Source organism: Ictalurus punctatus, chromosome 27 (genome assembly GCF_001660625.3).
Source record: "Ictalurus punctatus breed USDA103 chromosome 27, Coco_2.0, whole genome shotgun sequence".
Classification (NCBI taxonomy): Eukaryota; Metazoa; Chordata; class Actinopteri; order Siluriformes; family Ictaluridae; genus Ictalurus; species Ictalurus punctatus.
Genome location: NC_030442.2, coordinates 9720893 through 9835782, shown reverse-complemented (window position 1 = coordinate 9835782; position 114890 = coordinate 9720893). Strand labels below are relative to the sequence as shown.

The following is a 114890-nucleotide window of genomic DNA, read 5'->3' as shown; positions in this document are numbered from 1 at the left end:
CTGTTCAGCAATTGGGCTTATAAATGGATCTGACCTATGATAATTGTTTTATTACCTTTCTGTGGTTAAAATGATTCTGGCCTGACTAGGAAAGCGTTAACTGAAAACAATCCAAACCCCAGAGTACAGATTCACACTGACACACTGTGCTTGTTAGTCACTCTATTGTGAGAAGTGATGACCGCAACTACTAATGCCCCACTGAGCGAGATATCTGTCACTCGATATGTGGGCAAGTATGAAAACATGCTCATTACCAAAGAAGAAATAACTTGAGAAATACGCAAGCACACAAAAAAGCCGTCTAGTGAGTAATGTTTCACAGTTCAAAACGATGAAAGAGCTTACTTATTGCCAGATCAGAGCTATAGTGAGAAATATTAGTCAGAAAGATTGGATCAGTCCTTGTTACCATCTGGTGATGGGTCGTGACAAGATGTCTGCTAGCAACACAGTAGTGTTTCTCCATTATTCCATTATGCCTCATAGTAATGTGTTTATTATGAGTTTATTATATCACAGTATTGTTTCTCCACTATCCCATTATGCCCCACAGTAATGCATTTATTATGTGTATGGGAAGATAACTCTACATACACCTTAATGGAATCTTAAAGCATCCATGTAATGGACAGCAAAAATGGTGAACATCAGTACAGTTTCACTGTAAAATTAAAAAATTGCTTGCAAAAAATGTTATTTTATGCTATTAATTCTCAATTGTTAAAGATATATGGCATAGTCCTCAACATGAGAAACATCATAATGATATTTGAGGTCAAAGTGGCTTTGTGTTGGATTTGGTGTACCATATTTATGATTTCCCATGTGGATGTCTCATAGTTTGATTGTGTCCTGAACCTAATCTTATGAAAATTGTATAAAATATATATATATATGTAAAATACGGATGATGTGGTTGGATTTAGTTCAATTTCATATGAATGCCGATGTAGTAAAAGGAAAAGCTAACCCTGTCTGCAAGTCCAACCCTTCAACTTGTAACTTTTTGTATGAATTAAGTGGTATGAATATCATGTTGGTCATGTGATTACCCCCCCACCCCCCCCCCCCCCCCCCCCCCAATTTTTATCGAACATAGACTTGGGGATACAGGATTTATTAAGTTATTATACAAATATAAGAAGTCAAGGTTAGGGCAGGGGTACTGTTCACACCTTTTCTTACAACATATGAAATCAAACAAAATCCAACTACATCACTGATATTTGTTAAAATTTATCGTGTATATGAGTTTTTTTTCTGTCAGTATTTTATTACTATTATTTAAAACAAACAAACAAACAACAACAACAAAAAAAAACGGGTTATAAAGATTTTGCTGAACAGGCATCTAAATAACAGCAGTTGTAAAAGCCCAGTACTCTAAATGCCACTGCTATGCTGACTGAGCATATTTGACACCAAGTTACAAGCTTCAACAAGAGGCCCTTTGTCTGGTAGGGACACAGGTCACTTCATTAATGCACTGGGACAAGTTTCTTTATCCTCGGCAGCATATTGTGTAATCTGATTACACAAATGAGCAAATTTGCTTTAGAGTAGGACATTCGTTGTGACATCCCAGCTACTCCAGCAGATTGAGTACTCTGAGTACAAGGTGTGCTCTCATCATAGTTCCTGACTGAGAAAAGTGTGTCAGAGGTGAAGGGAGCAAACTGGGATCGAGAATGGCAAGGTAGGAGAATGGATTCACGCCCATTTATACACTGTGGGTGTACACCGACGCTGAAACATACATTTATGCATAGAAACAAATAATTGAATATTGTAAGCCTGATCGGTATTAGTGGTTCAAAGTTTGCCGACATACTAGGGTTATTGTTTTTTATATTTCAATGTGATAATATAAAATAGCACTTTTTACTTGCAATTTTTTGCATTTTTCAATGAAACTGGATTGCTGTTCATCATTTTTGCTGTACTTTACATGGATGCTTTAAGATTAAATTGTACCTACCTATACAATATAGTCATATTTTTGTCATTGTTTGTGCTGACTAAATAAAATTTTAAATGTCCTCTAATTGGCATTTATGAAATGTAATTACATAATTAGTTCATTTTCATGTTATAGAAATAAGCATATATGATTAATTAAACAATTCAGACACAAATATAGGGATCTCTATATAGCACATACAGTACTGTATATCACAAAAATACATGATTATGATTATGCCTGTCATTAGGCTGCATGTAAAAAGAACTCAATCAAAGGATAAAATAACAAGCCTTGTTCCCTTCAATGGATAAATGTTAGTGCAGTGGTTGGCATTGTGTGTGTGTGTGTGTGTGTGTGTGTGAGAGAGAGAGAGAGAGAGAGAGAGAGAGAGAGTGCATGCATAGTTCCTGGCCATACTCCTATATAGAGTGTATTCCTGCCTCATGCTCCATGTTTCCTGGATAATCTTCAGGTCCACTATGACCCATATCAGAATAAAGCAGTTACAGAAGATGGATGAATGAATAATACACACACACAGTTAAGTGGAGGTAACCGCATAAACAGGTAACATGCCCTGGGGTGCAAGTAGGAGTTTTGACCCCCTTCGCCAGGCCCACTCACTCTTCACACTGACATTTTTAATTCTGCAGCTTAAAGTAGTTCTAAAGCACTAGATCGAAATAGCTATAGAATTTTGTTTTGGATCACTACCCTGTAGTTTATTTCAAATTAAAGCATTTAAACTTTTCTGGTTTGTCTTTGTCCTGGTTTATGCTGGTCAGGGTTGTGGTGGGTCTAGAGCCTATCTCGGGAACACTGGGTTTAAAAGTATTTAATATCATTTAAAAGTTTAATTACATTAATGTGCAGTCTGATTCCAACTGGAGACTTTTTGAGAGCTGGTAGTGATAGGTGGTGTCAGACAGAAGGCTGTGCCCCATGAGTAGTTTTTCTCTATGTAAAAACAATTTGTAACCCCCAACCATAAAACCACATTAAATTCCTGCCTGCTTCATAATCAAGCAAAACTGATGACCTTGATTAACCAGACTTCTTGACCATATGACATTTTTCTCTTAATGTCTCAGCAAACAACTTGTGTGCTGTCCATGGTCCTGAAAAAAACCTCGCCTACTGTTAATGAAAGATCATAGATAGTTGCCTTTGCCACAGATTAGTTATCAATGCCCTGATCTTTTAAATTAATAAAGACTTTGTCCATTTGTTTTGACCCTGGCCATGAAGCGTTAGATTTTAGAAAATATATTGTCAGGGTGCAGCATCTTCAGAACTTCTAATATTATTTTCTTGGTGTTTTCCCCACAAAGTGTCTATAAATATTCATTCCAAACTCGAAACAAATTCGAAACAAATTTCAGACACAACCACAGCTGCATTCATTAATAAGTTCTTCTCTTAAATGAGGATACAGTATGCGAAATCAGCTGTTGTGATTTGATCAAACAGCCGTGGGTCTATTTGAGAAGATTTCCAATGAAGTGGTAACTGAGCGGTATTGCATTATGTATCAGAAAGGCTATATATTAGCTAGATAACCTATGGAGTTTTGAAAAATTTCCACATAACTTTAAGAGTAACAATAAGGAACAATGAAAATTGGCACCCAACAAGTGCAGAGAATGAGTGAATCAGTGAACCACTGATATGTGGTAAAGCTGGCAAAAAAGTCTGCTACGATCAAAAAAACAAAACAAGTTAACAAAATCCCAACCATCTGCCCAAGAATGTCTGAAAACCTTCTTGGAAGGCATTCATTTTGGTCTCTAAAAACACTGTTGAAATATGAGTTGTCCTCCTCACAGTTTGATCTTCCCAAGTTTTGAACTATGAGCTAACCAAACGAAGGCAAATATTGACATAGACACTTTAAACATCCCAATTCCTGGGTTATATTCCCCTCAGTTTTTTTTGGCAGAAATCCTGTGCAATAATCCAGCAGTTTTTTGGTCAATCCCTCAACCCCCTTCTGCATCAGTCAAACTTTAACTAAATCTAGATAGTCTGTGATGATCGCCAAAGATAAGACACAATTAAAACCGCATAAGACAATGACATGGTGATATGAAACCTGATTTTCTGATCTGATATAAATGGTGATATGAAATCTGATAAGAATTTCTGGTATTTGAACCAGAAACCAGTTTCTTTTCATTTATTTTGTCAACTGGCTTAATTGAACAAACTAGTTTAGGTTATTTTTTTTACCACACTGTTTATTATTACATTTACATTTGCGGCATTTGGCAGATTCCCTTATCCACAGCAACTTACGGAAGATTATTATTAGCTAGTTCATTGTTTTCATTGATTTTTTATTTTTCTCATCCTCGGTAGGAGACATGTTCTCAATAAATTTGTACTTTTTTTCTTTATGAATTGGGATTTTTAGAGAACTGTGGAGTCACTTTTAATTCCAGCCAATTCCATAAAAGGTAATTGGCAAGTTGTTCTGATGAGCAACCAGAAACTATAGATTTTGGCAGGACATACACAAACATTTTGAGACAGCACTCAGCGATTCAGGATGTGTACTACCTCATTTCTACTAAATGCAAAGATCTCAGAACACTTCCCTGCACTCTTTTTTTTTTCTCCCTGTAAGAGGGCTGGCATTCAAAATGTCAGTAGAAGTATGATATTATCATGTTCAGGTGCACCACTGTGATCAGTTTTCAGTCACACATTCTTGAATGTATACTTGTGCTGTATTTCAGGTCCCATTTTTGTGCAGATGTCAATCATAAGACATTTTTGCTCACCTGAGACAAAGAGCTTGATGGACCGTTACTAAACTGCCAATAGCATATTATGGGAATGTAGGAATAAGTATGTAACTTCCAAGAATGCTGAAGGTTATACAATACCATTAATTAACATTTAAACCAGAGACAATGACATAATGCAGCCTGTGTTTAGGAGACATCCATATTTCATACTTGCAATGGGCTGTTGAGGATGTATTACTAAATTGTCTGAATCTGCATGACTGAACAATGACTATTTTAGACTATCCTTGGTTGTTGCAGTGAGCTGAATGAGCACTGATTGATCAGTTATTCGAACTTTGACAACAGTCTACATATCAGGAAAAAATGGTCAAATTTCGCAACTGTAATTTGCTGAACAATCAGAAGTCTTTCTGGAAAGCTTAAATTACACAGAATTTAGCATTGAGTCATGGAGCAGCGACCAGACTTTGATACTCTTTCTAAGTATAACACAGTTGTCAAGCCCTTCATTTTCCATGAAATCTAGCAATTAAACAATTGCCTATAAACTGAACTTAATCTCACTGAATATCTTACTGAATATGGCCAACTCAAAATTTATTTTAGTATAACAATAATAATAATAATAATAATAATAATAATAATAATACATAAATAAATACATGTACAAATAAGTATAAATTGTAATCCATTTATTTTAATTTAAATAGTCAGAATGACATATTTAATACCTTGCTACTACCACTACTACTACTACTACTACTACTACTACTACCACTACTAAACTACTTGACTTAGTGAAATTGCAATTGCACAAAATAGTTTTGCATGGTCTTTCACAGTGATTTTTGCTAAAGTAGACCTTTTAGCTGATGTTCAATGCACATGAGTCATAGAGGGCTTTGGCTGAATATGTGATGTGATGATATGACGTGTCTTGGTCCCCAATCTGCAAAAAATTGTGGTAATTTTGAAAAATTGCAAGCTCATCAGAATAATGCAGAGTTTGGCTGGTTTTGCGTTAATTTCTGCGATCGCAAAATCACTAAATCCTGGAGGATATAATATGGAATTATGGAAATAATATGGAAATTGGTCAGTATTCAGACCTCAGGCATAACTACAGACTTATGTGCTAATGTGCAGACTTATGTGCTTGTACAAGAGTTACAGTTATGTTTGATTATTATGAGGTTAAAGAGAAAAAAAGTTCTTAAAAGTCTTGTTAATGTATAAAGCGCCGGTCTCTATTGCTGACCAAAAACTGCCTTCACGGAAACATGTTTCTGGGTAATGTGCAGAATGTGACGAATGGGGAGGCGAAAACTTTGCTCTCAAAATGGCCTTGAATAGATAGGGCTATTTGATCATGTGGTGGAGAGTCTGACTGGGCAATGGTCAAATAGGTATCACATGAGAAGAACAAATGATTTTTATTTATATGAGTTTTCCTTATGCATGGACTTGGACACTGGAATCTTGTGTATGTGTATGTTAATGCCAGTAACACTGGTTTTTAATGGGAGTGGCAGCTACTGGCTCATGAGTCTCAGTTGACGTGCTTGAAGTGACCATGTGTAAATGAGATCTAAAGTTTGTACTAAGATTTAACTTAGTGGCTCAACTGTGAGGTGCTTAGCAAAAGAATGCAATGGCAAGTTTCATTTAGACTACAGGAAGTGTGTTGTCATCCACATTAGAAAGGCTATTTGACAGAAGTGACCTAGTACTGTACACAAGGCCTTCTCAATGAACAAATGGTGTGACAGAAGAGGGAAAAAATACTGGCCCCTTTAAACCCAGTAAAATGTCATTTTGTGTACACATTTATTTTAACACACTGAAACATGTGACTGCTTGGCTGAAACTAGTTTATCCCATGCACAATTTCCCATTTTGTACTCTCTCTCATGATCGTGTATGAACAGGAAATTAAGGTTTTACATATTAAGTAAATATTACGCTGTGTAAAATGTACATGAATGTAAATATAAACAGAATGCAATGATTTGCAAATCTCATAAACCCAAATGTTATTCACAATAGAACATAGAAAACATATCAAATGTTTAAACTGAGTAAATGTTAAGAAATAAAATAAGGTAATTTTGCATTTGATGTCGGCAACATGTCTCAAACAAGTTGGGACAGGGGCAACAAAAGTCTGGAAAAGAAAGTGTTACTAAAAACAGCTGGAGGTTAATTGGCAACAGGTCAGTAACATGGGTATAAAAAGAGTCTTTCGGAAATAAAGATGGGAAGAGGTTAGACCTCTGTAGACGCTGTGTAAAACTTTGCCTTCAATTTGTGGAACAGTTTCAGAAAAATGTTCCTCAATGTAAAATTCCTAGACTATGAAAATCTCATCATCCTCAGTACATAATATCATTAAAAGATTCTGAGAATCTGGATAAATATCTGTGCGCAAGGGACAAGGGTGAAAATCGATATTGTATGTCTGTGATCTTCGGGCCCTCAGGCGGCACTGCATTAAAAACAGGCATGATTCTGTAATGGAAATCACTGCATGGACTCAGAAACACCTCCAGAAGTTATTGTCTGTGAACACAGTTCACCATGCCATCCACAAATGCTGGTTAAAGCTCTATCATGCAAAGAAGAAGCCATATATGTAAATGATCCAGAAACACAGCTGTCTTCTCTTGGCCAAAGCTTATTTAAAATGGACTGAGGCAATGTGGAAAACTGTTCTGTGGTTAGACAAATCGAAATTTGAAATCCTTTTTGGAAAACATGGACCCCGCGTCCACTAAACTTAAGAGGACTAAAGAGGAGAGGGACCAACCGGCTTTTTATCAACACTCAGTACAAAAGCCTGCATCTCTGATGGTATGGGCGTGCATTAGTGCCTATGGAAGGGACAGCTTGCACATCTGGAAAGGCACCATCAATGCTGAATGTTTTTAGAGCATCATATGCTTCCATCCAGATTCCATCCTATCTTTATTTCTGAGAGATTCTGCCTCTCTAAGATACCTTTTTTATACCCAATCATGTTACTGACCTGTTGTCAATTAACCTAATTAGTTTCAAAATTTTCCTCCAGCTGTTTCTCTTTAGTGACACTTACTTTTCCAGCCTTTTGTTGCTACAGCCCAACTTTTTTGAGACATGTTGTGGCCATCAAATTCAAAATTACCTTATTTCTCTCTTAAAATGGTACATTTACTCAGTTTAAACATTTGATATATTTTCTATGTTCTATTGTGAATAGCATATGGGTTTATGAGATTTGCAAATCATTGCATTCTGTTTTTATTTAAATTTATTGACATTTTACACAGCGTCCCAACTTTTTTGGAATTGGGGGTGTAGATGAAGTCTCTGACCACACAGAGAGAGGGGGAAAAGGAGTGAAATAGTGTAAACAGAATGATTTTCCCTGGCCTCACTGTAGGCTCATTGGCAATAACAAGTCCTGTGGCCTGACCTAGTTGGGCTATTTTCTGTCTTTCCATAAAAACACCATTGGATGAGGTCAGGGAGATGGTGGGGTAGAAAGCGATAGTAGGGGATGCAGTTTGAGGTCTGTTGTCTGGATGCTTGATAGATGACATCACTGTGTTGAAAGTGTTCCCCCCTGGGTCCCTCCACATCTCCACAGCAGGGGAAACTGCTTTCCATTTAGTTACTACTGCCTTAAATGGACGTCCCGCTGATTTTTTGCCAGCTCACTACTTTCCTTTACCTTATTAGCACTCTATAGATGGAAGATAAATCTTACAGCACTGCCTATGTTGCTACGTCTCAGTGCTAACATTAATATTCTTGGCGACTATAACATTAGAACTCCACAGGCCTGAGGCTGAATGGCCAAAACAACCACACTGGTTGATTAAGTGTTGATTAGCAAGATAAGTTGATTAAAGTCATGACAGCACCTATAAAATGTATGTAATTATGCATATATGCATGGGGTGGTGGTGGCTCGATGGTTAAGGCTCTGGGTTAGGTCAAGGTTCAAGCCCCAGCACTGTCAAGCTGCCACTGTTGGGTCCTTGAACAAGGCTCTTAATCCTCTCTGTTCCATGGGTGCTGTATCATGGCTGACCCTGTGCCCTGACTGCAGCTTCCTAACAAGCTGAGAAAAGAATTTCACTGCGCTGTAATTTATATATATTGCAATAGTCGCACAACTTCATGACAATTGCCGCATCAAAATAGTGCAAAACTACATAGATGTAACTGGTTGTTTTCCAAAGATTGAGTAAAACCTCTTCACCTCTAGATTGAATCACAAGAACTGGAAGTGTCCATCCCAAAAATGTGATGTGAATGTGAATGGAAAACAACATGATGCTCCAACCTCTGTCTTGGCTTGAGCTGATTGTTTGTGGCCCTGGCTCCAGTTTGTGAAGAAAATATGGCATATGAATCAGGTTTGGTTTCATGGGGCCTTCGATAAGGTAAGAGAATATAGTGACAGGCATCCCTGAAAGACAGTTATTTGGGGTAGACAGCAATAATTCTGTCTTATACCTCCATGACAGGGTCAAGTAAATGAAGTGGCAGGGAAAAAACAGTGTGAGGAAAACTATTATAGAAAGAATAGAAAGAAAAGAGTGATTCATTTCAGTTTATAGTTAGAAGAGTAAAGGTTGTAGGTCTAGGTTAATCCCAATTCATATGAAAGATTTTCTTAGTTGATTCACTTCAATTCACCTTGAATCATTTTAGCTAGAAATGGTTGTCATTTTCCTGAAGCTAATACAGATCATTCTTTGTTAAAAAAAAAAAAAAAGGGTGGGGGGGCAGGCAACATGTGATGGATGATGATTACTAACTCACTGGATGTTAGTAATTACCACTTACATGACAGTGAAAACAAGCATTCACACATGTGCAGGGATCTCAAAACAATCGTGCAGTAATAAAACCTTAAGTGTGTGGAGCGCAGCTCAAAACTCCTGAAAGAACTATGATCAACATCTGGGGTCATGACTCAATTCTAGAGAATCTACCAGAAACCAAGACTTCCTGCTATTGTTTTGAAGCACAAGCCAACTGTCATTACTGAAACAAATTGAACTAAATGTAAAAAAAAACAAAAACAAAGAAACAAACAAAAAAAAACACAATACTGTTTAAGTGTGGGAGGTTGTCTTGCTCTACCCAAAACTTATGATAGTTCTTAAATGAAATATAAGGGTTTTCTTATGTAGTGCTATCTCCTGCTTGCTAGTTTCCCCACAGTATACTCCTGAGATATAAACAAAATAACATTAGTTATGTCATTACTCACTGGGCCACCACAATTTACCACAGTCAAACAAACATTCCAACACACACACACACACACACACACACACACACACACACACACACACACACACACACACACACACACACTCCAGCAAACATTCCAACACTTTTAGGAGACCTTTCAGGATGTTTTTAATCCTGTGTCAGGGAGGGATCCTGGGGAACAACTCTTGTCACTAAGGCAGGGAGGAAATTCTGTAGCACATTATGTATTAAGTTTTCACATTCTTGCTGTTTAGAGTGGCAGGCCTGAGCCAGAACTAAAGACAGCCCTGATACTGATTAGAAAGTTCTGATTCTGGCTTTTTTTTTTTTTTTTTTTTAAATCTACACCTTACTTTACCAAAGCTTCTGAACTGTACAAACATGGCCTGTGGGTCTGTGCAATTGATCTTTGGTATTGATATATAAAGGAGTCAGTGGCTTTTGGGTCCATCCATCCCTCCATTTCCCCTGCAATTGTGGGCTTCTTTGTGGAACAAAGGACAGTACCATATATTGATTACAGAGGGCTGCATGCAGTTACGATCAAGATCAGGCATCCACTACCACTGGTCCCATAATCACTTGAGAAGGTATAAAACACACACATTTTCTCTAAGTTAGAATTTTGTAGCACCTACAATTTTCATCACACATGTCACTTTAGGGCACTATGAACATTGGGTGATGTCAAAGCCATTAAGAATGTCTTCAAAGCCTTTAAGAATAAAGCAATTTGTTTTCCTCTTTTTTAAAAAAGAAAAACCCTTAATTTTTATTGTGATTGTCTGTAATGATAAATAAAGAGCAACAACATATGAATCATTTGTGGCAAGTCATACCGAGTTCCTGTCAAACAATTTACATTTTTTTAAGTTTCACAAGCCCTCAAAAAAATCTTTAGATACATTCTGGAAACCGAAGGTATTAAGATGGGCGAAACAAGGGGAGAAGCAGCGAGCTCATGGCTTCAACTATGAAAAGTAAAGGAACTGCAGAGTACCCTAGGCTTTGCAAACTTCTACTAGAGTTTCACATGAGGTTTCAACTCTGTGGCCATTTCTCTCACTTCGCTACTCAAATCATAAGAGGTTAGACAGAAACATCCTGCACCGTGGCACAACAATCATACTCGTGCTCTGAAGAGAGCAACTCGTAATCTTGAGTGTAAAAGGAAAAAGACTAATCTAAAGCTTTTTCAAATTGCGTGGAAGAACAATATGTCTAGCTATAGACAGGCTCTAAAAGCTGCTAGGGCAGAGTATCTACGTAAACTAAAAGTAAGTAAGAAAGTAACTAAAACAATCCTAGGTTTTTATTCAATACAATATCTAGATTAACAAATAATAAGTCGTCGCCCAATCTGAATATTCCAACACAGTTGAGTAGTAATGGCTTCATTTCTTCACTGAGAAAATTGAAAGCATCAAAAATATAATTGGAAATGTACAACTAACAGCAGCATCACAGGTTTTAGCCTCCAATATCGTCTCCCAAGTATAATTGCAGTCCTTTACTGTTATTGGACAGGAAGAGTTTACAAAACTTATCAACACATCAAAATCAACCACATGTATTCTAGATCCCATACCCACTAATTTAATGAAAGTGTTGCTTCCTGTAATAGAAGAGCCTCTTGTCAGTATTATTAACTCCTCATTATCCCTAGGTCACTTCCCAAGAACATTCAAGCGGGCAGTTATTAAGCCTCTCATTAAGAAACTATATAAACTATATCCTACTAAACTAGAAAATTATAGATATTAGACCTTCCATTTTTGTCTAAAATATTAGAAAAAGTTGTGTATGCTTAATTATGCTCCTTTTTGCTGAATAATGGTATCTATGAAGAATTTCAGGTTTCAGGCCCCATCACAGCACAGAGACTGCACTTGTCAAAATTACAAATGACTTACCTCTAGCATTTCACTGCTTGTTGTACTTGATCTTAGTGCTGGGCTAGACACCATATATCATGACATACTCTTAGATAAATTACAAAACTACATTGGTATTTAGGGACAGGCATTAAAATGGTTTAGACAGGTAGTCTGATCGCTACCAATTTATTTGTTGAAATGATAAACTTTCTACATAATGGCAGTAAAGTATGGTGTGTCGCAAGGATCGGTGTTAGGTCCCCTGCTGTTTCCTTTATACATGCTGCCCCTTGGAAATATTATTAGATAACACAGGATTAATTTCCACTGTTATGCTGATGATATTCAACTATATATTTCTACAAGACCAGATGAAATTTCAAAATTTTCCACCTTAACAGAATGTGTTAAAGACATTAAAGACTGGATGACAGATAGTTTTTTTTTTTTTTTTTTTTACCAAATTCTGATAAAACAGGGATATTGCCATTTGGACCAAAATCTGTACACAAAATCTATTAGAATACACTCTTTATTTAGCAGGATCTATGTTTACTTTCTCCCCTACAGTTAAAGACCTGGGTGTTATATTAACCAGCAACCTGTCATTTGAAAATCATATTTCCCGGGTAACAAAAACAGCCTTCATCCACCTTAGAAATATTGCTACGCTATGTAACATCTTATTGTTTCTTATGCAGAAATTCTTGCTCATGCATTCATGACCTCAAGACTAGATTATTGTAATGCATTGCTGGGTGGTTGTCCTGCATCCTCAATAAATAAGCTACAGTTAGTCCAAAATGCAATTGCTAAAGTTCTTACCAGATCATGAAAATATGAACACATTGCCCCAATTTTATCATCTCTACACTGGTTACCTGTTAAGTTCCATATCGATTAAAAATACTGCTACTCAACTCAAAGCCCTAAACGGCCAAGCTCCTTCATATTTAACCAATCTTCTATCATGTTACAATTCTTCACGCTCTTTAAGGTCACAAAACTCTGGACTTTTTATAATACAAAGGATATCAAAGTCTACCAAAGAAGGTAGATCTTTTTCACATTTAGCTCCTAAAATCTGGAATAGCCTTCCTGACAATGTTTGGGGTTCAGACACACTCTCTCAGTTTAAATCTAGATTTAAAACACATTTACTGTTAATCACATAACGCATCTCTGATAAAACAATAACAAATGGTTATGTCTGAGTGAAATTCAGTGAACAGCTGCCACACTAATCCTTCTCCATTTGTCTATTGTTCGTACTTCGGGATCCCATCACGGGATGCCCAACCAGCCTCTACATGATTCCAGATGATGCCAACGCCTGCAAAGACTTTGCATGATACCAACACTCTACACGTGTTGTTGCTTCTGTGATAGCAGTGGGCCTGAACCATTTTGGTCTCCATGCTGGCCTGGTTCCCGGGTTCTAAAGTTCTCATCACTTGGAGGCCAGTGACTGTTGCTGAGGATGGCCCCATATGGACAGCCTAGGGACACTTGGAAGCCGTGGAGATGGCATTGGACTCCAACTGATGCGGGCAGTTTTGGTGCAGTGTCTTTTTGTGCCTGGGTCTCCATCAGTGGATAGTGCATGAGTTCAGCAGAATAGAACCTTTTGTGGTTGGGGGTGCTGTTTAGAAGCTACCCCATAATAATAAAGGGGTGGTGGTGGGGGGTTTGGTTGTGCCCATGCACCTGGTATGGACCTGAGACTATCACTCTCTACTAGGTGTCCCACTGCTAGGAATGAGGCTTTGATTAGCTTTTCCACAAGAGCTGATCAAGGATCAAGAGTTTGAGAGCTGCAGGTTAGAGCAATTGTTTTGATGAAAGCAGCAAATTTGCTAACAAACTGCCTATATGTACAGTGCCATATGTTACTTATATGACAAACGTTCAAATGCCATCAGTGCATCAGCAATTGGTGCTTGGGCACCTGTCAGAGCCTGCTAACCATGCAAGCAACCTGGTAGAGAATTGTTCTGGACTCTGATGAAGCTGGAGTTGAAAATCAGTGTTCAACCATTGATTCAGTGTAAAACTGGAAAAACCTCCCAGAAGCAGCAAAAGATCTCAGCTTTTAGGAGGACTCTGTTGAAGAGTGCAAGCCTCCAGCTTCAATTTTATAATCCATGATTTCAGATGAGTTATGTGTAACACCAGGTAGTGCATATGTCTAGACTCAGATAGCTTTTTTCTTGTTTTACTCTGCTTATCAGTCATCATAGAACATGGATATTTGCAACTAGGTTGTTTAGGTTAAGGCACATGGATCAGATTCCACCCTAAATTAGAGTTTAAATCTGTCAGCTGTGTCAGCATTGGGATTGCCAGGCTGTCGGCTCAGAGGATGTCCAAGCCAGACACTGCTTCCTTAAGATAGTGAATGCTGAAGCAGAGCACACAAAGTTTACATTTACATTTATGGAATTTGGCAGATGCCTTATCAAGAGCGACTTGTCGAAGTGCTTTGAAGTCTCTATCAATAAATACCTCCCAATACTGGTTCACTGGTTCACGGACTAAGAATGCCATCCGTCTTAAAACACACAGACAACACATTTATGTAAATGAAAAGTTCTAATTTAAGTACTTTAGGTAGGTCTTTAGATATCATTTGAAGACTTCCAGTGACTCAGTTGTTCAGACATCTAGGGGAAGTTCATTCCACCACCTTGGTGCTGGAACAGAGTCTTGATGCATGCTTTCCCTGTATCCTGAGAGATGGTGGAAGCCATTAGAGGGAGCACAGCAATGGGGTTGTTGAAAACAAGTCGAGCAGCTGCATTCTGGATCAGGTGCAGAGGTTGAATCAATCAGAGGAAGACCTGCCAGAAGTGAGTTGCAGTAGTCCAGTCTCAAAATGACAAAAGACTGAACCAGCAACTGAGTGGCCTGTATGGATAGATATCGATAAATCCTTCTGATATTGTAGAGGAGAAATTGACCTGAGGATATAAACTCACCAAGAGATTGAGTACAGAGGGAGAACAGAAGAGGACCAAGTACTGAGACTTATGGGACACTAGTGGAGAGTCTGCGAGGAGCAGATGTAGATCCCCTCCATATCACCTGGTATGAGTGACCTTCCAGTTAGGAAGCAAACCATGCCATGCTGCACCACAAATTCCAAGACTGATGAGGGTGGACAAGAGAGTCTTGTGGTTGACTGTGTCAATTGCTGCTAAAAGGTCAAGGAGGATGAGGACTGATGACAGTTGGTATTCATCTTTAGCTTCTGGGGGACTCAGACACTGAGTACATGAATACAAATCATGTAGTAAGGCATGATTTGTATTCATTTGTATTATGGTGGGGAAAAGACACTCAAACACACTAGCAATATGTAGTCACAGACCTGACAGACTTCAGATTGTGGGGATGTGTAAGTATTGTTACTTGATGTGTGGAAGAGGCTTAGCTGAGATGCTGAGGGAAGACCCCCACTGCAGTCTCCCTGGCAAGACACATAGCCATAGGCCCGGACGTCACCAGACGGCAGATGATTTGAAAAATTTGCTGAAAGAAAAGAGTGTAAGGTAGTACCCACAGGGTTCCGAATGGACTAATTATGAAAATTACACACACCATTGCTGAACCCATATAGTAGGATATGTTGAGTCTAGTTTTCTAGTCTATCTTTGGAGTACAAGGTACCTGTAGCTCTGAACATAGTCACAGGCTGTTAAATGGATAACTCCATAAGGTATGCAAGAGGTCACACATTTGTACAAAGGTGAGTAAAATAAAATGAAAAATGGCTGTAAAACAACATTATTTACATCAAATACTAGGTCATATGGTCACTTGGTGACTTTGTTGCAAGGTTTTGGCATGCATGTGCACTGCAGTTCTGATTCTCACCTTCATTTGACTCTCTCTTTCTAACATTGTGGCCAGCAGCCAATCACTGCAAGCAGGGTGGTACAAATGATTACCAGTGAAGTGAGAAGAAGCAGGGCTCATATTACCTTCAGTTAATACAATTTTCTGCACGTTTGTGCACCTCAATGCTACAGCAACCAAGATTAGTCTAGCATCTTAGCACAGGCAACTTAATGTCCATCACCTGATTTGAATCTGGGTATTTCTGAAACCATCATCAATTGGCTCAATTCTAATACTGTTACATATTCCTAATAATGCCTACATGGCTTCAGTTCGTAGCAAAGCTTATTGTATCCACCCTCTGTGCTTTTTTGTTGTAGGTTCTTAATGCAATTTCTTCAGTGTCTGTTTTTAGGAGAGTAACCAGTGTAACACAGCACCGAAAACAACAGGACAGCTGCACTCCACAGCATGGCTATCGGCTTCTCTTCAGACTAAATAAAACTGTAAAGCACAAGAGGTCCAAAGTTTTTCCCATGAATGCCAGGTCACTGTTTACCATAACCGTATTAAGAAATCCAGCTGTTGGGCCTGTGCTTCTCTGTGGAACCCGATTTAACCTCAGATGTATTCTGAGCTCCAAGAACTGAATGAAAACCTCAGTCGCAAAACTAATGGTATTTTCCTGTGGTGATTCAATTTCAAAATAGATAAGTGGAAGAGGGAGTGAGCTAATGGAAAGCTGCATTTTATACAAAGTTAGCTACCTCAAAGGATATTTCAGTAACTTATTTATTCGGAAATATTTCTGAAATTCTGTTAAATTTGTATCAATACTTATTTCAAGTCCACTTTTAAGAAATGCTATTGAATTCAGTTCAAAGTGAATGTTAAGCAAGATCCTAAAAAGTATCTAACAAGCACATATGCAAGATTTCTTCGCTGTCACCTACTGTGAAAAGCAGAGTGGACTTTTCATGGCCTTTTTACTTAAGTAAACAAAAATTACATTTGTCGCCCCTCACTGGACTGTTGACCTTTTAAAACCTGACCATGAAATCCCTACATGGCTCTCCACATTGTTCTCAACACTGTCAGTGTATGTGTATGCCAAACTCAGTTCCTAGAAGGGTCAGTAAAGCCAAGACCTTTGTCTCCTCTGCAAGCTTGTGGGCTGGCATTCTTACATTGCAATCTGAGGCTTCCAGCACTACAATTACAACCCGACGAGACATTTTGGCTCGGGTCTACTGAGGTCTGACAGAACAGGGTTCACAGGGAAGTGCTAGTGAGTGAGAGGACTGTTTTAGTTCACATGTCCTGAAATTTGCCTCATTGTTGCATGTGCAAGTGCAGAACAGAGGATGTGGACAAAAAATGCCATTTTAATTATAGTGAATGGGTTTCCCACTGTTTGCATGCAAATGCTTCTCAGTGTATTTGCTGCATCCACCTACAGGAAGAAGGCTTTAATCAGAAAAGGGCATACATGGCAAATATGTGCTACAACTACAATCTTGTACCTATTTGTACCTACGTTGTAATCAAGAAACAAGTGCCAGCTTTAAAACAAATTGTCTTCTAACTTTGCATGACCTCCCAAATCCGAGGTTATCCCAGTGTTATGTCTCTGGGTTCACCCTATTCTGAATATTTGGTAGTTGATCAGTTAGACCAGGATGACCCTTAAGCCAAATATAAGATTATTAAATTTATTTAGAGACATATTTACTCATTTCCTTATTCTACTGGCAGATAATGTTGCTTCATTCTAGAAAGAAATGCTTAAAATGAGCGCAGTTCTCTGTAGAAAAAGAAACTGTAAAGCTTAAAATGAGTAAAAATGTCACAAAATAAGTTTATTAATCTTTATATTTGGTATATGTTAATCTTTTAATAGGACATAATAGCAGTAGATAAATTTAACTATATTCAAGATATTTTCACTTGGTAAGATATCAGGTTTTTACAAAGTTTTCTTACTTTCACTCTGTGAGAAGTTAGTGCTCTTTGGCACTGTAGACCTGTAGACATGGGAATTTTTTATAATGTCCTGCATATTATGTAGTAATTGTATATATAAATATAGTTTATAAGAAACCTAGAAAACAATACAACGAATATGTGAATGCGAAAATGATTAGAATAACAAGCAATAATAAAACTGATTATTATGATTAGGATCTTGCCTCCGCAAATCATGTGCCTCTTTTCTTCAGTTTGCTACTTGTATAAATATCCCTCCCTTATAATAGCTGCATCCTCTGGCTTGGTTTCCTCTCGTGTGTGAGCATGAACTCTGCTCCTGACCCTCCTGACTGGGCGTCTGTTAGCGTGGTTGGGCAGGCGAAGGTCCAGTGTTGGCACGGGCCACCATCCTGTTCCTCTGTTTCACTGTTGATCTGCAGGGTGTCTCTCTGGCTGCACGCAAGCCACCAGCACATCCTGATTGAATCACGCGGCGGCGAGAAAAACAAGCTGACAGGCACCATCTTGAAGGCTTACCTTACACAGGAGAGGCAGTAAGGTTAAAACACTGCCACGTCAGGGAAGTCAGCGGGATGATTAGCGAACCTTAAGCGGGCACTCAATATCCTACAGACAGAGAATGCTGGGTTTTTAGCGGAAAACCCCTACAGCTCTGTATTTGGTAACTATGCAACCATGTAACCTACATGAGGTAAACAGTGATGACAGCCTTGACCTAACACTGCAGAAGGCTCTCATCCATTTCATATGCTTTCATATATTTTGGCATGCATGCATGCATATAGGCTACATGGAAAGAAACTCCTTGGGAAAAGGGAGGAGAGTAGGAGACCTTTTCAAGTGAGCCTATTATTCTTTGATAACCAGTGTTTTGCATTCGGTCTCCCTAGTGCTTTCTAATAAGGAAGGAATCACCTTGGCTTTGCCAAGACTTAACCAGAAACAGCCTCCAAGGATGGTTAATTAAAACAATCTGGACCTCCATGTTCTATACAATGCACAATATGTGGCAAATTTCAGTACTGGCTGCAGTGTTTATTTTAAAAAAGAAAAATACAGTGCAGCGTGAAGCATCCTGTCTGGAGATTTATTGATTAAATGCATGATATTCAATATGGCACCACATGATATAGACATATCATAGTCATGACTTCTTCATCTCAATGAATTTATTTCATGCTGTAATTTGTAACAAAACAAAACAAAACCAAAATCTGTCCTAATTCCTGTTAAGCCTGTACATAAGTCGTGCCTGGGAATATATGGTCAAATGGGGACCACATTTGTTTTTGTCTGCATTGTGTGGCACCCACCCAGCCTGAAATAGAATAGCCTTTTTAAGAACTGTGTGTTTGTAGACAGCTGAATTCCAAAAATAACATATTTCTAACACATTATCATTATAACGGTAGTCCAAAGTGTCTTTACGTTGTAATGCGCCATATCTAGAAATGTACATTTTTAATGTTAAAAAATTGACTTCAGACAGAAGAACGAGGTCAATTAAAGCATTCTGGACAAATATATATTCAGGGTGTGTCCCTGGTGTGTTATTCAGATGCATCTGATTTTCCTCTTTTCCTGTCTGTCTGGTTATGTCTACAGGCAGTGTGTAAAATATTTTAAATAGGCACAAGTGTCGCTGATGAGCCACAGACATAATCACACAGTGAGTGTCTCACCAAACTTCCTCTGCATTTCATTGTTTCCTCATCCAAAACGGAGACAAACAACGTATGATGGTCACTGAGTGAAACCTAGAAAAGGAATCTAACCAAGGCAAACCATATGCCATAGTTGTAGTCATGCCGTAGTCACATCGTCTCACTCCCTCTGCCATTTGTAGACAACAGCAGAGAATGTGTGCGTGAGAGAAAGGCAGAGAGACACAGAAACATAGTGTGATTGAAAAAGGAAAAACAAAACCACTGACTCACAAACAGTGACCTCTGCCAGTGCCCATGTGCCAATTAAAACATTAGCATGGTACTCATTTCAAAAACACGAAAAAAACACTATTCATAATTTGCACAACATGTTTCATTTAATAGGTCCTCTGCTCACATGCCAGTTGTTTGCTGTTGTAAACAGCCTGTAGTGGGTATAGCACTGTGTTATGGGAAAATACTGAAAATGATGTACTGACTTAACATATGAGGGCCAGGATGTTTTGTCTGAGGTGAAAATCAAGTTAAAATGTCAGGTTATTCAGTAACTGCCCTTCAGCTCACTTCAGCTCACTTCAGAACTGTACTTTATGCCAACTTGGCTGAAATGCTGAACTATGAATAGGTTTAAGAGCTTCATCACAAATGATCGAATAAACTGAGAATAGAAGTAAAAATTATGCACTTCATTTCTAGGCTACATGGATATACAAAGCTCTCCTTTGATGTGTGTAGATATCTGTTCAGATATCCATGTAGTATCTGGTCATAAATGTGTGCTGATAAATAACATACAGGAAAAATACAGCTGCAAGGTTTATATTTTATGTACATTTTAATACATTATCATTTCTATAGTAACTTACAGTGGATATAAAAAGTCTACACACCCCAATAAAAATGGCAAGTTTTTCTGATGAAAAAACGTAAATGTGAAATTACAATGTTTAAAAAAAAAGTGAAAAACAATCAAACATTTTAGGGAAAAATAGGAAAAAGAAAAAAGTTACCTTGTTGCATAAGTGTGCACACTCGTTATAATCGGTGATGTGGCTGTGTTCAGAATGAATTAAACACATTCAATCTCATATTCAAAAGAAATTATCATACAGCTGTCATCAATGAAATTATTCTGATTAACCCCAAATAAAGACCAGCTGTTTCTGTAGGGGTTTCTTCACATATTCTGGATTTCATCTGACTGCTGAAGCCATGGCCCACAAAGAGCTGACAAAGCCTGTGCAGGGTCTCACTGTCAAAAATAATCAATCAGGAGCAATAATCCAAAACATTATATGTACTATGGAACACTGTGAAGGTCAGCATCAAAACAAAGTGGAGAAAATTGAGCACCACAGTGACATCACCAAGAACAGGACGTTCCTCCAAAATGTACAAAAGGACAAGAAAAAAACTTACCAGGGAGGCTGCCAAAAGACCTACGGCAACATTAAAGGAGCTGCAGGAATATCTGGAAAGTACTGATTACTCTCCGCATGTGACGACAATCTCTCGTATTCTTCACATGTCTGGGCTTTGGGGTAGGGTGGCTAGATAGAAGCCCTTGTTAACAAAAACATCCAAACCCAACTAAATTACCTCAATCCATGTGGCAAAATGTATTATGGTCTGATGAGACCAATTCCAAAATGTATAATAATTCCATAATCCCTAAAGGTATGCTTGGTGCAAAAAAAACACACACCAAAAGAACACCATACCCAGGGTGCAGCATGGTGGTGACAGCATCATGTTTTAGGGCTGCTTTATCAAGGTAGAGAGATTCATGAATAGCTACAAATACCAGTTGGTTTTAGTGAAAAACCTTCAGGTGTCTGCTAGTAAGCTGAAGATGAAAAGGAACATCACCTTTCAGCAAGACAATAACCCAAAGCATACATCCAATTCAACAAAGGAATGGCTTAACCAAAAGAAGATCAATGTTTTTGAACGCCTAGCCAGAGCCCAGACTTGAATCCAGCTAAAATTCTGTGGGGTGACCTGATCATCACATATGCATTCACACACTACGGACAATTTAGGCATGCCATTAAGCCTACCACGCATGTCCTTGCACTGGGGGAGGAAACCGGAGTACCCAGAGAAAATCCCCGCAGCATGGGGAGAACATGTAAACGCAGCACACAGGGCAGGAATCTAACCCCCAACCCTGAAGGTGTCGGGTGAACGTGTTAACCACTAAGCCACCGTGCACCCAAGTACAAAAAAGTTAGCATTAATAAATGGTGGTATAAGAAGAATAAAAATAAAACTTTGCTATATTCCTTATGTACTTATATTAAAAGCTATTTGTTTTTGAGAGCTATCTTTCACTTTGAAACTAATTTTGACCTTGATACTTCTATGTACAAGTCAAGCAATTTTTTGGTTGTCAAATGTAATAGCTTCTCCATGAAAATCTGGTCATGTACATGTTAATGTGCAGACATACAAGTGTTGCTGACAATGTAGGTCGGTCATTCAGGGAGAGCTGTATTCCCTCTATGTGGTTTGTGGCTGGTACAACTAAATCATCTGAAGCATCTGATGGCACAGTGAGAGACCAGCACAGTTGGTGGGGAGTTTCTGAAATGTAATAGTGTAACAAGAACCTGAAATAGAAACATAACAGGGACAACATTTATTTGACATGGTGCCAAATACTTCAGAACAAACACTGCTTGGGTCAGCTGATTAAATTATTATTATTATTAGTTAAAAAACAAAAACAAACATTATACCTGCATTTCTTGCATTCTACTTGGGATAGACCATAATTGTACATCAACGACATGCACATAATTTGATACTCTTCCAGAGAAAAAAGTGTCAAAAAAAGCAGAACCTACTGAAACTTGGGAAAAGTACATCTCTGTCTTTATCTCTGTCTTTACATATTTACCGGAGAAAAGACTCAGATTAAAATAAATAGCCCCCATTAAAACTACTCCTACAAATACTAATTATACAAAAAGTCATTAAATTTATTCAAAAAGCCATTACATTTATTCAAAAAGCCATAAATTCCCCCTAATTTTTCCACATATTTTTCACCTGCCAATTCTCATTCACCAACCAGTGCTCCCATATCACACAACAGCTACCAACAATTGTGGTTGAGCGTAAAGGCTAACACGTGCTTCCTCATGTGCCAGCCACATCTTTTTCAGTCTCCTTCTCATGCTGTGTCAAAGGGTGGTGTAACACACTCATTGGAAAGAGCTACGTATTTGCCCTCTTCCGCATACTCATGCGCAAGTGTATATTTTCACTCTGCAGTTCTGTATATACATTTGAGTAGGTCTTGATGATAGGACAGTCTTCAATAATGTCTTCTTTCAGCTTCTAAATAATTTTAATATAGCTACAAAAATGTGCTGAAGGATGAATTGAGGCCCAGGAAAATTCCCTGCAGATCTGGACCATGAGCTACTTTTCAATATATGGAGGTATAAATATATGGGGTATATCTACCAACCCTGTTCCTGGAGATCTACCTTCCTGAAGACTTTAGCTCCAACAATAATCATGCTCATCTGACTATCTAATCACTGCCTTAAGAAGTTCTTGATCAACTAAAACAGGTTGTTAGATTGTTAGATTTTAGTTGGAGATGAAACCTGCAGGAAGGTAGATCTCAAGGAAGATGGTTGGTGACCACTGATCTAAATAAATGTACTACTGAATCACTGTTGTTGACAAAGTTTACCTTATCACTGGAATGTAATTAACCCATCTGATTGCTATTTTTATTTCGTGAGGGTTTTGCGTGATTTCCAAAATAGGAGGGCATAAACAGCGTTAATTTTATGGTTTGAGTTATTGAGTGCAATATTTGTGTTAGATGCCAACAAAATTGTATCCTACACTTGATTGTTTCATGCATCTTTAAATATCCAGATAGAGATTATCTACATAAAATGAAAGTGCCAATACATTCAAGGCCCATATGAGATTTAAATCTGATCACTCAAACCACTTCGGGAAGTGGTCTGTGACACATTTTAGCCACCTGTTCTAAATCAAATTCATCTGTCTCTCCAGGCGATATGGGACAACCAAAAATCCTCCATGTAGGTGAATTGTAAACTGATATTGCTGGTGAGAACATTTTAGGTAATCAGCAGGGTTGGCAGGTCTGTGGATTTTCCTCTGCAATTGGTCTATTTATGACTTGCTGCCGCAAGTTGATTTATTACCTGTGGGTGGGGGGTTGGGTGTTTTTCTCTGTTTGTCTGATGTGAAGTTGCAGTCACATTGGGTATGGGATTAAACCTAATTCGTTGTTATTATGACGATGATTATGATAATGGTTTCTGTTCTTGTTAATATTATTATTATTATTATTATTATTATTAGTAGTAGTAGTAGTAGTAGTAGTAGTATTTAAGTGATATGATGATGATTATGATGATGGTTGCTGTTGTTGTTAATATTATTATTATTATTATTATTATTATTATTAGTAGTAGTAGTAGTAGTAGTAGCACTAGTAGTACATAGTAGTAGTAGTAGTAGTAGTAGTACATAGTAATAATAGCACTAGTAGTAGTAGTAGTAGTAGTAGTAGTACACAGTAGTAGTAGTAGCAGTAGCAGTTCTAGTAGTACTACTACTAGTAGTAGTACATAATAGTAGTAGTAGTAGTAGTAGTAGCAGCACTAGTAGTACTTGTAGTAGTAGCAGTAGTACATAGTAGTAGTAGCAGCAGTAGTAGTAATAGTAGTAGTAGTAGTAGTAGTAGTACTAGTAGCAGTAGTACATAGTAGTAGTAGCAGCAGCAGCAGTAGTAGTAATAGTACTAGTAGTAGTAGTAGAAGTAGTAGTAGCACTAGTAGTAGTAGTAGTAGTAATAGTTTAGCACTTTAGCGCCCGGTTGGGTGCCTCAGGAAGAGAATATTAACCTGATAACAAGTGTTAAAATAGTAGTAGTAGTAGCAGTATTGGTAGTACATAGTAGTAGTAGTAGTAGTAGAGGTAGTATTCTTTTCATTTTCATGCTATTGTGCTGTGTTAAGGGTTATTTTTAATGATTGCTGAATAGCAAAAGAGAAAATCTGATACATTCACTAGATTTTGGTGCTTTAACATATTGTACAAAAGAAACAGATTTTTCACCAATAAGATTCTGTTGTGAGTTATCAAATGATATTACATGAATCTTTATAATAAGTGCTGTTTTACAACTTGTAATTTTTACTGTAGTTTACTGGCAACATATTTGCCAATAAAGTACTGTAAAATTGACATTATTTAAGTGATATGCTGTAACCTTTACATTTGAAAGACTCTCTACATTTGTATGAGAAGAATTATGTCCCGCAAACTAGAAGGGCATGACCAGTTGTATTTGGTTTGAGATAAATCCATGGCACCCTTTCTTCAGAATCCGGCCTACAACATTTCCACATTATGCCTCTCACAGGGAGAGAAATGGGAAATGACAGATCGGCAGTGTAGCAAGGGTTCATGTGTAATTACGCTCTGATGAGCCACATGCCTGTGTCCAAGTTTATTTAAGGACACGTTTTTGATGCGTGTGGAGAAAGATAATTGATGGGATAGAACGAAATAAAGGAGCATGTTTTCAGTCAAAATATTAACACACATTTTCTTGATTTCCTTTTGGCAGGCTATCAGGATTGAAAGGTCAAGACAAAAAGAACTTATATTACATGAGTGTACCACCAACACAGTTACTGTAAATGAGTTGAGCCATTATAAAAATTATATATATTATAATATCATTACAAGAAATGAAAAAAAAAAGATATCCATTGTAACGTAACACTGTCATGGAACCACAGCTATTCTGTATGACTACATTTATGCAGTGTTAACATCCCATGTAAAATAATAAGAAAGGTTACAAACTTTTTAGAAAACATTGAATAATATTACAGAATCCTCGGAATCTTTTTCTAATCCTAGTAAAAGTGTTTAAAAAAGTGATTAAGTCCATTTAGCTGCACACTTTCCCTTGGAAAATATCCCCTTCAGTCCATGATGATGGAGAAAATGCTTACCACCTTTACACTGGAAAAGAACTACAGGGTCAGTAAAATCAGATTTCTGGTTGGGGCTCTTTTTGGGGTCTCTCACTCTGCCAGCTGGCTCTGATTTTTCAGGCCCCTCTAATCTGTCTTGATCATCTCCGTCACGGGAACACCATGGACGCCTGAGCGAGCAGAATCAAACATGCCTACCTACGTCGCAGGAAGCGATTTTGGAAGTCTATTACATCCCAAAGGAAGGCTCATTAAAATGACGTGTGCGTGCTCTGCAGTGCTGGCCCCATGTATTCTTCTTTCTAGAGGCCACAACCACAGCCTAACCAGAACCACACTGCTTTTCAAAGGCGGAGGTTCCCTGCTCTGCCTCGCATTTGTTTGTTGTAATCAAGTCTGCTTATGTCTTCAACAATGACCATTTAAGCACATTCACTTAGACTTCAAAGGGAGTAGGAGGTGCCACATGATTAAAGCAACCAATCAGAATGAGTGGAATCCCCGCAGTTCCTTCAGACTCGATGAACCTTAATTACTCTGGATTCCAAGCAGCGTTGTCAAACTGTGTCTACTGCCAGGTTAAAACCTTTAATGACAACCTCGTTTCAAGCTCTGATGACACATGAAACACAAACAGCTTTTTAATTTCCTAATACAGACCATTGGCTATGCGTATCATTGCATCAGAAATGTCGGTCGCCACAGGTCTTCTAGTGGCACATGAGTTTTGCACAACTCTTAGAAACCAAGGCTGAATTGTTTGTTCTTTCTGCCTCTCTGCACAGTGAGAATGCTTCTGTTGCAAATTTGTTTTCAGCACTTCCTCCAATCTGCCTGAAGTAGACCAAGATGTTGTGTTCATTAAACTGCCAACCACAACATTCTCAGACGTTTAAGACTCTCCAAACATAATCTTGAACCATTTTAAAGTGTTGCAGGCTCCCACTGAGCCTTTATTTAACCTGGCCTCTTGCGTTCTGATGTGCATGTCCAATTAACCTTTATATTTTCTTGCTCTCAAACTCAACTACTCTGCCCAACCTCTGCAAACAAAGGTCTTAATAACAGTGATAACCCCAACCACCTTTAGACTGTTTCGCAGACACTCTGCATAACAACTTTCTGTGGAACACCTGTAAAAGGATTCAGACTAAATATAGCAAAAAAAATGTACTACTTTATCATCCGATATGACTGTTATGCAGCCTTCTGAATGTTCCTTACTGCTTGCATATAATTCATGCTGAATATTTGTCTTCCTGCTGGATATTTGTCATTTTGATTAATATTTTCCTCTCCTTTCTTCTTGCAGGCGTTCGCTACTTTTCAGCTCCGTGCCTAACTAAAATAGCGTGTCTCCATTACAAGCAGCGGTGTGAAACTTTTGGATAATGTCCTTCGTGATCCTTTGTTGACCCTACTCTGCCTCATTCTCCTGGAATGCCTCCCTACCTCACATTACCTCCTGGGGATCTATCCACCGCAAATAAACATTTTCTTCCTTTCATCCTTTCTTTCTCCTTTTTTCCCTGCCCATGACCTGGAGACTTGATGCTTCCAAATAAGGCATTTGACATTATGCTGAATTCCATCTCTCAGCAGTTGCCTATCGTCAAGCTGTAGAAGTTGGCGGTGTTTGTAAGTGTCCGGGTGATGGAGAGGGCTGATATTTGCAGTTGTAGTACACCACAGTAATCCCCTCACATTCATTGTAAACTTTTTTCAGTTTGTTTTGTTTTTGTGTTTGCCATGCTAATGGATGAAATGTCTTCTCTCACACTTCTCAGTTAAAACAGATTGGTGGGTTAAGAAAGACAAACTTTTAGGCCAGCCTGACCCAGAATGACATTTCTCGCTCTGTGAAAAACATCTGAGGGATGAAATAAAACAGTCTAGACAGAGGCCGGAGACAGGGCTGAGAAGATGCAAGAGGCGATATGCGCTGTATGGTTTGTAAAACATCTATCAGGGTCATTTGAGGTGAAAAACTCTCCATAGTTAGCCAAAGGAGAACCCAGCTGACCCTTTTCATCAAGCACATGACCCTCGATGCAGATGTCAGCATGGACTTTTCCTGCCCTCGCAAATCTCTCTTCTCCACTCACATGGGCCCATGTGCAAACAGCAGATCTGTTCATCACGCCACCACTCCTCCTGGCCCCTTCTTTCTCTTGGACTCTCTGAACCGCCTGAGCTGAGAACTAGGTCACGGAGAGGGAATCTGGCCTTGAAAGCACACATATGCTTGCTACAAAGGTAAGGAAAACAGGGTGTTGAGCACCCCAGTGATCATTTTGCAGCCCTATCAACTAATATTAGGCTCGTCTTTCAGAGTGGGAAAAACATTTATTATTATCTTTTTTGCTAAGCTGCAGTTCCACAGCGGCGGTTGTTTTTGAAGAGAAGCTGGTTTAAGGATGTGAGAGATGCTCAGAGAACTCAGGGCTGATGGGCCACACTGTCCACACCCTGCCGCCTGGTCTGAGTGGCCTTCCCTCACAATGAGAGTAAGCACAGCTGCACAAGCTGGCCCAACGCCAACCAGAGCCTGGGTACGCCAGCGCTCAGAGTACTGCATAGTGTCTGTGTCTCAAGAGAAGAGGTTTTCACTGCGTCAAGAGATAGTATTTAAGTAGTAAGATTTTTCAAAACATTCACTTATTCCTTTGACTGTAACCCTATAACTCAGGTTATAAATTTATGATGATGAGCATCAAGTATGGTTTGAGCATTTGCCATTGCACCAAAAGCTGAGGAATTGGAATTGCATTTGGCTGGCTTTTTATATTATTATTCATTATTGGGAATCTAATGATGCATACTCATAACCAGCAAAGAACATTCATTACGAAAGAATTGAGTAAGTAGAGTAAAAAATATCATGGAACTGAGGTGTCCTCTGATGGGTAATCCACTTCTCCCCATCAGCATACAGATGCGCATACTGTTGTTGTTCCTTTTGGATTTTCTTTCCCCCAGACATTTGAAGAAACCAATCAGGAAGGCAGCAATGTGCAACCCAAGGCAAATGAGGAACATGGCCTCCCCAGACACACAATTCCAAGAACCAAAGCAGCAGGGCGCATGCACAGGACTTGTCTTCCTCTGAGGTGTGCATCCTTTGAAACAACATAGATCATCCTCCCCAGCCCAGGGGCATGACTCCAACCTCAGCTTCTAGGAACACATAGTCCTCAATTTAAACAGAAAAGACAGCCAAGTGCCGGAATAAATACCAAAACTATTATAGTGCGCCCAAGTATTAATTTCACACAGTCCAAGCTAAACAATGTCTGCTTGTTGCTCTATTGCTTGTGAGATCAGGGAGGTAAAGGATACATGCACACATTTGTAAATTCTTAAGCCCAATGGAGACTTAAACAAGTCTGAAATAAACAAACATGAATTAGCTGGTAATGCACTGATTCATCAAAAAAGTACCGCCTAACAATCTCTGAAGACCACCAAAACATTTACACACATTTGACGATTCTCTTATTGTTGGCTTGGTGCTCAAACTTTATCCACAGCTGTTGAGGAACTTTACACAGTTTAATTGAATGTTAGAGTGAACGGGTAATGTTCAACGTGGACTGTATAAAGCACATTGAGGAACATCCCGGTGTTTTCTTTCACAGACAGTCTGACTCATGGTCCTCTATACTGTACACCTAACACCAAGGACACTCATTCAATTCAATTTTATTTGTTGAGCGTTTTTAACAATAAGCATGGTTTAACAAAGCAGCTTTACAGAAATCCATATGTAGAATAAGATTTAGATCTGTAACAGTGGCAAGGAAAAACTACAAGGGAATGACATGAGGAAGAAAACTAACTGAAAGGAACCAGAATCAAAAGGGAACCAATCCCCTTCTGGGTGACCACAGATAGTGTGACTTTATATACTCTTCTACTGTATACTATACTAAAGTCAAACAGTACTAAGCATGTTGAAAAGATGTTCATTATGAGCATCACAGTCTTTATGAGTACAGCGGCCATTCTTAGGTACAAGTTTATAGTATCCAGGCATAATTATACACTGAAGCAAGGGTGAGTCTTCGGTATAAACTGTTTTTAGTAAGTGAAAACCTTAGAGTATCTACATGGACCAAGCTTTTCCTTGGGATAGTGTTAATCTTGCACACAATTATATTTTCTTCTAGTTGTGAACACAGTGACAGGAAAAGGGGCAAATGTGAAACACAAATGTTGAAGTTGGACCAAACCCAAACTTCTCCACCACTCATTTGGCTTATTAAAGTCAAACGCAGAGGCTATATGCCCCAAAATAAAATTTAAACATTGACTTGTTCTTCTAAGAATCCAACATGGCTATCTATAGACGCATCTAAAAAAAAATCAATTCATACTGTGTACTAAATTCTGATGGATGCTCTAATTATTATTTTTTATTTTACTTCAGAAACTATGTATAGTGTTTCTTTTCTATTTTATGAAGAGTACAAGTGAATCTAATATTTACAGATTTTTTCCTTTTTCTTTTTTTTATAATTTTATCTCCTCAGATGACCCCAACTCGTGTAGCGGGCCAAGCGTCCAACTGACTGCCAGAGGCAAACTTCAGGCCCCCTTCAACTTATCCTGGTTATTTATTTTTCCCTCAAACAATTCAGTTGGCCCCATGCACAAGTAGAGGAAATCAGTGAATGCTTTTCTTAGTGCATGTGTGTGAGTGTGTGTGTGTGTGTGTGTGTGTGTGTGTGTGTGTGTGTGTGTGTGTGTGTGTGTGTGTGTGTGTGTGTGTGTGTGTGCATAAAAGTTAAGAGTTAAGAGCAGTGCAAGAAGAACCTGGGTTTTCTGGCTGTTTGGCAACAGATGAGACAGCCCCGACAGCAGTAAATTAAAACTATTAAAGTGAATCATACATTCCACCCTGACAAGCACATCTTCACCCATGAAACCACAGCGGAGGGATACGCTGCCGGCAACCTGGCAACAGCAGCCAAATATGTTCTTAAAGAGTAGTTGAGGCCTACATTGTGTAATCGGCTGCTGTCGAAAGCCAAATGTGCAGAGACACCCGGCCATACGCTCGCCACATTCGCCACTCGCTGCAGAGGAAGTGCGCACATCGTCATCCTGCCTTCTTCCAGACCTCACAAAAAAGGTTTTAGCAGCTCCTGGTCAGCACTCCATTAATGCATTGCCCTGTCACTGCCAGACACTTTGGGTGGCCTCTCCCATGGCCTCTACAGTCTCCAAACCTCTGCTGCATATTGATATTGAAAAACCACAGGCATTTGGCTCTAAAGAAGTGTATTGTATCTCTTTGCTTTTCTCACTAACAGCACGGAAGAAATTTTGGATGAACTGCATGGCAGAACATCAGTGTTTTTGCAAATATTTTTTCACTGTGAAAAGGAATTGATCAATCATCCTCGGAGGCTGAAACAATCACTGCATTTACGTCACTGAATTATCACGTGGGCCAAAAAAAAAACAAACCTATATAATCTGGCTTCCATCAACATGCTATGTATTTCAGCAGTTGCTTAAGGCTCCAAACCACTGTCAAATTAGATGCTTCCTTTGTTCCCTGCGAATCACTCATAAAGATACAGTAAACGTAGTCCTTGCCACAAATTTACAATGTTTCATTATAGAAATTGAAACAGTGTAGAAAATGACAAGATCTTATGTTATATACAGTGAAGTCCAAAAGTTTGAGATCACATTGAATATCTGGGATTTTTTTTTTCCATATAGAATTGGAAATAAACAGGTGTTTTAGATTTCTGAAAATATTTCAAACAACGAAATAAATGTTCAATATCTGGAATATTTAACATTCAAGATTCTGCACTATTTCTAGGTCTACATTTAAATGTAAGCAAAAAGTGTGATATTGAGCATGTTAACTTAAGTGTACAAAAGGTCAGATTTTCCTCACGGCTAATCTCTTCTATCAAAGCATGTGTTCTGACAACACTCTGACAGAAACCTTGGATCCCAAGGTTTTGTTTGTGGAGTTTATGTCAGCTCGAGTGCACACTGTCATTAAAACAAAAAGGGGACAAACCAAATACTAAGAAACTCTGAAATTCATGTCAATATTTCAAATATTAAACTTTTCACTCAATTTATTGTCAATAATATAATTTGTAATGAAGATTGTCGCAATAAGTTAGAAAAGAATGCAAAATAGAAGAATTTTCACTATTGCTCTTAGACATTGGTTCGCAATGTATGTTGCTCTCTATATTTTTTATGGGTAACATGCACATTAAGCATTTCACTTAATGACTAGGCTGTATTTAAAGTCTGTATTTAAATAATTACACATATAATACAATAAAGAGTCTGTTAATCACAAACTTCTTTAACCACTTAAACTTTCAGAAACCCCTCAGCAGGTCCAGATGTACAATTCTTAGGCTCATACCTACAGTTAGTTTCATTGTGGCCACTGTATTTATAATAATAGTAGTACTGAATAATATACTTTAAACTAAATAATATCATCTAGGAGTTCAAGGGGTTAATAGTGGTCATACCTGTACCTGCTGCTCCTGACTATTACTCCCAGGATCCTTAGCCCACAACCTCATCACAAGACCTCCAGTCACTTATCCAAGCTCAAAGTCACCTATTTGTAATCAATTCGCTGCTACAAGTCTTGCTCCAGCATTGTCTGTGATGATTCAGTCTTTTGACCATAGCCTGCTTGCATGTTTGATTTATTCTGGTCTATATTATTCTTGTTTACCTAACGCCTTACCATTTTCCTGCCTCAAGTATAGCCTAACCTTGTTTTTCGTCTGCTAATAAAACCAGAAAACCTGCACTTGCATCTCTCTGTCTGCTTCATGATACAAATGTATGGAGGAAATTACTACCATAGAATTGATGTCTAACCGGATGGCATTTTAGTTCTTAGACAGCATTAATTATTCAGATAATTGAATGAACCAATTTTTAGGATTTTTAGGGCGGTTTCAAAAAGTCTGTTCTGTCTCACAAAGAATGACTTTCTATATATAGACCTTTTTCTATAAAGCTGTGTGGCTTCTTTTACATTATGTGGTGCATCCTGTTTTTCTCGATTGTGCTGCAATTGGATCTCAGCAGCCAAAGAGGCTGATAAAGCCATCATTATCAAATATCACATGGGTTAGGATGTCAAGGGAGAGAAAAGCACACACTCCCTCACACAAGCAGGGAGGAAAGAGAGAGCGAGAGATGGCACAAACTAATAGAATTGCGTTGCATCACAAAAACTCTCAACAATACCCAGCATAACAACTTAACAGATTGTGGCTGGTTAGTTTAAATGTCTAAATCGTGACAGACTAATGGTACAAATGAATAATATTTAGGGTAGGACACCCACCAGATAGCTGTCTATCTACGAATGGTCAGCACTGAGTGGGTGCAATGAATGAGCCCTGAGCGCACCTGTGACATTTTTCTCACAGAGCCAAGAATAATAGGACGATCTAATGATAAATATATATTATTCCATTTAAAATCATCCTCCCTTCTCCTAAGATGTGACCTGTGAAAAATGAAAAAGATATCACCGGACATATTATTACTGGACAAACACAAATGGAGGCTGACCCCTCCTTTTTATCTCGTGACAGAGCACGGAAAGGAAAGACACCAGGTGACTATAAATCAAACAGTGACAAAATAATAAAATTCCACTATGATAAGCAGGATTTCCATTTGGGCCAAATCTGCTGACAGGGTCCTCAGCTTTCCTGGGGCGGGGTGAGCTGTTTTTTTGGCATAGAGCTTGGTGTCAACCATTGAAAGGAAGCGAATTCAAATGACTTTTGAAACAATATCTGGCTTTCACTCATTCCAATTACACTAATACAAGCAACAACAACAACAGTAAGAAATAAAGTTTGCAGAAGGTGGGTAATACCACAAAGTGCTGGCTTCTGAGTGAAGCGAGGCAGTTTCCCTAACACTACATTAAAATATACCGGTTGTGTCAGTTTGCCTGAAGATATCATAAACATATAAGGAGAAGATGATTAACGATAAAAAGTGTTAAGCTTTTCCAAACTTCACGTTTAACTGAGTATTGTTTAATGCTAATTGACCTGAGCATGCCTAATGGCTACAGGCAGAACACCTTGATCTGATCATTAAAAGAGTCTGTTTACTGCTGAGTCCAATACAGAAACAGCACTGTAAACTCCCCTATAATGTGAAAAAGATGTACAATCTCCTACTCTACTCTATGTAGTGATTAGTTGTAATATATGTAAAGTTTAACTGTCTTAAGGTCTAATCATAATATCATTACTAATATCGTTAAGGACTTGATCATAAAATTACTTTGCCTACAGAACAGAGTAAAACCACTAACATAGAGAAACAGCATGTTACAAAGCGCAAGCTGAAGTTACATTTCCGAGGAAAATCTGCATAATAGAGCCAGTGCATTAATGCCAGAAGTGATCATGAGGGTCACCGGCTCGTTTTAAAGCTCAGGGCAACACTCAGACAAGGTGCGTCTGAGAGGTTACTACATCAGAGATTAACTGTGAGACTCGACATCACTGCTTCTCAGCTTTGCCCTTGACTTCAGAGTTAAATTGTCAAAGGCCTGACTTCATTTACTCTCCCCTTTTCCAGACCTCCCTGTTCTGGCAAGTTTCCACCATGCCCCCAGTCACCTTCCTTCACAGTATGCATGTGCACTATGTAGAAAAAGGGAAGAAAAAGATGCAACTGGTACAATCTCCCTTCCTTTCCAGGACAGAGCTATGTTAGGGGTTTTCTAAATGTCAGGGAACATTTTTGGTGTCAGTTCTCAAAATCCTTATCAGAATTAAATAGGCTCTTTAAAGACTAACAGATGAACAAAGTGGGAAGTTCTGTGGCTTATTACTTTTTATTACAGCTTCAGAATTATTGCATAGCTATAATAGGGTACAGTGGAATGGCAAAAAAAAAAGTTTGAGGAGAAAGTCCTCACATCATTTCTTTGGTATAAAGGATTGTGTGGAGGAATAACTGTCAGTATCAAACCGCAGAACATCCCACCCCACCCCCCACCCCTACACACACATGTGGTCTCAATTAGAAATAAAAATCTTGTTTTTACCCACCACTGAATAGAAAGGAAGGCTCTCAGGGCTGTTGTTTGTTGGCCAGACCTGCCAGAGAAATGGGCAGTAGTTCAATTTTACATAAATTGCACCACTGTTTACTCACATTTAAACAAAGAAAGACTTCAAAGGCTAAAGCATTATTCATACAGGTTACCTTTAAATATACTTTTCTGATAAGTTTTTGCTTGCACTTTGCAAAAGTTTGCATACCTTTAGAACAAAATGGAGCAAAAAAGTATCAAATTTACAGATAAAACATGTAGTAAATACTATAAGCACTATGTAGTGATAGTAGTGATGTTTGTTTATAAATGCCTAGTTAGGTGGATTCTTATGGCTGTCAACAGAATGACCCTGCTTGTATTTCATTGTATTGTATTTGTATTACAGTGGGAGTTTTTTTGTTTTGTTTTGTTTTTGTTTGGCTTTGGTTGAAAGGTTAAAATCCTAAAACCCTAAGTAATCCAATCAGACATTCTCGAGTGGGTTGCTCTGTCTATGGAGGAGCATTCTGATCAATACGGCAATGGGTAAATTCTACAGTGCTTCTTCCTGCTGGTTCCTTGGAGTAGGTCAAATGCCACAACCCAGTTCTCATGCATTGGCAGCCCTGCCATAGGTGCAGTTAGGCTAGAAACCAAACCATATATATCAGCCTTTCAATAAATATTAATCTGCATAATTAATATCCATACATTTTAAATAACCTTCAAAAATACTAAATACCTCTTTAGACTGTCCAACGAAAAAAAAAAAGTTACTTGATATATTTAAGTCGATTTTCCATTGATTTCCTCACAATTCAAGATGTTGCTCAATTATGGGACAGCAAGCTCACTTCCATAAACACATTATTGCACCTAGTGGTCAAAAATGGGAACTGCAATAAGGATCAATAGAGGTCTTTAGGAGCAAGATTTGCGCTACCCATGTTGGCTCTAAGAATTGTTTTTTGTTTGTTTTAAAGATAGGGTTGCCAGATTGAACTAGTTTAAAAATACCCTTTGCTTTATACCAAATAATCTGGATTAAATCTAATACATTTGGTACAAAATTGCAATGTTAACTGCATACTGTGTGTCTTTAATGTACTGAACTGTTTCCAATGGAAGATAAGATATATTGCAAACACTGGGAAGAGGAAAGGGACTTATGGAGCAGATAATGTCTATATATCATAAATATGCATGAAAGACATATTTTCCCATGCAAAGAGAAGAAACATGACTCCCTTTCCTAATGCCCATAATTTTGGGCTAGTTTCAGGTCTTTTTGTTTTTGGTCTTTGATTTTGAGACATGAAACCTGACAACCCTGGTTAATGCTACTACACTGAACACAGTACATCGCTCAAAATGGGCTTCTAGACTGTATGCTGGATGACTGTATGTTGTCAACTGCCTATTATGTGGTTTTTCTAAAAATTTCACTAGATAGTAGCCTATAGCATAAGTCAACTGTGATAACCTCTTGACTTAATTTTGTTTGAGGCTCTATCATTATTAATGTTGTTCTGCCCCACCAAGCTACTGCTGGTCTCAGGTTGACACTATCCAGGTGACCAAGAACCACATGTCCACATTTGCAGACTTGGGTACCCTGTGTGTCCTAGTCATAGGCCCATAGTCTGCCATCTGAGAGCTGGGTGGATAATCCAGTAGTTAAAGAGACATGCCCCTAGTGGGTTGCTCTATACATGGAGTGGCATTCTGATCAAGATGGCATTCCCAATGGAGGGAATTTAACTTTTGCCCAGGGGCTCCTCCACTCTTGCAGGGACTGGCTGATAGCCTTCAAAGGAGGTGGGTCAGGTGCTTCAGGTCTCTGTGGACCTGCAGCAGATCTTCAGGGCAGACTTGATTTTAGGTGATAGATTCTCAGGACAGGATCATTCCATATAAGATTTCGCAGTGTTTTTTGTGATTATTGCATCCAAAAATGCTTGATTTTGCTGCGTTTTTTTTTTTCTTTCAAAATTTGCGATGCAATTTGCAGAGTTTTTTGTGCTTTTCGCAGAAAACTACTTGAATTTGCAAAATTGCAATTGCACGAAATTGTTTTGCATGGTCTTGCACAGTGATGTTTGTTGGTAAATACGACCTTTTAGCTGTACTCATGTTCGAGGCATGTGAAACGAAGAGGGCTTTGGCTGAATGAGTGTTGTTATGACATCACATGACACATCTTGGCCCAAATATGAGGAAAGTTTGCTGTAATTTTGGAAAAGGCAAATTCCTGTGAATATTACAAAGTTTCTTTGATTTTTTATCCATTTCTGCGATTGCAAAATTGCAACATCCTGGAGGAACTGATATATGGTCAGTACTCTAGTCACACTGTTATGTCCCCTATGTTATCAGGACATAAGAGTTACCTTTACAACTGTACACATTCTTAACCCTATAGAGTTGGAGTTCCAATTAAGAGCATTGGACAGGTTAAATCTTTTGGAGTTTCTAGATTCTCTAGAACAATATGTTGATGTGCACTGATTAACACCACAGTGTTTAATAAATTTCTCAAAAAAAGTAATCCACTACAGATTACTAATTACTCCTTTAAAATTGCAATTTGATTACTTTACTGATTACTGCATGTAAAAAGTAATCAGATTACTAATTACTTTACTTTCACATTACGTCCAAAAGCTATCAAACCTACAAAAATACGCTACAAAGTGAAACTCATAGTTCTTTCAGTAATTTTAGCGCATGTCAATGTATGACAATCAGAAAAAGTTTAATTTATCATAAAACCTGCCTCGGGTGTTGTGACTGTTTGTAGAACTACCAGACTGATAAAATATAAAACGTTTCTAACTAGGCTAGTTTAGTGTCACTAGCCAAAGGGAGGCACAACTAAGCTCTCATTGTATGGGTTTAGCTGCTACATTGCCATGTAAAGTACATTATCTTTCCTTATGCTCTGCTCATATCATGTTCATGTAAACTGGAACTCAAATAGACATTTACACAAGTTGTTTTCCTGCGCGGCATCAGAGTATGTTACTGTTTCAGTTTCAGCCCCTTTACTTTTTTTTTTTTTAAAAATCGGTGTATATCCATTTTTCCTCACACTGACTGTATGAGCTAGTGTTTGGCAGAATTGAGAGACTGTCAGCCAGTAAGACACGGGTGTTTCCACGTATTTTCCTGTAAACCCTGTCTGATTGGTCTCGCCTCCGTTCACTGAATTATATATATATAAAAGGCAGTCTTCTTTAATTGCTCCAAGTGAAGAATTATTCGGGGCTAAAGAAAAAATCTTTGTTGCTAAAACATGATTTATTTAAAAAATGCATTTTACTGAATATTGTTTTCTTAACAATACATTTGCAATGCAAGTAATGTAATTTTATTGGCATCAGTAACTGTAATCAAATTACCTAAATTTAAAATTGAATGCATTAAATTACTGCATTATCAGAAAAAGTAATTAAAATACAGTAACGTGTTACACCCAACTCTGATTAACACATGCAGATGCTTGTGTTGATTTCATTATGTCTTTCTAAACAGCCCTGACCAGGACATTTCAACCAGTCACTATTCAAGGAAAATTCATTTATGCAGAGTACCGAGGAATGTTCCAATATGTCTTGTCTTTCACCCCCAGTTGGCCCAACATGGTCTGTCCACAAACTAGGTTCGGATAGTGAAGGTCCTTGATGACAGTGTGAGAGACAATGTAGGGGTTAAGGAAAGGAAGAACACAGTCTTTACACTATTAGTTGCATGTGTAATGTGGAGGTAACACCAGTGTCTTCACTGATATCGGGATTATTCTTGCCTTTAAATATTAATGACGTCTTTACATGATAAAGTGGTGAGATTTCTGAGATGGAAACAGTATAATCAAAGCTGATTTTAGCCATGTCTTGTAAGTTCATTCTTGTCCAGTCTTTGACTGTCTGTAGTCAGACAGAGGTTCATACAGTGTGAACATCATCACATTCTTTGGCTGCTGCAGTCTTTAAATCTTCAGGCTCAGCAGCTTCTTTTTCCTCAACTCATTTTTTTTCACTAAGTTGCCTGTAATGTAGCTTTTTCCAAGTTCATCCTTAATCTCTCCTCCTCACTCCCTTATTACAAATACCCAACTGGTACATGAAGCCACAGCTCTATTAATGGGTTAATATATACTTTTAAAAAACACAAGAAAGCAGGGTTCTTTAAAGTACCATGTTGCCATACTTGAATAAATGTAAAATAAAATAAAATACATTGTTGGAATCAAATAAAAATAACCCACTAGAAAATGAGTTGAAAACACATTTAAAGTAACAGTGTGCTGATTGAACATGCTATTCTGGTTATGACTTTTGAAGGAATTTTAAGTCATAAAAGGTATACACAATCAAGCAATTTGGAAATGAATTTAAAGCCAACACTGACCATGCTAATTTGCATGTTTCCAACACTGTATGCCAAGTTTGTTAAGTTTTAGATAGCAATCAGTTAGTTAGCTCAGGTGCTAATGTAATTACATAGCCAATAATAACATTTAACTAGCAAGGTTTTTTGGAGAGGGTTTTTGGAGAGTGGTAGGCATGTTTGCTCCACACCTCCGGGGTTTGGGGTTCAATTCCAGCCACCATCCTGTGTATGTGGAGTTTGCATGTTCTCCCCATGCTTTAGGGTTACTCTGGTTTCTTCCTCCGGTCCAAAGACATGCATTGTAGGCTCATTGAAATCTTTAAATTGTCCAAATTGTATGAATTGGTGTGTGATGGGGCCTGTTATGGGTTGGCACCCTGTCTAGAGTGTCCCCCGCCTCGTGCCCGTGTCTCCTGGGATAGGCTCCATGCTCCCCATGACCCTGTGTAGAATAAGAGGTATAGAAAATGGATGGATGTTTTTTGGAGAACAAGCTATTTGTTAGAATTTAGCCTGGTAAGAACATGCAAACTCTGCACACACAGGGCCACAGTGGGAATTGAACCCCCGCCCCTGGAGGTGTGAGGCAAACGTGCTAACCACTAAGCTTTTTCAAGCTTTTGCACTATGTGAAAATGTACTGAGGTCAAGGTTATGATGTAAAGGTTAAAGTTGACTGAAACATTTAAATAACATGAAAATAAAAAAAACCTTAATTAACCCTCCTATTGTGTTACGGGTCAATTTGACCCATTTCCACATTTGAGATGCCTGATATACTGGTTAATCTCTCTTCTTCTCTTTGAAATTTTTTGACTTTCCTCATGTAGGGTCATGAACTTATATGCAAATATTTCTTTTTATGAAATATGGACAAGCCATAATAAAGGTTTACTGTTTAAGCTGTTCTTTACTGTTTTTGTGTGTATTTAAACTGTGGAAGTCCTTTTGACCCATAACATAATGTATGTTAATAAACGTAAACTTTTCCCCCCAACATAATTGGAGGGTTAAATAGAGTAAAAAAGTATTTCTATTTAAGCTTTGTTATTATGAAGCACAGCTGGCATGTAATATTAATCAAAATAGGATCTCTAGTAAAGAAGTAACAACAACTGTCTGGAGGCTAAAGCACAATGATTAATAAAGCATAATTTTGTTTTCGAAAATCTTCTTGGGTAACAGATCGTAAAAGAACAAGTTTTCTGTACCCTGAAATATTTTAAAATAAAGGTCAAACTTTTATTTCTGCCCACTTTACCACAAACACTCACAAAGAAAACAATTTTTCAGTCAGCATGTAAAGGCATAAAAAGACGTTTTTATTTAACAACAACTGGTAACTAATATCTAATCCCAGAAGAGAGAACTGAGCTGAGGCACTGAAGTTTATTTACATGTGCTGTGAATGCAGCCATCACCTGTGAACACTGAGGGGAAACCCTTTACAGAGTCATTAAACAGAACCCCCTCTTTTTCTCCATGGAGGCCTCAACAGGGGTTCAAGTGTTTGGGAAACTCTTTCAGTATTTGTTGTTGCTATAATACACTGTAGATTTAGTGTAATATTATTAACAGGGTCATGTTTCTATGCCTGTGGAAACAACCTGGTGTTCCCTGTCATGGGTGAAAGAGAGGAGAGGAAGCATGGCTCATGGAAAGCCTCCATGTTGTTACAATCCTCTGTTGTTCATGAACCTCACTATTCAGACACACAGAGGAGTTACTCATAGGCTTTACGCACGACCTAAGAAACACTTTGGAGCTGAGCCCACTTTTACTTTACAGTAGGAAAAATCTGAACACTGTGCATAAATACACTGGATAAATTGATGCTCTATGTCAAATTTAGCTCAGATTATATTATGACCTGGCACAAAACTGACAGATTGTGGAACAAAAAATATATATATATATATATATATATATATATATATATATATATATATATATATATATATATATATATATATATATATATATTATTAATAATAATAATAATAATAATAATAATAATAATAATAACCAAATGACTATAATAAGCTGGTTGTCTGAATCAAAAGATCATCCTTTGAATAAACCTCATTTATTCATGGGGTTAATGATTATCATTTATGAACACAGGAGATGAAACTGCTCCTAAATACCACAGTTTCAACAAATTTTTTTGTAAAACCAAGTTGATTTTATGATGTTAATATTATCCAGCCTCAAAGCCGTTTATGTCTCTCATAACTGAAGTGGTTAATGGATAAGAGTCTTAGTCTCAAGATACTCATGAACTGACACAAAATCTACAACACTCAGGCAGATTTTAAACATTCTTAATTTACTCTTTCCAATGTTAATCTGAAACAGCTGCTGTACACATAACGTAAGGCACCTATAGTACTTCTCCACAGTGACTCACTGAGTGAAAGCCCATGATGAAGGCAATAGTGTGAAACATAGTTCCCACCTTCCTTATGCTTTCCATCTGGCTTACTGTCCCCACCTAGGACTTGTTTAATTTAACACTGAAAGCAGGTGGGCAGTCAAAGAAAATGTTCTTCATCTGAGTTCTACAAAGGTAAACGACTAAACACATGGGATTTAAAAGTTCTGTTTAAATGGGAAAATGTTCTAGTGTACAGACTTCTTTCCTGTAACTGAATTGACTTATTTGTAATTCATCATCAATTCACCTTAGGTCATCACCTGACAATAACTACTATTATTTTCAAGAACAAACTATTTTTGTTATCTAACAGTGCCCAAACAACATTTGTTGAACGGAAAAACTAAACCAAAAAAATGTAGTTGTATTTTATTATTTTACTTCCAGGAAATTATAATTTAACCAATTTTTAGTTCAGCCAACATCCAACAAAGCCAGTGGACTGTTTCCACTGAGACTCCATAAACAAGTTTCAATTCATTAGTCTTGCATAGTGACAGAGAAATGTTCTTATGAGCAAATAATCAGTGCAAATTAAGTGCGAAATGATTTCCAGAACATTGAAATGCAGAAAATAATTACTATCACAGACACAAACAGACACTTCAGTGCTTCGCGGCACTGGAAACTTGTTACCAGTGACATGCTCTTTTTTCATGGCCTTGTAATTTTGCTGCCCCAGTTGTCTTTTCTGACCCCTCATTGCTCACCTACATGGTCAAGTCAACTGAGCCACCCGCTGTTGTTTGTGGTCTTTATTTTTGCACCAGCTGGCAGAGGGGAAAAAGGAAATTGGGGTCAGGAATGACAGCCGTGCTCCTTATTCTGTCCAACTGGCCCTTCCTCAGTTTGCCAGCAATGAGGAAATGCCCTGGAACCCAATCTGTCCACACAACCAGAATGGGAAAACAAGGAACCTGAGTGTGTAAGGAAGCTTGCTCTCATGATCTCCAGTTGGAGACCTCTCAATAAAATACAAAATCAACAGGATCACAGTGAGGTTGAACCCACAATGCAATGCACGTTTAAATACGCATTCAGTGTTGAGCATAAAAGAAGTTAATTATTAAGCACATAATATCACAACAAATCTTGCAACACCCTTTTTAATAAGTGCTGTTTGGGGCTAAACAAAAGTTACATTTAAGCATCTAAATAATAAATATTTCTCAATGTAGGCCTCTTCATGTGCAAATGATTTCCTTTTCATGGTGGTGGAACTAGAGCTAAGGTTAGGGACAATACAGTAGTCAATGATGAAGCAGGTTTCCCACAGACAGGGTGGCATCAGAGACAATGCAGATTATAAGAAGGCTATTATAACCTACAAGCCAACCAGAATATAAACAGAAGGAGCAGGCAATGCCTGTTATACATTTATTTACTTTTTTCATGTATGTGGTTTCATTGATCAACTGCCCTGAAAATGAATTTATTGTTTTCAAAGGTACTGACGATTGCACTACAGATTTCATGCCCTACCTAACTGCTTCTTTTCTTTTTGTAGCTTGTGTCATTACAGCAATGTGTTTAATCTGTAGTAGCTAACCCAACATTTTTATCCACAATGACATTGTGGATATAGAGGTGTTTGTTTGCTTGACTCTCGACATCTAATGGACTAAACAATTCAAAAATATTTATCAAATGCACATTATAAATTTGAGTCCAGCATAAGTTACTTAATTAGCTGTAATGTTCTCATTTAACTTGTTGCACCACACTTTAAAGTGAATAAATATTTTCACAATAATCTGAAATCCAAATACACTTAACTCTTGATTCTCTATGCTCTAAAAAGATTTTGCAACTAGGGCAAGAGCAGATGTAGAAATAAGCTGTGGTTTTAAGTCAGGTTTTAGTATGAAAAGACCATATTATTTATTTATTTATTTATTTATTTACCACTTTCCGTGTCATGTGACGACCAAATTACACTCAATAATTATTCTGCTCTCCTCTGTATCCTTGCTTTATTGTGCTGCTCTATTCTTTTATCTTTTGAATTGAAGCCTGCTTTGTACCAAATCAAACACCAAACTCTGTCTTCTCAAAGCTGTTGTGCACCTGTGCCGGGATCTATTTTCAAGTTGCACATGAGGTCTTGGATTGCCCATTTTACAAAGATTATTTCTAAGTAACAGCGTGTTAGGGCAGTAGAGCTGCCATGCAAAGGCCAGGCACAGGGGTCTGTTTAACTGTACTGAATCAAGTTACACTGCTTCTGGCCTGTTATCTGCTTGAAAACTTCCATATTCTTTCTTTGAAATTGTTTCAAAAACAAAAGCACAAGTTGTTATTAGGATTCAACTTCCTTTTATTACTCTGTCCCAGTGCCCATACCCTGAATATGGCTAAAGAACAAATATTTATCATATCTAGGAAGTGTAATCAATAATGAAATGATAATATGCTTACGGAAAAGAACAGAATGTCATATTGATTTCACATTCTGTACACAGAAGAGCTTTTAAAAATCCACTGTATTCTTAAATAGCCATAGATGGCATCAGTGGATATTTAAGCACATGCCCCTGGCCTGCTCATAAATGACTGTTCCTAATTTGAATGTAGAAGTCTAGTTCTTGTCTGCATTCTCTCATTTTTATTGGTTGGAGAGACCATAAAATCACATAGAAATTGAGCTTTTGGCTTTATAAAGTCAGATAAGCAAGTGAAAGCTAGCCAAGTGAGCAAAAGGCAACCTAATGAGTGAAAGCTAACCTAGTGAGTGAATACTAACCTGGCAAATGAAAGTTACCTAGTGTGTGAAAACTAACCTAGCAACTGAATATTAGAAAATGAAAACGAAATGAGCTGAGTTTATTGATAGGGACTTCAAACCACTTCTTTAAGTCGCTCTGGATAAGGGTGTCTGCTAAATGTTGTACATGTAAATGTGGCAACTGAATAGAAACTTAGCAAGTGAAAGTTAACCTAGAGTGTGAATAGTAATTTATTGAGTGAAAGCTAACCTAGTGAGTGAAAGCCAACCTAGCAGGAATACCTACTGTGTAACTATAATGTGGTGTTTACATAGACTATCATAATTATTGCTGCTTGTGCTGTTGAGCTCAGCTACTGATTGAACCCTGACCACTTGTACATTCTGTATTTAAATCAATGTTTTTGTTTTTTATTATTATTATTATTTATAAAGTCAGAGAAACAAGCAAAGCCAACATTGCAACTAAAAGCTAATCTAGTGAGAGAAAGCTAACCTAGTAAGTGAAAGCTAACCTAGAAAGCTTAGAGATTGTGTAACTATAATATGGATGGCTAAATTGAACAGTCTGGATACTTATGGCTTGTGCTGTTGAGTTCAGCTGCTGCTTGAAACTTTACAATTACATTTATTATGTTCACATCTTGGTTTTGTTCCCCAAACTTTGCTGAATTTGTAAGGCTTATTTGTAATGTGTGTAGTTAGGTGATAAGCTATTATTTTTATTATACAGTGTTTATATATGGTAATAATAACAATTTTGTTTGTTTCTGAATAATCCTAAATTCTAGAAATAATGAACAAGTCATTTCCACATGTCCGGTTCATGTCTCTTGGTGCATCTGTCAAGCTGTACTTCTTATGCCATTCATATGATTCCATGATGAACATGTTTGGACAGGTCACGTCAGGTGAAGTGTTATTTTTCTTTTTTTCTGAGAGTAGATTTTTTTAAAAAATATCTTGGATAATGGAAGGCAATAAGTTATGCCGGACCAGGCAAAGGAACAAAGGGAAAGGCGTAGCCTCTGCTTCTAACCAGAGACAGCAAATCCCCTCAGAAAAATAGACTTACATAACCCACCATGCACCTGCAGCGAGCAAAGAAAACTTAAAAGCCACAGTGTTTCAATGGGTGGATTTGAAAGAAGTCCCAAACCAACTATCATAATATGAAATGTGAAGCAATCATGATGCAGAGCTTCTTTTATCTGCAATTACATAGTGCTGAACTTTGCCACTAGTCCTGTTAGTATGATACATACTGTAATGACTGAGAAATGAATGACTGTGACCTTTCAGAGAATGAGGGAATGTCTCATACTGATTTGATAGGGACAGAGCCAAAATAAACAGAAAACAGAGAGAAAACACCCACTGAATAGTTTTAACAGGAGCTTCACTAATGCCCTGTCTCAGATCTTGAGGGGTTAAGTGCTAGATGCCTCTAGAGTTTCCAAAGGATGATAATGTTTTCTTTGAATTTGCTTCCCTCTTGTGGTAAACTGATGTAAACATCATGTAAATAGATGGAATAAATAGGTACATTTACAACATTTAGAAGACGCCCTTATCCAGAGCGACTTACATTTATCTCATTTATACAGTTGAGTAGTTGGGGGTTAAGGGCCTTGCCCAAGGGCCCAACATTGGCAGTTTGGTAGTGCTGGGATTTGAACTCACGACCTTCAAAACAGCACCCCAACATCTTAACCACTGAGCTACCACTCCCCTACACACATTGAAAGTACTTATGCAATACTCTCCATTGCATAAGAATTACATATTGGAAATTTCAGCACTTTGAAGTTTCAATTTAAAGACGTTCCTGTATTGATGTTTAATAGTTTAAAGATTTAGAACAGTAAAAGTCCCTTTTTAACAGTGCAGTACAACGGACAGAATGAATCAACATTCATAATTTTTTGTGAGGTCATATCTGACATCTGAAGCTAATGGGAATAATTATGGTGCACTGTTTTACTGGCAGTCTCAGTTACACCTTTATTGTATAATTTTGTAATCACTTAAAAAAAATCATAGTAATGTATATGAGCTCAACATGCAACTTCCGCCTATTAACTACTAGTCCTTGTGAAAGGATTTACTTCATTAAAAGCAGTCTGATTCCTGTCCTTAGGCAACAATTGTAGACTGCAGGAAACCTGGTGAACTTATAAAGGAACTGAACTGTAACTGAAGTTTCTGTGCAGTATGAAAATGGAACAAAGTCCCATAAACTTGTTATGAATGGAATGGAATTAATGGGTTTTTAATGGAAACTGGATCATTTCGAGCAAATGTACCCTTTTGTGCAAGGGAAAAAAGAAACAAGCATTAAGGCAAATGAATTTGGATAGTTGAATTTATCACAGTACTATCAATAGAGTGCAGGGCTGCATCCTTGTATTTTTCTGAAATTTCAACTTTAATGTGAGCATTGAAAATGAAACTGTAACATAACTTGGCTATTTAACCATGATCATATAAATATCTAACTTATATTCTATTCAGCTCTTTCTGCTTTTTGCATTTCCTCAGTTCTATTTAATGGTGTGGATATACATATTAACATCTTCACACACACACACACACACACACACACACACACACACACACACACACACACACACACACACACACACACACACACAGTATCTCACAAAAATGAGTACACCCCTCACATTTTTGTAAATATTTGATTATATATTTTCATGTGACAACACTGAAGAAATGACACTTTGCTACAATGTAAAGTAGTGAGTGTACAGCTTGTATAACAGTGTAAATTTGCTGTCCCCTCAAAATAACTCAACACACAGCCATTAATGTCTAAACCGCTGGCAACAAAAGTGAATACACTCCTAAGTGAAAATGTCCAAATTGGGCCCAAAGTGTCAATATTTTGTGTGGCCACCATTATTTTCCAGCAATGCCTTAACCCTCTTCGGCATGGCGTTCACCAGAGATTCGCAGGTTGCCACTGGAGTCCTCTTCCACTCCTCCATGACTACTTCATGGAGCGGGTGGATGTTAGAGACCTTGTACTCCTCCACCTTCCGTTTGAGGATGCCCCACAGATGCTCAATAGGGTTTAGGTCTGGAGACATGCTTGGCCAGTCCATCACCTTCACCGTCAGCTTCTTTAGCAAGGCAGTGGTCATCTTGGAGGTGTGTTTGTGGTTGCTATCATGCTGGAATACTGCACACTGATCATGCTCTGCTTCAGTATGTCACAGTACATGTTGGCATTCATGGTTCCCTCAATGAACTGTAGCTCCCCAGTGCCGGCAGCACTCATGCAGCCCCAGACCATGACACTCCCACCACCATGCTTGACTGTAGGCAAAACACACACTTGTCTTTGTACTCCTCACCTGGTTGCCGCCACACACGCTTGACACCATCTGAACCAAATAAATTTATCTTGGTCTCATCAGACCACAGGACATGGTTCCAGTAATCCATGTCCTTAGTCTGCTTGTCTTCAGCAAACTGTTTGTGGGCTTTCTTGTGCTTCATCTTTAGAAGAGGCTTCCTTCTGGGACGACAGCCATGCAGACCAATTTGATGCAGTGTGCGGCGTATGGTCTGAGCACTGACAGGCTGACCCCCCACCCCTTCAACCTCTACAGCAATGCTGGCAGCACTCATACGTCTATTTCCCAAAGGCAACCTCTGGATATGACGCTGAGCATGTGCACTCAACTTCTTTGGTCGACCATGGCGAGGCCTGTTCTGAGTGGAACCTGTCCTGTTAAACCGCTGTATGGTCTTGGCCACCGTGCTGTAGCTCAGTGTCAGGGTCTTGGCAATCTTCTCATAGCCTAGGCCATCTTTATGTAGAGCAACCATTCTTTTTTTCAGATCCTCAGAGAGTTCTTTGCAATAAGGTGCCAGTGACCAGTATGAGGGAGTGTGAGAGCGATGACACCAAATTTAATACACCTGCTCCCCATTCACACCTGAGACCTTGTAACACTAACAAGTCACATGACACCGGGGAGGGAAAATGGCTAATTGGGCCCAATTTGGACATTTTCACTTAGGGGTGTACTCACTTTTGTTGCCAGCAGTTTAGACATTAATGGCTGTGGGTTGAGTTATTTTGAGGGGACAGCAAATTTACACTGTTATACAAGCTGTACACTCACTACTTTACATTGTAGCTAAGTGTCATTTCTTCACTGTTGTCACATGAAAATATATAATCAAATATTTACAAAAATGTGAGGGGTGTACTCACTTTTGTGAGATACTTATATATATTCTAAGTAAGAAAAAATTAAGTTGTATATACTGTATGTTTTCATTAAAGAAAATTTATGTTAAATTCCAATTTATACCTCTGTTTCAAGCAAGCCAATAATGTTGTTATGTTATGCTATGTTATAATGTAATGTTATATTTCTTAACTAGAAAATTACATTACATTACACTCTATCTCCCTTCATTGGTTACATATATCTTCTCGTATTAAGTGCAAGCCCTTGATACAGCTTACATGGTAAGTACTTGAACTTCACTCGGTTACCCTCATCAGAAATTGTGCTCAAGCGGACACAAGGTGGAAATTAATTCAGCATTTATATTTACTAAAAATTTATGATACAGTAAAAAGGTATTCAGGCTTTCTCCTACAGTAATATAACATTTACACTATCAACCATAGCTCTTAGATTAGTTGAATATCTTAAATGTCATAACCCATAAACAGCAATTGGTCAACTAGATTTTAGAGTGACAAATCTTCTAAACCTGTTGCATTCAATCAATATGTTAAAACAAATTATAGGCTAATAAATATTAATATGTAACTGAAGCCTCAACTTGGGCATGAAATATATGTTGCATTTCCACTTTATATTTACTTTCAAACTTTAAGCCAACATTAATGTTATCTATTTCAAAATTAAATTTCTCCCCATGCCTCAGGGGTTTCCTCCAGGTACTCTGGTTTCCTCCCTCAGTCCAAAGACATGCATTGTAGGCTGACTGGCATCTCTAAATTGTCCTTAGTGTGTGAATGGGTGTGTGATCATGTGTGCGATTGTGCCCTCTGATGGGTTGGCACCCCGTTCAGGATGTAATCCGCCTTCTGCCCCAAGTTCCCTGGGATAGGCTCCAGACTCGCCAACAACCCTGTGTAGGAAAAGCAGTATGGAAAATGGATGGATGGAAACTACATCCTAGTTATCTTTAAAGTATTTTTTAGGATTCTTTATATTCTTAAGTGTAGCATGTGACTTCCCTCTTCAAATCAGACCACAGGTTTTAAATAAGGTTCAAGGCCAAAGACTAAGAAGGCCATTGCAAAGCACTGGCCAAATGCATTTCCAATGCATTTCTACAGGAGTTGCTTAATACTTTTTATTGAGCCATAATTGACTTTAAGATATCTACAAATATTTAAGAAAATTTGCATCAAGAGTGTAATGTTGGTTTTGAGTTAGGGGGGCTGAAACCAGAAACTAGAGTTGTATCAGGCACATCTCACTGGCAGAGACTACGGGCAGCCCCAAGTTGACTAAGGAACTTCTGGGATCCACCAGAAGGACCAAATATCTGTGGCTGGGGATGGAGAAGTCTGGGTTGATCTTCTCAGCCTGTTGCCACTTCAACCATCAACAGGAAAAGCTGAAAAAATTGAATGTCCATTCCCACACATTAATTTAACCTTTAGATTAGTTAGTTACACTTACATTTATATAACACTTTTCTAGACAGTCAAATCGCTTTACATAGTGGGGGGGATCTCCTCAACCACCATTAGTGTGTAGCATCCACCTGGATGATGCAACGGCAACCATAGTGCGCCTGAACACCCACTACACACCAGCTATTAGTGGAGAGAAGAGGAGATTAATGTAGCCAATTCAGAGATGGGGGTTATTTGGGGGGCCATGATTCTCCAACGGGAGAATTTCACCAGAACACCAGGGTTATACCCTTACTCATTTATGATAAGTGTCCTGGGATTTTTAATAACCACAGAGAGTCAGAAGCTCGGTTTAAAGTCTCATCCGAAAGACGGTTAGAGTTCTGAAGTCATGGAGTTGATTCCTACTCCCAACACAGCCGATCCAACACAGACTACACTTCCCAAAACAGTTTCTACCCAAGTATCATCCTTTCTTCAATGAATAACCTCACCTGGATACTGTAGACTTGTACCTAAGAACTGCTGCTGTAATCATAAAGACTATGTCACTCATAAAGAACATCCTCTATGCACACTTACTACTGTGTGAAGTTATAGTAAGCAATTGTAGAAGAGTAATTATTTATAATCCCACTATCTGGCATCACCTAGAAGAGGTTGGGTTCACTTTGGAGTCTAGTTCCTTTCAAGGATTTTTCCTCAGGTTCTCTCAGGATGTTTTTCCTTGCCACTGTTCTCCGTGCTTGTGCATCAGTGTCTGTAATGTGCGCTGTAGGTGCAAAACGTTAATGTAGGAAACTTGTCCAAAATGTAGGCTACTCAATATTGGTCAGTCATATTTGACATGAAGGATCAGAGAATGTGACCTCAAACACCATTAACGTCAGTGAATGAAAGGCAATAATCAGCAATATGTTCACACAAATGACAATAATCAGCATGTTCACACAATAACTCAATTTGAATGTTTCACTATGCATTCACACAAATTACTTTATTAGAAGGTTTCATTGATTTTACATGACAGTGAGTTGTTACGTAGTGACGCCATTGCTTGATGACATTAAGGAACTGATAAACCGTACTTTCCATCACTAATGTTTATAAGCTGTTGTGAGGCGCCATGTGGTGTGGTGTTGTGTTGCGCCGCGCATGCTCCGTAGCGTCTTCCCCGCTCAGCGCAGCGTCCGCCAGTTGCCGCTGCGCTGTGCCGTGGAGCAGCGCTCGCGCTGAGAATACACTGGACTCCTGTATTACCGGAGAGCTGCTCGGCGACAATGTCCGCGTTTCAAGAATGAAAAGATCGGATTCTAGCTGCTGCACGGGAAGCACAGGCGTGTATCCCCTTAAACGGTAACGTTTCTTAACCCAGTGTCTTAAGGAGCATCTTTAGGCGTTCAGCATTGTTTCTCCTCGCGCTGTCATCGAAACCCAGTGCAACCAACCTTATTATTATTATTATTATTGCCTGTTATCCGCTGAAATCTTTCATTTGAATGTTTACGTTATAAAAGAACACTCGCTCCTATCTTTATGCTCTCGTATATCTCGAGGTGGATTTTTCTGGCACTAGTCATTCAAACCTACAGCTTTCTGATTGGATTGTTTTGATATTTGCCTACGTAAGTAGCGTACTGTTTTCTCATACTATTTAGTAGGGAAATATGCGGTTCTAAGCGTATAGCCATAGTAAGTGTTTGAAGTCTTGTATGCGCATTAGGTTTGCAGTGTTGACGATTCAAAGTCACTTGATAATTTATAGTAACAGAGCGACTGTAGATTCAGCAGCCTTTACATAAAAAAGAAACTATAAACAACCGGTTTGCTATAAATACCTATAATAAACAACTATGCTAAATAGCTGTTAGGTTGTTTTTTTTTTTCTTTTTTTTTTTCTTTTTTTTTCTTTTTTTTTAATTTTATTCGTAATATGATGGATTCATAACGGACTATAATCTACCGAGCAACATATCCAGTTAACTGTATTAACTAATCCAAATTTGCTTGAATGAATTATTATAGTATGCTGAAATATTGCTGATGAACTCTGATGAATTAACGCCTGCAGTGTAAAATGAACATAAATATGGCAGTCAATTATGTTGCCTGAACTCCTGGATTTTTCTTCAGTTGGACTGTAGATGTTAAGTGTACACTGGAGGCTGTACTGTGTTTACAATATTGAGTGTGAGATGACTTGGTGTTTTCAGGCCCAAACTAATTTTCTCTGCTCTGGTAACTGAACATGATGCTTAGGGATGCTAGTAATATTTTTTTTGCAGAGTGTATGAATGAAAATTAATCTCAAGACCCCCTGTCTAATCATGGGCCCTTACAATTATCCCCCTCCCTCCACTCCCTGGGGATGCTTTCCTTAATTTCCGACACAGGATGGATCAATTATTATTATTATTATTATTATTATTATTATTATTATTTGGTTTGGTGTGTGTCTCTTGCCTCCATTGGTGTGCTTATGGTTTTCTTTAAACTGTATTTTATATAGAGCCAGTTAATCTGGTTATTCTGTGTACATGGTTACAGTCTACATGGGTGTATACTTAATGTAGTCTTAATACTTATGGATGCATATTGTTTAATGTATTGTTGTTGTTGTTGTTATTATTACTAATGAAACCCTAAGTGTTGATTGTCGTGTATTGACCGTAAGCTTACACTAAGATTTAATTGGCTACCATTAATTCCCTATAGGTTTTTATGTTTGTAATTTACTTGCAGTATGTTATCTTGAATTTTTTTTTAATCCAATATAAGAGAAATGATATTGTTGTGTGTGATAATGGCCTGGTCATCACCACCTACTCATATAACTCAGGATGGCAGATGCTGTGTTTCCACCAGTGCATTATCTTTGTGTCAGAGGCCTTAGCTATTCTCCTAACTCTCCTCCCTGACAACAGATGTGCTATTGAGGGTCACATGTTTACATCCGAGCCTTAGAGCCATTGCCCCACCTTATTGAAAACATGTGTAGTTTAATATGTGTTTGTTGAAAACAGGCATCACAGGCTCAGTGGTGCTGAGCACACGTGTCACCCAGTGAGACATATACATCTTCAAATTCAGCCTTGACTTTTGTATTTTTACAATATTTTATGGCATGATTACAGTATGTAGACTTTTTTACCTTGCTAAAATGTTTTAGACAGTTGTTGTAGGCAGTGATCTTTCTTGTAGTTCACTTCCTTTTACTAAAAAAGATTGGATCTCGGTTACTGCTTTTGTTCTGTGGTATCTCTGAGCATGAAAATGTACCCATTAACCACCCACAGCCCTGTATCACATGAGTCATTAAGGCCCTTGCTGTACTGTAACATGGAGCTCAGCATCTCTTACTGTCTGCTATTAAATTCTTTAAAGGTATAAAGCCTGTTCTGAGTTGTTGCTTTTTTTTTCCTTCAGTCCTTCGGGTTCTGAGCTTTCATGAAACGTATCATTTTGTGATTCCTCTCCCTGAATCATATTTACCTTTGGCAATCACACTCACACTGGATGTTTACACTGTACTCGGAGTGTAGTGGAAGAGTTTAGAGAAGCACAAACACTGCTGGCGCCTTTTAGGTTGGTGGATTGTTGGTGGATTGTTTAGTGAGATCAGCGCAGATGTGTGAAATACTGTTGGATAGTGAGGTTCAACATTGTTGCCGCTCTGTTGCTGGTCTGAGACACTGAGGTTTCAGATGGCCTTTAGAGCCACCTCAAATTTTCAGTATCATCAGCATTTCCTCTGTGAGACCTTTCTCAGTAGAACTACTTGCTGATTTATTTCCTGTTTTTGAATAGGATCTGTAAACCTAACCTAAGAAGCAGATCATATCCTAACAGGTCATCCCTCAGTAAGGAATAGTGGACACTATGCTTTTCATCACCACCATGATGCTACTATGATTTTATTATGGTGCTTTGTACTATGATTATTACATATTTAACCATGTTATTGGTTGTTACTATGGCTCTTTAGGGTAAGTCTTATATATGTAACAAATAGAACTTAATGCCAACGTAACTGACAGAGATGCCTCCATCACCAACAAGTCTATTCCTTCTTGTATTTGTATACCTGGATTGTATACCTGCAACAAAATTAAAATATACTTCAAACAGGAAGGAAGCTATTGAAGAAAAGCTATTTCAGACATCTGGCCTTACTGTGACCTCGATCATGTTTGGAAGAAATTCCTAATTAGTTCAGCTGGTTACACTGACAATTTCATATAAATCCTATAAGCATTCAACCACTCATTCTTGAGATATCACACTAACAAGAATCTCAGCGGGTTCAGTTGAGTTCCTGAACATGAAGGGTTAAATAGCATCTTTGTATGACAAACTGGAAGGAAGCTATTGAGGAAAATCTACATCAGATATTTGACGTTGCTGTGACCTTGCCCTGTATGGATCGATTCCAAAATCTAATCAGTTCATCAGCTGGTTACAAACTACAAGCATTCAACCACTCGTTCTTGAGAGATCGCACTAATGAGAATCTCAGACAAGTCAGAAGAAGAAGAAGCAGTCTTTATTTTTTCACATATTCATTACAGCACAGTGAAATTCTTTTCTTCACATATACCGGCTGGTTAGGAAGTTGGGGTCAGGGAGTAGGGTCAGCCATGATATGGCACCTGTGGAACAGAGAGGGTCACAGGCCTTTTTTTTTTTTTAAGGGACCAACAGTGGCAACTTGCCAGTGCTGGGGCTTCTGATCAGTAACCCAGAGCCATAACCGTTGAGCCATCACTGCCCATATTAGTTAGCCTTGTCTAATTTATGTCAGTTACCCTCCCTAACATTCCCCAGTATTGCATAGGCCTTTGGTGTGTCTGCTACAGTGGTTTCACTGGACTTCACTGCACTGTTCATTTATTTGGCCCATGCCTCCTCTGCCCTGCTTTCCAACACAGTAAGCCCACACGTGCTCCATTCTCCATGATGCTGAGTAGCTGCACACTTTGTCGTCTTTATATTCTTGCTTTGATCATGCCACAGAGGAGCTCACCATGGTATTTCTAGGGGGCGCTGCAGTCACATTGGTTGCTTGATCACTCCCCACTGCACTCCTGCAACATCAGGGGAGGTTGCTAAATAGGCAACAGTTCCTCCATATCTGGTGAGGTGCGTATCACGTGTCACAATTGCCTTTATACTGCAATTAGGACAAGGCTGCGTAAGTGCAAGTCTAAGATGTTCCCAAGCAATTTGGGCATTGGTCATCGTTATGTTCATGAGGTGATAACTTTGTTATTAGTATTAAGTTACAAGCATATAGGAATTTGGAAGGAATCCACCATGGTGGTCAAGAATGTACAGAAGTAGAACTTGATTCCTGATGTCAAGCAACACAAACAGTAAACATACATTGTATTCACAAAACATATTATAACTTTATATCTGTGTAGCAGTACAAATGGCTGGGCCTCCCCAATAAAGTTTAATTAAATAACACATTAAGTTGTGGATGCATGGTCCTCACTGGTGATGTATGGTGTGTATAAGAGAGCCTCTCAGCTAGGACAAGGCTCCTTCAGTTAGCTGAAGTGCTGTGTATGTGTGCAGTGGTACAAGGCAGAGACTGCCCATCCAGATGTCTGTGCGAGGAATGCCAGTCATGGCAGCCCATTCACTGGCCCAGTGCCCATATCCTTTTCTGCTGGCTGTACCTAGAGCCTCAGGGTGTTATACCACGGAGAAGAGTAATTTGGGCCAAGTTACTATGTTTTCTTTCCATTATTGCATTCATTTTGTGTTGTCTGTGTGTTGTGTTGCAATGTAGCTAGAGAAAACATTGCCTTGAGTGTTTGAGTTTGATTACAATTGGTGCTCTGATTTTCTGCAAACCAGGTTGATGTCATGATTTCTAAAGAAACTCATTGTTATTACTGAAACAGGAGAGCGGAGATTTATAGAGAAGCTTGCCAGGCAAACACATCAACACAGCAAGCCTATTGACCTCAAGCTCTTTTCCATGTTGTCATTTAACACGCTCAAGCCATGAACAAGAATGAGGCTTTTAAGAAACTCTGTCAAATAATTTATGAACTCTTAGAAGCTACTCTTGGCTAGGTATGGGTTATATGCATATACAAAAGAAAACCGGTGACGTGAAACTACTGTCTGAAGTCCCAAGCAATGATAATTGGGAGTATTGATAAGTGGAAGTATATGGTGTCAGAAGAACTGATGGTAAATATATTACATTAATTAGACTTAATTAATAAATTGTCAATCTGACTTTCTTCAATGAAATTACTGCCAAACTTGAAGGTTTTTTTTATCGATTGTAATGAAGAAGATTGAAAAATGAAATATATAATTTTGTGACCTGTGATAGAACCTTATCAGTTTCCAGATCACTCCAACACATTTTGTTTATTTGGGCTGGGTTTGTGCAGGTTGAGAAATAAACCAACACAAATGTTTCCGAATACAGTACGAACACAGCACAGATGAGCCAGACGGTTTGGTTGCAATCTACACTTTGGTGTAGCGACTGAGAGACTTTACTGGCCGTGAAGTGTAGTTTCTCATCATTTTTATGTCATAAACGCCGCACAAGTGAAGAAAAATGCTTCACACATGCCGTGTTTCACATATCGCATGTTTCACATGTCCTTGTGGTATATATAGAGTTTCTCTGACTGTCTGAAAACCCTTAAAACAGAAGGGAAACCTACTAACTTCCTAACCATTGTATGCCTGTATTACGCAGTATACCCACTGTTTCACTGGAAGGTTTGGGTATACTGACCTCTAATGATAAATTTAGTCATAATACCAACTATTTTTTGTAGTTACAGTTTGTTCTGTTTCAGTTCTTTTGCAGTTCGTTAACAAAATTATGATTGCTTTTGTTGACTAAAACTATATACATGAAAAAATATATTGTACTTAGTCAAATGGATTAAAATAAATCAACATGACCTGAATAAAGATTTTATAATATTTAATGGACATATCTGTAAAAAGAAGAAAGACTAAGTCAAAAAAAGACTGAAAAAGAACAATGCTGCTCACGATTGTTGGTCACGATTCTCACTCTTTGATCAATTTTCTAAGCAACAATACGGATATTTATTAAAATCTTACATTTACTGTAGCAGACCATGGTGGCTTTAATTTCCTAGTGGATGTTTGTGAATGACAGCTTTTCTGGCAGCATTTTGAATGATTGACTTACCAGCATATTTGTATTACAATAGCCTATATCCTGAGCAAAGCTAATGGTTTCTAGTATAAAACTTTAATCATATTAGGGTGCCAAGAGCACAATATTCCCTCCCAAGTTAAAAGCTGTAACGTACAGTTGGCTGGGGACACTGGAGACATTGCCGTACCACTTTTTGATATGCCAGACTTAATCTCCATCACTTTCTGACAATAGCAATATTTAATATAATACTTGTACAACATGTACCTTCTGTCAGAATCCATTTTCAGAATCCAGTATTCAGTCAACACTCTGGAAGAATTTTTTAACAAAGTCATACCTAACATAATTTAAGAGTTTTTAGAAAAAATGGATTTTAAAAGCCTTATATAGAGTTCCTTATACATTTCTCACCATGGAAAAACCCATAGAAGCTGGCATGGCATTGAAAAACAAACAAACAATATAATACTTTCAGAAGGAGGCTTCCTGGGTAGACACTATTTTGGGGCATAAAGATAGCTGCACTGTTAGATTTCTGATATTAAAATGCGTAGCTTGGAGAAGCATTGGATGTTTGCAGGGCAAGGCAAGAAATCCTCAATAATTTAGGTTTCAGCGTGTAAATGTAATTAGACTTCTATAGAGTATAGTCAGATTTAACCCCTTAAACTCCCTCGACTTGTTAGCAGGTCCGTACATTCCTTCTTCACTCATGTGGAGATTCTTTAAGGTGAATACTTTAGGACATTTAGGGGTTACATTATTATAACTTTACATTTTGTTCAGCTCTGCTGTTATGTGTCACATTCACATATTTGTCTTTGTCTCTTGTAGACGTTACTAAAATGCTATTTCTGCCATGGAAATAATCGTGTGGTTCTTATACACCTCATAGATTCCAGCAGGCTGTAGGTCAGCAATTTTCAGGCCAGGACGGAAACCAGCATCTAGCTGGGAAGTCATTTACCTAGTTTGATAGGCAACTGTTAGTGAGGGAGGGAGGGAGCACCAGCCGTTAGGCCTCAGCTCCCCAGGCGCAGCTCTATTTATAGTAGATGCTGTAAGATACATGCCCACAGGTCAGCATTTTCCCTCCATTTTTCCATAAACATGAACCAGTTGAAAAAAGGTAGGCAGACCTCTGAAGTGAAAACTCAGTCACTCCAAAATGTCCAAAGAACCCTGCTACCCTAACCAGGAACCCAAGCAGGCTTTCAAGAACACACACTGCTCAAGAGGGCAGTGTGTGAATAGGGGACTATATAGGCCAGCACCACGTTGCTTGTGCCTTCGTCAATGGATGTTTGTGGATGTTTACTTATCAGTTAGACCGCAACACTTGCAGTCTTTTTGCATTTGTTAAGAAGTTTGGCAACAGTGTTGTGTGTCTGTGTGATGACGTGCTTGCCATGTTTCCTGTTAAAGTCCATCGCAGCCTTGCAATCCTGATCCAGCCATGAGAATGATTTCTATACCTTCTTCTTTCGTCCAAGGCATTCTTATAGGCTATCTAAAAAAATGTTTAACCTTTTGATCTTTTGTAAAAAAAAAAAAAAAAAAAAATTCACAAAAATACTCTGCTGTCATGGATATCAAACAATTGCAAACAAAACAAAGGTTTATATAAAAAAACCTCTTTGTTAAATATAGGTGTGCAACAATTATTGGCATCCTTTTAGTCAATACTTTGTGCTACCTCCCTTTGCAAAGATAACAGCTCTGAATCTTCTCCTCTAATTCCTGATGAGGTTGGAGAATACATGGCAAGGGATCTGAGACCATTTCTCCATGCAGAATCTCTCCAGAACCTCCAAAAATTCGAGGTCCAAGCTGGTGGACCCTCCTCCTCTTCAGTTCACCCTACAGGTTTTCTATGGGTTTCAAGTCAGGGGACTGGGATGGCCATGACAGGACCTTGATTTTGTGGTCAGTAAACAATTTTTGTGTTGATTTTTATTGTATGTTTTGGATCATTTGTTCTGCTGGACGATCCAACCGTAACCCATATTAAGATCCAACCATGGTCCTTTCTGGCAGAGGCAGTCAGGTTTTCATTTAATATCTGTTGATATTTGATAGAGTTCATGATGCCATGTACATAATAAAATGTCCAGGTCCTCTGGCAGAAAAACAGCCTGAAAACATTAAAGAGCCACCACCATATTTAACCATGGGCATGAGGTACTTTCCCATATGGCTACCTCTGTGTGTGCGCCAAAACCACCTCTGGTGTTTATTACCAAAAAACTCTATTTTTTTTCATCTGACCATAGAACCCGATCCCATTTGAAATTCCAGTAGTGTCTGGCAAACTGAAGATGCTTGAGTTTGTTTTTGGATGAGAGTAGAGGCTTTTTTCTTGAAACCCTTCCAAACAACTTGTGGTGATGTAGGTGACTTTGGATTGTAGTTTTGGAGATTTTCTGACCCCAAGATGCAACTAACTTCTGCAGTTCTCCAGCTGTGATCCTTGGAGGTTTTTTGGCCAATTGAACCATCCTCTTCACAGTGCGTTGAGACAATTCCAGGTTGATTCATAACATTTCCAGTTGACTGGAACAGCACTGATGATTAAACTACAGTCCTAAATTAATAATAAATAAATAAATAACCTCACGGTTACTCACTGCCATATAGTTTTACTTATGTTTACTTTGATCGTAGCTTTTTAATTAGACATTACAGATCTTACTTGTACCACCACAGTTTATCACCGTTTATCTACATTGTATGTGAGGAGCAAAGTGGGCTTGTTACAAATAGCTCCCGTTATAATTAACAACAGAATTTACACTGCAAGCGTGCAAAAATACAGCATATAATGACAATAAAGTTGAAGTAAACTAAACCTTTTAAGCAGTTCTCACCAATTTTCCTAACCCCTTGCACACAGTGAAGCATTTTGGATATAAACATGTTTGTTCTTGTACATAACTGTCATGCTTCCCTGCTACACAAGCTCAGATTTTTAAAGTTTGAAGGTTACAGTCTTCACGGCATTTAATATAAAATCCTCCCATGCCTTAGAGGATTTGGGTCGCACATTTTTTTCTGCCGTTACTTGACGACTACGCCCCCGTCTGATGGTGACTGAGGTCATATTGAGCATAAAAGGTAACGCTGACGTAAACAGTAAAATAAAGAAATTCATTTTTGTTGACTCGGGGTATTCTGCCTTGGAAAGGGGGAAAAAGTAGCCACTTAATGCATGGGACGATCTATGGCAGATCCACCTTTCTAATAATACAGTCCCTTTCTTACAGTTCCAGTTAGGAAAAGTGGCTCATACAATCCGAATAGTGTGACCAAGCTTTGTCTTGTTGATAGCTTGATGGACAGCAAAATGCTATCAGTTTTTTTTAATTGTCTGCTCTTAATAGTATTTGTGCCTCTAAACACTATTGTTTTCATACTACCACTGTTCACTGTCTAACTGAGTATGTTGTTTATGACGAAGTGAGATTGTTTGATTAAACACATACGATCAAATATAACTACCTTACGTGCAATGTAACTATGAATATAATGTAACTATGAAGCACAGTCATCTGACTGGTGGATTTGTTGCAGGGTTTTTATCTCAGTGTACTGTAGATTTGAAATTTATAGTGTATAAAAATGTAGATTTTAACATGCATGTATTTACCCGATAACATATAGCTTTATCCCCTAGTATATAGGTAGAATTTACCCAATAGTAAAAAGCTCTTAGAATATAAAGATATTTATTCCATTGTGTACAGGCAGTATATAGGATTGACCCCATAGTATATCAAGATGTATCCCATACTGTAGGATTTACCCAGCAGTGTATACCTCAGAATACACAAGACAGATTCATATGAAATGTATGGTGCATAACGGCACCAAAAATTCTGATATGTTGACGTAGTATGCATTCATTAGTACAATTATAAAGCCTGACTTTGCACTTTTTTGTTTTCTCTGTCTCTATTTCTCATACTCTGTCTTGTCTGAGGCAAATGGTGAAGCATGCAATAGGAGGAGCAGTGGAGATGCAAAACCACAGCTTTTCAGTTTCCACTTTCCCATTGCTTTTGCTGCCTCAAAGACAGATGAACCCAGGGATCTGTATTCTGAAAAGCAGATAGTTTCCACATGTAACCACAGTTCTCTTTTTTCTGCAGCATGGGCGACTGCAGGGCGTCTGAGGTTCAAAGACAACAGCGGAGTGTCCTCTAGTCTTCAGTGCAGACTTCTCTTGCCCTTTGTATCAGGGCCTCAGTCGTCTGCCATCAGTCAAACAGTTCTCAGTCTGTTCTTAAAAACATCCGCACTGGCCTTGTTAATGGCTTCCAGTGCAAAGTGCTAGTGATGCATGTCTCAGATCTGACCTTTCCTGGGGGAAGGGGGAAGCTGGATATTTTGGTGGATGTGTGCAAATAGCATGGGGCACAGATGATCTCTGAATATTTGTAAGCCAATAGAACAGAGACTTGTGCTAGTCTGCTCACAAGAAATTGCTTTGTAAAAAAGCATGTTCTAAATGTACACAATTTCAAGACAAATCTGACCTAATTGATTGATTGCAGCAAAATCTCTAAAACACTATTGCTGTTTATCGTAGCATAAAGCGTGTATGTTACTACATGAGAGTGCAAACACACGGTAAGTGAATTTGAGGTTCTTTAGTTTGTTCTTGTCTCAGCTAAAACATTCCCTAGAAGTCATGATGATGAGTAATGATGACAACTGAAAATGTTTTATTAGGGGAAATCCAAGAATCATTGACAGAGGTCCATATGGGGATCTTGGACTTAACGAGAGTAAATGCATAATAAGATTTCACAACAAGGGACAATAACAAGATGGCATACATAGATAATTAATCAAAGGCTTAAACCAGAACAGGTGAACACATTAGGGTACTCAACCAAGATCAGGACAGGGGACAGAAACAGGACTAGAACAGGAACAGAATCACATGGTTGTGAACTCAAAACAAAACAGATTTTATGGAAAGCCAAATGTCATTATTTGCTTGCATCATTACTCCATTATAAGTTTAAAAATGGCGTTTTCTAATCACCACCAGAGATTAAGATAATGCCACTAGGCATTAAATAAACACGCTGCATCCGAATATCTCTACTACCCTACTACATAGTAGGCGAAAAGCAGTATGCCAAAGGAAACATATGTCCGAATTCTCCATATTCATAAAACAGTAGGTGAGAAATCCCTGGATGACCTACTGCTTCCACCTCAATTCTGCAGTATGGAACAACTGGACACTGTGGATACTGCACTATCCCATATTGCAACGGGACTGGCACGGAAGACCTGTCAGAATCCACGCCGAGTAGTACGTCCAGATTGTATTCATGCTTACTGCTTATACTGATCAGTATGTACTGTATCAACAGCCAAGCAGTAGGCACTGAATCGAATGCAGTAGGTGCTGTGACAGTATGCGATTTCAAATGCAATATGCCATTAGGCATTAGTGTGCTCATTACAAAGCTCCTCCTCTACCGTCTTTGGGGAACCTACGTCAAGTCAGCTCATTCAATCAGAAATAATGCTGATTACTAATAATGCACCAATAATGGTGAAAAGGAACTTTGTTTTACATTGCAAGCCGTACTGCACCAAAACCTTACCTATTTAATGATGACTGAAGGACATCAGGTCATTTATTGGCTTTCCAGAAACACCCATCATGCTGGGAAACTCACTCAAATGCCCTACATTTAGAGCTTTTTTATGGCATTTTGCAGGCATGCTTATCCAGAGCGACTTACATTTTATCTCATTTTATGAAGGTTGCCTTGTTCAAGGGCCCAACAGTGGCAGATTGGTAGTGCTGGTATTTGAACTCACAACCTTCTAATCAGGAATCCACTATCTTAACCACTGACCTACCACTGCTACTAAACCCTATACCAACATGCCATGTCTGAGATGTTGCAAAATACAGAAGAAGACCAGACATACCAGAAGCTGTAGATTTCCAACATTCAGTCATATTTAATTTGTGTTTATTGAGAAGGGTTTTGAACCTGAAGGATTGCGGTTATGAATGCAAGACACATTACTACAGTGATACAGCCACAACTCCACTGGCTGCTTCTAGGATTTTTTTTTTTCAGGATTGGTGAGTGGACTGGCCAAGAAGGCATTGTTCCTAACTGACTCTGAAATGCACATGCATGAGGTGTAGATGTAATTGTGGTGCGATTTGAATATTAACAATAGTATTTTCTGTAGATGAAACTGTAAACATTTTAATATTTAACTAACATTTCAATACTCTCTTGCCACCAAAAAGATTGACCACTGCTCCAGCTAATTACTCAATTACAAACTACATGGTTATACACATGGATCAAATCGCATTTTCCCCCCAATTTTTCCTAGCTAGCTTGGAGGATAAACACGGTTAGGTGACTAACTTATGTGGTTGCTGGAGGCTAAACTTCTCTTTCTTCAACAGTGCTACAAAATTAAATCCTAGCCTTGATTTGCTGAGTCTCAAAGCTTTTCCACCTTTACAGAGTTTAGTAACAGTTGCTCCTAAAATCTAAAGAACCATTCAGTGGTTAAAACCTCAAGTTAGGAACGCTTATTTTAAACTTATTCTCACATCACTGTACTATAGTCAGCTTTCTAATTCTTAGAGAGTAATTTCAAATGTAAATCAGTCATTTTTCTAGTGAATCCAATAACCACAGAAATGTAACAATTTAACATGCTTTCACTCAAGCCTTATTTCAGTATTCTGTCAGACTGATTCTGAAATTATACCATCTCCAGGCATTTGTGATATTGATATGAGTGGAATTAAAGCTTTCTTGAATGTCTTCCAGTATACTGTAATCCTCCTTGCCAGGTTTGGAATGACATCCTTTAGACTTCTAGTCCAATGCTTCTTATAAAGTAGTTTAACCCAGATGTTGAATGTTTTTTCCAATGTAGTGCCAGATTAAAGTCTTTTATCCTCAGTACAGATTTAGAAGCTTTAGCATGTATGTAGGGAACGTATAAATTAAAGAGGCTGCTCAAAAAATCTGTAACCAGTTGAGCTTGCTTAATTTTAGGTAGAACATGAATGAGGAAAATGAATCCTGAACTATAAAAGAATGAAATCCTATATCCTAAGATGATGCCTCAACCAGTCCTAATCTTATAACTCTATTGTTAAATATATTGCTATTGCTGTAGAAGTGTCAAAAACATTCTAATCGTTATGTTATTTTGAGCAAATGGTTCAAATTTGGTGGTGCAGCAGGTAGGGTTCTCATTTGACAGCTCCATGGTTCCTGATTTGATCCTGAGCTTTGGTTACTGTCTGCTTGAAGTTGTTTGCATGTTCTCTCTACATGGGTTTCTTCCTAGTTCTCCAGTTTCCTCTCACCTCTCAAAAACATGGCAATAGGTGTATTGGCTATGCTAAATTGCCCCTAGGTGTGAACGTGTGTGTGCATGGTGGCCAGGATGTATCTAGGATGTATTTTCACCTCACACCCAGTGTTCCCAGTATTTGTTTTGGATCCACCATGACCTGACCAAGCTAAAACGGTTAATGTAGATGAATGCTTAGATGAACAAAATCTATGAATGAGCCCATCTGATTCATTCATAGCATGCTCACATTTACACACTCCTGTTGAAACAGGGACGTAACTGGCTATGCCAGTGGGACCAGATCCAGTGAGGATGGAAGGATACAAAGGAGAGGGCTTTGTACATGGTGTCCTTTACATCACTCGTAAAAGGCACCAGACTGTTTCATGTGAACCCTTGGCCTTTTTTATCCCCCCATCTGTTCGATGTTGAAGGAACAAGTATGCAATTGTGCAGTTAAGTGTGTGGCTTTTACAAAGAAGTCTTAGTCTGATTTGGCTGTGTGCTCGATATTTACAGTATACAGTGCCTTAATATTTAACTTCATTTAACTTTTCCACATTTTGTTGTGAACCTGGAATTGAAATGGACTTAATTGGGATATTTGCCATTTGATTTTCACAATATGTCAATATTTGAAGGTGCAAAATACTTTTTAAAAAAACCCAGAAAATTCTTGGCTTCATAAATTTTCAACCTGGGTCAATATTTGGTAGATCCACCTTTGGCTCCAACCACCAACTGACTCCAAGTCTTCTACTACATGTCAGCTTTGCACATCTGGATTCTAATATTTTTGGCAAAATTGCTCAGGATCTGTCAGAGTCCATTAGTGAACAGCAATTATCAAGTCTTGCCACAGATTCTCAATTGAATTTCATTACAAAATATTGGTCTGTGAGGATGAATATATTTTGTGCACTGAACCCTTACACTTTGGCTGCCTGGCACATTGGTGAACTGCTTATTCACAGAAACACAAGCTTTCTACGAGCAGTGAAAATTGGAGAAAGCTCTTAGTGAAAGGGGAAAGAAATTAAAGTTACGGGGAATTTTAAAACAGTTGCTTTGGTAAAACAACAGCAGCATGCATTTGTGTGTGGAGGTCTGTGTACAGGGTCTGTGCTGCAACAACTGACACATGGTAAGAACTGCTTGTAAGCACACATGACAGAAACAACTGTCAACTGTGCAAGTGGTACTATATACAGTCTACACCCATGGAAATTGTTGACTTTCCATGGAGTTGTTATCTTTAAAACAGGGCCTATTAATAAAGTTGATATACTTGAACAAAACCACAAGGAAAATTAGCTTTTTCAAACATTTATTCAGATATTCTTCTGTGGAAAAAGTACACCCTTGACCTCAGAAGCTAGTATTTCCCCCTTTAGCAGAAATAACTTGTAGGCATTTTGCATAATTGTCCACTAGGCCTGCTGGAATTTTTGTCTACTCTTCCATGCAATATTCTTTCAGTTGCAAGATGTTTGAGAAGTTTCTTGCATATACTGCCCGTTTCAAATCCCCCCCAGAAAATTTCAATGGGATTTGATTAGGCCGTGCCATAAACCTCCATTTCTTCTTTTTGATCCATTCCTTGTTGGATTTGCTAGTGTGTTTAGGATCATTATCCTTCATTTATAACTTCAACTTTCGGGCAGATGGCCTCACGTTATCTCCAAGCACTCTTTGATATGATGCAGAATACATAGATGAATCAATGAATGCAAGCCGTCCAGTCCCTGAGGCAGTGAAGCAACCCCAAACCTTAACATTTCCACCAATGTTCTTCACAGTTGGTATGAGGTGCCTTTCCTGAAAAGCTGTCTTTGGTCTGAACCAAACATGTCTACTGTTACTGTGGCCAAACAACTCTATCTTTGATTCGTCTGTCCAGAGCACATTATTCCAAAAGGCCTGGACTTTGCCTATATGCTCATTGGGAAACTGTAGTCTTGCAAAGGCATTTTCCTACAGTAGCATGCCTCACATGCAGGTCAAATTTGTGCAGTCTTTCTGATTGCAGAAGCATCTACTTTGACACCAACAGTTGCAATGCTTACTTTCAGATCCTGTGATGAAATCTTGGGGTTCTTGGAGACTTTTTTTGCAACAGACTGTCTGCTCTTGGGCTGAATTTGCTGGGACGGCCAGTCCTGGACAAATTGGTAGAAATCTGCACACAGATTATTTTCCTTACAGTGGAATGATGTATTTCAAATAATTTGGAGATGTTTTTAAATCCCTTGCCAAACTCATAGGCATCTAAAACCTTTTTTCTGAAGGCCTTGCAGAACTCTTTAGATCTTGGCATGATGACACCACACACCTCAATAGCAAAGGGAACACCAGACACTAGATATGAAAGGCTTAAATGAGACAGTTTCCACCTGCACTCCCTAAGACAAACCACTGGTGATCAACCATTGGTGATAGGTGTTGGATAACCATTTTTGCTTCAATAAAAGTAAAGAAAGAAAAAACAAAGGCAACCTAAGTAAACACACTGTGCCGTTTTTCTATGTTGTATTTCATTTGAAGATCTAAAACTGTTTAGTATGAAATCAGGATCATTTGTGAAAATTTTTTAAAAAGTGAATCAGGATAAATATTTTTTCACAGCACATTTCACGAATCCACTGTATCTTATATTTGTCTTCATAACACAGTCCTGTTAAATTCTCTGTTCTAATTTGTCAGAAGGTATTTATTAACGTTGTATATCAGCAGCTCTGATTTGCTGTAATTCAGATTACAGGTTTATAATACTGAGCTGCTTGTAATATGTTATAACATCTCATTCACTCATGATTGATATGGTGATTTAAGCTTATTTAATATTTATGGAAGGAGTCTCCAGTGTCAATACTTTGCAACATTCAGAATCCCTGTGTCCCAATTGGCATACTATCCGTACTAAATAGTATCCGAGAAGAGATTTAGTGTGATTTAGTGAGATTTAGTATGTTGAAATGAGTATCGCAAAGGTGCCCTGATGGTCTGCTATTACCAGTAGATCTTCGAAGCGTGGATCCGTGGACACTTTTGCAGCTAATCTTGCTCACAACTCCTTGTGCGGGGGGGAACAAAGTTTTTTTTTTTTTAATGTGTTTTTTTCCCCACTAAAATCAAGGATGCATTTTAGAGAAGTGTAAATGAAATCTAAATCAAGGGAATGATAAATTAAATTGTATAGCATAAATTATATAAGGAATAATGAATGAAGAAAAGCTGAAATGCAGTGTGGAGTTTGTTTATGGTGACAGTGTTCTCTTGCGGGCAAAAGCATTCTCTTCCAATACATGACGTGTTAGTATGTCCCAGTACTTCCATACTCTTTTAATACACACTCAAAAGTATGTACTTTTTCTTTACAAAAAGAGTGCATACTTTTAGCCCATAGTATAAGTATGCCAGTTGGGATGCAAGATACGCTAGGAAGATTCCAGTGATGGTTTATCTGTGTCTATCTGTGCAGAAGACAGACAGGGCTCAGTTTTGCCATGATTGCTTAACGTAGCAGTGTGTCATGCCCAGTGTGGGTGCTGGATTCTATTTCTGTGTTTGTGTATGTGCTGCAGATGTCTGTGGCCCAGAGGAAAGGGGACGGAGTCAGCACACTCAGAGCTGAAGCTTGGCATGAGCTCTTGTTAGCTCCAGGGCCTGAAGTTCCCAGGAGGCTAATATTTCTCAGGCTGAAAAGAGACAGCCTTCGAATTTCTAAAACAGACCTCATAACATTAGTAACGTTTTGGTCAGTTAATGTCCACTAGAACACAGATTAACTCTCCAGGGTTCAATGGATATGCGTGTAAGTTCTCTACAAATAGTAACTTTTTACCAGCAAATTGTACAGCTACCATCATGCTATACTGCAGATAATCTCATTACAAACTGTTTTCCAGGTGTAGCACTTTTTAAAATATGCTACTTGATTTCTAAAAATGGGCAGGCGTGTTTTCAAAGATATGAAATTCGGAGTAAATTTATTTACGTTTTCTGATAAACTACTAAATGCTATGACTCGTCTTTTAAAAGTCTGTTAAAATCAGTTTTCCCCAACCAAAAAAACCCTGATGTGTTAGATGGCGTTTAACCATAGCTTATTGTTCGTTTAATAATCTTAATATAATCATACATATTATTCAGTAACTACTAACAGGTGAAACTTACAGAAACGGACTATTGATAGGAATTTTTCATACTGTTGAATTTGAGTCATGCACAGAAGTGTGGTGTGAATGCAAGTGAAACTGAGCTCCAATACTATAATTTGATTGGAATGTAAATTATAGAATAGTGTCACTTGTGGTACATCGAGTACTGCGGCATCTCATGACTGCAGAGTTCCTGGTTCGATGCTGAGCTCGGTTTACAGTCTCGGTGGAGCGTAATATTCTCCTTGTGTTCTCTGGTTTCCTCCCACCTTCAAAATACATGGCATTAGAACTGGCTATGCTAAATTGTGAGTTTTGTGTGTGTGTGTGTGTGTGTGTGTGTGTGTGTGTGTGTGTGTGTGTGTGTGTGTGTGTGTGTGTGTGCTGATTCCCACCTTGTGCCCAGTGTTCCCTGGAAAGTCTCTGGATTCTACTGAACAGGATGAAAATATATGTAAATCATAGCATGGTATAATGTATTGATAATGATGCTATAAAATTTCACAGTGATTTGAAATGCCATCATTTCAAAATTGTAAAATGTTTCTTCAGTCAGTACAAAATTTTGCCCGTGTTGGGTGTATCATTGCGTGAAGAGTATGTGAAGAATACTGGAATACGAAAGGTGTAGACATGAAACTATATCACAATATTTCATGGTATTTTTTCGATAAAAATGATATGAAAATAGTAACGTTCAACATTGGCCACGAGTCACATCACCATACAGACATTGATCCAGAAAACTTCAAACTGAATCCTGACCATCATCAAATACTAAACTATACCAATTAAGTAGGCTAAAAGATTGAATATGAATTTGATTCACATATTAAAATTCCAGTGAACATGCAAACACCAATATTCACAGGATTGATAATCTAACCCCAGGAAAAACAAATGGAAATGTATAAAAGTGAACCACTTTCATACATATTACGGAGGAAGCTCCTGTATTTAGGGATTAATTCTTCTTCATCGTCTAGGGTCCCGTCTTGCTTGTTCTCATTCTGCGTCAGCAACTATATCGTCAATATCGTGGGATGACAAATTCTTATCAAGGAAGAATTGTCCCGGTATATCATGGACGATACGATATGTCACAGCCCTACTGCCTACCCAATAATAAACTTCTTGTATTATATTAAGCTTAAACTGAAGCAAATAAATAGACTATAAAACTTATTTTAATCATTATTTCCCTTATATAATAACGTATAAATGAATTCAGACTCTTAATCTCTTAATTCAAATAAAGCATTCTTTCATCTCAAGGAACCTACGTCAAATCTAAACACATAGAGATGAAGCCGGTGCTATGTTTATACCCAGTGTATATAAAATGGATTTAGATTAAACACTTTACATTTACTATTTACCATGTACTCTAGATAATTCACTTCATTTGGATAAGCGTTCACTTTCCCCATCATCTCAGGAAGGTGGTGTACATAATACCTGAAACTGTTTTGTGTGTGTCCTCACCAGATTTTTGAACGTTTTAATGAAACCTTTATAAGTCATAGATGTGGTATGTGTTTTCAGATATTGACATGAAGAAGGATATAGAGGTGCTGATAGCTGAGGAACGTGCACAGATCATCTGTAAATATGATAAGGTAAGAAAGCGTTTATTTGTTGTTCTATGTTCACATGAATTACGAATATTACTAGATATGTTATATATAATATTTATTTATTTATTTTTACATGTAATGTATACTTGCAGGAGGAGGAGCACACTCATTTTTGATCGCTTGAACAAAAATCTTCAACCATGGAGAGAACGGGTGTCTAAAGATAAAGTTAATGTAAAGACGTGTGTGTGTGTTTGTGTGTGTGTGTGCGCCCTATAAAGCTGATGACCTGCTGTTCCTTTATTTATACAGAGAGTTTTGTGAGAGTGAAATCGTCATACAAAGATGCTTTAGACTCTTGCTATGGCTGTTGCTTTGTGTTGTTGCACTGCTCCTGAAGCACAAAATGCCCGTATAAACCTGTTATAGCATCATCACAAAAGAGCTGGAGTGCGTACTGCTGGAAATGTTTACACTTGCCTTAAAAGTAGGCTTTCATTTTTGATATGGAGCTGTTTCATGTAATAAGGTGCTAGGATACATGGTGATGTTTTCTTGTTACAACATCCTGGTTTCAGTTTGCTTCAGCAATCTTCTAGAAGATATACGGTATATCCCCTCGAAGAAATGATTCTTTGTTCTAGTGGTGTCATTGCAAATGGAATTGCACAGCTTGATCGTTTTGGACACACTTCCAAGAAACATTTTGTCAAATTGTCCCTGAACACGTATGTGCATGGTGCCCTGCAATGGACTGTCATCCCTTCTAGGGTGTCGACCTACAGTTCATAAGTTTACATACACCTAGCAAAATCTGCAAAATGTTAATCATGTAAATAAATAAATAAATAAATAAATAAGAGGGATCATAAAAATTGCATTTTGTTTTTTATTTAGTTCTGTAGTGATATTTCACGTAACAGATGTTTACATATAGTCCACAAGACACAATAATATCTGAATTTGCATACAAATGAACCAGTTAAAAAGTTTACATACGCTTGATTCTTAACACTGTGTGTGTTACCTGGTTGATCAATGACTGTTTTTACGTTTTGTGATAGTTGTTCACGAGTCCCTTGTTTGTCCCAAGCAGTTAAACTGCCCACTGTTCTTCAGAAAAATCCTCCAGGTCCTGTACATTCTTTGCTTTTCCAGCATCTGTAACCCCTTTCCAGCAGTGGCTATATGATCTTGAGATCCATCTTTTCACACTGAGGACAACTGAGGGACTCGTACACAACAATTATAAAAGTTCCAAACATTCACTGATACTCAAGAAGGCAACACGAAACATTAAGAGCCAGGGGGGTGCTAACTTTTGAACAGGATTATCGGTGTAAATTGTAATTATTTTGTCTTATGGGAAACATGTAAATAACCTATGTAGCGTCTGAAGGGCAGTACTAAATAAAATTTTGCAAGATGTATGTAAACTTATGACCTCAACTGTAGCTCATGCCCAGTGTTCCTGGGTTAGGCTCCAAAAACACAGCAACTCTGGCTAGGATGAAGCAGTTAATGAAATGAATGAATGAATGAAAGAAACTTTCACCTGATCTTCTTTCAAATCTGCCATCCTTACAAATAGACTTGGCCGATATATACTTTGTATAGTGCGTCATATTTTTTTAATGGCCCGTTAAACAGAATTGTGCAATTTTTGAGAACCTAATATTGAACCACATTGAAAAAAGTGAATATGTGGCCGGTCAAATTTAAGAAAAAATATTATGTTTCTTATGCTTTCATGGCATATATTCATTTTAATTTAAGCAAGTATCTAAACTACTAGTTCAATTATGTAGAGTGTGTCATCAATTCCTGCAGTATTGATTCAACTCCGTTATAAAATCTCGCAAGGATATTGGTGCTGACAGGAAGAAATGTCTACAGTATTAATTTCATTTCATTAGCTCATGATAGCGTAGTGCGTCATGTCGAGTGTGCAGTGTTTGATTGTATTAAAGGGCTTTCAATATACCTGATCAAATCATGTTGGCAGCATTTTGTATAGCAGTTGGATGTAAGAATCACTGATACCTGATACTGATAGCAAGAGAGCAAGGATTTAGTTTTTACACGAGAAAGCTGTTGTAATACAGTATGTGTGCTTTATGAGGAGTTGAGGCAGACTGGTATACAACTAGTGGCTGGCTAAGTTTACAGCTGATTGCTGTTTAATCCTGTTTAACATCTCTTTAAGTCATCCTCAGTTTTTAGCTAATATTTTTAATATTTGTTAGTGCATATAAAGTTTGGTAAGTTTTGCGTTTGGGTTTGTTGTATTAGTCTATGTGTATCACACTCCGTTTCTCTACAGGTTAGCCCTTTGTAAAGGATTTAGGCCGGTGAATAGGCAGTAGGAAAAAGTCCACCAATGTGCACAGAGCAGTCTATGTGATTGATTTTGACCATGACATGATTGTGGCTTTGGCAGTATCACTGCTTTTATTTGTGTAATTGGAAATTGGGAACTGTCTGGTCTCTGGGCTATAGTTCTGTCTGATGGTCTTCCTGTTCCTATACTCAGCAGAGGGGCAGACATCCATTTCTGTCCCCAACAGCCACTGAAATTGATCCACACTGACTTAAAAAGCATTTAAAGCTCAATGTTGTTGAACATATTGGATGAGGTGAAGGATATGTTTTGAAGCGATTTTGGGCATCCTATGGTTCTGTCGTCCTGAATAATTTCGATTAATAATTATCTCAGCATTAAGGAAAATAATCATTATTATTTTACCATTATTGTGCTTTGACGCTTCATGTTTAACAGCTTGTCATGCTGCACTCGAGTCAATGCTGCCCAAACATGAGGATGTGTCTCAACATGTGTGCTGGTTAGGACACAGCAGTGACCACTTACTTTTTCAACGGCCTTCGTTCCAGAAGTGAATTTCCCATTCGTTTTCTTTATAGACTTTCCAGCAAATTCTTCGATAAAGAGTTTAAAGCATCAAACCAAACCAAACTGCTGAGAGATGACTCATGAAAATGATTTCAAACCAAAAAGCGATTTGAAAAGGCAAGGGTACAAGACTGTGAATGATACTATTGAATTGCTTTCCTTCCATTTTTAGTTGCTTTTTTCCAACACTGTTAGACATTGCCTAGAAAATTATACCTCATAGTATTCCTACCTGATATCAGAGATATTATGTGCCATGTTCCCAAAGTGATCTTTTCAGCAAAAGTCGTGGCCCAATCCCACGATGCAAGACATTGTGTGGTTCACATGCCAAATATTTCCATGGTTACAGTTACCAGTCTCTAATTTGGTGGGTTTTAGGATGGGATTGTGGATAATGAAATGAAACTTCAACAATTAAATGCTATTTTTATACAAACTTAAAGCTAAAGGTTTCCAAGTGGGACAATAGAAAACAGTTTGCTCTGTTGTCCTGGGACTGCAAGTGCGAATCCCACCTATCCCACAGCTGTCCATTGCCGGAAGTCCGAGAGAGCAAAACTGGCCATGCTCTCAGGTTGGAGAGATGACATACTCTCTTTCTCAACCCTGTCAATCACCACGACACTAGCTATGGGCATGGACATGGGCATGGACATGGGCATCTGTGAGCTCATGCATGCAGAACAGGATAGATAGTGATAGTAGATAGTGCTTTCCTCAGAGTATGTGTTATGCCACCCTGTGACACAGCTTGAGCAGCAATTTGAAAAGGTAACAGAGGTAGCATGTGATAACCTTCTCCTTCCCCAGTTGATAGCTGTCATATGATGTTGAGAGTTAGCTGGTAGGTGGCAATTGGCAAAGACTAAATTAGGGAGAAAAATAAAAAAGCTGAAATCAGACTGACTTATGGCTTCTACTAGAGTGATTATGCCATTGTTTAACAATCTTATAACCCACTGAATTCTCTGTGCTTACTTTCAGAACCTCACTGTTTGCTTTGATAAGACAAATTACCACATCTTTGTCTCTCAAAGTATTAATCCAGAAATACATATAAACACTACAGGGCAATGCCAATGCCGTGTCAATCCCTTGCGTGTGTTTGTCCTGCTCTAACTCACCCGAGGCAGCTCGTGACAGGTTCAGTTATCACCTGATGAATAGCTTCTACATTAAGCAGGTGCCCTGTACTGAGACTAAATGCTCAGATTAAAAAGTGTATCTTTATTTCTAGTCCCTCACACACCCACAGGCTTACATTACATATTGTTGCTATGGTGTGATATGCTATAGTATGAATTTTTATAGTGTTTTAGTTGGCTGTGGTATTACATGATACAGTATAACTAACACTATCGGCGTTCCAGTGTCTCTTGGCCTTTGACACCATTATGAGTTGAACATGTGTGTTTCAGGGCAGGGAGGAGGGTGTTGAGATCGACCCTTGGGAGGATGCCGACTACAGCATTTACAAGGTCACGGATCGATTTGGCTTCCTGCAGTAAGTCACCTAGTCATCACTAAAACACATTTTTATTGAATCGGCTCTCAGGTGACCCGTAAAATTTCTCACAACACAGGGTTCTGTCTAATCTAGGCCATCTTAAATGTTATTTTTTGTACTTTGTGTTGCATTTTAACAAAAATAAATAAAGAAAAACGTTAAATAATAATAATTATTAACAAAAAAAAAATAGATGAAAAGGTCACACAGCTTAACTCAGCTTAAATGATTTTTTTTCAATTTTGATATTAATTAATGAATTAATACAGACAATTATTGTGAATGACAGTCTTGGGCATTAAACTATATTTTTCCCTAAATATCCTAAATTTCCTGTAACAACTTTTACTAGAAATATGAGTAAAATGATATGTAAGGATTAAAACACTTACGAGCATGTTGGAATATGAAAATAATCAATGACAGGGTGCTGTGATGTGTTCTGAAACAAAGCGGAATTACTATTACCACCCAAATTGATTGATTATTTTCCAGTAACAGCATGGTCTGAAAGCTTTTATTCCTCTTATACCACGGACATTTACCAACAATTACAATTGCAGCTTATCATGTTACTGAGAAACTGGAAAGTGCAAAATTCTCTGAAGACTTACCTGTGGTGGAACGCTTACTGACTATTACACTGTTACTCAATAATTGCCTTCTAATAGAAGGCTTCACTTTATCAACAATTAAAACTATTCTTTGATAAATACAGGAAACAACACATTTAAAAAAATGTGTTTATTATTAGGCTAAGTTTATGTGGTGTTTGCCGTGCAAGTCCCTGCGAATGAGCTGTTATTATAGAAATGATAACATATTAAAACGAGTGCATAATTATAAATGTGTGATATGAATTATTGCTGCAATACTGTCAGAGCTAATGTTATAGAAAATGAATCAACAGCTTCTGATCCATCAGCTTTAAGAACTCAACAGTGCTGTGATATAAGATGTAATTATTATTATGTATATATAAGATGTATACATAATGACCATTACTCTAAATTGAACATACTTCAAATTGAATTTTGTATAGAGACAGATAAATAAGTAGAACTTGATATCATTATGGTGCAACACATTAATGTGCGTTACTTTAGTCGTTATTTTGATATATTTTTTTCTTTCAGTGAGGAAGAGCTTCCCACTCCAACTCTTCTTGAAGAGAAGGTAAGAAAGAGGCAAATTAAAACAGCTCTGATGAAAACCTGTTTTCCAAATGTAATTATGTACTGTACAACAGCTCAGAACCATCATGAATCATAATAATCCCACGTGTGCAGCCGAGGCCAGGCGGTCCGTGACATCTTTAGACGTGTGTGTGTGTGTGTGTGTGTGTGTGTGTGTGTGTGTGTGTGTGTGTGTGTGTGTGTGTGTCAGTATGATGGCAGAAACAGCTGCTTGGTCTGGAGTTATGCTACCATGTGATACATTCCATGCATGCTGGGAGCTGATGTTTCTTCCCTGATCTGTGATTGTTGTTAAACTAAGACCCAATGTTTTGAAGGTTTAAAATAGATATAAATCATGGAGGAAGATGAAGCATGAAGTAAAACTAAATATTTGTTGAATGAGTGATTTACAGAAATATAATAACAATTGCAATAATTAATAACAGCAATCATTCCTATTAAGCTAAAAATATCCCTGCTGGTGTATAATTTTGGAGTAGTACATTTAGCCTCTGATTTACAAAAGGTTTGTGTGTGATAACACCCACTAAAAAGTAGCATATGTTGTCCATTTTGCATGTTTGCTTTAATTAATATGCACTTTGGGGGTCATAGCCAATGTAAATATATTAATTTAGCACATGCAATATGATTTATTAAGTCTGAATGAAAGTCCCCTGAGGAACATGTGCAAATTAGTACAACCGAAAGGCAGGTATTATAATGGCAGAAAAAAATATTATCCCATTCACTGAGTTTTAACAATGAGAAAGCTTATTAAGAGTGTGCATATAAGATTCTTAGTAAGATAATGAAATATTTCTGCAGCAAAGTTGGTTTCATGCTAGATATTCACCATATATTTAATTCTGATCACAACAACTTTTATATAGTGCCAGTGAAAAAGTGGGCATTCATAAGCACCTTTGTATTAAATTTGTATTGTATTAAATGACACCTCATTTAATCATCATTAAACTGGACCTGCAGTTATGTCATGTTTTAGTTTCATGTTTCAGTTAGTTAGTTTCAGTTTTACTGTTCCTAGATATTCTTAGCGATTTGAGCTGGCTGTGGCTAGGAAAAAACAAATAGAACATACATAAACCTCAATTTCCATATTGTTTCTACCCCCTACTTTGCACTTAACTTAACACAATTTATTTCATAGCGCATGCAAGATATCACAGCTGTAATTAGATACTTAGAAATTGTGTTTATGTAGCTTCTTGTAGATTTGGTGTATTGCTACTGTTGCTTATTTACATCCTGCATTCTTACCCTCGTAGAGAAAGCAGCTGGAGATTGAACGCGTACAGAAATGGTTGAAGATGGTCAAAAAATGGGAGAAGTACAAAAACAGTGAGCGGGTGAGATCCAGCTATCTTTTTAATTATAGCTGAGAATAAAGATAATGGACAGTACTGCACATGTTACAGACCATGGTCTACTGCAGCTCTGTCAGTCTGTTGTACACGCTAAGCACATTTTTATGAAGATGAGCCTTTATCTCCATGAGGGGTCTACATGACTCTTCCATGATCTTCTATACTCTTCTGCTGTAGTTGATGAAGAGGGTGTACAAGGGGATTCCACTGCAGCTGCGAGGTCAAGTCTGGAGCCTACTACTGGATGTGGAGAAAGTTAAGAAGGAGAATGAAGGGAAATATGAGGTATACACAGAAGCAGATGGATGATTGTACACTATGAGGCAGCAGCACCTGGCAGGCTGATGCTGTCTAAGGGCTGTATTAAGAATTGCGTGTGTGTAGTGAAGAGTGTTATATTGAACAAATCGCTATTCAGACGTTCCTTTTGACTCAAGTGCTACAGACTTACAGTTGGCAGAAGTTCTGTGCTCTGGGCGGAGTTTGCTGAAAACTAAGCTGCATCTCATTTATGCAAGATCCACTCCTTCAATTTAATTCAATTATTATTGTTGATATTGCCTCAAGCGGGAAACAGTATCAAGTACAGCACCACTGTCTGACAGTTTTAACCACAGTATTTCACCCTGAAACACTTTTTGAACAATATACATGCACACATACTCTAATTATGTTCAAGGACAATATAAATTAGATGTCATTAAGAATTAATTAATCGTATGAAGAAGCGCATGAAAGAGATTGCAGAACACGGCAGCTTAAAAGCAGATAATAAACGCGGACCAAATTTTGATATCATTCTGGAACTCTACCTACTTAAGGTGATCTGTAACAATAACAAATGACTGCTTGGTCAGCTTATTGATTAAACTGTGGGGATGTTAACGCTGTACCAAGAGCTATTTTACAGGCTTGCAGTCAATCAACATGATAACATCCTTATCATGACAATAAGCCTTAATATAATCGCAATATACTGTATTTTTATTGGCCCTTACTTTTATGATACATCGTATTAGATTTGACAGCCCTTATAATAATAATATTTCCCGTTTTTCTATCCCTGGATTTTTTCTGGTTTAAATTATTACAGTTACTTAAAAATGTTTTTTTGTTTGTTTGTTTTTTTTAATGGATTTTTCTTACTTGAATTAATCCAAGTAATACAAAAATATACAAAAACATTAGAATTATTTTTTTTATAAGGGGTACTTGGTAAATTGTAAAAACTGCGCAATTGTGGAAAGTATCATAAGTCAAAAATAACACAAAATGTTTGAGATTCCAATTACTGCATTTTCAGACTATAAGTTACAGGGTTTTTTTTTGCCACCTAGTAAGCATGTACAAGTTATGTCTTCTAGAAAGGAATTACAGTTGTATAAGGTGGATTTACTAACTCAAAATACATACAAAAATTAGATCCAAACATGTTTTGGGTGAAGTATCTTTTGAATTCTTTCTCTTGAATTCTTAATTCTTTCTCATAAAAAATAAAAACATAAAATTTAGAAAATAAGGTGTAATCGCAAAATGTCTGAAATTACAACGGAAATAAACATAAATGTAAATATGTAAATATACTATTAGAGAAGCCTATTGCCTTTTTTACTGTGTAGGCCTGTTTCGGTTCATGAATGCACATACCACGGTCCCATTATTGCATGTCGCTGCCAAATGGCAACAATTACATTTTACCATTTAACAGATTACTCAAAATATATAAACTTGTCTAAATGACAAAAAAATGTTAACTTATCTCAGATATTGATTAATTTTTTTCCTTTTAGTTTTGCCTAAATATTTAAATTAAATTAATCAAATTGTAATAATAATAATAATAATAATAATAATAATAATAGTGTTTTTTTTTTTTTTAAGTGTAAACAGCACTTCCTGGTTATCTGCATAAACCATCCAGAAATTGTAATAATCTGAATAAGCCACCCAGAAAGCACTTGTGTAAGATGAACAAAGGACTAAAAAACAAAGGACTTGTAAATATTGATGTATCTTTTGAACTTAAGTCAACAACTCTGAATATTCCTGTAAAAACTGCAGTTGTTTGCTTAGAGCAACAATACCGTGATCTTTTGGGGAGCATGGCTGTTTCAGGAGGTTTTGTGTATGATCTAAAAACAGACAGACGGTGGACAGACACAGCAAAGAAAGAGATGAAACAAAACATGTTTCCGAGACCATAATAAAGCCAGGAAACTGCTGCAAATGTAGCAGTAATTTGGTACAATTAATGTAAAAAATACTAGCAATTAAAATGTGGCTAATATGCAGCAGTTTTCACCTAGCAACTTATGTTTAAAGCTACAGTATGTTAGCTATACCTGTTCATGCACGTCACATTTACACAAATGGTACGCATTAGCTATGTAACACTCTATATAAATATGCAACAATCCATTTGTGTAGACGCTAAACCTTAGCCATGAAATAATTGTCATAATCATTTTCCGGACGTTGAGAAGAAGCAAATAACGTTAATAAATAAATAAATAATGTTAGTTTAATACATAATGGATATGTTACAAAGCTGTGTTTTGTTTTGTAATGAAATAAAACTGGTTCTTTTTTCCCCCACAGAGAATGATCGAACAAGCCAAGATCTACTCCACAGAAATTAAACAGATTGATCTTGATGTGAACAGGACCTTCCGAAACCACATCATGTTCATGGATCGATTCGGAGTAAAGTGAGTCCATCATGCATGAATATACTAAAATGAGTCACAGTCTAACAGGAAACATCAAGTTCATAGGAATATGTGTAAATGTTCAGATGTAGTAAAAGAGCTTAATGAGTCATTTAAAGAAACACATAACACCCATTTTTTTTTGTTAGTCAAGGCTCTGTTCCTAATAGTTTTATGGTGCTCTTTCAAGTCTGCGCTCTGATGATGGAAACAAAGTGCGGACTTTATGATGCACTAGTCCTCGAGTCCTCGAGGGTGCACTCGTTTAAGATCCCCAAATTTGAGACACAGACTTGATTTTTTTAAATGACTGACTTTCTAGCTTAGTGTACTTGAGTATTTCATACGGTATGACATACTGCATACATGAGTATGACACACGGTAGCTTGCAAACTGAAGCGAATTAAAAAGAAGGGGAAAAAAAAGGTAACACAAAAAGGTAACACTTTTATGTTATGTCAAACTAAAATAAAATATTCATAATACCCTTTTAGTTTTATCTGGTTAAGTTTATTAGCCCATCATGGGCTTCAATCTTAACTCTTCGCTTAAAATATTTGCTTTTCAGGGCTGTAACTTGTCTCATTGATCCAACACAGGTTCATGGGAAATTGGGACAGCACAGCTCTGGACACACTGCTGTGCTGAGTGATAAGATCGATAGAGACTTTATTCGTCCCCTCTGACATGTCAGACGTCATCTCAATTCTTCTCAGTTTTATGAGCACGTTGTTTCTATAAAGTGATGTGTGGGGTGCAGCTTTATTATTGCTGTGTACATGATTAATATTACAGCAGCTAAATTTACTAATTAATTCTGGCTATGTAGTGCACTATAGATAGCCATTTGGGATTTAGCTTTTCTGTTTCCAGCTATTTAAACAGCTGCACTAGGACTTAAGTTAAATAGCTGTCGCGTTATGACCTAATGAACAATTAGAGAGGAAATCCCAGACACATCACAATTAAAGCGCAGGTGTGAAATGTGTAATGGCAATAATGACTTACTGGGGGATTTGCTCAGGCACAGTTTCTAATATCAAATGTTATCCCTTCGCCCACCCCTCTACACTCACTATACACTGTGTTCCGCTTTCACACGCACACACACGCACACACACACACACACACACACACACACACACACACACACACACACACCCCCTTGTGGATAAGCCTCCTAAAGTACATTTTTCAAATCTACAGAAATCCAGCATGGACTCACTCTTTATGTAAAATGTTACTATTATATGTATGTGTAGCAGGTTTATATGAACATATCCAGCTGCTGGCATCCAGTATCCTGGCAAATGATGACTAAAGTAAAGCTTCAGATGTCACTCAGATTTTAAGAATCAAGGATTTTGACTGAGAAGACACATACTGATGACTTCACATGGCAGTTACTGATTAAAAGGCATCTTGTTCCACAAACCAAAAAAGAGATGTTTATACAGGAACATCTTTCAGTGCTAATTCATTTTCACAGGTTCGCAGCTGGTTGTGTTGCCACCTCACAGCTCCAGGTTCCCATGTTCGATCCTGAGCTCCGGTTTCTGTCTGTGTGCAGTTTTGGTGCCTTGTGATGAATTGGCATCCCAACTAGGGTTCCCATAATAGAGCCACCAGGATGCTGAGCAGGATATAGTATTTAATGAAGATGAAGGATGTTCTACATACGTTGCAACACTAATGCTTTAAGTTAAATGAGTACCAAAAGACATTATGAAGACACATTTGAATATCTTTTTAGTAGTATAGACAACATCACCAGGGCTTTCGTATGGTGGCTATCACGTAATGTAGGCGCAGGACAGAAGCAAGTGCAGGTATGGCAGTTTAATCAAACAATAAGGAGTACAAAGGATCAGGCAGAAAACAAAGTCCAAGACAGACTAGGGTCAAACGATCAGGCAGATAGGCTAAACAAGGCAGAGCAGAGGATCAAGGTCAACAGGGTACACACAGTCAACAACCAGAAAAGAAAAGCACGAGATAAGGCTTGGAAATACGACCGAGACTAGGCAACTGAGCGTAATACTTCGCGAAGTCATAGTGTTCAAAAGTTCTCTTATATAGCGTGGTTGTGAGAGCTGTGAATAGGATGCAGGTTTGCGTGATTAGAGTGAATCTGAGTGTTCTGGGAATTGCAGGAATTGCAGGCGGCCATGTTTATAGGTTGCCGTGCAGGATGGGAATTGTACTCACTGGTTTGCTGTGATATGACAGTGGCCCATAAATGCAGAAAATATTTACAAACTAAAAAAAAAAAAAAACCAGCAAATTAGAAATCACACCAACATTAACTCAAACGGAAAGGGTAGCTCCTTCTTGATCACAAGCTCGTTGCTGATTGGACACAACATTTGATTATCAAAAAGAAAAAGAATTGCTCTCTTTCAGTCTGTATCTAGATTAGTCGAGTGAAAAGACGTCATATGAAGTTACAATGTTAAAGTGAGATAGTGAGGAGTAATTCTTCTGAATAATAGGTCCACATACTCGTATTAATGCTGTGCAAAGCAATGAACCCTTGATGTTCAGCAATGTCCTCCGCTTTTTGTTTGAAGTAAATGTTGATTTATTTCTGAGCACATACACAATACATAGAAGCTTATGAGTGCCTTTTTGTGTCCCCCAAAAAAGAAATTGTGGGACACTTTTGGTAATGACATTAATACTGGTACCTGACTATAACCTGGAACACACTGCCCTCTTAGAGAGTGTGAAAGTGTGTGTGCGTGTGTGTGTGTGTGTGTGTGTGTGTATTAATAGATTACCTGCATAACAAGGTTGACTTACCTGAAGCGAGCTTCTGTGTACTAAGCTGTTGGTCTGATTGCGATATAAAATATGTTTTCTGTACTTGTTTATGTGTGTGTGTGTGTGTGTGTGTGTGTGTGTGTGTGTGTGTGTGTGTGTGTGTGTATTTATAATTTTTTCGGATTGAAGTGTTGGTTCATTTTCTGATTTCTCTCTATGACAGAAATTCTGGTGATTAATTTAGACAGTTTGACATCTTTTCTAGAAAAAAAAAAAAAGGCCACGTTTGACCTCGCCTGGAAACACATTTGTTTTTGACACGACATTGTAAAGTTTTTCTAAAGAAAAAAAAATGTTCACATTCGGACCGACCGCTTGATTCCCAAGTGTGCAAGAAACACATTGACGTCACAGGAGGCTTTATAGATCGCAGGCCTCTAGAGTTCAATGGAAACTGTCACATGCAAACTGTCATTAATGCTCCAACATATAAGGAAGGTTGCAGCTATGATTTTAGCTAAAAGGAATCACACTCCACCTCAAGAATTTGGCTTTCTGAATTGCAGAGCACTTTTTAAACACGGGGCTATGTAATAGAATCTGTCGAGGATTTGGAGTACAGCAGTGTGGGTTTTTTGAGTGTATAAGGGGATTTCTGTGTCGTTAATGGAGACGGAATTGGCTCTGATACTGCTGAATGAACTGATTTGCTTGTGCTTACTGTTTCTACACAGGCAGAAGTCTCTGTTCCACGTGCTCACTGCTTACTCCGTATACAACACGGTGAGTGCACAGCTGAAAGTAATATTACTGAAGATGTCTATGTGTGTGTAATGGATGTAATAGAGGCAGGCAATGGTGAGAGGAAGAGTGCGCCCAAACTCAGAACTAATAGAAAGAGCATTGCAGCATATGCTAGCATACAGATTTCATTCTCATGCCGGTTCTCTCTGTTTGTGTGTGTGTGTGTGTGTGTGTGTGTGTGTGTGTGTGTGCGTGTGTGTGTGTGTGTGTGTCTACAGGATGTGAGCTACTGCCAGGGTATGAGTCAGATAGCTGCCATTCTGCTGATGTACATGAATGAGGAAGATGCATTCTGGGCCATGTCCCAGCTCCTGACCAATCAAAAACACGCTATGCATGGTGAGCCCTTCTCATTGCTTAGATGTTTCCTAAATACCAAGCACCATATTCATTTCAGTATTTAGTGTTTGAGGACATTTGGTGGTTCAGAATGCTGATTTCACAGAATTATTTAGTATTGATTTGGAGATTCAGTTTCAATCAAGATTTATCTGGGGTTTTTCCCCCCCAATAGGCTTCTTTATCCCTGGATTTCCCAAACTGCAGAGATTTCAGAACCACCATGATCAGATTCTGTACAAACTCCTCCCTAAACTGAAGAAGCATCTGGTAGTAGAAACTATTGCTTTTCCACCACATTCACATGTGTATATTCTTATGTCTTTTGACTTAATTATTAGAATTATATCTCATGTTTATGTGGCCTCTCCCGTGTTTTCCTTCTCACTCACCAGGACAAGGAGCAGATGTCCAGCGGCATTTACAGCACTAAATGGTTCCTGCAGTGTTTTATTGACCGGGTGAGTGTGCACCACGTGCAGCCCCACACACACATGGACATTCCTACATGTTACAACAGACACTGGCCATATGTTACAACATGAACATGTGCTACAGCAAATGACTGCTATTTATTTCCAGCAGATAAGAAGAATCCTAAACAACTGATGCTTCTGTGTATAAGCATAGATCTTATTTATTGAACTCGCGGCACAATATGATGCAGTGGGCAGCATTGCCACCTCACATCTTCAGGGTCCCTGGTTCGATTCTAAGCTCGGGGGTCTGTGTGGAGCGTTACGTTTTCTCCCTGTGTCTGCATGGGCTTCCTCTGGGTTGTCTAGTTTCCTCCCACTTTAAAAAATACAAAAAAAAACATGCTGTGTCGACCATTTGTTCCATGCCGGAGAAACGTGAAAGCCTGCCTGGATTAACGCACACTCCTCGCATACCGTTGATATGAAATTTTTATTTGTCTTGACAGAAACAAAAAGATGAATGAAGAGTTGTTGATAATTAAACCTTAACATTAAACTTAACGAAAAACTGCTTGTTGTGAATTGGCGTGCAAGAGCGTGGTCAAAAAAGCTGTTTCCCAGCTCTCCATTTCCATCAGCCCCCTCAGAAGGTTAACCTACGTCACATATACCTTTTTCTATTACACGTGACCTATGACATCAGAGCAAACACCTTTGAATACAACAAAACATAATATAATCCAAAATAATAAATTATAATTGCTCATTGTCATACCAAAAACCCCAAAATTTCAATTTTGCATAAAAAATAATTAATATAGCTATAACACATGCCGCTATGCTAAATTGCCTTTAAGTGTGATTGAAGATGGACTGGCATCTTAATATACTTAATAATACAAAATTTATTGTTAACTAGCCTGTTAGTGAAATTTTTACTCAGTACGAATAATTATTGCTGTCTAGTTTACATTAGCTGAACTAGCTACATTGACTGACAACATTAGCACAGTGCTGTGCTAGCTTAGCTAATATTCCTACATGAGGATGTATTGACATTTTGGTAGCCTGGTTGACCTCAAATGTACAAAGAGCCAATGATATTTTCACCTGGGTGAAAGCAGACACTTTTGTTCCGACACTTCAAGATTAGAAATTTTGTCTCCAACCAAAATTTGGCAATGGATTGAGATTATTTAGTCTGCACAGGGTTTCTGATTTTGTTGCGGCCAAAAAATGCTTGATTTTGTTGCGGCTTTTTACAAAATTTGCAGTAGAGAAATTGCATTGAATTGGCAAAATTTCACAAAATTGTTTTGCACGATCTTTCGGAATGATGTTTGTTGGTAAATGAGACCTTTTATCTGTGCTCATGTTTGATGTACGTGAATGAAGGATGGCTTTGACTGAAAGCGCGTTGTGATGATGTTACATGACGCATTACTTCTAAAAAATCTGTGGTGATTTTGAAAAATTGCAAGCTTCTCAGAATATTGCGTAGTTTGCTTGATTTTGCATGAATATATCCTGGTGGGAGTGATTATTATTACAATTAATCCTTGTACAGGTTAAATTCAACATACTTGATGATTTGATTAAATAAAAATGAACTAAAAATCCATACACATTTTCTGAAGGCAAGTGTTCGGCTGTGAAATTTTCCCTGATTTACTCCAGAAACTAAAATGACTACCTTGTCAAGACACAGATCCTTCTGTCAAGATAGAGATCACTATATACGTAATGCAGTACTTCTCATCTACTCAACAGCACCCTCTAGCCATAGTACTCGGAGGCCACAAGAGTTTTTCTAGAATGTGCAAACTTACACTTGAGTTTATGTCTCCTCCCAGACCCCGTTCACCCTGACCTTACGCCTGTGGGACATCTTTATCCTTGAGGGAGAGAAGATCCTCACAGCCATGGCCTACACCATCCTTAAACTGCATAAGAGTAAGCTAATGTCTCTCCTGCCATTCAGTGTGAATATTATTCCAGAACAGTGAAGCTCCAAAGCAATTTATATGGTGCAGTAAAGCTGTAGACGGTCGGAAAGTGTAGCTTCAGTGTCTTTATGTGAAGTGAAGCTTCTCCTTTACAGAGCGTTTGTTGAAGATGTCACTGGAGGAGCTGAGAGAGTTCCTACAGGAGAAGATTGCTGAATCCTTCGATCTCAGTGATGATATAGTCATTGAGCAGCTTCAGGTCTCCATGACAGAATTGCGCAAAATGAAGCTGGACCTTCCTTCTCCAGGTTATATTCTACATGCATTCGACAAGTTGTATATTTGTAGTGTGTTATGTTATAAGAGCTCCGTAATGATCCATACAGGATGTAGGGCTGTATTCAGAGTGCATAGTGAGGATTTAATAGCAAAATTGTGGACATTTGTATTCAGACCTCAGATGAAACTACACATTTAATCACTATTCAGCACCTGCCAAGAATTATGTACGCAGATTGCGGTTTGCCTAAAACAGTGGCATGACTCCGTTACATGCCATTCTGACCTTGGTCCAGCTTTCTTGCATGATATCAGCTCAGGTGAGGAGCAGTATTATGTCCAATACTAACAAGCATATAGTATGATATAACCACAACATGTCATGCTGAAATTTATTTTTTGGGCTGAAAAATGCACTCGGAAAGCTATGAATGCCATATGATGTGAATTTTATGTACATAAATGTGACACTATAATTTAATTAATAGCATTGTCCCAATAAAGTCCACAATTTCATTTCATACAGAGGACATCGAAGGGCTGATTTTTTTTTTTTTTTTTTTTGAATTTAAAAAATTTAAATAATTTTTTTTATTTCAATTTATTAATTAACATTATTAATTAACATCAAAATGAGCACTTGGCCAGATTATCCTTCAAACCATGGGCACTTTTATTTATTTTTTATTTTATTTTTTTACAGGAGAATGTGCATTAAATAAAAAAAATACACTGGCATTATTTTATTAATTCAACAACTAAATACAGCACAACTAAATTGTGATTGTTGTATCCAAAAATGTTTGATTTTGCTGCAGATTTTTTCAAAATTTGTGCTTTTTTGTGGAAAACTACTTGAATTGGCAAAATCGCAATTGCATGCAATTGTCTTTCACACTGATGGTAAATGGGACCTTCACCTTGTTGGTAAATGGTAAATCATGTTCAGCTTGTAAATCGAAGAGGGTTTTGGGTGGATGCGCGTTGTGATGACGACACACGATGTGATGCGTCTTGGCCCAAATCTGCAGAAATCTGTGGGAATTTGGAAAAATTGCAAGCTCTTCAGAATATTGCAGCGGTTTCTTGATTTCGCATTTATTCATTTCTGTGATCGCAAAATCGCGATTTTGTTTAATTTCTCGTGGCTACATTGTTGGGCACATGAGTAACTGTCAGAGCATATTTTTTTTTAAAGCAAAATAATATGATGTGCTGGATCAAGTGCTGTTTTAGTAGTTGTTGTATAATTAGGGTGGAAGCCATATTGTTAAATTAAACCAAATTTACAGTGATTAATGTGATAAATTCTAAGAGGAATGTCCATACAGTATATATTGGCAATATCCTAGACTCCTCTTAGAGGTTTATTTAGATGCTTGCCATCTTCTCATTCATATGTGATTGTAGTATAACAATATCTATGGATTTTTCCGTGTGTAAATATTAACATAACGTTTGGACTTAAGTCACATATTTTGAATATTTCCCATAGTGGTTAAATGACCTTCTATATATCAGTTGTATGTATTTTGCTGACTGTGTTGATACCATTTCTAGCTAAGCCAGATGAGCTGCCACGGAAGCCACTTGGTGTGGAGCGGCCTGTACTGCTGACCCCTATGCGACCCCACAACCCGAACCTGGATCAGGAAACACCAGACAAGAGCCAGCTAGCCAAACAACCTCCTGCTTCACTTCAGATCTCACTCCAGGAATCGATTGTTCCTGATCAGAGCTCTCCAGAATGTAAGTGGCCCTATCAGGATAGGGAAATAGACAGCGAATCTCCATTTCCCTCCCCTGACCCGGTGCTAGTGCATACTGAGATCATTTTTGGCCCAGGTGGAGTGATGGAAGGTCCTGAAGAGCAACCACCACCGTATGAGCCTCCTAAAAATGCTGGAACGGATAACTCTTCACTTTCTTCCCACCTGGCCATGAATACTTGTGGAACTTCAACAGAATCAGCACATTTAGATGCACCTCAGGACATTTCGCAAGGAACTTTGCAGGCGACAGTGGAGGATGGTTTATTTGTAATGCACCCAAGCAAGTGCCAGTTGACATTATCTACAGCCTCAGTGCAAGATTCCCAATATGAGAAGCTTGCAGATACAGAATTGGTGGAAACAAGAGAAGAGAAAAGATTTGTGTCAGAGAAGTCTATGGTATTAACTCAGAACTCTGCTTTTATTAAAATTCCCCACACAGACTCTGCACAGCAGTCATCTTCCCCACACCGAGAAGTTTCATTATCCACAGCTGGAAGGAAACTGATGACTGTTCACTCAGACCCGCTGTTTGAGCGCCATGATCTTCCCAGTCTGCCCAAATCAGAGACTTTTTAAGCCAGCTGTTGATTCTTTGACTTTTGTAAGGCATTTAGAATTTTTAGAATCCTACAATTACTGTAGGACTACATTACTGCATCACATGGGCAGTATAATACATTGTACTGTGTCTGGGGAGAGATGCTTCCTAAAATCACGCAATGTTCAGTTTTCATGCACCGGGTAATAATTGGAAAAATGTAGGGAAATTTCATTTAAGAAAAATCTTCAATCTTTAAAAGGTCACTCAAGTGTTGCTTAAACCAAGAAAAGGATTTAAATAGTGAGCTGGCTCACTGTTACACATGGGCCACAAATTTCATTAATTTATTTTTTTGCCTAGTTCCAATAGAACAATTGGTGAACTAAAAATTAGTGGCAGAAAAAAGCCACAAATCCAGGATCCATTGCACAGAAACCAAAAGAAACTTTATTATTATTATTATTATTATTATTATTATTATTATTATTATTATTAATCTTTTTCTTACTTTTTACATAAATTGTAATTTATTTATCTTTCCATGCTTTCAAGCATTAATCATTGCTTAATTACACAAAACTAAGCTGGAAAAAAGTTGTTTATATTTATGACTTACAATATTATCTAAACCGCATTTCTTTTAAAAATATGTGACAGTTGTGTAAAGTAGGTATTTACTTTACCCTCAACTTTTAAAAAAATTTTTTTTTTTTAGTTTATTTTAGTTGTGTCTCTATAAATTATAATTTGTGGGGCAAGATGGAAGCAAATATTTCTTTACCAACCATAATATGCCATTTTCCATGTGACAACATTATCTAATAAAACACACACACACACACACACACACACACACACACACACACACACACACACACACACACACACACAGAGAGAGAGATCTATCAGTTTTCCTGAAAAGGTCAGGAAATGTATTTTGATATATTTAATAAAACATTTTTCATGAATACTGCACTAGCCATGTTAAGGGAAGAATTAAAAACATTTTGTGCCAGAAGGATTTTCTGTGCCACTAAAGTCTTAAGTGTTAATGTACTGTAAGGCACTTGGTTTAGATTGAGCATTTTGTAAATGAAGGTAACGAGCTTTTTGAAGTATTGTATTTTAATGCTTTTATGCTTTTGTATCTGTAGGCTTTAGATATTTGTATAGTGTAAATTATATTAATACAGGTACTGTGTTAAATTCACAATTAAAAAAAAAATTGTTGTTTTTTTTCATATTATATTAAATATTGGTTCTGTTTTATCAGTGATATACTTTTTTTTGTGCAACATTAACTGAATGCTGTGCAAAATGCTTTAGGCTTTTAGGATGAATGTTTCACTTTTGTTGGTTCATGCAAATTAGTATGCAGCTGCAGTCATTTGCGGCATAATGCAAATTTTTCTTGCGAAGTATTACATTTTGTAAGCAGCTTCATCCTAGTACTCTGAGGGGAATTTAGTGCTTTTGCCTGTAAGAAAGACTTACCATTATGTAGACTATTTTTCATGTACTCTTAAAAGGCATTACTTAATTTAGCAACAAAGTCAAAAGTAAAATCTGCAGACTTGTGTGCAGTTCTCAGCGAGATAGCAATACACCGTATAGAACGTCCTATGAATGACTGACTGATTTATTATGTAAATAATCAAGATTGTCTTAATAAAATGGGCATATAAGATTATTTCACTAAGCAAATCATTGTTTTCAAACTGACCATCAGTGCAATGGGAAATCTCCTGGACAGTTGTAAATGTTAAATTGTTTGTAATTTTTGCATAAAATATAGGGGTTCTTTGATTATTCTACTTTTACTGATTCATACCAATACCATGTGCTTTAATAGCACATGCATTAATACCACATGCTTGGCTGCGTCACATACATGCTTTTATTTTGTACATCTGCTCATCTTGAAACATTAGTGTTGTATTACATTTTTATAATAATCTTTATAATCAGTATGGTGTTTCTTATTACTATATTTCACATAACATGTAGTTCATACTGCAGGTGATTTATCTAGCCTAAATTAATTTCCGTGAATTGATGGTGCCAACATCATTTGTCAATAACTATATCTTAACCACTACAGTAATGTAGTATATAGCCCATAACCCCACTGAGCAGCACTGATTTATTCCTGCTCCACAGATTCACTGTATGTTCAGCTCAGTAACTCAATATGCACTGAAGTCACAGTTCACAATATTAGCTCTTAGACAAATGATTGTCGGTTGTGTAACATCTCTTTCTTTTCATTTTTTTTTTTTGCTCAGAATGCACTCATTTTTTGCTTTTTTCTTCTTGTGCATGTTTTTGAGATACCTGTATTTTTCTGTACATTCCTTTGTAATGAGTTTTGAGAGCTCCAACCAAAACACTTTGGTTTTATTTACTCTGTATGTTGTAAGGATGCTTAATTTACAATGGTGTTGAACCTTTCATTGGCAGAAATAGACATTTTATTCAGCTGTATTGCTTTTTATATGTATTTTTAATGACCTCTCTTTTGCCTGTCTGCCTATCTGTCTGTCTGTCTTCAGTAGGGAGACTGTTATTGATGTAGGGGGCTTTGTTATCTATGTCTCTCTCTATCTATATATCTGTCTCTTTGTTTGTCTGTGTTTTTTTTTGTTTTTGTTTTTTTAAAAGTATGATTTCTTCTGTTTCTTAATCTCATGTGTATCTCATACTAAATAGTTTTAGATCTTCAAGCGAAATATAACATAAAACAATTCAACCTTTGTAAACACCTGAGCAGCCTTAGAAAACACACAATGTAGTTTTTATTTATTTATTGTTTATTAAAACAAAAAAAGGTCCCCTTAAACTTAAAATCTGGTTGTGCCACCTTTAGCAGCAATAAGTGCAAACAAACGCTTCAGATAACTGGAGATCAGTCTTTCAGTTACTTCCAGGACTATGACTATGCTTTGGATCATTGTCTTGCTGTATAATCCAGCTGCGCTTGAGTTTCAACTTACGGACTGAAGTCCAGACATTCACCTTTAGGATTTTTTGCCCAGTGTCTTTCTGAAATTAGAGACATGAACAGTGACCTTTATTGATACAAGAGAGGCCTCTAGGTGCTTTGATGTTGTCCTTGGCTCTTTTGTGACTTGCTGGATGAGTAGTTGCTGTGCTCTTGGAGGAATTTTGGAAGGTCTAGGAAGGTTCAATACTGTGCCTAGTTTCTCCATTTAGAGATAACGGCTCTCACTGTGGTCCTTTGGAGTCGGAGAGCTTTTGAAATAGCTTTGTAACCCTTCCCAGACTGATGTATTTTGATCACCTTCTTAATTATTATTTCTGGAAATTCTTTCAACTTTGGCATAGTGTGTTACTGGGTAAGACCTTTTAACCAACTTCATGCTGTTGAAAAAGTTCTATTTAAGTGTTGATTTGATCGAACAGGGTTTGTGGTAATCAGGCCTGGTTGAGTCTAGTCCAGTTGAACCCAATTATGAATGCAGTTTCATAGACTTGGGGAATTAGTAACTATGGGGGCAAATACATTTTCACACAGGCCCAGTTGGTATTGGATAACGTTTTTGCTTCAATAAATAACATCATCATTTAAAAACTGTATTTTTGTGTTTACTCAGGTTGCCTTTGTTTTATTTTAGATTTTGTTTTAATTTATGAAACTATTTAGTATGAGATACACACAAAACAGAAGAAATCAGGCAAATACTTTTTCACAGCACTGTCTATCTATCTATGGTATATTACTGTGTCTGTCTGTCTATCTGTCTTATCTATCTGCCTGTCTGTTGACTGCATTGTTACAGTACAAAGCACAAATAAATGCAGTAAATAAAAAATTACCAATAGTATAGAACTAACTAGGTAATTTTTATATAATAGTATATGTTCAGTGTGATACTTAATGACTATTCACTACAGAAAGAACATTTAGGATTTAGCCTCCACACACACGTATGATCAATATGGTCCGACATGAATCAGAGCAGACCTGCAGTATTTACAATGACCAGTAGATGGAGCCAAAGGTACAGTTTCTGATCTGTGCACGCTATTGCAAGGATTAAATCTCTCCAAGACAATGCAGCATCTCTAATTTATTTCATGCATTATACAGTCACGAACTGATCTAGCATGAAACAGCTCCATCCATACAGGAACAGATGCACATATTGCCTGAATTATTAATTCTGCTGTGTTTTAGGCTATGCACTCCAAAAACAATAGCTGTCCTCATGAGGTGGGTGATGCAGGTGCTTCAGCAATTGAGTCAATTCCTCAAGCTAGGAAACAGAGCTGTAGACCTGATCCTGTCTCTAGTCTCCCGAGGACATTGACAGTGACATGAGCGGTTGTGTGATTTATTCCAGCTTTTGCCAGATAGTAAAAGTCATGCATCACTGTAAAGATGCAATGAGAAGTAGAGACGCATTGTCATCCATCTTAACTGAGAGTACCTGTGTCTCTGTACAACACACTGATCTGAAATATTTTCATCTAAATGGACTGGTCAGGATACACTACATAACACCAGTTATTAAATTCCAACTCCACTGGTAAAGCTACAAACAGAGATGCCATTCTAGTACACATCAGGCAGATGTCTCTATTGACTCAGACCTCTAAAATAAACACAAAGGACCAACTTATCATAACAGTGATTAGGACCCTTATGAGCTAAACAGCACATCTGAGATTAGACCTGATGGACTGTGAAGAGATTCCACCTGCTTCTCCATGTGCTCTTTATTGTTCTGTCTGAATCATAGCTACTTCTTCTCACAATTGGGCTGCTGGTGTACTCCATAAAACCGCTATGATCATCTTTCTAACAGTTTGTTGCCTGAGGGCATAATCTCATGCTCTTTAGGAGAGACTGCCTTCTTAATTTAAACACACTCGTCATATTCATATTCATATTCAGATCATATTGTTCTTACTGCAAGCCTACAAGAATAATTGGATCAGGAGAATGAAAATTTGACATAACTACTTTATGTGGTGCCAGAGTATGTGTACAGTTACAAATTTGGGGTAAAGTTGGCATTTCTGATTGCATGTAAACCAGAAAAATAATCTGAACTACTAACTGCATAAATGAATGTCACAGAAATACTCGTTACTATACAAATAAATATAGGTTTGTTTCATATTCAGGAATTAATTGTAAGTAGATGATAAAGTTGAAGACTGCATTATTAATCTACCTTTAATAATTGTCAAATTAGATTCATATTCAATTATGGGAAAACGTTTGTCATAGACTGGCATCCCATTCAAAGTTCATTTCTGCTTTAAGACCTAACCAGGATAAAGTAGTTACTGAAATGAGATGAGTTTGCTCCCCTGTGGTTTATGGATGTAAACATACCTCTATTTTAAGTGTATACATGCAGTACAGTGCAAAAGTTTTATTATAGTGTTTATTTCATGACTTTTGAGTCAATTATTGAGTCGGTACAAAAACATTTTAGATTTCCAAACATTACTTTTCCAACAACAAAAAAAAATTTTGTTACAGAAAAATGATTGTATGTCAGTAAAGAAAGCAGCATATTATATAATAGACCACGTTCCAGACCAAAAAAAAGAAGAAAAGAAACATAAGGAACACTGTTGGGTTTTTGCATGCAAACAAAAAAAAAAAGAAGCAAGTGCGACAGTCAAAGTGTACAGAAGAAGATTCTCCAAGATGCTCAGTGAAACTTCCCACCCAATTTCCTTATGACACTGTACAAATTGTACCTGAGACTACTGGTGGGGTTTTTTTTAAGCAAAGGATTGTCACAGCAAATATTGACTTTATTTAGTTTATTACTGTTTACAGCTCTTTATAGTATTTTTTTATGCAGAAACGTTTAATTTAATCATTTATGAAGGCATCTTTGCTTTACAGCATTTCTTTGCACAGTGTGTACACAATGTGCACAATACTGTATATAATAATAATAATAATAATAATAATAGTAATAATAATAATAATAATAATAATAATAATAATAATAATAATAGGGTAATATATAATTATGTTCGAAAGATTGCATCCCCTATGGTTTTTTGGAGAGGAACGAAAAATATGCTCCAATGTTAAGAATATTTGATGATGATGATGATGATGATGATGATGATGATGATGATGATTAAAAGGCGTGTCAATTTTTGCACTTAACTGAAGCACTGTATTAAGCAGGGCAAATGACAGTAGGCTATGTGTGAGTGCTTGTGTGTGCACGCGCGCGCGTGCGTGCTCGTGTGCATTGGCCTAGCTGCGTGTGCGCGCGAGCGTGTCTGTGTCTATGGTGGATCTGGAGGTGGCGCGCGCAAAAGCAGCGCGAGCCTTTCAGAGTGCATGCGATGATGCTGGTTCGTTTCTCCATCACCGCGCGCACATAGGCTTTTTACGTGGATTACGTTGGAATTTTGCGCTACGTGTGATTTGGAGATTAAAGAGAACAAAGAGCGGTTCGTTGCGGAAAGATAGATAGATAGATAGATAGAGAGAGAGGGAGAGGTTCACGCGTACGGGACACCACGAACGGAGAGAGTTCCAGGTTCCGTTAGTACGAGACCTGATCGGATCCGTGATAGGATAGCATAAGACAAATACCAAACCAGTTCAGAAGTTAATGCATGTGGATGCATTTCAAAGCGAGCATGACAGAGAGGCAGGATTAGGACAATAAGCAATTGAACAGATCTTTTTTTCTTCTTCTGTCCAAATCTGTTTGGACTTGATCTTCAGAGCTGAACTTTACACACTGACCATGCAAAGTTTGCAGTGTGCTGGTCCCGTGTCATATTTACTCACAATCTGCATTTCACAGCACAAGAACCTGGAGCTGAACATCGAAAGATACATCTGCCATCTGTAGCAGGTGACTATGCTTTCATCTCCATCAACAATTTGCCTCCATCACAGCATCAGCACCTTCAACACTGACTCTGGCTCAAGCAACATGAAAACATCACATCCAGACATTCATCAGTGGTAAGTCTTTATTGTGGAAATGAACTAAATGTGTGATGTGAAGTGTATCTGATTGAAATACTGATTTCTCTGCAGGGATTAAGTGTAGGAGTTCTCAGTGGGTTAAGACGTGAGGAAATGTATTGAAAGTGCTGCGTATTGTAATGAGAGAAAAGGAATCGGGATAATTCTCATCAGATGGCTCTCAGAAAATTGTTAGCCTATATTAAATTGGTACTTTGATTACATTAGATATGCAGTACAAGCACCTGCTGACTATTGCATTTTTTTTCCACACAGCAAAAGTTGTGTTAGCGAATGAACACCTGCAGTGCTGCATTAATACCTGTAGAGTTTAATCAACTTTACAATGTCCATTTTACACAGAGGATGTTGAATGGACTTTTCAAATATTGTAATATAAAAGAAGTGAGTTCTCTAGTATTCATTTCATTCTTAAATTATTTCCATCTATAGCAGGAGTTCCCAAACTTTATTGTCAGCTGAAATCCTTCAACCTAAATTATTTGCCACCGAAGATGTGAAGCAGGTTTATCCATCCATCCATCCCTCCATTTTCTGTACTGCTTATCATACCCTGGGTCGCAGGGAGGCTGGAACCTATCCCAGGGGACTTGGGCGGGGAACACCCTGGAGGGGGTGCCAACCCATCGCAGGGCACAATCAGACACACTACGGACAATTTGGAAATGTCAGTCAGCCTACAACGCATGTCTTTGGACTGGGGGAGGAAACTGGAATACCCGAAGGAAACCCTTGAAGCATGGGGAGAACAAGCAAACTCTGCACACACAGAGCGGAGGCGAGATTCAAACCCCCAACCCTGGAGGTGCAAGGCAAATGCAGGTTAATGTTAAGTGAATTTTTTGCTTATTGAAAAAGTTTTATTTTACTCATTTACTACTTTTGTTGTGGGGGGCATGGTGGCTTAGTGGTTAGCACATTTACTTCATGCCTCCGGGGTTTGGTGTTTAAATCCTGCCTCCACTCTACACATGGAGCTTGTTCTCCTTGTGCTTTGGGGATTTCCTCTGGGTACTCCGGTTTATTCCCCATCCAAAGACATGCAGTGCAGGCTGATTGGCATTTCCAAATTGTCCATAGTGTGTGAAAGTGTGTGAGATTGTGCCCTGCAATGGTTTGTGCCCCAAGTTCCCTGGGATAGGCTCCAGGCTCTCCGTGACTCTATGCAGGATAAGCCGTATGGAAAATGGATGGATGGACCACTTTTGTTGCTTTTTTAATCTATACATCCTTTCCTTGTTTGGTTTTATGGCCAGGTTTTCATATTTTGGTTCCTAATGTCTTTTAAAGAAAGCTGTCTTTATACTTTGATTAGACAGGCACTTTAAACATATCACACCCTTGGGAAAGGGCTTGGCCTTGTCACTGTCCTTGCACATACTGTAAGACCAAATATTAAATAGAACTTAGCTAACTAATGCTACAATTTATGTTTAACTCTCACATGCTTAGAACACATGAGTTCAAACAACTTCTATCACTTTTTTAATAATGTGCTTACAATAAAATGCTACAGTATTCATGATTTTGATGAATGTAGGGTTTTTTTTTTTTTTTTTTTTTTTTTTTTTTTACTAATTTTATTAAGAATATGTATTGTTTAACTTGATGTCTAATCATCATTGACATTTCCATTGAAGTCTCACAAACCCATTGCAAAGCCACCACAACCCCTTAGATGTTCGTGAACCCCTCGTTAGGAAACCCTGCTCTATAGTATTAGGCTTTTTTCTGAGAAATATTCAATTTACTCTTGCAGTTACTCTTTCAGTATTGAACTACCAATTACTAATTAATGCATACATAGGATTCTCCTACATTGTTGAGTAAACATTGGGTGTTAAACAAATGATTGCAGAATTGGATTACCATTTATTATACTGAATAACACCCACATGTTGAATAAACTCGTAGTTTTTAACTGACACTTACAGAATTAAATTAACACCTGAAGCATTGACTTAATTCTTGCTTCTTGTTAAAGTACTGATTTCAGTGTTACAGTTTGTTTCATAAATACACACTGTAAGTGTGAGTCTACATAAATTTTCCTTAAACACTTCCAGTACCAGAGCAGTAAAAAGCAGTCGTCAATCCCCTCCTGAATTCTCCATTGAGCTTGACATGCTACTGTGAGGAGGATGCGCTTCCCTCTGAAGAAAATACGCAAGCAGTTCAAGCTCCTCCTGCTCCTCGTGCTGCTCACGTTTGCCATTGGCTTCACCTACCTGCATGTCATCCAGGGCAGGGCCATCAAACTCCACTCCAGCTATGGCAAAGGTAAGATCCAATTGAGTCAAATTAATCTCAAACTCAAGTAGGTGATAAATAAATAAATAAATAAATAAATGAATGAAATGTAACCATGAGGCTAACCTTATTCCCTCACACTGATTTCTTAGAATTAACAATTAATGGCATTGAAAACCCCAGTTTCATGTTAAGTTGTTTGTGAGTTTCTGAGAATCTGTACCACCAATCGATGTGGCGTTTCTTACAAGCCTGATATTGATCTGGAGAGCAGGTTAATGAGGATGACGGCACTGAACATCAGAGCTGCCTAAAGTAATCTAAATGAAGCTGCAACTCAGTTTAATTACTATCCTTGTCTGATTTAAGCACTTAAAATATTTGCTAACTCAATTTGTCCTCTGGAATATTAGATCTTGAAAATGGAGATAAGAATAAAGAACCAGACCAGAAAATTCCTGAACTGAAATGAAATTATTCACTGGGCAAAATTTATACATAACTCATATTTCCGTTATGAATGTGCTCTCATTGCTACTTTTATTCTGGCTTCATCTGGCAAAATGTATACATAGGTGTTTTTGCACACGTTCTTAATTTTATTAAGAACACCAGTACACCTGCTCATACATGCAATTATCCCATCAGCCAATCATTTGACAGCAGCATAATACATACTATCATGCAGATACTTGTCAAGAGCATCATTTTGCACATCAGAATGGCGGAAAACATCAAAACATCAGAATGGGGGAAAATGTCATTTTAGTGACTTTCACAGTGGCATGGCTATTGGTGCCAGATGGTTTGGTTTGAATATTTCAGAAGCTGCTGAGCTCCTGGGATTTTCACACACAATAATCTTTAGAGTTTATACAGAATGGTGCGAAAAACAAAAAAAACAAACATCTATTGTGTGGCAGTTCTGTGGGTGGAAATGACTTGTTAATGAAAGAGGTCAGAGAAGGATGACCAGACTGGTTTGAGCTGACAGGAAAGTTACAGTAGCTCAAATGTACAGTACCTTCATAACCGTAGTGAGCAGAAAAGCATCTCAGAATGCAAAACACGTTGCGAAACTTAAGACGGATGGGCCACAGCAGCAAGGTTCGACTCCTGTTAACTAAGAACAGGAATCTGAGCCTGCAGTGGGTACAAACTTACCAAAGCTGAACTGGTTTGATGAGTCTCATTTTCTGCTGCAACATGGAGGTGGGGGTGTCTGAGTTTGGCACCGACAGCAGGAATCCATGGGCCCGATCTGCCTTGTGTCAACAGTTCAAGTTGCTGGTGGTTGTGTAACAGTGTTGAGAATGGCACTGGTGTTGGTGTTTTCTTGGCACTCCAGTCTAGCATTGTTTGAATGCCACAGCCTATCTGAGTATTGATGCTGACCATGTGCATCCCTTTATGGCCACCGTTTAATCTTCTAATGGCTACTTCCAGCATGAAAATGCACCATGTCACAAAGCACAAGTTGTCTCAAAATGGTTGAACATGATAATACGTTCAGTGTAATACAGTGGCTTCCCCAGTCACCAGATCTGAATCCAAAGAGCGCCTTTGGGATGTGGGAGATTCGCAGCATGGGTTGCAGCTGACAAATCTGCAGCAATTATTTGATACCAGTCTTAAAGGAGTGTTGTGGAATGATGAATTGAGGCTGTTCTTAGAGCAAAGGGGTCCTACCCAGTCTTAGTATAGTGTTCCTAATAAATTGGCCAACTGTACATTATATATGTTTGTGTGTGCTCATGTTACCAACTGACAGCTTTTTTAGGGATAATAAATGAATATATATATATATATATATATATATATATATATACACACACACACACACACACATATATATATATATATATATATATATATATATATATATATATATATATATATATACACACACACATAGTTTATACAATAAAGTGAATAATCTTTCCACCACAAAGATCCTTCCATGCTAATATTTATGGTCAATTTTTTTTGTTGTTTTTTTGTTTTTTTGTTTGTTTGTTTTGTGGCACCAACAAAAATGGTTAAATAAAGAGGTTCATTAGGAAACCAAAAATGGTTCTGCAGTGCCATCACTACAAAGAACCTGTTCTGGCACCTTTATTTTTAAGAGTGTAAAAACAGCAGATGTCAATGTCAGCAATATTCTAATAACACTGTGAACCAAACCATTATTCCAGCAGATGTTTTTGATCATGGCAGATACGTTATGTTTATAATGTTATAGCCTGTCCTTTCGTGAAGCTGTCCAATTCAGATTATGTTCTCTTTTAGCTGATTATAAATTGCCATTTTTCAATATGTGCTGCTGTAAAAAATGTGAAATCTGCCTACTTTAGTGTATGTGTTTGTACTGTAACAGTATTTAATGTATAAATATACAAAGGAGAAACCCAGTTGCAATGCACAGAAACCACTGATCATTAAATGCTCCTGATCTTGGGTTTATTACTGAAAATGCGGAGGTTTGATCATGGGTGCCTTTCAGAGAAAAGCAGAGAAAAGCGAAAAGCCTCTTGTATTTTTGTCAAAGTGAAGGATTATCCATCTGTGCCAGAGAATCCATGTCGCTACCACACATAGAGTTTTGTCCTTATATGGTATAACTGCAGTTTTAACTGCAGTAATTATCAAGCATTTTCCAATATGCTTCATGAGAAAAGCGAAATTCGATCATTTGAAAATCTAGTCTATATTTAGCATTATCTTTAATCCTCATGATGTTTGCGTTTACATATGAGAAGGATTAGTTGTTATATGGCCATTATAGTTGAGTAACGAATGGACCTCTGAATTTCTAATTATGCAACAAAGCTCAATGCTTTTTCTTCCGGTTCTCCCTGATTGTTATTTCAACGTGTAGCTGTGTAAAGTTGACAGGACAAAGCAGGAAGAGCGAGGAATCTTTTAACCCACAGGTTAATGGAATTTAGGTCGGCTCACATAATACGGCCTGTTCACCACCCTGGCTAATGCTCATGCAAATGAGAAGTTTGGACGGCAGCCACCGTTATCTCAAGAGAGACGCGTTTCAAGTGATAAGAGAATAAGATTATACTACATGTGCTCAGTTAGTGCATTTAGGCATGCTGAATCCCAATGGACATATACAAGAGAGTCATGGAAGAAAGGAACTGAGAGGGTGATTTCAGTTCGGTATGAGTTATACTGTATGTTAAAATAATATGAGAGTTGAAATATGAATATTTGTGAAAATAACCTTCTTCCCAGCTCTGGTGTAAGCGCTGCCTCCAACAAACATGAATAACATATTCAATCAGCTTGCTTTATTTAATTCACCATGAAAATTCTGGTTTAGCTCAGAGACTGATAATACAGTATGTATGGTAATTTCATATTTTCAGTTCTCCGTTATTGTTTGAAAGCTTTTGGTGTTGCACTCCCAAGCATCATTTTTCAAACAGGAAACATGATAGTTTTTTTTTTTTTTTTTAAATACAACTTGCTACTACATATTACAGATAAAACAGTGAAGAAAAGATGCATCTGAGTTTAGTAAGCCTCAAAATGAGAACACTTTTTTGACATGGCCCTCAGTGTTTTATTCCTCTTAGACCACAGCAGTTTGCCAACGATCACAATTTTTGATTAATTTTAGAATATCATACTCTTTAATTGTTTCTAGTTACATATAATGTCCCTGAAACTAGTTAGTTCCTGTTATCATTTTCCTTATAACAGCTATAAACAGTCTTTCCCTCACCAACCACAAATCCCTCCCTCTTGAACTTGAACTTAAATTTAAACCTATACCTCTGAAAAGCTCAATAGCTATACACACACTAAATTAATGTCTCCATACAGAAAACATCACCATATACACAATTATACACTTTGTAAATCTGTTTATGTAGAGTGTCCACTACACAACTCCCTGGGTAAATTTCTGTAGAAGTAATAGCGTATTACAACGAGTGCAACAGTATAAATCTTGCTGCTGGAAGTAAGTACTGTCTGAACTGTGCCATTGTTCAAAGTTGAATTCTTTCTGACCAATCAGAACTGAACATTCATCAGCGCTGTGATATAAAATATGATATATAACCATAACCATGTTTTTCAGGGAAAGATTTCATGCAAGAATTTTCTACCAATGAAGAGAACTTCCCTAGTGAGAAACACTTCCAAATGAAAAGACTCCCATTGAACACACAGTGGAGAGTCTCAATCAGAGAGTGTGTGTAGCAGAAAATCACTCATATTATTTTATTTAAACCAAAGAATAACATGTTATTTAGGTTCCATCAAGGCAAGAATGTTTTAATAAAACCTAAAAGAGCTGGGTGTAAAAGCTACGGGAGAGGATACGATACGAGTGACACTACAGTGGCCAGTCTGTCCAATATCTGGATAGAATTAAGTCTGATACTTACAATATTTCTATTTAATCTAAGATCCTATTTACCTTTCACCTATCATATGTGATATCTGTAATAGACCATTTAAACATAATATATGTACCAAATGTGGTTGTTGTATCTACAGTATATTATACTGTCTTGCTTGCTTCCTTTTATAAAGCTCTAAAGCACTTCGTCTTATTTGAGTACATGCCTGAAGTAAATATGTCTGATGATATGACCATTTATATCACAGACATAAAAATGTTTATATGAAATCAAGACTATGTATAATTTAAATTAGCCCGAAAAAACAGACATCATTATACCTTTTAGAGCTTTGAAAGCTTTACGAATTTAATTAAACTTTTGTCACATTGGGATTTATGTGGTGAGTATATTACTACATATGACAGACATCTTTTATTTGACATAGTTTACAGTTGAATTTTTATTTTTTTATTTTTTTACCAGATATGAAGTAAAAATGATAGTTAATTCAGCTAGGAAAAGGGAAGCTCATATGTGTATGCGGGAAAGCGTTCAGGATGACGTTCTCACTGTGAATCTTTAATAAGGCTCAGTTCTCCAGAGGAGAGGAAAGGAGAGGAGAGGAGGCGGGTGTGTACCGTGCTGGCGGAACAGGCAGCTCTCTGTTGATTTGGCTCAGGGCAAGGACACATGGGGCAGGTGGAGGCCCACTCAGCAGCCGAGTAGGAAGTGCAGGAGGCATGCGATTTTGGCAAGCATGCTTTGAGAAGCTGCACCCTGGGCAGAAGGGATTGCTGCAGAGCCAAGGCTTTGTCAAGACGAATATGTGTTAGCTGCTGCGTTAGAGGCCAAAAGAAGATATTTTAGGCCTGGTTATTTTACCTCTGATGAAAATGTATCCTCCTTGATAATTTGAGGATCTGACAATCACATGTAATATATGCAGTCGCTAGTCTTGCTCCAAGCCATATTGAGTTTCTCAGTGATAAAGTGGAATTAAGGGCAATTTTGCTGTAAAATTACATGAAGATATTATTTAAGTGACAAAAGATTTCATTCTGTCAAAAAGTCTACATATACAGATTTATCAGGACTGCTGTTGGGTGGATCTTTTTCATAGCAGAATAATGGCAGTGCCACTGCTGTACCGAGAATGCTCCGCCATCCTAATAATATCTGGTCAGTGCTTGTTCTTTTCGGCTGATGGACAGGGTAGGGGGCAGTGACGGCTGGTCATGATATTAGATGAAAGGTCTAAAAACAACCATCTGTCTATAGGTTGATAATGAAACTATTAGAGCCGAGTAATGCATTGTATCACGAGGTCTCATCGATGGCATACTAAGAATGATGAAGGGTATGTTCAGAAAAGTTTCATTCAAACCAAAACACACTAAACCTTTGGTTCTGTCATCTGTCCTTTTGTACTTTAATCGGACAGCATGTGCTTACTCTATGTATGTTTAGTTTCTCATGCAAAAACATTTTGGGGAAAATTTAATGAAGTAAATAATCCACCTCAATCTTGATAATTACACGTGCGATTATATTTCACATGCCTTTACATAGCATCTGTTGAAAAAACCCCAATAGAAACCATCACAAACGTTCTCATGGTTTCCACTACAAATACCATTACAAGCCATCAGCTGTTAACTATTAAAACCATTACCATTAATGGCCCATAAGAGTATCCACTAGGCATAACATGTCACCAATAGAAGGCAACAGACCAGACAGCGACCATTACAGTTTCCATTAAAACTAATACAATTCCCATTATAACTATTTTTTCCCTCATTATAACCCTTGTTTTTTCAGAAGGGCAATCACTGCTGATGATCTGTTATGGATGTATCAGTGACATGGGATGAAAATTTTTAGCCACAAAGTACATAAAATCTAGGGAGTGTTTCACTCTGTGTAATCACCTACCATGACTGTCACTGACAGGCTGTGTGAATCCACACTCGGTTAGAATCCAGTCTGGGTTAGAAACAAATCAGCCGAAGCCTCACTTCTTCAAACAATTTGTTGGAATTTTTTATGAACACTAGTGGTAATGTGCTTGGTTCCACAAAAGTCCACAAAAAAATGTGAGACATTTCTTAACAGCAAATCTGTTGTGGATGCCAAAACCTTTCATTGATGTCTTATTACCTTTGACAGACAGTAGCCACCCCTGGTACAGCGTGTCTGACAAAATGTACACAGCAGATGGGCTGCAGTCAGTAACTATACACCAAGAAAGTGGCCAATACAAGGTATTTCAAATAACCTAGCGACTGAGATATATTCCAAAACACAAGATACAATGGAAGAACTACTCATGATAGTAAATCTGGTTATTTTACTCTCGGACATGGTTGTAAAATAACCTTGTTTAATCCCTATTTATTGCTGCATTATGAAAAATGTAGTACCTAAGCAGCTGTGGGGAAAAAAATGTTCAATTATTCACCAACCCTGATTCAGTGAACGTTTGCATCCTGTTGGCATTTAAGCATCTGCTCTTCATCAAGTCGGAAAATTTCCAAATGTCATCATTGTTTTTTTCTGAAGTGGTAAAAAGGTGAGGGTGTTGGATGTGCTGCGCAAGTGTATGCGAACATGCAGGCATTTGTGATACACAATAAAGTGAAAAGACAAAGACAAATGTGAAAGACAAAGAGAGAAAGAACGGGATGGACGGCCTTGTGAGCTTGGTCTGAGCATAAAACTGGACAAGCATGCTATGGGTTTGGCTAAACTTTGGTCAGTGATATCACAGTTTTGGCTCTCACCCTAAACTACAGATCCTCACAGAGAAGATAATCTGCCTCTAACAGCCTCAAACACAGCCTTATTTACTAAGTTCTCCCACCCTCATTGATATTCCTGGAGGCTGCACTGCTGAGCTCAGGACAAACTTTGGAGTAGTAGATGCTCAGTTACAGCCTCGTTTTAGTCACACAGGAGCCGTTATGATAACTTATTTAGGTCATGGATGGTACTAAACAGGGTTGATGCACATGCCATGGATTTGTAGATAATCTACTAGGCTGCATGCAGGATGTGGTCGCTTTGTCACATGTAGGTTGGTTAGTGCTTGAGTATGAATTAAACGGGAAGTTTGTATTTTTTTTTTTTTTAATGTTTGTTTAAACGTAATCTGTAATAAGTCTGATGCAATGGATTTCTTCATTTTGCTCACTTTAAGCTTTTGTTTACATTGCATCTGGCCCTGAAATAATCCCCGCCCCTGAATAGTGCTACTCAGCTCTAGAGCATTCACTTAAAAGGAAATATACAAAGCATGCATAATTTCAAGGCTTGGTGATTTTTTCACTGTAGGGCTCTAACTATTACAAACTGCAGCTTTAATGTTTAATGTAAAATTTTCAAATCAGGTACACAGAAAAAAAGAAACTCAACAGTATTAATGTTCTTTCACAAGAATACATTGCAAATCAATGTATGAAACATTAATTTCAATGCTCTGTAGGTGATGTTCTGAGTGTAATTTAACCACCTCTATTATTACATTATTTGAATAAGATCGATATGTAATACATTATTTGACCTATGTTGAAACATGTTGAACGTAGCCCACTTCATGTGTGAATTTTGTGCTTTTCATGACATATGCTCATGAAATAGGCCTAAAACACTTAGCCTTGCTAGTCACATGGGAACATGGTATGGTAATGCAGGCAGTTTCAAAATGCTGTAAGTCTTTATTTAGGCTGCAGAGACTACAGAGATGTTTCGGAAACTCCCTTGTTACCATACAATGTTACAGTGTGACTTGCAAACCCCATTGTGTTTGCAGAGAAGAAGAGCAGTTAGGGTTATTTCATGAGCCCTGCCTGTTTAATCACATGTCATGAAAAGCACTTTACACATGAAGTGCTAAATATGGTCGATATCCTCAATATGTTTTAAAAAGAAATAGGATGCATTCGAGTGCATGTGTGATACATTGACATGCAATGTACTACATGCTTGTGACTGAACTGATATTCGTTGTATAGAAGTGCAGGTAGGTTGCATAAAATTAAAAAAGAACAAACATTTTTAATACATTCCAAAGTATTCACGGACTATAAATGGCCATGCAAAGTATCACCTCACTCATTAGTGATATACCGTGACCTGGACATCTGACAAAGGCCTTGACCTATATTCATAATTCTCAGTTTTCTGAGAATTCCAAAAAAAGACAAGCCTGAAAAAAAAAATGCCTTAAAGAGCTTGGAGCACCAACATGGTTTTGTAAATGCGAGTCATTTTGGGAACAGAAGGGAAAACAGCCCGTGACTTATCCATCTGCCAGCCTACCCTGCTAATGCCAGCTGTATGGACCAGTTAGCAGGTTTGCTTCCTCCTTTCCTCTCTCTTTCTTCTTTCTGGCTGCTTGGCTGTCTCTTTTTTCTCCCTTATGTATGCATTAAGCCATCATGGCCCAGAAAAATCCACAACACCTGCGGTTATAACGGGAGGCTACAAACAGCAGTGAGGAGTTAATTGCAGAGATTAGATCTTCAGTGGAGCAGGTTTAAACTCCAGAAAAAGCTATTATAATAAACAGCATTAACAGTGTCTACTGCTCTATTGTGCTGTACTGTATTGAACCATCTCAGCATCAATTCTTCCATTGAATGTAGTGAATTAGTGTTGAAAAAGCTTTCTTTTTTCCCAGCATGCAGTTCCTCTGATGTGGCTTACAGAAACACTGCATACCATTAAGGCAATTCATGAAATGGCTATGTCTTGTCTCTACAGTTTTTCAATTCGCTCTTTTTTATTTTCCGAAGCATGTATTGAATCCTAAGTGGATGGAAGCTTCTTCTATAATGGACGGTTCTGTGTGTTGACTCCCGTGTGGAGCTTTGATAACAGCGTGCAGCTCTCACTATTGAAAGCGTGTTGTGAGTGCAGGTGCAGTTTGTTTCAGTGTTGTAGTGTTCCACGTGGGAGGATAGTGGAGCTTTGCCAGTTTTAACATATTCAGTAACAGTTTCGATGAATCCTGCATTTACAGTGCAGCATAAACACATTGATAATTGTTATATAGCATACATAATTCCTTATACATACCAGTTATGGTTGCATGCATGCCGCTTTTTAAAGCATGGTTACATTGGGTTACATTGTGCATCATAATGTCTGTTCTCATAATCTCATAAGATCACTAGACTGTCTTTAAATCATTTAAAAAGTGATAAAGTGTTTAATTTCAGGCTTTACTTTAAGCCTGTAATGACCTGTTAAACCTTTTGAAATACCAGCACTCACTACAATATGATATTATGTCAGGAATAAAATATTACAAGGTGTGCTGTTTTCCAATAACAGCATGTCCCCATGTATTTTATTCCTCTTATGCCACCAGGCTTGGGGAGGAACGGAATACATGTAATGGCGTTACGTAATCAGGATACAAAAAAACGGGTAATTGTAATCAGTTACAGTTACGTCAAAAAACAAAATGGGAATACTATCAGGATAAAAAAAAATTTTTCATTTAAATTAATCTTTTGACATGACACAATATAGACAGCTGCTTGATTATAGTTCTGGTTCTCTCTTGCCAGTCGTGGCTCACATGAGCTACCTGCTGGTGCATTTGGTTGAAATGAACACAAATTGTTCTCTGAAATGCTTTTGTTAGGGTGACCATACGTCCTCTTTTTCACAGTCATGTCGTCTTTTTCAGACCTTAAAAAAGCATCTAAATTTGAGAAGCTATCCGGGATTTGGCTTTAGTTTCATTATGATGTGTTTATGGTCTAATACTACAAGATGTGTGCATATTTGCATTGCTTTAACCCCTGTCTGTAGTTCCCACCTTCTCGCACACCAATTGGTCGATTCTAAAAGGCTGGCAGCAATTTAAATATAATATATTTAAAAATATATTTAAATTTATATATTTATGTGATGCTAATAGCATGTATTTTTCAGTGTATTAAAGTCTGCATTCATAGTAACACTGTTTTGAAGACACGCTACTAAGACCACCATCCCCCACCCCACCCAATGGAGCAACGTCCTTTGTCCTGAATACACTCTCGTGGTATATGAAAACTTAAATGAACAGATTTACAGTATGTCTGACTGCTATAAAGAGCTAATATTGGAGACTCCTTCCATTTTAAACAAACATCTCCTTTCAGAAATTGTCACCATACACTGTAAAACAATGACTGTAGATGTATATAATGTAGGATTTAGAGGAAGTATTATCAATTATTAGTTTATTTACATGTGCACAGGCCTGTAAATGGTCTGCACTTATATAGTGCTTTTATCCAAAACACTTTACACTCTGTCTCATTCACACACACCAATGGTAGCAGAGCTGCCATGCAAGGCAGTAACTTGCCATCACGAGCAACTCTGGGTTCAGTGTCTTGCCCAAGGACACTTTGGCATGTGGAGTCACGTGGGGCAGGAATCGAACTGCTAACCCTATGATTAGTGGCTAACCCGCACTACCACCTGAGCCACAGCCGCCCAGGCAATCCAGCTGCGTTACTGAAATATCACCCCATTGCTGCTTTACAAAGGTTTTTTTTTATTCCAGAGCAAATTGGACTTGATTAAAGTAAAATGCTCAGTTGGTAACATCTCTATTCCTGTTGTAATCTCTTACAATGCGTGGCAGATTTACCTGACAAATTTTTAGCAGCATTGTTTCAGCGAATCTCACATTATTTCAGACTTAATCGGTCGCTACAGAACAGATTCCCACTCAAAGAGCAGTGTTATACATTTTTCTCTTGAGTGTCAAGAGAATTGATGGAAAAAAGTGTTGTTCGTCTCTCTAAAAATGCTGTGTTTTTTTAGATAGGATAAATGTCAAATAGGACAAATCTCTCTCCTTAAGATTTTATCTCCCAATCGTTCTTCTTAACCTTATAACACTAAGGTCATGTTATTCTCCCGATAATATTGTGTTTTGTTTTTTTATTTTGAAATCCTACAAGCTCTGTCTAATGACAAGCGACAACCCAGGAAGATTTCATGCTACTTTCCATCTTTCCGAATAGCCCACTTTGTTAAGAACTAATACGTTCGATTCATTTTTACAGGCGGAATGATTCTTTTGTTGGCAACCTGTTCCCAGATGTTTTCCCACAATTCTCTGACTAGTTTGGTTGGGGTTTATTGTATAGCTGTAGATGGACAATATTTAGTCCAGCAGAACAAGATAAAAATGACTCTGGACACTGTGTACACACTGTTTATTTCTGAATACGCTGGCATGTTAAGTAGCAGATGTTTAATGGCTTGCACTGAGCCATCCATATTTCCTAATTTGTTTGTGGCTCGTTGGTGGATGTGTTTTCGGAGGAGGCTGTTTGTTCAGAAAAACAGATGAGTGCTCTGTGTGTGTGTCTGTGTGTGTGTGTGTGTGTGTGTGTGTGAGAGAGAGAGGGAGAGAGAGTGAGTGTCCACAATGTGGAGCATCAGTCTGCACCAAACCAGCTTTAGCCAATTAAATACTCATCAGAACTCTGAAGCTGAGGGTACAATTTGTCAACTGGACTTTTCCTCATCATCCATCTTTTTTTATTATCGTTCTCTCTTTTTTGCTCTCGTACATTTTCCCATTTTCTTCCTATCACATTCTGTCTCTCACCTTCTCTCCCAACCTCTCCTTATCTTTCTTACTGTCTGTCCCATCTTCCCTCTGTTTTTTTCTTCATCACTCATCATCCTTCATACTCCAATAGCAGTCTGTGACCAAAAGCAGTCTTAGACTTGCCCATCTTCTTTCACCACCTCCATCTCTCCATCTTTCTCTCTCTCTCTTTCCCTTTTCTCATCCCTCTCATTGCCTTCTTTTTATTTGTGGCTTCCACTTACTTTCATTCATTCTCTCTCCTTATTATCTCCCAATTTATCTCTCTATCCTGTCTATCACTCATCCCCTTTCCATGCATTCTGTTTCATCCTCTTCCTGTCTCTCACAGCTTCTTGCTTACTTTATCTCTCTTCCTTACTTTTACTGACTTTCTTTCTCATGCTTTCTTCTTCAATTTCAATACAGTTTTAACTGTATAGCGCTTTAAACAATGGACACTGTGAGAAAGCAGCATTGCCGAAATCTGTAAGTTCAGGATTTCACATTTAAATGTATGAATTTATCCCTAATGAGCAAATCAGAGGTGACAGTGGCAAGCAAAAACTCTGTCAGACGATATAAGGAAGAAACCTTGAGAGGAACAAGACTCAAAAGATAACCCATCCTCATCTGGGTGACAATGGATCATGTAATTATAAATAATTCCTTCTATAACTGTGCACATGAAGTCTATTTTGTTGAAGTTATTAACTGTTCACTGACGGAGACTTGAGTTCCATTTCAATTGCAGTCCTAAAGCTGTCATAGCAATTGTAGTCCTAAGCCGTTTTATGAAAACTATTTGTGTCAGTTGCAATCTCATGTATCTTTAGGCTGTCCATGTGGGACCATGCTCAGCAACAGTGAGTGATTTCCAAGTGATGAGAACTGCAACCAGAAGTAGGGCATCAGGATGGATCAGGCAGGTCCAGGGAGGAGAAGCGGTCAGAATCAGGAGAAGGGTGGAACCATCGAAACATCCCAGTTCACCACATCACTATGTACCTGTGAACCCTCCAGATCTGCTCCTTTACTTAAGAAAAAAATATTCACAACAGGCTTAACTAAACAAATGTTTTCATCCAATTTCATCCATACTTCTTCTTCTTCATCTTCTTCATCACTTCCTGTTCTTTTCTCTCTCACTCATTCATTCTCTGACTATTTATCTTTCTTACTGTCTGCCTCATCTTCCCTTAGTTTCATTCTTCATCACTCATCTTCCTCTACACTCCAATATCCTCCACCCTGCTGAGAGACCCAAAGCAATCTTAGATTTCTTCAAATATATGTATTTAACATATGCATGTATTCATTTATAAATATTTATATTCCTTTTTCGCAGCACACTCGCTGCACACCAAGGGTTCTACAGGGTTTTAATCTGCAGTGATATTCACACAGGAGCACTTTAAGCAAGAGTGGAAATTTGTGAGGGATTGGGGAAAGTGTTAGGTAATCGCAGGAACTGCAACATTGTGACATGAAGATTATTATTATTATTATTATTATTATTATTATTATTATTATAGAAACAGTGCAATTGAGCGCAAAAGTTTGCAAGTCGTATGGTTTTTGCATAGGGAAAAAACAAAAGCATGGCTCTAATGATCTAAGAATATACAGAATTCCATGAAGTTACAAATAAGAAGTGAGTGTAGTCTGAAACAAGACATAAGACAAAATCAGTATTTTGATCTTTTTCAGCCTGCATGCCTAGGGGAAAATCAAAGTTTTGTCTTGACCCTCTCAGTCCTGAAATGTGGTCTGTAAAAGGCAATATTAAACAGTACATTGTAAAGTTACAAGAAATATCTCAAAAAGAATGGAACATTGGACAATTTCTCTTATTCATGATAAAGAAGGAAAATCTGTGAAACATACAGGATAAATCTGGAACCTGAGAGAACTCTTCAGTTTGTCCCTCTGTCCTTCAGGGTTTTTTTTTTTCATTCTGTCCGAAGGTTACACAAACTTTTTCAATCAACTGTAGAACCATTTGTATCTATGGATTTGGAGTACGTACATAAATGCACATTCATAAATTGATGACATGAAATAACAGTAAAAAAAAATGTCATTGGCTCAGTTGGTCAGCGTAAAGAGTGGTGTTTTCTGTGTAGCATTTTGGAAATGACTTTTCTATGCCTTTAGAAAAGTTCACGGCAAGATCCAAAGAAGCCAACGTGCCTGAATTTACCTTTTGTTCTCGTTTGCTGCATAACTGAGACGAAGAAGTGTGAGCTGTAGTCTAAACAAAAAAAACCATGATAATTACCCCTGAACTTCTTCAAACTATTCATGAATAAAAGAGATGAGAAATTACATTGGCAGTGGAGCTGGATATCTGGGGCTGTTACATTTGTATAAAAAAGAAACGTTATTTAATTTGAAATAAAAAGGCTTTTTTTTTTTTTTTTTTAGAACATTTGAATTTCAAAGTCGCATGGAATCCTACGCTGATATCCAGAAAGTCATGCAGATAAAAATGGTGCCTCGAGGCCAGAGAGGTGCTTGAGTCCGGCCTTGAAAACTATGCTTGGATACTGTACTTCAACCATGCAACTGTATAAGCACTTCAACCATGAAGATAGAGTAATAAAGGAAAATAAAGAATAATGGATGGATGGATGGATGGATTTTAGAGGGATAGCTGCAAGTTACAAGCAGAGGTATAATACCTGAGCATAAATTGGATGGGTGTAATCAGTTTTTATCTTTATTTTAATTTTAATTTTTATCTAAACATAAATAGGCTACGGTACACAACTTCTAATTAAAGTCCACTGATATTTTCCCATGAATATTTTCTTTCTGTAACAAATAAGAACAAACAACAAAGTCATTTGCTACTAAATATATATAAGTCATTATTCACAGAACTCCACAGTTAACAGAATCAGAGATTATAAATTATTTAAATAATATACCATTATGAGTGATGAATTTACTAGTACACTAAACTGTATGTTCTTAGAGCAAGGCTTGTCAAACTTTTTACAGGAAAAAAAAATTCAAACATAATATAACTTGAAATATTTGGTACATTATTTAGACATAATATGGACCAGCAGCTTCGGGTAATGTTCACATCAAACATGAGAATGAGGGAAAAATGTGATCTTAGTGATTTTGTCCATGGCATTACTGTTAGTGAGAAACTGGCTGGTTTGAGAATGTCTATAACCGCTGATCTCCTGGGATTTTCATACACAACATTCTCTAGAGTTCAGCCAGAATGGTGCAATAAGGTAAAAACATCCAGTGAGCAGCAGCTCTGTGGACAGAAACGCCTTATTGATGTGAGAGGTCAGCGGAGAATGGCCAGGCTGGTCGAGCTGACAGAAAGCCTACAGTAATGCAGTTAACCACTCTGTACAACTGTGGTGAGTAGAAAAGCATCTCACAATGAACAACACCTCAGACCTTGAGGTGGATGGACTACAACAGCAGAAGATCACGTCGGGTCCCACTTCTGTCAGCCAAGAACAGAAAACTGAGTCTGCAGTGAGCACAGACACACCAAAACTGGACAGTTGAAGACTGGAAAAATGTAGCTTGGTCTGATGAATCTTTATTTTTGCTGAGGCACACAGATCGTAGGGTCAGAATTTGGCACCAACAGCAGGAATCCATGGACCCAACCTCCCTTGTGTCGACAGTACAGGCTGGTGATGATGGTGGTGTAATGGTGTGGAGAATGTTTTCTTGGCACTTTTTGGGCCCGTCACTACCAATCAATCATCGCTTGAATGCCACAGCTTATTTAAGTATTGTTGCTGATATGTGTTTCCTTTCATGAACATAATTTACCCATCTTCTAATGGCTAATTCCAGCATATTAATGCACCCTAATCACAAAGCAAAAGTCGTGTCAAACTGGTTTCATGAACAGGACAATGAGTTCTTCTGTGTTCTTCGGTGGCTTTCCCAGTCACTGGATCTGAATCCAATAGAACACCTTTGGGATGTGGTAGAAAGGGAATCAGACACTTCCACACTAAAACTGTGTACTGTTCAGCGCTACACTCACTTACTGTGCCTATTGTCCTATTTTAGTAGTTACTGTAATGTCGTGCGTTTTTAGCACACGTCTGCACGTGAACTTTATGTAGAATGTTTGCAGAGCTTATTTAGTTTTGTGTCGTTTCATGTGGTTAGTGTGTTGTTTTATGTAGCACTATGGTCCTAGAGGAACGTTGTTTCGTTTCACTGTGTACTGTACCAACTGTATATGGTTGAAATGACAATAAAACCACTTGAACTTGGGAGATTCTTGCACCATGATTGTGTCTTTATTCCCAATTGAATCGGCTTTCTCCCAAAAGTTAACTTACTATACAGTGTTTCTTAATTAGATATTCACTTCTGTTTCTGTTTCATTTATCACATTTGAAATGAAAACGTAACTGTTTCGTCTTCTTTTAGTATTGCATCCTTAAGACAAATCACAACATCCCAAATCGCCCCCTTTTCTTTGCATAGAGTGAGCTCGATATCTTTATATGGAATTCAGAGACACACAGACAGGGGAAAAAAATGTAAGACGTTGATTGAAGGCCACATTTGTCTCTCCTCCCATTTCTCAGAGATGATCTCTGTGCTCTGTCTGTCGTTTTTTCATCAGACAGACACAGATGAGCTCGACTGAAATCACCACAGACAGCAGGTGTCAAAATGTGTCGACGTGAATCAGTTTGACACTCCCTAGGGAACAGCCCTTATTCTCCTCTTTTACCTGATTCTGTTTCACACCTCTAATAATCTTCACTTCACTGATGATGACTTAGCACACGGCTAAAATAAAGCATCTGTACCTGCGAGGACTGAGATGAAAATAGATTAGGCATCAGAACTTTGGATATGTAATTCGCTTAGTAAATGTGGAGTAGGGTATTCATGTTGGTATTTTGTGTTAAAGTACCCATGCACTCAAAAATGGATGGGATGCCAGTCTATTGCAGGGCACTTTGCACACAGACATTCATGCAGTCGTTCAAGGGGTAATTTTGCATAGCTAGTAAACCTACCGGCATGTTTTTTGGAGATGGGAGTAAACCGGAGAATCTGGAGAAGTCCCTGGACACGACTCCACACAAACAGTAATAATTTTTTAAATATCTTTTTAAATGAGAGATGTACTCAATACTT

At 37.9% G+C, this 114890-nt stretch overlaps 1 protein-coding gene and 1 long non-coding RNA gene across 6 annotated transcripts; both read left to right on the top strand.

Annotated features, from left to right (window-relative positions):
- The first annotated feature begins 26650 nt into the window (after positions 1-26650).
- Positions 26651-30153, top strand: LOC128629270 (uncharacterized). The gene is made up of 3 exons (XR_008393606.1): positions 26651-27624; positions 27738-28478; positions 29901-30153. It is a non-coding gene; the product is annotated as an uncharacterized LOC128629270 (long non-coding RNA).
- Positions 30154-50854: 20701 nt separating this feature from the next.
- si:ch211-288d18.1 (USP6 N-terminal-like protein) lies at positions 50855-90194 on the top strand. 5 transcript variants are annotated; one of them, XM_047151640.2, is made up of 15 exons: positions 50855-51019; positions 69911-69984; positions 70095-70176; positions 74275-74360; positions 75500-75539; positions 76831-76911; positions 77107-77214; positions 79528-79637; positions 83136-83184; positions 83424-83544; positions 83720-83814; positions 83940-84005; positions 85817-85916; positions 86065-86217; positions 87749-90194. In XM_047151640.2, the coding sequence occupies exons 2-15, from the start codon at positions 69977-69979 to the stop codon at positions 88537-88539; spliced, it is 1890 nt and encodes a 629-aa protein (XP_047007596.1). In that variant the 5' UTR covers positions 50855-51019; positions 69911-69976; the 3' UTR covers positions 88540-90194. The 5 variants fall into 5 exon arrangements, with proteins under 5 accessions (XP_047007596.1, XP_017313920.1, XP_017313921.1 ...); XM_047151641.2 differs by lacking the exon at positions 50855-51019 and adding an exon at positions 67982-68019; XM_017458431.3 differs by lacking the exon at positions 70095-70176.
- The last annotated feature ends 24696 nt before the right edge of the window (positions 90195-114890 follow it).

Coding starts and splice junctions, on each gene's coding strand:
- si:ch211-288d18.1 (XM_047151639.2), top strand. CDS start 67,971: ATGTCCACTAGAACACAGATTAACTCTCCAGGGTTCAATGGATATGCG. Junction 79,638..83,135: donor ATGGATCGATTCGGAGTAAA/GTGAGTCCATCA, acceptor GTTTCTACACAG/GCAGAAGTCTCTGTTCCACG. Junction 83,185..83,423: donor CTTACTCCGTATACAACACG/GTGAGTGCACAG, acceptor GTGTGTCTACAG/GATGTGAGCTACTGCCAGGG.